Source organism: Hyperoodon ampullatus (genome assembly GCF_949752795.1).
Source record: "Hyperoodon ampullatus genome assembly, chromosome: 1".
Taxonomy (NCBI): domain Eukaryota; kingdom Metazoa; phylum Chordata; class Mammalia; order Artiodactyla; family Ziphiidae; genus Hyperoodon; species Hyperoodon ampullatus.
Window position 1 is genome coordinate 59,721,314 of NC_136914.1, and position 143,709 is coordinate 59,865,022.

General features: G+C 48.9%; 4 protein-coding genes across 6 annotated transcripts in view; 2 read left to right on the plus strand and 2 right to left on the minus strand.

The window, feature by feature from the left end:
* Positions 1–4,246: 4,246 nt before the first annotated feature.
* Positions 4,247–25,030, minus strand: NPFFR1 (neuropeptide FF receptor 1; the record flags this gene model as incomplete). Its single annotated transcript, XM_079710706.1, is given in 6 exon segments — positions 4,247–4,318; positions 4,320–4,455; positions 4,457–5,113; positions 7,276–7,375; positions 14,139–14,453; positions 24,661–25,030. Coding segments are annotated over 6 exon segments (1,650 nt in total).
* A 10,895-nt stretch (positions 25,031–35,925) lies between these two features.
* On the minus strand, positions 35,926–93,554 carry LRRC20 (leucine rich repeat containing 20; the record flags this gene model as incomplete). Of its 3 annotated transcripts, XM_079722610.1 has the most annotated exons (4): positions 35,926–36,080; positions 52,813–52,980; positions 63,591–63,740; positions 93,458–93,554. In XM_079722610.1, the coding sequence occupies 4 exons, from the start codon at positions 93,537–93,539 to the stop codon at positions 35,926–35,928; spliced, it is 555 nt and encodes a 184-aa protein (XP_079578736.1). The 3 variants fall into 3 exon arrangements, with proteins under 3 accessions (XP_079578736.1, XP_079578737.1, XP_079578738.1); XM_079722611.1 differs by lacking the exon at positions 63,591–63,740 and having other exon boundaries at positions 93,458–93,539; XM_079722612.1 differs by lacking the exon at positions 52,813–52,980 and having other exon boundaries at positions 93,458–93,539.
* Positions 93,555–100,815: 7,261 nt separating this feature from the next.
* On the plus strand, positions 100,816–102,047 carry LOC307052937 (transcription factor E2F4-like; the record flags this gene model as incomplete). The annotated part of the gene is given in 3 exon segments (XM_079704106.1): positions 100,816–101,088; positions 101,092–101,695; positions 101,698–102,047. Coding segments are annotated over 3 exon segments (1,194 nt in total). The 5' UTR covers positions 100,816–100,848.
* Positions 102,048–135,889: 33,842 nt separating this feature from the next.
* The window catches only part of EIF4EBP2 (eukaryotic translation initiation factor 4E binding protein 2), a gene marked incomplete at both ends in the record, with an annotated part of 17,620 nt that continues 9,800 nt past the window's right edge, over positions 135,890–143,709 (plus strand). The window contains one exon of the mRNA XM_079710711.1: positions 135,890–136,034. Coding sequence (XP_079566837.1) covers positions 135,890–136,034 — 145 coding nt within the window. The remainder of the gene's footprint in view (positions 136,035–143,709) is intronic.

The following is a 143,709-nucleotide window of genomic DNA, read 5'->3' on the forward strand; positions in this document are numbered from 1 at the left end:
TTTTGGGGGGATGCTGGAAGTATCTTGATTGTAGTGGTGATTACACAACTGTATACAATAGCTAAAACTCATCAAAATGTACAGTTAAGATGGGTGAATTTTATTGTATGCAAATTATGCCTTAATAAAGCTGTTATAAAATTTTAAAACATATATATGCATAGAAAATGATTCCATACTTATCTCTTGTGGTGGGATTTGGGTGCTTTTTATTTTCTTCTCTAAATTTTGTAAAATTTCCACAATGGAGTATTTGTGTAGAGAGAGAAAAACACCAACAATAAAATGCCAGAAACATAAATAATTGGCTTGTTCAACAAGAAGTCTATTGCTGATTCCACATTGTTTGCTTGCAGTGAAGCCCATTTGGGTCACCTCCTTCTCATCTATCTTTCCTCAGTGGCACTTCTGAGGGGTGAGCTGAGGAAACAGATGGAAAAAGGTACAGAGCTTAATAGGAATGCTTTGTCCATCCAGCTCTCAGTTTGGCTGTCACCTGGATTTTTGGATGAATACACAGTAGACTAATGATAGGGGGGCTCTCATCCTAGTTGCCAACTCTGCCCTCCATTCCAACCTAAGTCAACTCATGTGTCCTCCAGGCCCCAGGAGAAAGTCCTCGGCAGAGGGCTGGGCAGATTGTGGTTTTCGGGGTCCAGGCCAGGCATCTGCCTCCAGCTCACGTTGGTCTGTTGAGTGCTGCATGGTCTTGGTCAAGTCAAGAGGCCATTCCTCAGTGGAGACCCATGATTAGAATGATCTCTCATGCTGCCAATGGCAGGACAGGACACGGAGTCCCTTCAAGAGCTTCGCTGGGGTGGGGATGCTCAGGGTCAACAGGCCTCTGGCCCTTTTCCCCTATCACACATCCAATTCATTTCCAAACTTGCTGCCTATGAAAGGGCAGTCACCTTAGGCGACCCAACCAGCTTGTAGGCAAAGGATGGCACATGGGGTGAAGTCCATATTGCTTGCCCTTGTGTGCCTTGGGGTAACTGGACAAGGCCCCTGACAGGGCCCAGGTGTTTGTTGGGTCACAGGATTCCAGCCAGGATAATAAACCTACACTTATAAAAATACCTTCATAAAATATGACCTCATGGAGGGAGCATACAATTTTCTAGCTACTCTAGTCAAGAAGTAAAGCCCAACAGAAGCTCAGAGCAGATGGGGTGGGCACAGGGGAATGAGACAAATCATAGCTTTCCTTGAGCCTCTGCTTCATCACCCATAAATGCCAAGTTGGGAAAGATCCTGGGTCCCAACCTACGGCATCTGTCCTCAGGGCTCACACACACCCTATTTTCAGGAGCTACTTCCAATATCTTAAAACTCCACACATTATTCACAATAGTCAAAATGAGGAAGCAACCCAAATGTCCATCGATGGATGAATGGATAATGACTGGCATATACATATAATGGAATATTATCCAGCCTTTGAAAGGAAGGAAATTATGCACCTACTACAATATGGATGAACCTTGAAAGACATTACGCTAAGTGAAATAAGCCGATCACAAAAGAACAAATCCTGTATGATTTCACCTGCATGAGGTACCTAGAGTAATCAAATTCACTGAGACAAAGTAGAATGGTGGTTACCAGGGGCAGGGAGGAATGGGGAGTTATTGTTTAATGGGTACAGAATTGCAGTTGGGGATGTTAAAAAAATTCTGGAAACGGATAGTGGTGATGGTTACACAGCAATGCAAAGGCACTTAATGCCACTGAACTGTACACTTAAAAATGGTTACATGGTAACTTTTATGTTGTATATATTTTGCCACATACACAAAAAACCAGACATTCCACAGGTACCCACAAGGCCTCACCCCTCATGAAAGCATCAAGTCATGCCTGATTCAAATCAAATCTGAACCAGCAGGCATAGCCTTTGACAGATTTTTTTAAAAGAAATAACAATAACAGCAAATATATGAATTATGGCCTAGTGCAGATTTTTTGTTTTTTGTTTTGGCAGGCCCAATCTTTCAAAGCATGGCATCTTTGGGGGGAAGTAAAACAAAGGGGCCTTGATAGAAGTTTGGCTTGGGTGAGTGCCCTGGTCTCCCCCCAGCTGTAAAGGCTGTGATTTTGTGGTTGGGGAGACCATGCTAAGGGAGAAACACACACCAGAGGAGAGACCAGACAGTGTCTCCCAACAGATTCCCCCCCTGCCACAGGGACAGGCATTTGGGTTTAAGAGGGCCCTTTCTCTGGTCTATTTTTAGAGCCTGGAGTCAGAGTTTTTACAGGAAGCAGCCAGGAATCCTCTGGCCTATGTGACACAGAACACTGATACAGCACCAGAAATGGGGCCCACACATGCACTACCTAATGAGGGACAGGATGGCACACCCTTTCCTAAGACCCTCATCCATCACTTCCAGACACCTTGACCAGGGTGGGGTCATGATGGATCTTGGCAGCCTGCTCAATACATGGGTCATAGAGAGCATACACAGAACAGCTCAGGCCAGATATTACAAAAGTAAATACAATAGACTCATTTCCCAGACCAAGAGTTTGAGGGTGGGGATTCTGGTTCTGTGAGCATTCTGGTCCACCATCAGGCAAAAAGTCTTTGTGGGAATTTCCAGCTCTCCTCCCCAATCCACCTTCCTTAAAAAGAAGGAAGGGGCCCGGGAAGAAACCAGAAGACAAATTCTAACCCAAACCCTGCCCCTCTGTGGCTCGTGACCTTGCTCCCTTTGAGCCTCAGTTACTTTGTAAAACAGCAACATCTCCTTCAGCCTCATTTGTATGGATCAAATGAGACAGTGTCTGGCAACATGCTTGGAGAACACACTGTACAGTGGCTTAGGAATTTTCTTCTGCCCCTACATCTAGTACTTAGAATGGAGTAAACAGGGTTAAGTCTTAAGTCATCGTGTGTCGATTAAGGAGACTACTGGAGCCTCAGAGTCACATTCTCTGCCCTGGAAATGTTTCTTTTTTATTCACCAAAATTCTGGCAGCAGTGCGTTTTCTATAGAGATGAGGGGGAAATACCCAGTTAACTGCAGATTACTGGAGCCGTGCAAGGATCACAAGGTGATCCCAACTCCTGGAGAGAAGCCTCTCTCTTCAAGGAGATGCAGATATGCTGGGTGAGAGCCAGAGCAAACAAGGGATGGTCCCCATCCCTTTTTAGGGCACACAAGTTATCCATGCCAGGGGGAGGTTTAGTGTTTGTCATCCCAGAGGCCCCAGAAGACACCATAGCTTTGGTTGGCCAACTTCTCCCCTGCAATCCCCTGGAGGGAGCAGGGGAAAAGGCCTTGGGGAAGGCTTATACGTGCAGCTCCAGTGAGCAGATGTGTTTCAGAAGGCTGAAAGTGGGTGCTATGCCCTCCTTTCCTCCTGTCCATGAATAAATAAACGGATGCCTCTTGTGGCCTTGCAGCTGCCTGTCGCACTGTGAGCTCCCACCTGGGCCGCCGTCATGGTGGTGGGCCCTATGAGGAGAGGAGGGAGGACAGAGACCCACCCTTCTCTGGGCTCAGACCCAGAGTGCCTGAAACTGATGCAGGCTCCCCAGGGCTAGTTCCGCAGCTGCTCAGGCATGACGTCCTGTAAATGGTACTTTGGGGAGAAGAGAATGGCCCTGGACACTTCCTGGAACAAACAAGACAAACCTACACAGAACACACTATGTTCTCCTGGGAAGGGGTCAGGGGAGTGGCTTCAATCATACATACAGGACACCAGGACGTGGACACCAAGCATCCGATGGACAGGCCAGCCTTGCTTTTCACTTCTTCCCAGCTGCCTAATTAGGATTTACACTTTTCACTGTGTTCGCCTTCCGGGGGTCCTTCTGGAGACAGCTGGAGATGGTCAAAACCATCAGGCACTGGAAGCACACAGACTCCTGTAGGGCTTCCAGCTGAGACTGGGCTGGCCCCATCTCTTCTAGCCTCAGTTTCACGTCTTCAGAAGGGGGATGAAAAACCCCTATTCCGAAAGCGTTTTGAGAATTCAGTGAGATGATGCCGGTGGCTTCTACCACACAGAAGGGCTTTCAGGGAACAAGGCTCCTCTCCCCTTACCCTCCTTTGCCTCTGTCTGAGGGGGGAGGTGGCAGAGAAGATTCCACTAGCAACTAACTGCTCACTACCTTGTATTTGAGAGGGAGGCACATGGCACCCTCTGCTAACACCACACCAGGCCGCTAGCATGCCTGGGTGTCACGTGTCCAGCCCGGGCCCTCGGGTTCAGGGGCCGGCCCTCCATGTCCCACTCAAACGTCCCAAGCTAGTATGGTGAGGGGCGTATGGGAAAAGACGGGACCCTCGGCGGCCAAGCCAGGGGGGCGCCACGCGGCCACTGTGCAGCGGGAGGCGGCCGGGCATGGGGGCCCCGCTGCTCGGGCCCGACTCGGAGGCTAGGCCCGAGTCGCTGGGCTGCACCTCCACGAAGACCCGCGTGCGCAGGAGCCCGCTGGGACGCCTCCCGGTGGCTCCCCCGCGGCGGCGGGCAGAGCTGGGCGCGGAAGGCGGCCTGGAAGCTGCGGCGGAAGTTCTCGTTGAAGTAGCCGTAGATGATGGGGTTGGCGCTGCTGTTGAAGAAGGCCAGCCAGTGGGCTAAGGGGAAGGCGTAGACGGTGACCAGGTGCAGCTGCGGCTCGCTCAGCTGCCCGTAGTCGATGAGCAGCAGCAGGGCCCAGAGAGGCAGCCAGGACAGCGTGAAGAACAGCGCCACCATGACCAGCATGTGCACCACCCGGGCCCTGCGCCGGGCGCCGCGGGCGCCCTCCCCGGCCGCCTCCTCGCCGGCGCGCGCGGGCCCCGGGGCCTTGCACAGCTTGCGGGCGATGCGCGCGTACATGACCACGATCAGCGCCAGCGGCGCCAGGTAGATGTGCGAGAAGAGCACGGCCGTGTAGACCCTGCGCATGCCCTTCTCGGGCCAGGCCTCCCAGCACGAGTAGAGCGGGTAGGAGCGGTTGCGGGTGTCCACCATGAAGTGGTGCTCCTCGCGCGTGACGGTCAGCGTGACGGCCGAGGGGCACATGATGAGCAGGGCCAGGGCCCAGATGACCACGATGGTGACCAGCGCCTTCCGCAGGGTCAGCTTCTCGCGGAAAGGGTGCACGATGCAGCGGAACCTGCGGCGACGGAGGAAAGAGAAGCGGGGGTCTGGACGGGTCCCAGGGGTCCCAGTGGCCCCAGGGATGAAAGCCATCCCCGACTGAGGGTGGAGGGCTGGGAGCGGGGTAGGGGCACTCCACCTTCGATGTCTCACCTTAGGCGGCATCAAAGAAGGCTCAGATATTAATTACGTTCGTTTGCAAGCAAACTGGTTTCTCACCTGTTGGGGAGTCAGCTCCTCGGCTGAGTAGCCAGGCAACAAAGGCAAAAGGAGGGTTTTACAAGAGCTGAATCCTGTTTGTGCACTTTGGGGGATAAACATTAGCTGGCAGGTTGCAGAGCTATAAGTCCGCACATTCTGTCCTTGAGTAGGCCGATCGGGTAGGTGTATTAGAGAAAACAATTTTTAGCTGTTTATGGCTTCTCCAGAAAATCTTGGGAGTTCAGGTGTAGAGTCTACGTGACAGGTTGTCCCTATGTCACCTTGGCCAGCGTCCTTCCAACAGTGCCTCCACAAAATTAGGACAGACCTGCACCATTTCCTCATTAGGATGTCTCAGCAGTGATTATTATTACACCCTTAATTTACATCTGAGGAAACTGGTATTCAGAGGTGATAAGTAACTGGCTCAAGGTCACACAGCTAGCAAGTAGCAAGGACCAGCCTTGAACCCAGATTTGTGTTGCCCCACTGTGCCATATAAACCTGCAGCTGTAAACCCTCACTGTGCATTAGAATCTCCTGAAGCATTTAAAAAAATACCTGTGCCCAGTTCTCCTGGTCGAAGATGCCAATCTAATTAGTCTAAGAAAGTCATGGGGCAGTTTAGGAGCTGAACCTAGACTAGAACACAGGCCTAGAGCTGACTCCCAGCCATGTTGCTCTTTCTACTTCAGCAAACTGTGTCCTGCTCTCCCCACTCCGCACCCTTTCCCCAGCCTGACAACACTTTCTACTTTTCCCACAGCCGGTCTCAAGCCTTGTTTTCTCAACCTACCTGACTCTGGCCTACTGGTCTCATAGCATCACATACTTAAGGAATTGCCAGAGAACAAATAATTTTTAAAGCACGTAGTACTGGCTGTAAGTGCAATAGCACTTAATGGATGGAGGGGAATCCTGGGGCAGACCAGGAAGGCTTCCTGGAGGAGACAGGAACTTGAAGAATACTCCAAACACTACTGGGAGACACTGCACACTCACCTATCGTTAACAATGACAACAAAATGAAGATCAGTGGAGGAGGACTTCCCCCACCATCAGTGGCCTTGCAGACAGGAACCCAGTTCTATCTCCCCAGCTGCCTACTTCACTGGGTCACAAAAGACTGGGTTTGATGAGGGCCAAAGTGGAGAGAGGATGAAGACACTAGATTCTAGAAAGGGTGGAGCTAGTAGGTGCCCATGTTGGGAAGAGGACAAGAAGGAGGGTGTGGGTGTAAGGAAGAAATAGAATAATATTAACAGCTGACATTTGGTCTCTGTGCCAGGTGGTGTGTATCAGCTTTACAAACAGAAGTTCACTGAAGCCTCCCAGCCACCCTGTAGGATATTTACCATTTTACAGATGAGAAAACTGGGACTCAGAGCAGTTAAGTGACTTAACCAAGGTCATGCAGCTAGGCAGCCCTCCAGCTTACCTGCCTGCCTCCCTCGCCCTGGGGGAAGTGCCTGGAGTGAACCCTTATTGAAAGGGCTCACTGAGAGGGAGGATGGAGAGGAGGACCTACTGCAGTTGGGTCAGATGTGTTGCCTGCAAAGAAAGCCTCCTTGGTCCCTGGCTCCATTCCATTAGCAGACCCATGCTTATCAGAGAATCTGATGGAATCTGAGGCGGAAAGACCAGAACTAGCTGGACACAGTGGAGATGGGGAATCAGGGACCAGCAAGGAGGCCTGCTGCTCAGGAAACAAGGACTGCCCCCAAGCTCCTCTTAGGGCCCAGGAATCCCTCTTAAACCTCCTCAGGATCTGCCTCTGGGCCTTCCAGAAGGAGGTGGCAGTGTCCTCTGCAGTCCCCCAAGTCTAGAAGGCAGCCAACCCCACAACCCTTCCCTCTGTGGCTCAGGATTCAGCCCCACTGACCACAGAGCAGCCTCGGCCTCCTGGCAGGCCCAGAAGTGGAGACAGCTGCTTGTCCTAGTGCCAGGCCCGGGATAACCAGACAGGAACCTTCTCACCTTTCCACGGCAATGGCCACCAGTGTGAAAACAGAAGCCGACACGGACATGCCCTGCACCAAGCCGCTCATCTTGCATGTGGCGTTGTCGAAGGGCCACCCTGCAATGACAGAAGCCACCAGAGTGAGAGATGCCTCATTCGCAGAGAGCCAGAGACCTCCGGCCATCGGGGCCAGTCCCCTCTGGCTTGCATCTTTCCTGCATGTCCTGCCAGGTCGTCATCCTGCCTCTGCTTACACACTTCCAGGAGTGAGGAACTGAGCAGCCAATACCACCGTGGACAGTCCTATTAGAGACAGTCTTTATACTGACCAGCGATTTCTCTCTATGAGCTTTAGATCCATCCAGCCCTGCCTGGCTTTCTGCTCCCATAGCCCTGTTCCAGGTTCTAGGCCAGTGGTTCTCAACCCTTGCTGCTCACTAGAATCAACGGAGAACTTGGAAAAGGACCAGTGCCCAGGCTCACACCAGACAACCGTATTTTCCAAATCTACCCAGGAGATTTGAGTGGCAGCCAAAGTTGAGAACCACTAGGACAGATCAAGCCTGACTGTCAGGTAGGGGGAGGTATAAGCAGCTCTAGCCCCTCCTACCTGATGTCCTCACTCTGATCCCCAAGCTTCTGCTTTCTCATGAGACCTGGGTCCCACCTGCTCTCAGGACTAGTAGCCAGGTCCACATCTTGGCTACCTGAGGCTGTGTGTTGGTAACTGCCTAGTGTTTCTGCCCCTCTAGGCCAGGGGGCAGGGCGGGGGGCCCACCTTGTTCTTGTCTGTTGTGCCTGCAGACAGGAGTCATCTTCCAAGGCTGGGGTCTTCTTTCACCAACATCCTTCCCCATGTTGATTTTCTGCCTGCACACTTACTAGATGCCAGGCACTGGCTCACTCAATCCTCACAGCAGGCCCATTATTCTCTCCTTTTTACAGATGTGAAACTGAGGGGGAGACTAATTGATTTACAGTCTCTTTGTCCCTAAATCACTATGGATTAGTGGTGAGAGTTTGGTCTGGGTGCCAGGGAGATTAAACGTCATGGAAAGTCAATATCGCTGTAGAGAGCAGACTGATAAACTTATGAAAAAAATGTTCAAACCTCATTCATAATTTTTAAAATGCAAATGATATTTGCTGTGGAGAAATGGGATCTCTCAGAATCGGTGGTGGGAATGAAAACCGATACAGTCCTTCTGGAGGGGAACTAGGCGATGCCTAACCTCTGCACTTATCTTTTGATCTGACAATCTCACTCTATCCTGAATATACACCTCTGATGACACAAAATACATATGCACAGAGTTATTCATTGTAGCATTGTTGTAACTGCAAAATATCAGAAACAATCTAAATGCCCATATAAAGAAGTTGTTGAATAAACTATGGTACATCTACACAGAAGAGTATTATACAGCTGTAAAAAAGAATAAGGAAGACCTCTATGAACTGATATGAAGAGGTTTTCAAGATATACTGCTAAATGCAAAAAGCACAGTGCAAAGAGTATCTATAGTATATTACCCTTCATGTAAGAAAGAAGGGGATATAGGAAAATATACACTTATCTGCTTATTTGTACAAAGGAAGTATAGGAAGGTAGATCAGAAAATAACGAGATTGGCTACCTATACAGGGAGGCAGTAAGAATGAGGAAGAATGGGGTAGTAGAGATGACAGAGGAGTGACCCTTCTCTGAGTATATCTTTTTGTATGGATCTGACTCTTTAGAATTATGGCAATGTTTCACATCTTCAAAAAATAAGTTAATTAACATCAGGATGTGGGGGAAACCCAAAGTGGGACACAAACAGTAACAAATGAACCTAAATGCATTACAAATGAATAAAATAACCACACTGAAGGGGAATGGGGAAGCAAGAAACTAACCTCAGTAACTTTGGAAAACAGTATTTTGACCGTACACTATAAGATTACAAAAAGAACTATACATGTACACTATACTCTCATTAATAAATGTGTTCCTCACAAGGGTATGGGTTAGCAATACTGAATCTACCTTATGTGTATACCAAGATTGAACAAATAAGTAAATATATTGTGCATAAATAGACTTAGATTTCTCATTGTTAGAGAAAGAAGTTACAGGTGAGGAAAAGAGGAAAGTTAAAATGATCCTGTAATATTAGATTGGAATCAGAGGCATAATAGTTTTCAATATACGTACAGATGGATAGATATAGAGATAAAGATGCACATGTTAAGTATGTGTGTGTTAGCATGCATATAGTTCCTAACTCTGTCCCTCGAGAGGGCCTAGAAGCAATGAAACCCCAGTGCCAGCGATCACATCCAGTGCCAAGGTCTTGGTTTCTAAATGCCATTCTCCAATATAAGGAACCAGACCTTCTTAGAGAAATTGTTGATTGATTCCAGGGCTGGAGCAGGGAACATACAAGGTAAGCCTGGAACACTTTATGGTGCCAGAAAGTAAGGAAATACTAAAAAAAAAAATCCATGGTGGCATGTCAAAAGGACACAGGAGCCAAATTGAAAGAGCTCCCAATAGTCAAAACTGGGGGCAATTGAAGCAACAAATAATGGTAAAACTGGGTTATAACCCATAGAGTAAAATAAATGTAGGGGGAATGATGTTAAGTAGAAAATCAACACCGAGGAAATATAACAGTAATAACTGTTGCAGGCAGGAACCATCCAAAGGATGCTTTTAGTGAGTAAAAGTATAGTGAGAAACAAGGCATTTGCATAGTCTCAAAGTATCTCCCTATGAGATACTTATTAATTATAAAGGGGAAAATGGTAGCTTTATAATGGAAAAATCTGGCAGACACCACATTAACCAAGCGATCAACATTAACACCACCATTAATACATATTGATAGTGTGTGCCTTATCAATATGTCTTCTGTAGTATTCTCATCAAATATGCATAAACGAGGGCTTCCCTGGTGGCGCAGTGGTTGAGAGTCCGCCTGCCGATGCAGGGGACACGGGTTCGTGCCCCGGTCCGGGAAGATCCCACATGCTGCGGAGCAGCTGGGCCCGTGAGCCATGGCTGCTGAGCCTGCGCATCTGGAGCCTGTGCTCCACAACGGGAGAGGCCACAACGGTGAGAGGCCCGCGTACCACCAAAAAAAAATATATATATATATGCATAAACGAAATCGAATTGTAAGAAAACATAAGGCAAACCCAAGTTTCTGGGGTTTCTGCAGAATAACTGATCAGTATTCTTCAAACATGTCAAGGTCAGGAAAGTCGAGAACCAAGGAACAGTCACAGGTTGGAGAAAACAAACAAACAAAAACCAGATACAATGTATGGCCCTCGGTTGGATCCTGGACTAGAAAAGGACTCCAGGGGACTCCTTTGTGGGGAAAGGAGTGAATTTCAAATAAAGTATGCAGATTAGTTAATAGTATTGTATCAATGCTAATTTCCAGGTTTCAATCATTATACTATGATTATTTAGGATATTAACATTAAGGGCAGTTAGAATGGGCATCATCAGAAAATCTAACAAACAACAAATGCTGGAGAGAGTTTGGAGAAAAGGGAACCCTCTTGCACTATTGGTGGGAAAGTAAATTGATACAGCCACTATGGAGAACAGTATGGAGGTTCCTTAAAAAACTAAAAATAGAACTACCATATGACCCAGCAATCCCACTACTGGGCATATACCCAGAGAAAGCCATAATCCAAAATGACACATGCACCCCAGGGCTTCCCTGGTGGAGCAGTGGTTAAGAATCCATCTGCTAATGCAGGGGACACGGGTTCGAGCCCTGGTCCGGGAAGATCCCACATGTCATGGAGCAAGTAAGCCCGTGCGCCACAACTACTGAGCCTGCCCTCTAGAGCCCGCGAGCCACAACTACTGAAGCCTTCGTGCCTAGAGCCCATGATCCTCAACAAGAGAAGCCACTGTAATGAGAAGCCCTCACACCACAATGAAGAGTAGCCCCCGCTTGCCACAACTAGGGAAAGCCAGTGCGAAGCAACGAAGACCCAACACAGCCAAAAATTAATTAATTAATTTTTTTAAAAAAGACACATGCACCCCAGTGTTCATTGCAGCACTATTTACAATAGCCAGGTCATGGAAGCAACCTGTGTCCATCAACAGAGGAATGGATAAAGAAGATGTAGTACATATATACAATGGGATATTACTCAGCCATAAAAAGGAATGAAATTGGGTCATTTGTACAAACGTGGATGGACCTAGAGACTGTCATACAGAGTGAAGTAAGTCAGAAAGAGAAAAACAAATATCGTATATTAATGCATATATGTGGAATCTAGAAAAATGGTACAGATGAACCAGTTTGCAAGGCAGAAATAGAGACACAGATGTAGAGAACAAATGTATGGACACCAAGCAAGGAAAGCAGGGGGTGGGGGGCGGACGGTGGGATGAATTCGGAGGTTGGGATTGACATATATACACTAATATGTATAAAATAGATAACTAATAAGGACCTGCTGTATAAAAAATAAATAAAAGAAATTTAAAAGAAATAAAAGCTTAATCTCCTCCAGAAAAAAAAAATATAACATTAAGGGAAGGTAGGTGAAGAGTATACAGGAACACTCTACCATTTTTGCAACTTTTCAGTACCTCTATCTAAAGTTATTTCAAAATAGAAAGTAAAAGAAAGCAAAACAAAACACACCCAGATTCAAAAGGCTACATACTGTATGATTCCATTTATATAATATTCTTGCAAAGGCAAAAGGATATTTTCTGTCCCTACAGGAAAACAGACCAATGGTGCCAGGGAGCAGAGGGAAGAAGCAACTACAAAGGAACAAGGGGGAGTTGTGGGGGACAATGAAGTTGTTCTATATCTTGATTGTAACTACATGACTGTATATGTTTGTCAAAACTTGTGGAACTGTACACTAAAAAGAGTGGAGTTTCTGTATGTTAAATTATACCTTAACAAAAATATTTAACTGTAAAACATGCACACATGTACAATGCACATTTTGTAAGAATGCATGCAAATCACAAACATTACATTTAATAGAGTGTTTGCCTATCAGTGGGGGAGGGGGTTTGGAGTGGGGTAAGGGTACAGAAGGGAATGAATAAAAATACAGAAGGGGCTTCCCAACACAGTGAAGTCACGTAGTGCCAGGAACAGTGGATGCGAATAATTCAACACTCTGCACCTGAATTCAAAAAACAGAAACAAAAACAAAGAAAGAAAAGCTATGTGAAGTTTTCTTTTCTTGCAGAAGATTCTATTAGAAACAACGTAAATACCCATCAAAAAGAGATTGGTTAAATAAATTGTAGTATATCTATACAATGGAATTCTAAACAGTTGTAAAAAAAAGAATAAAAACCTCTTTCATTTATTAGTATGGAGTAACTTACTCTATGTAAGTTAATTTTAATGAACCCTATTTACAAGTTACATGCTACATTTTTAAGCAGGAAAAAAGTAAAGGTGCAGAACTGACTGGTTAGAAAGTTAGCATTTCCTTAATTTGCTTATACTTATATAAAATATTTTTGGAAAGTGCTTGTACTTACACAAAATATTTTGGGGAAGAGATACAAGACACGGGCAGCATCGGTTGCCTCCCAGGAGAGAGCTGGAAGGCCAAAGCACAGGGGTGGAAGGAACACTTTTCACTGCATACCTTTTGTTAGCTTTTGACCATTGAACCATGTGAATGTGTTGCCAATTTAAACAATTTTTTAAATTTACACATGTGAAAAGGACCAGCAGACACCACCTTAACCCACTAGTGACCTCACCATATCATTGTTAACTGGTGTGTGTGTGTGCATGCGCCTGTATGTGTGTGCACCTCTGCGCGTGTGTGCATGCATGCCTATGTTTGCCTATGTGTTTTGGCAAGAAGGATGCAGTTCCTGTTCAGCAGCCCTGAAAGAACCTGGGATTCAGCTGTGATCAAAGATCCCACCAGGCACAGCCAGTACAGCCGAGGGGAAGCCGGCAGCCCAGGCTCCACTTTCTGGGTCCTGGAACCTACAGAAACACAGGCTGCTAGTCCCCCAGCCTCAAGTCAGCTAAGTCACTCCAAATGGGGCTGTCCATTTGAATCCTGAGTTCCTGGGAGCTCTGAGCTCAGAACCTGCAGGCGCAGACCTCTAGGGGTCTCCACAGCTCTGGAAACTTGTCCTTCCCACCAGTTAGTCTGTGGAGGCTTATTCTGAAGTAAGAAAGGCAAATCACAGGAGAGAGAATAGATGACGGTAGGATCCTTCTGATATTTGCAGGATGATAGGCAGGAATTTAGAGGTTGGGTGGTCTAGTTCTGCTTGAATCCCTTCTACAACATCCCTGCTAAACAGCCAGCCAGTCCCTACTTAGACACTCCCAGTGACAGGGAGCCCAATACCTGTACGAGAGAACACTCTTTTGTTGGAAAACATCTCAAATAAGTTTTTAGGTCCTTATTCAGAGGAAACCTGCCTCCCTCCCACTTCTTCCCGCTGGTTCTAGTTCTGCCCAAGGGAGCTACCTGGGAGAGTAGGATTGAACAGTGTAGTGGTTAGAAATACAGATGTGTGAATGTGGGACTTGACACTTCGCTGTGTAAACTACAGACCTGCCCCTTAATCACTCTGAGCATCAGTTTTCTCATCCATACATTGGGGATAACAATAACGCATACTTCATTGGATTGTTGTGAGGATTAGTTAAGATCATGCAGGAAGAGTAAATCACACGATGCCTGGAACATAGAAAATGATTAATTCATTATATCTATTATTTCTAGTCTAATCCCTCAGCCACAAGGCTGTCTTGAGATTTTGAGACAGTGGCATCTCGGCCAAGAGACCAGTCCAGCCATGATTTCAGGGGTAGGAGTACTCCTGCTGCCTCTAGCGCTTCCAACTCACCAGTGATGAGGTTGTCCACAAGGGTGGTGGGCATGCAGAAAATGCCCACCAGCAGGTCGCTGACAGCCAGGTTGAGGATAAACATGTTGGTGACGGTGCGCATGTGCCGGTTCTTGAGCACAATGAAGCAGACCAGGGTGTTGCCCACCATGCAGAGGAGGAAGATGAGCACGTAGGCCACGATGAACATGGCAGCCACCAGGGAGGAGTGCTGATAGTAGGAGGAGAAGGTGAGGTTTGCAACAGGGTTGGCTTCGGCATCACTCCCATTCTGACATGGAGGCCGGCTGCTGTTGGAAGGCTGGGAGGGCTCCCCTAGGAGCAAAGGAGCACACGGGTCAGGACCCTAGGTGAAGAAGAGATGACTGACTTCTCACTGTTGGCGAGATCCTTCTGTGCTCCAAACCCTGCCCCTGCCCTAACACCCAGATCATGTACTCAACTCCAGCTGCAACTGGATGCACTGATCCAAGGCTTCTACCCCACAGCCATTCAAACCCTGATCTCACACCTCCCACCCCATCTTGTCCACCACTCATGTCATTTCCCAATGTTGGCTCTTCTGCATTTGCACACAATCCCCCTCTGCCCCATCTAGCCTCCATCCTTCTCAGCCCTGCTCTCTGCCCCAGAGGCTGACTTCTCAGGACCACATTACATCAGGACTATATGACCCAAGTTCCCTTGCCCTCTGGGTTGTTTGCTTGTTTGTTTGTTTATTGGCATATAGTGGATTTACAATGTTGTGTTAGTTTCTGCTGTACAGCAAAGTGAGTCAGTTATACGTATACATATATCCACTCTTTTTTAGATTCTATTCCCTGCCCTCTGGTTTTTGACTGGGTTCAGCCAATGGGAGGCACTGAAAGAGCTTGAAGGAATGGAGGAGAGATGTCAGGGTATTCATCTCCTGACTCCATCCCTGCCTGGACCAGCTCTCCTGTGGGGCTGTCTTTATGGGCACAGCTCCTGCTGGGTGACTCCTCTCCCATGGCTCCAGCTCTTGCAGAGCCGCAGTGACACCGTTCCCTCTCTGCACTGACCGCTTCCTGTGACTGCCAGTCGCTGGGTGAGTCACCATCCCTGCTGGTTCTCTCGCCTTCCCCTGCCCACTGTAAAGTCTCTCTATTAAACGCTCTTCTGTTAAATCCTTTCTGAGTGCACCGCTTGTTTTCTTCTGGGATCCTAACTATTAGACCCTCAACATCTTTGATGCCCCTCATCATCATCTCCACAGAACTTTAGTTGGGGAAGGCAAGAAGGCAGTAGAGGGAGAGAGAACGAAAGGGGACTCTGAACCAGGGCTGAGGATCAAAGAAGGCACACATTAAATTCTCCGGAAGACCATCCAAAGCCAAGGCCACCACCCATCCTTTACCTCCTCCCATGGTGGTATCAGCTGCCTCATTTGCACAGCATTTAACAAAGCGCTTCCGTGTCTATTATTTGATCTAACCCTCCCCATTATCCCATGAGGTAAACAGGTTAGGTATTAGCCCCATTTGAAATGGGAGAACTGGGATCAGAGGGGTTCCCAGACTCCCTCAAGGGGACATAGGAGTCTGCAACAGAGTTGGCCCTGCTCTGTGTGTCTCTAATTCATCCCAGGCTTCAGTGTGTGTCTCTCTAGACACGTATGGAAGGGAGCGGCGGAGTGTCCAATCACAGCTCTTCTGGAAAGTCATTAGTTATGGTGACTCATGATGTCTTGTAAACTCTCCTCCTGCCTTCCTCTGGGACTGAATGTGGCCTGTTCTAGGAGATGAGGAGTCTTTAGGGGAATCTTCTGTTGCATCCAGAGCTCAGCCACTGGCCTGGAGGATGGCCAGAGGCTTGGGACCTGGAGGCTAGAAAGACCCTGGGGGAGCACAGGCCGATGACCTGGCACAGTGGGGGCCACAGGGACCAGCAGGTGCAGCGGGGCACTTAGGAGGGGGGTGGAGGGACTGCCGGTGGAGGGGGTGAAGCTGGAAGTTTTGGGTGCACAGTGAGAAGAGGAAATGATATTCCCCTGCTTAGGCCCTCCAAGGGCATCCAGTTGTACCCAAACATCTTTATTTTAATATGTCAAACATGTACAAGAGAGAATGTAATAGTGAATATATACAAGAGTATATAGTTTAATGAACCATGACAAGAGAGAATAGTATAAAGAACCCCCATGTGTACATCATCCACCTTCAACAATTACCATCTCAAGGCCAATTTTGTTTCATCCATACCCACACCTCTCTTTGGATTATACTGAGGCACAATCACATCACTTCCTTTCATTCATAAATATTTCAGATTGTATCTCTAAAAATTAGGACTCAAGAAAAATCCATAACCCAGTATCATTATCACACCTAACAAAATTAACCATCATGTCACAATATTATCAATTATCCAGCATTCAAAATTCCCTCATTGTTACAGAATTTTTTAAATAATAGGTTTGTTTGAGTCAGGATCCAAACAAGGTTTCTGTTTCTATTCCGTATTATGTGGTGAACCACCCCCAAATCTAGTGACATGGCACTGTGGCTTAGTAATCTGAGTGGCCCTTCTGCAGGTCTCTCTCGGGGTCACTCATGCAGCTGTGGTCATCTGATGGCTCAGCTGGGGCTGGCAGGTCCAAGATGACCTCCCTCACATGGCTGGTGGTTGATGCTATGGTGTCTTAGTGCTCCTCCATGTGCCCTCTCATTTTCCAAGAGGCTAGACTGGGCTTTTTCATGAGAGGCTAGCTTGGTGGTCTCAGGGTTCCAAGACAACAAGGGAAGAAGCCACAGGTTTCTTAAGATCTAAGCTCCAGAATTTTCGTATCATCACTTCTGCCACATTCTGTTGGCCAAGGCAAGTCACAATGTCAGCCCAGATTCAAGCCAAAGGAGAAACATTTTCTACCTCTTGATAGAAAGAGTGGCAACATTACATTGCAAAAGGGGTGTGAAGCAGGAATTGTGATTCATGGAGGTCTGTTATTGATATTCTTTTTTTTTTTTTTTTTTTTTTGCGGTACGCGGGCCTCTCACCGCCATGGCCTCTCCCGCTGCGGAGCACAGGCTCCGGACGTGCAGGCTCAGAGGCCATGGCTCGCAGGCCCAGCCGCTCCATGGCACATGGGATCCTCCCGGACCGGGGCACGAACCCGTGCCCCTGCATCGGCAGGCGAACTCTCAACCACTGCGCCACCAGGGAAGCCCAGAGGTCTGTTATTGTAAAATCTATCGCCATCTCCACATTGCACTTGGTTAATGTGGCTCTTAAGTCTCTCTTAGTTTCTAGGTTTTCCCTCTGCTTCTTTTTGGCCCCCTGCAATTTATTTGTCATATAAATGTCTGGGTCATTTGTCTGTAGAATTTCTCACAGACTGGATTTTGCTGATTGTTCCCTCTTGATGTCATTTTACACGTTCTACTCTCTGTCCCCTGCATTTCCTATAAATGATAATTAGATCTAGAGGCTTGATCTGATTATGTCTGATGGTCTCTCTCTGTCTCTCCTTTTTTTTTTTTTGGCCACGCGACTTGCAGAATCCTGGGCTGCGGCAGTGAAAGCCCGGAATCCTAACCACTAGGCCACCTGGTGGTCTCTTTCTTAATGCTAAGGTTGATCAGTGGGCTTAGGTGATGTCAGCCTGATCCCTCCACTGTCAAGTTCCCCATTAGCTTTTCACCAATGTTTTCAGCAGGAGCCACTAACAATTATTGCCTAGACTCCTCATTGCATCTCGAATACAATCCAAACTCTTTACTGCATGGTCTGATTCCTGTTGTCATCACTGGCCTCACCCCCTGCTACTCTCCCCTTTGCCCTTTGTGCTCTGGTCACCTCGTGATGCCTCCAACACATTCTTGCTCTTTCCAATCTCAATGCCTTTATCTCTTTCTATTCCCTCTGTCTCTTCCCCTCCTTTAGCTTTCAATTAAACATTGTCTTCTCGGAGAAGCCTGTACCTGATTACTCTAATTTAGGTGCCCCATTATTATCTCTCACAGCATCCTGCTTATTTTCTTCAATCTGCCAATATTTTATTTGTTTCCAGGTTTATTGGTTTTTTTCCTCCACCTTTGAAAGTCAGGTCCTGGAGAGCAGGGATCTTCACTCTTTCGTTGGTGGTCATATCCCCAGCATCTCGTCAGGGCCTGACAATTGTAAATGCTTTACTAAATGGTTGTTGATAAATATTTGTATGAGGAGAAAAAGGAAGGAAAGACAAATCCTGACATCAGGTGACAGGGTCCTGCTCAAGGCTGGCATTTCTGGTGTTGGAAGGCCTTCTCCAGGGTCCTCTGGAAAGAACCCCCATCAAAGAGTCTGCTGGGAGCCTCCCCAGATAGCTCACCCTTGCTGAGCCTCAAAATCAACCCGCATGACTTGGGGAAATCTGTGGGTGTGGATGGGTAGAGGAAATTGCCAGAACCTGCCCAGCTAAACTCTAGTCTGCCTGTTTCCCCCACTGCCTTTCATTTGGCCCTGAGAAGTGTCTGGGCGCAACCCTGCCCATCCCTGGCCCCTCGGCTGAGCCTGAGCATCAGTCTCTATACTTAGGCCAGTTTCCGGCATTTATTCTCAAGGAGGAAAAACTGCTTCCTATTCCTGGCAACTCCCCTGGCCTGTGGTGAGATGGGTTGGAGGCAGGCAGGGCTCCCACCTGACCTCGGCCCCAAGCCAGCAGCCGGAGACCTCATTAACACCTGGACTCGTCCTTCCTGGGATGTGCCTGGTGCCCTTGCGGATACACTACAGCCTGTGAAAATTTCACCCACTGAACCCAATTGAGCCATTCCTCTACTCGGGGAGCTTCCTGGAGGTCTCAGGGTATAATAATGGTTATCTCCAGGGCATTCTGATGATCTGAGAGATCCAGCTGTGAGCCACTGAAAGTCTGGGGCCAGAGAGAAGATGGGGGTGCACTGGTTCTCAGTGTGTGGTCCCCAGGCAGCAGCATCAGCTTCACCTGGAACTTGCTAGAAATGCAGATTCTCAGGAATCACCCCTGATCTAGGGAACCAGAAACCCCAGGGAACCAGAAACCAGGTATCTCTGTTTTAACACATCCTCCAGGTGATTCTGATGGACACTCCAGTCTGGGAACCACAGATAAAGGAGTTGGACCAAAGACCCTGAAGGTAGTGGATGCACACAGACTGGGAAATCCCAGCTCTCCTTCCTGGTGACTTCAGGCAATAGATGGAATATCTGTGTCCCCTCAAAATTCATATGCTATAACCTTTTCCCCAGTGTGATGGTATTTGGAAGTAGGGCCTTTGGGGGGTATAGTTGACCCTTGAACAACACATGGGGTGGTTAGGGGCTCGGACCCCTGTGCAGTCAAAAATCCGAATATAACTTTACAGTCAGCCCTCCGTATCTGTGGATCCACATCCATGGATTCAACGAGCCACACATGGTTCAGTACTGTAGTATGCATCTACTGAAAAAAAAAATCTGGGTATAAGTGGACCAACGCAGTTCAGACCCATGTTTTTCAAGGGTCAACTGTAATTAGGTCATGAGGGAAAGCTCTCATGAATGGGATTAGCGCCTTTATAAAAGAGACCTCGGAGAGTTCTCCTGCCCCTTCCACCACCTGAGGACACAGGGAGCCCGTGTGTGAACTAAGAAGCGGGTCCTCACCAGACACTGGATTGGCACCTTGATCTTGGACTTCCCAACCTCCAGAACTGTAAGAAGTAAATTTCAGTTGTTTATAAGCCACCCAGTCTATGGTATTTTGTTATAGCAGCCCAAGCTGACTAAGACACCTCCTCATCTATGCGGGAGCTTATTGTTCTCAGCTTTAAAGTGGAAACACACAATTCCTGGCTATGACCTCGGGTAAGTCATCACCTCTCTGGAAACCAAAGTCTTCACTGGCAAAATGGAGATAAGCTCACACTTACTGAAAAGAGTGAGAAAACGTATGAAGAGAACTCGGCAAAATGTGGGACACATGGCACTCAATACGTGTTAGCCCAGCAGCAGCCCTGCTGACAGTATTAAACTGCACAATGAATCTGAGCATGATATTTTTATAATACTTTTAGTGTGGGCCTCCCTGCAAAGCCTGAAAGATAAATCAACACCAAAATGAAGTTCCTGAGCACAGAATCCATCTGGGTACTCCTTTGAGTTCACAGCTCTCCCACTAATACCTTTATCGTTATAGCCACCTGCTTGTCTGCCCTGGTACCACCACCTGGGAGCTCAGCCCCAGACTAGAGACCTGGGTTCACCATTCAGCACCCACTTCCCAAGAGCCTCCTGGGTGAACACAGCCTGGGCCGTGAGCCACAGAAGAACACAACACAGTACAAATGACTAATGAACACATGAGACAAAAAAGTTTGTTTGTAATCAAAGAAATGCAATTTTAAAAGAACACAGGGGTAAGCTTTCCATCAATCATATTCACAGAGAGGAAAAGCGCTCAGTGATGCCAGAGGGTGGCTGTGCACTGCGGGGCGTTGGAGAGACACACATCAGCTCAGGCTTTGCAAGTGGGGCACATCCATTCAGCACCCTGACACCAGACCCACACCCGGAGCCAGGCATTCCACTTCTAGGGATTTACCTAAGGAATAGAACAAGTTCTGATGGTGTGAGGGAAAATACTGGCCAAGGTTGAAATGCTTACAAAATAGTATGTACATGCATTATAAACTGTATTCCGTATAAAAGTGTGTGTGTCATTCCAAAAAAAAATGACAAAAAATAAACAAAACCGTTAACAGTGTATATTCACAGCGGGTGTTTTAAGTGACTCTTATTTTCCTTTTCACTAACCTGAGTTTTAACCCTTCTAATCAGAAGGAAACTCTGATAAATATGATTAAAATACTCACTACTTCAGTGGTTCTCAACTCTGACAGTGTCTCTGGCAGCATTTCTGGGGGCACGGAAAAGCAGAACCCCCCTGGACTTCCAAGAAGCTTCTGTGTCCCGTGCCTGAGGGACACCAGCTAGCTTGCTCCTCTCCCCTCCTCTCTCCAGTGACCTTCCCTCGCATGGGCCACTTCCCCACAAGTCACCCACCGCCAGGCAGTGTGAGCAGACATCCTCCCAGCCTCTGGCCTCCCTCAGCCATGGAGCTCCCCGGCCGGGCAGGCAGCTGTGGAGGCTTCCAGGGGCTCTGAGGACGCCGCTAGACTGGGGTTGGGCTGGGGGTGGGGTGGGGACTGCTGTCCTCTGCTGTCTCACTGCACAGCACACCATGCAGCCAAGGCCCAGGGTAGAAGGCCTGAGGGGGACTACTGCCCACTGACCCCAGCAGCTCTGCAGGAGGCTGGGCAGACTGCGGTGTCTGTCTGCAAGCCCTCAGAGACCATCCAGATCCTATTTTGGGGCAAGCCACCCAAGAATACCTCCTTCTGCCCTCCAGTCAGTAATCCGGCCAGTCCGTGACCCTTGCTCAGTGAGACCTGGTAAGCACACAGCTTCTAGGCCAACTCTGAGTGACAGAAGGTTCTTCCTGTTGTTGAGTTTAGTTGTCTTACTGTAACTTGTCCCCACCTGCCCCAGTTCTGCTCCCTGGAGCCACACAGAACAAGAATGGGCACCTGTCCCCAAGGTCATCCCCTCTCCCTGCCTTTTTTCCCCACCCTGAACATCTCAGTGTCTCTTCAGCAAGCATGATTCTAGACCCATCTCACTGTCAATCCATTTTGATCCCTCCAGAAACTTTCCTCAAGATTACAAGCCAGATCTCCCCTATTTGAAATGTGTGCAATTGATTTTGGGGGGGACCTACATTCAGGACTTTGCATTTCACTTCCATTTACATTTCACTTTCTTGGTTTTGATCCAGCATTCCAGAATGTTAAGCTACCCTTCATTTAAATCTTGAACTGTTGCCGTGTGGGTGTCATGGCTCTTATCCACAGATTTGATGAGCATGCCTTTTATTTTCCCTCTAAATTATTTAATGTCATGTCAGGGTCAGAGTCCGAGGGACCTCTAAGCTGCATTAAAGTCTTAATGAAAGCCCCGCCATCGGTCCTCCGGCCCCCTTCCCGCAACTCTCCATCAGTTCACAGGGCTCTCATGAGAGAACTTAGCAGGGTCCTGCTGATATCTCGTAATTCATCTTTCTACCTCTTGGAAACCCAGTCTGAAAGAGGAAATGTGGTAGGTTTAGCCTGATCTGTTCTTAGTGAGCACGAATATGTTCCTAATGACCACTACATTATTTTCTTTCTTTTTGAAAAAGATTGTTTTGTTTTTATAAAAAAAAACAATGTGCTTACTATAAAGCAGTTCTGAGCACGACAAAAGAAGAGAGTAAAATAAACATCCCTGGAATTTCACACCCAGAGATGACCCTCATGGCCGACGTGTTTGTGATGCTCCCAGCCACATCCCAAAGATTCTGGCCGGGTGGACAGTTCCCTGCACTTCCAGTGCCTCATCAAGCCTGCACCAGGGCTCTCTCTGGTTTGCTTTCTTTGAAGCCACAAACGGGAGCAATCTAGAAGTGTGGGAGTACAGCCAGTGGAGAGGAACAAACAGCAGTCAGTGGAGAGGAACAAACAGCAGTCAGCTCCCCATCTTGCGTGGTGAAAATCTCAGGTGCATTCGGCACTTTTCTCAGAAGGCGACCAGAGAGAGAGAACCCTACTGGCCCATAGCTGAACCCAGCTTGTCCACACACCTGGTTCAGGTTCTTGCCTTTTCTCCCTTTCCCATCTTACTCTCCTGACCTCTGCTTCCAGGCATAAACTCTCTTAGGGTATGCTTTCGGAAGCATGAGCACCCAAAGATGTTAGTGACCATCTCTTTGCATATACTTTACATATACATCCAATAATAAGCCTATGTAAATTTGCATAAAGGGGATCATACTAAACATGTGTTCTAAAACCTGCTTTTTAAAAAATTACTCACAGTAGGCAGTAAACATATTTTCGTGCCAGTAAATAAAATCCTAAACATAATTCTTAATGTCTATACGGCATGCCATTGCAGGTGTTCTCATCGTTTAATTTATGGACATCTGGATGATTCCCAATTTTGCAGTGTGATGAAAATGCTTGGGCACATATCTTTGCAAGCGTACAGGATGGCATCCTTTGAAAAAAATTCTTAGATGTGTGATTGCTTTATTGTCTCCTAAGTGTTCACTATATGTTTGATAATTTATTCTGGAATTTTAATAGAGGTCAATATTAATCTGAGCACTTTAGGGTTTTTTTAAAATCTACCTTTCCTTCCTTTCTGAAAATCAGGACATCTGCCCATCTTCAGTTTTCTGGCACTTCCTTCATTCTCTGACATTTCCTCTAAGGCAATAATTACATCTGCAAATGGCTCCAGGTCCCTGGGATGTCATTTGTCTGGGCTTGGATTGTATGTGGCTTGATGCCTTATCCAATCACCTACCTTGGGCTTCAATTTCCTCCTTCCACCATTTGAAGTAAAATTGCCTGTGCCCTGCGCTGGTTGCTCTCCCTGGTGCGTAAAGGTTACGAGCACCACATGCCCAAGCCCCGAGCAGGTTCATTTGCTATCCTTACGTAGACTTTGAAAGCTCTTTGCTCTGTCTTCACCAGTTTTCCTTGGCTTCCTCCGTTCACTGACACTTTGGTTCTGCATTTCTCATTGTATCTTGTGTGTGTGCAGTTTTCAACCCTAACTCACTGGAAAGCTACAAGTGCAGCTGCACATGATGTTCTGTAAAACTCCCTTTTCTCTCTTGCCAGCAGTGTTTGCAATGCCTTGCTTGGCATTTCTGGGTTTTATTACCTCCTGGAGCAGCCTTCTTTTACAGGTATGATTTTGTTCAACACATCTTGTATTATTTTACCCTCACAGCCACTCTGTGAAGCCAGCTGAATGTAAGTTTCTCCGTTAAAGAGATGGGTAACCAGTAGCACAGAGAGGTTTAAGCAAAACCCCAAAGACACCCAGCAAGCCAGTGGACCAGCCCTCAGTCCTCCAGTTTCTTTGCCCAAATATGGTTTCCCTTCCTACACTGGCTGAGAGGGGCGTCTGGACCCCCACCTGGTAAGGCTGGAGGAAGCAGCCTTATGCCTGGGGTCCCTATCCCTTAAAGTCCTGGAGGTCAGGTCCATAGTTCCCTCTCCTTTCTCCCAGGGAGGGAAATTCTGCATTGAGGAGATCTTGTGTAGAATTCCATCTCTGTGACTTTGCCTGCTGGAAGGGATGGCAATTACTCTAAAGCTAATAGGTAAGCTGTCCTCTGCCAGTTTCAAAGGATCCCCTGCCCAGGCAGGAGGGAGCGTCCTATGCACACAGGGACAGAGGCTTCCAGGTCTTTTCCCCCCTCCCTCTCTCTCTCAGTTTCTCACACATACATATTCACGCACACACACTACAGAGCCCTCTAGGTCTCTCTCTCTCTCCTTCTCTCAGTGTGTGTCTGTCTGTCACACACACACATACACACAGTGTCACAGTTTTGGGCTCTGGACAGCCCCCATCAGACTCCCCAGTCCCTTTCCTCTCTCTTGGCTCACTGCTCCTTAGTCGGTACCCACCCACCCCCAGCCCCAGCCCCAGCCCCGGGGTCACTCACCCTCCATGCTGCCCACTCCGGCCCGCTCTGGGACAGTCAACGACGGAGGGAGGCAGCGGGCCCCTGTGAGCCAGCAGGGGACCGCGGGTCTCCGGCGCTGGGCTGCTGGCGCGCGCCCCAGCCTCTGCGCTTGGCGGTTCTGGTCCAGGGCCCGGCGGAAGCGGACGGAGGGGCGTGCACTCGCAGGCCCCAGCCCTGCGCGGGGTCTCGCTCCCCCTGCCGCCCGGAGGCGGCCGGGCAGCGGCCGGGGCTGAAGGCTCCCGAGCAGCGCAGCTACCCTCCCGGCTCTGTTGCCCGCTGCCCGCTGCCCGCTGCCCGCTGCCCGCCCTCCCCGTCCAGAGGGAGGGGGCTCGCGCCGCGCCGTCGCCATGGTACCCGGCACACGTTTGCCTGCGCAGCGCCCCCTGCCCGCAGCATCCGTCCGAGCCTGGGCGCCCGGGGTCGCCTCCCAGATGTGACTCCCTCCGCAGGGACGGAGCACCCCTCCAAAGTAGAGGACAACCCACTGACCACTGCAGCCCTGGCCGCGACATCCGATAACTCTGTGTCCCTCTCCCCGTGACTCCCGTCCCAGCGCCACTCCTCGTCCTCGTCTCACTCCAGCCTCATCCCCAGCCACCCAGCCTAGTGTCCAGGACCCTGAGGCCCTCCTGAGAAGGGGATGGAGGCAGCTGTGATACACAGGAGGGCAAGGAGAGCAGGGACAATGTGTCAGTAGATGACCACTGACTCTGGAATTAACTGGCCAGGCGCTCACCAGATGTCTACCCTTGGGCAAGTGTCTTACCTGCACCTGAGCCTCAGTTTCTGCATTTGTGAAATGACTTTGAGGGAAGTAAATGAGATGACATCAAAGTTTCTGCCCAGCATGTAGTAGATGCCCAACAAATGGTCCGTTGAGGTGGGTAGGAGGCCATCTCCCTCCCACCATTCCAGTCCCTGTCAGGCACCACCATAGACTTTTGTCATATGAATGATGATCCCAGGTTCCAGGCAGATGGAAGAGAGTGAACGTCCCATTCTTCCCATTATTGGGGATTAGGGGTTTATTCTGGGGGAACTCTGGGGAAACGGTTCCCACCAGGCTTCTTCCTAGTCTCCCTTCTCCCTCTAGCCTGTCCTCTGCCCCAAATGGCTGGCAGAGTCTCAGGACTGGAAGGGCCTTAGAAGTCACTGAGTGTAACCCTGACCTGGGCAGGTGTCCCCATCCTAATGCCCAGCAGTGGGTTCTTCTGCCTTCAGGTCACTCTCTTTTCTCCAGGACAGCCCTTCAGAGAGCTGGAGGGAGGGAGGGCACCCTCTCAAGTCTGCCCTTCTGCAGGTGAAACACCTGAGTTTCTTTGGGCTTTTTGCTTCCTGTGATTTGCCTCAGTTTCATCTGTAAAATGGGGATAATGCCCATCCCCTTGAGTTATTGTGAAGATGAAAGGAGTTCCTCTGTGTAAAGCTCTTGGAATGCCTGGCTCAGAGTAAGAGCTCAATAAAAGTTAGTTATCATATCATTCCTATCTTGAGTCCACCTTCCTGTGGAAGTGCTCGCAGCTCTTGAAGTCTCCCTGTTAGGACCCAGAACTGCGACAAGTCATATCAAGCCCCCTTGACCAATGCAGAGTTCAGGACAAGGCTGTAATATCTGCATAGTCCAGCACTGCCATTTATTGTATGTGTGACTTTGGGAAAGTTATATAACCTCTTTGTGCCTCAGTTTCCCTTCATCTAAAAAATAGGGATAATAATAGTGCCTACCATATAGCAAAGCACTTACAACAGTGCCTAACATAGAAGGTGCTCAATAAATATGAGCTATATTTATGTGGGCACTAGGCTTTGAATAGTTCAGTCTCACCTTTTCTTGATTCCTCCTTCTTTTTCCCCTCCCTTTCTTCTTTCTTTAGCAGCCACATCATTCTGGTGCATTAACTTAAGCTTGTGGTCAATTCCCCCACCTAGTCCTTTTTATTTAAATCATTCTGGATCACAGAGCCTCTTTTCCTTCCTTCCCCCTCCTCTTCTACAGACTTCTTTCTTTCACCATCGGAACCTTTGTACCGTGCCCAAGTACATGTGGCACCATTCAAAACAAACTCAGTGGTCCAGCCTTTGAGGGCCAGGCAGGGCAGTGCCGTGGATAGAAAGACCTGGGTGTGAATTCTGTCTCCACCATTTATTACCTGTGTGGCCCTGCCTAAGTCGCTGAAGCCCTCTAACCTCATTTTCCCCATCTGTAAAATGGGATTTATCATCTTCTTCTCAAGGCTGCTGTGAGGATAAAAAGGCAAGTACCACTGACACACTGTCCTTCCTTATCCCCAAAGTTATGGGTGGAGGCTACACAGATAGATTGGGTAAAGGTCTTTCCATGAAGATTTAAAAAGTTTCTCCTCTCACTCCCCTCCCTCCTCCAAAGGGCCTCCTGGGAAACCTGACTGCCACTGCTCTATTTCGGATCATGCCTCCTCCCAGGTTCACCTGCCTGTCAGTCTGGGGTACTGCCCAGCCCTGAACCTTCAGTCAAGCAGGCATCGTCACTCTTCTTTTACAGGTGAAGCTACTGAGGTTAATGACTTACCCAATATTACACAGCTGGACAGTGGAGGAAAGAGGCAGAACATTCCTCTGGACTCCTAGGGCATTGGCCCTGCTGCCCCCCCACCCCAGCCTACCCTCAAGGTTCTTGGTCCTCTGGGAGCATCTGAGAAACTATGAGTGCAGTCATCCAGGGCACAGAAGCAATCCCTGTTCATCTCGAGGAGCCCCACCACTTCCTTGCCTTTCAGGGCTTCCCGCTCTGCCCATTCTGGCCAAGCCCTTGGCCTCACCCCTCATGCTCAGGGAAGCTGCTTCCCATCCCACCCCACCCCCAACAGCTGTGGCTGGGTTCAAGTGCTGTGCCCCGGGGAGTCTTTGCACAGACAGCCTCACCTTCCAGGATCTGATTTCCATCTGAAAAGCTGGCAGGAGGGCAGTGGGATTGAGAAGGTCCTTGAGGGAGGAGCATTTCCTGTGCTAACTGGGATCGATGTGGACCGCTGCTTGGAGAAGGGTCTGAAGGGAAGGGCGGGGGAGGAGGTAAAGGGTGATCTTTTTTTTTGCGGAGCACAGGCTCCGGACGCGCAAGCCCAGCGGCCATGGCTCACGGGCACAGCCGCTCCGCGGCATGCGGGATCCTCCCGGACCGGGGCACGAACCCATGTCCCCTGCATCGGCAGGCGGACTCTCAACCACTGCGCCACCAGGGAAGCCCAATCTTCTTAAATCAAGCTTTCTGGGGGCACTGAGGGAGGTCAGAGGGGCAATCGCATGACTGAAGGACTGCCTTTCTCCTTGGAGAAAGCAAAACAGGAACCGCCAGCCAAGGGAGGGAAGGTTTAATGGTCTGTGGTGAATTTGGAGGAACTGAGGCTTAGCCAAGCAACCTGGCTGAGGTCCAGGCTGGCAGTGTGCCATGTGTTAGGCTGTGTGATGCTGTGTCTGGGAGTCAGGAGCCTCCGGTTTTAGAACAAGTTCTGCTTAGTTTGTAAACTTGAGCAAGTTACACAGTTGCTTAAGTCCACATTCTTGGCATCAATGTGAAAACAGAGGTGGGATTAGAAGCAAATCACCTGGTGATCAATAATCTGGTCTCCTAGTACTCACATTTCTAGCTCCCAGTGGACACAAACCTGGAAATCCCACCTCTTTTTAAATCGGCTCATCATCCCTCCCCCGTCCTGCTGGCTGCTCCTCCTGCTGTGCTGTCCTCCTAGGGAAAGACACACCTCTGCACAGGCTGAACATTAACCAGGTGTCAGACGTGGGGGCCTACAGGGGCGGGGCAGGTGAGGCCAGTGCATAAGTGAATGTGGCCAGCTGTGGCCACTAGGGCACTCCTGCCTGGCTTCCAGATCCAGGAGATCACTGCCATCAGAATGTAGGCTCAGGGTTGCCAGCTTTTCTGATTTTTCAGAAGCCAGAAACCCAGATATTTTTCATGAAAAATTTCAGCTCCCAATTTAAAATTATTGAGAAACTTACTCAAAATTACTTCTAAACATTGTGCAGGCCAAACAAAATACATCTGTGGGCTGAATTCAGCTCAGGGCCCTTTTGCAACTTCTTTTTAAAAAATTAATTAACTTATTTATTCTTGGCTGTGTTGGGTCTTCGTTGCTGTGCGTGGGCTTTCTCTAGTTTTGGCGAGCGGGGGCTACTCTTCGTTGTGGTGTACAGGCTTCTCATTGAGGTGGCTTCTCTTGTTGTGGAGCATGGGCTCTGGGCGCGCGGGCTTCAGTAGTTGTGGCATGCAGGCTCAGTAGTTGTGGCACACAGGCTTAGTTGCTCTGCGGCATGTGGGATCTTCCCAGACCAGGGCTTGAACCCATGTCCCCTGCATTGGCAGGCTGATGCTTAACCACGGCGCTACCAGGGAAACCCGGCAACTTCTTAAATCTCTACAGGCCAGTGGTTCTCAACCTTGGCCGCACCTTAGAATCACACAGGGAGCTTTTAAAAAAAAATCACCAGTGCTGGGACCCAGTGCAGACCAATTGAATCAGAGTTTCTGGCAGGCAGGGCCTAGGAATCAGTACTTTTTCACAACTTTCCAGGTGATCCTAATATGCGGGCAAGGCAGAGACCCACTGCAAGACCCACTGCAAGTACCAAAATTACATTTTGGCACTGCCTATCACAGGGACTTTGAGAAGGCGAGAGGGGATCACAGAGTCATCAAAAGCCAAGCTTCTCAAACTTTAACATGCCCGTGGATCATGTGGGGGGGGTTAAAATGCAGATTCTGATTCAGAAGGTATGGGGAGGGACCCAGCCTCTGCAGGTGTAACACGCCCCCAGGTGCTCTTTTTTTTTTTTTGGCTGCACTGGGTCTTTGTTGCAGGTGCTCTTTTTTTTTTTGGCTGCACTGGGTCTTTGTTGCTGCACGCGGGCTTTTCTCTAGTTGAGGCGAGCGGGGGCTAATCTTCGGTGCGGCGCGCAGGCTTCTCATTGCAGTGGCTACTCTTGTTGCGGAGCACGGGCTCTAAGCGCATGGGCTTCCGTAGTTGTGGCATGCGGGCTCTAGAGCGCAGGCTCAGTAGTTGTGGTGCATGGGCTTAGTTGCTCCGCGGCATGTGGGATCATCCCGGACCAGGGCTCGAACCCGTGTCCCCTGAATTGGCAGGCGGATTCTTAACCACTGCACCACCAGGGAAGCCCCCCCAGGTGCTCTTGATGCTGCTCATCTGAGAATCACTCTCTGAGGAGCGAGAGTCCCATCCAACCTCTCAGCTTTGTCTATAGGAATCCCCTTGGCAATCCTGTCAAGGGTTGGAATAGGATCTCAGGGAGAGGGTGATGCTAAGCCAAAAGCAATGCTCCCCTTCTGGTGGGATTTCAGGCACAGTGACAGGCTAGTGGGGGAGACTGGGGGATGCCCATCCTCCCTCAGGTCATGCATACTGGCCATCCGCCCCTCCAAGGGATGGAGGAACAGCGGGAGGCCAGTGTGTCTGGAGTACAGTGAAGAAGGGGGAAGTAGTGAAGACCAGAGAAGTAATGGAGGGAAGACCATGCCAGGTCTTAAAGTCCATTGTAAGGACTTGGCTTTTCCACTGAAGTGCCATGGAGAGCCCCTGTGGGACATGGGCAGACAGTGACTTAGAAAAGGATCCTCTGGGGAATTCCCTGGCAGTCCAGTGGTTAGGACTCCGCACTTTTGCTGCCAAGGGCCTGGGTTCAATCCCTGGTTGGGGAACTAAGATCCCACAAGCCATGCAGCACGGCCAAAATAAATAAATAAAAATAAAAGGATCCTCTGGGTGCTGTGTGAGGGAGAAACAGAGACTCATTAAGGTGCAGAGGTGTGGGCCCTGCTTTGAGTCTGGTTTACTGGGGCTCAGGTGGGCCTGGAATCTGCACCTAAAAAGATCCTAGTGACTGAATCTCTTATATAGTCCAGACATCCCTTGTACAACTCCCAGAGCCCACGCAGGTTATTTTCTAGGTAACTGGCGTCGATAAGCTAGAATGCATTTTTAAAAAATATTTATTTATTTGGTTGCACCAGGTCTTAGTTGCGGCACGCATGTGGGATCTAGTTCCCCGGCCAGGGATCGAACTCATGCCCCCTGCATTGGGAGCATGGAGTCTTAACCACTGTGCCACCAGGGAAATCCCTAGAATGCATTTTGACTGGCACCACTGGAGTTGTGTGGTGTGGCAGTCCTGCAGGGTCCACCCCTGAAGACACCCTAATTTAAGTGCTTCCCATCTACAGGAGAGAGGGTGCCAGGGTGCTCTTGGCTGGTAAGAATCTGGATGTACACAGAATAGCATGAACCCCAACTGGCTCCTGGCCAAGGCCTTGAATGCCTCTTTGTCCTGAGTTATTAGTTGTCCTTGGCAGCCCGAGGCAGAACTTCATAGATCCTTGAACTGTGAAGATGCGGGGAGCGGTGAGCTGTCAGTCTTCTCATTCCCTGTGGGAATCAGCATCCAGATGTGCCCATCGGGATCCAGATGTGCCCCAGGGATGTGTGACAAACAGCTCTGTGCTCACCTGAGAGAGGCAAGGTTCTTGTCAGGGCACTAAAGCTGTCCACACAAGGGCAGGTGTAAGCAGATGGGTGAGGAAGCTCTCGGGTGTGTGAAATGGGCATAATGCTTATCACCAAGGGCTACTTACCTACACCACCTGTGGCATTATAGGAGGCAGTCTTTGCACCCATTTTACAGATGAGGAAAGCAAGGCTCAGAGGCTCTTCACAGGAATGTGATGGGAGAAGGAACATGTGAGTTGGAAAAAGCAATCGCTTCTCCCACCCGAGCCCGCCTCCCAGTTCAAACCCCAGCTCTGCTCCTTCCGAGCCACACACCAACCCCCAAGCCCTACGCCTGTCCTCATCTGCAGAGCGAGCACCAAGAGGCTGTTGCTGATAGTAAACGAGAAAACATACAAGTGCTGGCCCAGTGCTGATGAACAATAGGCGCTCAGTGAGTGCTCCTGCTCGGACCTAAAGTATCTGGGCTTGGGTGCCTTTTCTGAGGGATGGGTCCAGCACACCCGGCCCTGAGGCACATGTCCACAGCATGATCCGGCTGCCCCTGGGCCCGTCCCAGCCCATGACCTGCCCAGCAATCCAGTGACATGGTCTCTCAGGCCTGCCCTCCCTGGCCTTGGCAACTCTCCCAGCGCTCTGGCCAGGCCTTCTGGGCCACTGCTAACGCTCACCCTTCCAGGAACTGGTCCCCACCCAGGGCCAGCTTTTTGAGAAGGGACAGGCATGTTTAATGTAAATGGCAGCTCCGAAGTAAGGCCCTTTCGTCCAACACTGAATTTGGGAGAGCCTGAGGACCCAAACCCTTTATGTGTGGTGATGGATGTTAACTAGACTTATTGTGATGGTCATTTTGCAGTATATACACATACTGAATCATTGTTATACACCTGAAGCTAATATGTCAGCTGTATTCTCAAACAAAACAAAACAAAATGACCCTCTAGTCCCATACAGCTTACTGTCGACATTAATAAGTCTTTGTATCCCATCCTCTTCAACATAACAGTACTATTCCAGGAAACTCTTGCCCAGGAAGTAAAAGTTGTAAATCATTGTGTTGTTCATTCTAAGAAATTCCAGAATCATTTAAATGAACATCAAACTGCCCGACTCTTCAGTAAATAGCATCAAAAGAGAGCTTAGGACTTAAGCTTAAGACTCTTTGAACTCCTCGCCTTAAAACGTCTCTTTGTTGTGTCCACCGATCCTAAACTATATCACAATCTTTATGCAATCCTAGTCAAGGCGTCCTCCCCTGCACTGAAAGCCCCACCTGAAACCAGACTCCGAAATCTCACTACCGTGACTTTGCCCTCCCCATGCTGACACGCTGGGAAGATGTAGTAAAGCTGTCCCTTACTGGGAGAAGAGTCGGCTCAGCTTTGTCTGACCAACGGGTCAATTTGTGATATTTCTGGTGAGCCAGCATTCAGCAAGAAGAAACGGAGTCAGGGGGAGTCTTCTGCTTGACCTTTGGGGTGGGGGTGGGCAGCAGCCTGAGTCCAGGCTAGTCCACTGAAGATAGCTATAGCAGAGCCCCCAGCATCAGAGAGACAGTGACCAGGTGAGTTCTGGAAAGGTGCTCAGGGATCTCCTAGTACAGCCCCTTCCCTTTACAGACAGCAATCGGGGTCTAGAGAGGGGAAAAGGATTTGTCCAACTCACAGAGCTCACTGTGGTTTTTCGATGGATTAAATGAGTTAATATCTGTAACGTGCTTGGACACTGCCTGGTATGCACTAAGCTCTATACATGTTTGTTAAATAAAAATGATGGAAAGTCTAGCCTAAAACTCAAGGCAAACTCAGGCTGACCTCCCAGATTTAGAAAACAAAAACTAACTTAAACCTTGAACCCAGAAGCAGTTTCTAACTTGCATCAGAACACGTGGAGGGCTTGTTAAAGCCGAGGGCTGGGCTCCACCTCCAGAGCATCTGATTCTGTAGATATGGGGGTGGGGGGGAGCTATCTAACCCACTCCCTGTCTGGACCCTGAGAAATCAATCGCTAAGGGGAGAATTTCTGGCATCAGTCAGGGAGAAGTGGGGGCACAGCAGGTCCCTTCACGCTTCCGCAGGTAGCAGGTCTCCCCCAGCTGACATTTAGCGCTCTGCAGCAGCGCAGCGTTAGGGCAGGCGTCAACTCCGCCTGGCCGTGCCTCCGCCCACTGTGAATGTTCCAAGCCTCACCCCAGCGGAGCTGCTTTACCTCATGCTTCCAGCAAGAGGGGCAGCCCCTCCTCTTCGCTGGTGGTGGGATCAACAATCTGGCCACGAGAGATGTGTGCCGTGAGAATAAATCAGACACCAAGAGGCAGATGAAACCAACGTGTTCTTTATTGCAGACTGAAACTAAGGGCTCACTCACACAGTGGGCTTTGATTTGGGGCCGTCTCTGATGCCCAAGCTTTCCCAGCAGGCAAGGGCAAACTCTCCGAGCAGAGGAGAAAACAGCTTCCAGAAGCATCCCCTTCAAAGGGCTTGAGGTGAGGACCTGGGGAAGCAGCAGCTTAGCATGCAGAGGTTATCCAGAAAGGCAGGGTTCCAGAGGGCCAGGCAAACCCAGCCCTCCTCTCCTGGTGGCTTTGGGTCAGTCCCTTCACTGGGAGGTGCCACAGACTCTGGAAAGAGCTAAGAGGCCCAAGGTCTCTGGGGACTGCTTTAGGGAGGGGGATGAGCACAGACTCGGACTCCTGACAGGGCAGGGGGAGAGCTGAGAACCTTCACCCTCCACTCAGGACATCCCGAGGGTCCCCCCAGGCCTCTGCTTTTCAAACAGTAAAGTGCTCGTAGGAATCACCTGGGGATCTTCTGAAATGCAGGTTCTGATTCCGGAGGTCTGGAGTGAGGCCTGGGATTCTGCGTTTCTAACAAGCTCCCGTGGACGCCAGTGCTGCTGGCCCACAGACCATACTTGAGTTGCAAAGCTCTAGCCATACAGTGCCTTTGTGCATGTCGGAAAAGTACGCCCCTTCTCTGACAAGGAGAAACCCCACTCCAAAACACAGGCTGGGGGGTAGGGGGGACCAGGACAGCCTAGGCTGGACTGCAGACTCACTTGTCCCCAGCATCCATGGCTGAACTCGGAAGCCCTAGAAGATCCCGTTTCAGCTTCCTCACGCTGAAAACCCTTTTTTCCAGAGCTTCACCGACCAGGCCTTGGGAGATGAGCAGAGCGAACGTGAACACGGAGCGCTCAGCAATGGGCCAACAATGGCCCAACCTGTCAGCCTCTCGCCAGGAGACAGAAGGCCTGAGCAGGGACAGGCCTCGGAGCTGGAGAGGGGCAATGGGACGGGGAGCATTCTGATAAAGGGTTAGTGCTCTGAGCGGTGGTCTGAGCTCTGAACAGCCTAACCTTGGGAGTGGAAGACTGGCCCCTGGTCCACAAAAGTAGGATCCGGGTAGCCTGGCTTGCTCTGAGTCCTGGGGCCTCATGTGTCTCCCACAGACCAGGCAAGGTGGGCTCTGAGTCTGCTTGCTCCACCGATGAGAAGGTGGGAGGTAGATACCTGGGGATCAAGGGGTCAGAGGTTCTCCAAACCACAGGTGTTGTCAGGAAGCAAGAGCCCCAGGCTCTCTCCTGGTCGAGGGACCGGTTGCCCCCGTTTGCCGGGTGTCATCCCAGTGTTAGCACTGAAAGTCCCACGTCCCAGGAAACCCCTCAGTCCCGGGCAAACAGAGATGGTTGGTCACGCAATTACCTGGCCACACCCTAGACTCCAGGTTGAGGGCCTGGAGATGACTAGGTCATCAGGGCTCTGGGTGGTGGCCTGGGAGCTGGCTGGTCACGAATCTAATGGTCCATTGTGCCTTCTGCCCCGTGTGGACCAGTGACAAGGCAGCCAGACTCCTGCCAGAGGGAGACTGTTGAGGGTGGCACAGGTGCAAATGGCTTTGCTTCTCTCTGGGCCACCTCTCCTGCAGCAGAAGGGCTGATGCCAGGCACCCCCGCTCACGCCCAGGGGAGGGATGGGGCACTCCTGACTTCCCACCCCACCGATTTCTTAGTCATGAGGAAGGACAGAGCCTACTTGATTTGCTCTCCACTTGCCGGTCTTGGGCTCCTATACAAACGTTCTCAACCCTGCTACAGTGTCGGGCCACACTGTCTCCACAGCTTTCCCATGACTCCTGGTTCAGGTTCCTGCCAATCCAGGGACCCACAGGGCTGAGGATGGGGCACTGTGGAAGGCCTCATCCTGATCGGTTCTCAGGAATCAATAAATAGGTGGAGATCGTCTTCTGTCCCTTTTAGGGCAGCCACTGGCTTTCAGCACTAGAAACAAGGCCTCGAACCCACAAGGGCCTGGAAAATGCTCAGCGATGCTCATCCGTGGGCCCAGAAGGTACCAATGATTTGAAGGTAACTTGGAGGCATGTGTTCCCCCAAAAGACTTTAGGGAGCCCAAAGGAGGCAAAAGCCCCTGCCATTGTCCCTTTCCTCAAATTGTAAGGCTCAGAGGATCTGCCCAGGTTTACACAGAAGCTGTGAGTGCCCAGAGTCTGGGCTCCAGCCCCGTCCTCGCCTCCTCCCTCCGGGCATTCCAGGGCCCACTACTGCTCTATGCTATCTATCCTGGACTGCCACACCCCTCCCGCCACACGCTGTTCAGCCCGCCCGCCCCCAGCCCCCCAAACTTGGCCTCCCATGGGCTCGTGAGACTCCCTCCCCTCAGGGCGCCAGGCCAGGTGGCCTCTGTCCCTTGCTGGGCGGGCATGAGGAGGGAGGCCTAGGGTGGGGAGGCCCGCGCGTCCTCCGGAGACATGAGCATGTCGAACTTGATGAGCGGCGGGGCGATGACGCGCACCTCGGCATTCAGCGGGTTGAAGCGCAGGTTGATGCTGCGCAAGGCGGGCATGGCGGCCAGCTTCTCCACGGGCACGTCTGTCAGGGAGAGAGGGACAGATTAGGGGGCTGGAGCCAAGCGGGCAGAGAAGAAGGAGGATGCATCACCTGATACACATGGGCTCAGTGCCCAGCACCCGGCCCTGTGTGAGGGGCCATTGGGGCCCACCAGGGCACTACAACCACATGCAGAAAAGCATCCTAAAAAATAGTTACTGTGCTGCGCAACAAGAGAAGCCACCACAAAGAGAAGCCCGCGCACTGCAAAGAAGAGTAGCCCCCGCTCACCGCAACTAGAGAAAGCCCGCGCGCAGCAAGGACGACCCAACGCAGCCAAAAAAAAAAAAAAAAAGTTAAACACAGATTACCACTTATCCCAGCCATGCCACTCTTGAGTGGATCTCGCAGAACTGCAAACAGGTATTCAAATACGTGCACACGTGTTTACAGCAGCACTATTCACAATAGCCCATGTCCACCAACAAATGGATAAACAAAAAGTGATATAGCCAAACAATGGGATATTAGTCAGCCTGACACATGCTACAACATAGATGAACCTGGAAAACGTTATGCTGAATGAAAGAAGTCAGACACAAAAGGTCACAGAGTATATGATTCTATTCATATGAGGTGTCCAGAATACGCAAAGCCATAGGGACAGGAAGTAGATTAGTGGCTGCCAGAGGCTGGGGTGAGGGGATTGGAGAGTGACTGCTTAATGGGTGCAGGGTCTCCTTTGGGGTGATGAACGTATTTTGAAACTAGAGTTGACAGGTGCAGAACATTGTGAATGCACTAAATGCCACTGAATTGTACACTTTTAAATGGTTAGTTTTGTTTCAATTAAAAAAAAAAAAAAGGACCAGAACAAGGCAGCAGCTATACTAATACTTGAAAACATTTACGGTTCCTCACACCTAATCTTTAGGATCACTCAGTCTCTGGTTCAAGTCCCAGGTCAGCCACATAACAACTGTGTACCTAAAGCAAATTATTAAACTTCATATCATATATCTGGAAAAGACGAAAACTCTAATTTGAAAAGATACATGCACCATAATGTTCATAGCAGCACTATTTACAATAGCCAAGACATGGAAGCAACCTAAGTGTCCGTCACCAGATGAATGGATAAAGAAGATGTGGTACATATATACAATGGAATATTACTCAGCCATAAAAAAGAATGAAATAATGCCATTTGCAGCAACATGGATGGACCTAGAGATTATCATACTGAGTGAAGTCAGACAGAGAAAGACAAATACCATATGATATCAATTCTAAGTGGAATCTAAAATATGACACAAATGAACTTATTTACAAAACAGAAACAGGCTCACAGACATAGAAAACAAACTCATGGTTACCAAAGGGGAAAGGTGGGGTCGGGGAGGGACAAATTAGGAGTATGGGATTAACAGATACACACCACTATATATAAAATAGATAACAAGGATTTACTGTAAAGCACAGGGAACTATATTCAACCTATATGGGAAAGAATGTAATAACCTACATGGCAAAGAATCTGAAAAATATATATATGTATAGCTGAATCACTTTGCTATATACCTACAGCTAACACAATATTGTAAATCAACTATCCTTCAATTAAAAAAATAATAAAATAAACTTCATATCAGGGTAATAATAGTATATACCTCACAGGGTTGTTTAAGGATGAATGAGAGAATATCTGTGCAGTGATTCCTCGGAGATATTGTGGGTTTGGTTCCAGACCACAGCAATAAAGTGAATATCACAACAAAGCGAGTCACATGAATTTTTTTTGGTTTCCCAATGCATGTAAAAGTTATGTTACCCTACAGTGTCGTCTATTAAGTATGCAATAGCATCACGTTTAAAAAAACAATGTACATGCCTTAATTTTAAAATACTTTATTGCTAAAAAAATGTTCACCATCATGTGAGCCTTCAGCAAGTCACAGTCCTTTTGCAACAGTAACATCAAAGATCACTGATCACAGATCACGGGAGTTTGCCCTCCCTTAGCACCTTGGGGTGAGTGGCTCTGAGCTCCCTGGGGGCTGGCTCTGTTCGTTAGACCAAGGGTCCAGTGCTGGAGGCAGGGGCAACTCTTAACCTCCTGAGAGCAGAGTCTTTCTTTGTCCTTGAATCCCCAGGGCCAAACACTATACCTGGCACATAGACATGGTGGGCACAAAAACATGTTCTGGGCAGCCGGCAGGGAGTTACTAGGGTGGGTCGTGGTCGGGAGCCGGGTCCCAAGCGAGTGTGGCTATAGTGCGGTGAGTGGGGCTCTTGTTGGACAGGCAGGAACCTGCATGATGGATGAGAGGACAGGAGGCGTGAAGGAGGCAATGGGGAGGGACCCAGAGCCCAAGGCAAACGTGGAGGCTCAGGTAGGGAAAGAAGCAGAGATAAGGCATTTCTAGAATGCAAGGTTATGACCAGATGCTACTCCTGGGAGGGGAGGAAAAGCAAGATCAACTGCTCTCAGTTCCTGCTCACCTTCTGCTTCCTCTCGAGCTCATCCACATGCTAAGTCACATTACACAGCTGCCAGCAGCCTGCTCCTCTATGCCTCTTACTGGGTGGGGCGGCTGCTGGAGCGGGGGCTGAAGGAAGGGGTTGCCTGTGGCATTTCTTGTCTTTATTCATGGAAAGTGGGCCCCCAATTTCCCTATCAGTTAATGGCTGGGAAGAAAAGGGCTAATGACTTGGAAGCTTCCCCTTCTCCACATTAGCACATTAGCTTTGTAATGGCCAACAGCACAGCCAGCAGCTGGGCAGGCAGGACAGACACACCATCTCCTCTGCCCCTGATCGCCCAGATAAGAAAATCCTCTTGCCTTGGGCTCTTAAGAAGTCAGGTCATTTCACAGGGTATTATACCCCCATGTAGCACAGGAGGAAATCAAAGCCCAGGGAGGTTAACACCTTGTTAAAATGGGCCCAAGGGACTTCCCTGGCAGTCCAGTGGTTAAGACTCCACACTTCCGATGCAGGGGACGCAGGTTCCATCCCTGGTCGGGGAACTAAGATCCCACATCCGCGGGGCACAGCCAATTAAAAAAAAAAAAGGGCCCAAGAAAGGAGGCTGCTTCTAGGAACTGATATTTGAGGCCCTGTGCTAGGTGGTTCTTCATAATGACCCATTCATTTGGCAGATAAGGAAACTGGGCCTCAGATTCTCCATGCTGACAATGATCCTCTAACTCTGCTCCAGCTCCCCTGGATTTTTCAACTAGGCCTGACTTTTGTGCTTCAGTGTTCATCTCTCATTGTCCAATTTTAGCAAGAATTCTGCTAAGCTGGTTTAGCCAGAATCCTCCACCCTCGATACCTACAGGTTCCTCACCGTCCACTATCCCCTAGGTGACGTCAGATCACCCTTGCCTGCCTTCAAGCAAGAACTAGGGGTTGCTAAGGACTTTCTCTCTCTGGACTCCGTGACTCCTCCACCCCTCAGCCAGGGAGGCCTGCAGGCTGCAGAGTGGCCGGTGCTCCTGAGAAGGGGAGGAGGGTCTCCCTGTGATGCCCCAGCCGAGGTTTGCTGGGTGTGGCACGAAGACCAGCTGCAGCCCAGGCTTGGAGCAAATCCCCGTGACTCCAGGCCTAGAGACAGCAGCACTGCCTGAGTTCTCAGCCTGTCTTTTCCAAGTACCACTCACTGAGCTGGCCTCTTCAGGGTCTGCAGCGTTCCCCAAACCACTCTGCCCAAGGACAGTGATGGTGGGGATTAAGTATATCTCTTTCCCCTGATTTAAATGCTAAAGGTGATTGAGCAGCTTAGAGGAAGGAGCAATGGGGCCACCAGACTGTGTCAAAGCTGGCAGAATCAACAAACTGGAGCAGCCAAGCTAGCAAGCAACAAGCCCAAGAGCCCAATCGGGAGTTTCTGAATAAAGCTTAAAAGAACATTTATGCTCAGAACATCCTGACAAGAGCGGGAGATGGCTGGAGGGTAGAGAGGAAGATATGAAATGATCTGCGTTTTGTGGGTGGGGAAACTGAAGCTTGAAGAGGTTACATAAGTTTCCTAGGGCTACAAGACACATTGGCCTCATGGTGGTAATGGAAGCCAGGTCCCTGGACTTTGGCACACCTGGAGAGGAAGAGGAGCCCAGCTCTGCCCTCTCCCCTGGGCCATGCCTTCATCCCCATTCGCCCATGTCCTCTGGATCCTCATATTCCAGCTCAGAGGCCCCCTCCTCTGTCACTCCCTCTGGTCTGCATCCAAAGTCCCATAACCCTTTATACAAGGCTCATATCACGCATCACACTCTGGGACTATGTTCACCCTATAAGTGCAGTACCTGGCACAGTGCTCACAGGTGCTCAATAGCTATTTGTTGGATGAATGAGTGAACGAACAAATGAATGAATATTTTACCTCCTGAACTAGATCGTAAGTTCCTTCAGGCTCAGGACCGCCCTGGGCTGGGCGCACAGTGGACCCACCACCAACACCACTTGATTAAGCAACTCTGACCTCAGTACATTCAAGAGTTGGGGCCCTTCCCTTGACCTGACCCATTCTGGGCACTTTGGCCAGTCAGGGCCAGGCCTCTGTGGGCCAAGGCTGTGATCGGTTACTGGCCCTTTAGTGCAATCATCCAATTTAGAAAATGAGAAAATATTGATGAGCAGAAATAAAATCACCCATGTCTCACCACGCAGAACCAATCACTGTTAATGTGAGGTACATGGCCTTACCAACTTTTAAACATGCGTGCGTGTGTGTGTGTGTGTGTGCATACACAACTATGTTTCAAAAATGGCCTCCTAGGGCTTCCCTGGTGGCGCAGTGGTTGAGAGTCTGCCTGCCGATGCAGGGGACACGGGTTCGTGCCCCGGTCCGGGAAGATCCCACATGCCGCGGAGCGGCTGGGCCCGTGAGCCATGGCTGCTGAGCCTGCGCGTCCGGAGCCTGTGTTCCGCAACGGGAGAGGCCACAGCGGTGAGAGGCCCGTGTACCGCAAAAAAAAAAAAAAAAAAGGCCTCCTAGATACTATGCCATAACGTGCTTTTCTTGATGACACATTGTGAACATCTTTTCAGGTTACAAGTCTGTGACATTATTATGGCCACGTGGTGCCCATGGAATGGAGGGATCACACTTTGGCTCATGTTTCTACTGTTAGACATTCAGTTTGTTTCCAGCTTTCACTATTACAGACAATGAGAGATGGATCCAACCCTCTTCCCACCACAGACAGCCCTCCCAGGCTCCTGCCTATGTCTGTGGAAGCTTAAAATAATCAATAAAAGCCGAATCAGAGTGGGCAGTATTTAGAGAAAATTACTTCTCCAAGGTCAGCTTGACCTCCCTTCACTAATCATTGGCACTACTGACTGGCAAACTTGTTTCATGCCACTGGGACCAGCTAGAGGCAAGATGATAAAAATGATCGCTTCACAGCACGATTCGTCATATGCGTGGTGCCCATGGTCTGAAAGGAGGCTGAGAGGAGGAGGGGTCTGGGCCCAGGGAAGTGGTAAGGGGTACTGAGTGAGCTTCCCAGCACAGAGGTAACCCAGCAGAGACCAGTGACTTCTGATTCCCGCTTTGGGTGGAGCTGAGTCCCACTACATCTAAGGTCCCATCTGGAATTGGGATGAGAGGCTCCCCAACCTGGTGGCCTAGGGCCCCAGTTCCCCGGCTTCCTTGGCAGCTTAGAAACAAATCATGGCGCCCAGTTGGCTGCTCAGGCTGGAGCAACACTGAACAGTTTACACATGGCTGGCTGTCTCACTTCTGATACAGGTAATCTCCTTCCAGCCAGAATGCCTGATTTTTCAGGATTTTTCGGCTTCTCTGCCTCCAATCCCCAAAGGATCCCAACCAGTGAGCGTGGAGCCTGAGGCCTCCTTACAATGGGACCTGGGGCGCTGGGTAAAGATGCAGAGGCAGCGCCCCAGCCCTAGTGCCTCAGGCCTGTGGGCAGCACATGGGAGGCTGCCTTAGCCTCCCCAGGGGGCTGTGGGCACATTCGTGCTCGAGAATTCAGGCTGGCCTGACATCAGCCTTGACACAGCTTTTGGTGCCTGGTGCCTCAACAACAAAGATCAAGGATGCTGAGCTGAGCTGAGCTGAGCTTCACGCCCCACTCGAAATGCCACAAGACACAAGCAGGCAAACTATGGTAACCTGGAGGGACAGAGAATTGTGCCTGTAACAAGGAGGCTCCCGGGCCACACTTACGGCTGGGTCTGTCCCTTCAGAAGCCCGGGGAGGGGAGTGATCGAGCTCCCCCACTGCACAGAGCCCTGGCCCGAGCCCTGGTTGTCGGGGGGGATGTGTACAGGAAGAAAGCAGCAGCAGCCCTTGCGCTCAGGAGGCACAGAGAACACTGCATGCCCTTGACAGTCCTGCAGGCTGAGTCCCTCAAGGAAGTCTGCTTGGCTTGGGGAGTTGTAAGTCCTCTGGTGAAAGAGAGGCCAGCTGGGGGAGTGGATGGGGCAGAGACCCAGGCCCTGACCTCGGATCTGCCATTTGGAGTCGTGCAACCTCAGGCAGGCCCCTAACCTCTCTGAACCTCAACCTCCCATCTTTAAACGGCCCTCGGCCTCATGGGGCCACAGGGGCTGGCAGAAGGGACCATGTGGCGCTCCCCAAGGAGGTGTAGAGAGTGTGGCGGGCAACCGGCAAGAGGATGGGGAGCACAGAGTGTTTTAGGGAATACGTTAATGAACCTTAAGTGCAGGCTGTGGGGAAAGAAAAACAAAGGGGGAGAAAAGCCCCCACTATGATTTCCTCCTCCTCTGCACCTCAGACTGGCCAGCAAGGTGGGCCCACGGGCTCCCAGTGCGGCCACCTGCCACCACCGCCCCCTCCTGCACACTGCCCCGCCCGGATCTACGTGCAGTCAAAGCCGGGTCAGAACACAGTCCCCTTACTGGCTGCTCTGGAGACAGCCAAGTAACTCGGACTGCCTGGCCCAAGCCCGGCATTTGCCTTCCCCGTCAGATTTCCCATTTTGCTCCCCTGTGCCCACCGCCCCTCCCCCTGAAGTCCCCCCACCCCTCTGCTCTGCTTCTCCAGCTGCTTCAGTTAGATACCCCGGGAGGGGCTCAGGAAAGAATGGCAGTTTTGCCATGGCCTCCCATTAAGTGTCTGCCGATCCCTCCCTCACAGCTGGAGGTATGTGTGTCTATAACACTCACACGGAAGACTAGAGCAGCCATATCTGCTGTGTGTACAACAAGAGTCTGGAAGTGAGGGGTGAAGGACGCGTGGGATGGAAAAGTAATCGCCTCCCGTACAGGCTCTTCTCCTGGGGGGGGGGTGGACATGTGAATAGCTCCTTTGTAAATCTTCTCCGTGCTTGGAACCTAAGGTCGCTGCCACCAACTTTACAACTCTTTCCACTCAGGCTCAAGATCACTGTCAGAGAAATAAGACCTCCGTTATGATTGGAAAAATAAGAAGAAAAGCTCCTAAGATAAGCACCAGACGGGAGTGAATTAGGTAGGGCCTCACCAGGGAAACCAGCTTCTGAGAAACAAAATGAGTGGAAGGTGGAGGTGGAGGGGAAGTGGGTGGAGTGGCCAGGACACCAGCAAGGAAGTGGTGTGCTGGCTAATGTTTAACAATCCACTTCCTGGAGGGAAACATCCCTGATGTGTGGCATTTGCCGATTTTTCGTGGTGTAAACATTCCTCCCATGGCCAATTTCAAGCTACCAAGGTGAGGTCACTGAACTTGAGCAAGCACCTCCAGTAATGGTGAGCCAAGTCAGTAGCCCGCCCAGGCAGGACCACAGGCTCCTGAGCACAAGGTGTCAGAGCTCAGGCCAACTCCTGTCCACCTACACTAGGATTCTTTGGAATAAACTTGAACTTTGGGAACTGGCCCGCTGTTTTGCTGTCTGCATGTTCTCAGTTGCCTCTGGCTCATTGATAAAGTTCCTTCTGAAAAACCCAGGTGAGGGGCTTCCCTGGTGGCGCATTGGTTGGGAGTCCGCCTGCCGATGCAGGGGACACGGGTTCGTGCCCCAGTCTGGGAGGATCCTACATGCCGCAGAGCGGCTGGGCCCATGAGCCACGGCCACAGAGCCTGCGCATCCGGAGCCTGTGCTCCGCAACGGGAGAGGCCACAACAGTGAGAGGCCCGCGTACCGCAAAAAAAAAAAAAAAAAAAAAAAAAAAAAATCTCTCCTTATGCAAAGCACTGCCCTCAATAGCTGGGGTTCTGGAGCAAGACTGCCTGGGTTGGAACCCTGGTTTTGTGCAGGCAGCATGACCTTGGCCAAGTTACTTAACTTCCCTGAGCCTCAGTTTCCTCACCTGGGGAGAATAATAGTGCCTGCCTCATAAGGCAGCCGTGAGCGTTAAGTAAGAGCACGCTTGAAAATGGTTAGAGAAGATCCAGATATGAAATAAATGGCCACTGAGTATCAGCTAGTGTAACTGACCATGACATGAGCCCCGTGGGAACAGGGAGCGGGCTTTGTCCATCTCCATCTCCAGCACAGAGCCTAGCGCACAGCAAGCTGCTCAATCAAAAATGACAACTGTCGAATGAACATTTCCCAAATGCCTAAATCCGTGTTCGTGACCCTGCGAGCCTCTTACTCCCTGAATAGGGCTCTTGCAAGGCTAAGCTTTGAGAGTCAGAGCATCTGGGCTGCTCTCCAGCACTCTGGACAGAGAGAGAGACAGACAGTCCCTTAGACTGGCTTGTCTAAGGGAGCAAGAAAGTACTTTGTTTTAAGCAAATGTCAAAGAACTTTTCTTGCTGTTCACCTGTGTGCTATCAGCACCCTGGAGAACTGGAGGTTCTGTGGGTAATCAAAGTTTTACCACTCAGTTGCTGGCACGGAGAATGCCATTTGGACAGAGACCAAGTGTGTGAAATGTCTTCTGCCCAGAGACCCGGCTTGCTAGTTCCCTTCAGGCAGACACATGTGGGCAGGAGCTGCAACAGGAGCTTCCCTCCCCTCCGTGTCTGGGGACCATGTCTAACTTGCATTAATTGCTGTTGAAGACTGTTTGCTTACCCCTAACCTCTCCCTCAAGCGGCTCCACAGCCAGCAAGCGCTCCTACACTGTGTCTAGTGATGGCTTCACGATCGATGCCTGTACTGACTGCTCACTGCCCATGGGTACAGGGCAGCACTCTGTTGGCGCTGGATGAGGGCATTCTGGGCAGATGGCATGAGTCCACTGTGCCAAGCAGGCAGCTGCCACCTTGAAGGGTGAATCATCTTCCCCTGGGCACTGTGACACTCAGCACTTGGAGGGCAGGGCAAGGCTCAGACTGTCGCCAGCTGGCTGTGCTCGGGACGGGGGGTGGGAGGGTGGGGGCGTAATTCAAACCCAATGTCCAGGGATCCATCCATTTCCCCCCAGATGGGCTTGGAGCCCAAGATCCAGGGGCAGGAGGAATGTGTCAGGGGTTTGACATTGTCTTCCCAGACCTTCTCTGCTTTGACCTGTCTTAGGGGCTAACAGCCTTCTCTGGCAGGCAGGGAGCTACAGGAAGTGTGCTTGCTAATCAGCTCCTTGTAAATACCAGCTAAAAGGCCGCTCACAGGGAGAGCTCCTTTCTCTGCAACTGCAGGGCTCCTGCCAGGGCTGAGAGAGGCCAGTATAAGAAAACTCTGCCCTTGTGACCTGGCCAATAGCTTACCGGTGCTACCAGACGTGTGGCACCTGACCTGCTACCCCAGGTGCCATCCACACCCTCCTCTCCCATCACATGAAGACCTGGCAGGCTCCGGAACACCAAAGACACGTGGGCCCAGGTGTGCCAAAGACCTGGGTTCAAATCCTGCCTCCACCAGGCCCCTGTGCAGTCTGCTTAATCTCTCTGAGCCTCTCTCTTAGCCGTCAAGTGGAGGTAACGCCCCCTATCCAGAAGAGAGGCCTGAGCAGATTAAATGAGACATTACAGAGGAGCAGTGTCAAGCAGCCATAGCTGTTAGGCTTTCAAGTGTGTGTGATTTTATCTTTTCAGATCAAATAGAGCATTATTTCCACTTCTGCTTTTCTAGGGTTTCCTCTGTTTAAAAACTATTTCCTGGGCTCCAGTGAAAGAACTCTCCTCCTGTCCCCCCAGAGGCACAGAGGGGGTGTGATGAGGAACAATAGAACCAGGTCCCGCTCACTCCCGCTCCCCGGGAAGCCCTCCCCAGCCCAGCTTCCTCGTGTACCACTCACTCAGCACTTGGTACTCAGTGCTTGTGGCTCATGCCCCCAGCCACAGGAGAGTTCCAAGAGCAAGGAGAGCCTGCAGAACCTCTCACTAAGGGGCCGCTTGGTAGAGCCCCAAAGTGAAATAAAGCCACATATCTCTGCCCCTGTGATGCTGATCAATTTAGTCTGTGAAACAGGGTGGAACAGTGATGTCAATGTCAGGAAAGGGTGATCCTGAGGTCCTAGTGGGCATTTGTGCCCCACACTAAGGGAGGATATCCTGGAGAATCTCTTCTGTTGATGGAGACCAGAGTGAAGCTGCGTCTCCCTGGAGGGATCTGCCCCTCCCCCGCCTGCTCAGAGAAGGAAAAAGTTGCTGTGATACAGGGCCTGGGCTCCCAGTGATACACTGGGCTGTGGCAGGGGTGCAGGTGCCCCTTTGGGCCAGGTATGCTCCATCTAAGTCTCCACAGTGCCCCCAAATCATCCTTGTAGCCCAGGGGACAAGGGTCCTGTACTTTGTGGAAACCTTGGGTACCCTGAGGAATTTGTGAGGCTTAAGGAGCAGTTGTGCTTGGGAGGACGGTGCGGCCATTAGCACAGTCAGCTGCCCGGAGGTGGCACCTGGTGCTTTAGGAAAAGGCCCTGCGCTTCTCAGGCCCTGCTATGCATAGAAAGCACTTGGGGGTCTTGCTCAGGTACACATTCTGATTTTCAGGAGGTTGGAGGTGAAGCCTGAGGTTCTGAATTTCTAATAGGTTCCCAGGTGACGCCCACACTATTGCTGGTCTGTGGATGACACTTTGAGAAGCCAGAGCCTCGACAGGGGTTCTCAAACTTCAGCACGCATCCGCATCACCTGAGGGGGAACTTATTAAAACAAATTGCTAGGGAATTCCCTGGTGGCCCAGTGGTTAGGACTCGGCGCTTTCACTGCCGTGGCCCGGGTTCAGTCCCTCCCTGGTCTGGAACTGAGATCCCATAAGCCAAGTGGCACGGCCAAAAAAAAAAAAAAAAAAAAAGATGCACAAATTGCTGTCTGTCCCCACTCCCCCAGTTTCTGATTGAGGAGGTCTGGGGAGGAGCCTAAGAATATGTATTTCTAACAAGTTCTCAGATGATGTTGCTCGTCCTGGGACCCCCCCACTCTGAGAACTATTGGCCTTGACAGTAAGAAGTGAAACTGTGTGAACACAGAATTAAATAAATGCAGCCCAAAGCATCCCTACGTGATACAGGTACAGATGTCCCCCGCTATCTGAAAGTAGAGCATTCCTAGAAAAGCTTTCGTAAGCAGAAATGGCATAAAGTGAAGAAGCAACTACCTTAGGACACATCTTATTAACGGACACACAAAACAAAGTGAGATAAAGCACATGGCGGCTTGATGCTGAGATGTGGTTCTGGGGAAGGAGCTTGGCAGGGCCACTCTCTCTGCTCGGGGCACAAACTTCCTCTGTTAACACTTGCTACAAAATAAACGCTGAATGCGATTTGCGCTTTTCCTATTTTTTCATAAAAGTGTAAATCCTCTTCTGATTTCCTTGATTAACGAAAGCAGGTACCAGTGCAGGTCTTTCGTAAAAGTGAAGTGGTGTAAAGCAAACTTTCGAAAAGCAGGGGATATCTGTACTTTTCCTTTTAAAAGTGCTATTGCTCTATTTGTTAAATTCTTAACAAGCTTTTGTTTCCCTATGATCTCTCGCTCTTTCTGGAACAATGGTTGCATGGGGTAAAAAACCCAGCGAATCGAGGGTGACGGAAAGTTAAATTCTAGCTTAACCAAAATAGTCTCCTGCTTAAGCAAAATGAAGTCTCCGAAATATCAGTACTTGGTCTCCCCTGCACCCCACATGTTCCAGGAACGTGTTGAATTGCTCTGCAGCATCGAGTAATTATAAGTTCTTAGGAGTGAACGCTGCTCCCACACCCACCTTCAAGGCCTGTGTGATGGCTGCTGGGGTGAAGATCTGACTCCCTGGTTTTAACAGGATGGGTGACCCATCTTCTGCCCACGTCACCGCTCAGAGACTAAATGCTTCTACATCCTCCAAAGCCTTTCCAGGGCTCTCTGGGGAACTCCACCTCACAAGGACACGTGGACAGCCACCCTCTGCCTGGGAGCCTCCCCCTGGCACCTCAGCACTTCTGACCATGTCTTATCTTGTAGTTTACTCTCCGCTCCCACTCAGACTTTCCCTACAGCCTGTAAGCAGCTTAAGGTTAGGACCTGCATCTCATTCATCTCTGTCGCCCCTATTTCTGCAGAGACTCTCTCTCCCCATGCAGTCTTGTTTATACACACTCAGAAGCTTCCATATACCAGAGGCTCCTTCTGGTTTGGAAAATATAAGGACCATCCCATATCCCAGAAACTTGTAAGTCACTGTTGTCAGAATAAATACTCTAAGCTACAAACCCTTTTCTCCCTTGCGGAAGTGCCTGGCAGGCTTGTCCCCAAGGACCCAGGAAGCCTCCCATCTGGATGGGGGCACTTGCTATGTGTGTGTGCCAGGGCCCAGCTTGGGGGGGTGGAGGAGAGGCCTGTGACCTGCACCACTTCCTGTTCATCTGTACCAGGCCCAGACCTACAGACTCAGGGGGTTAGGACAAAGGCAGAGAAAATGGTAAGACAAGAGGCAGGACTTCTGGACTGAGAGCTTGGCCGTGCAGGGTGGCTGAGGTGGGATGGGGTGGAGATAAAGAGTCAGACGGCATTGAACCTGTCATCTACCTGGCTCCACACTCGGGTGAGAGGAGAGCTCATCCCCTTAGCCGAGGCATCACTGCCCATCCTCACGACACCCTCACCATCCAGTCACCCTGAGGATGCAGTGGTGGCGACCACGATGGACAGAGACGCGGGTGGAGATGAGAGGAGGGAAGAGTGTAGCATAGTTGAGGGGTGAGAGCTGAAGGACAGGGAGCTGGCTGGCTGAGCACAGACCCCAGATCTCTGCGGGACAACTCATGGAAGCGGCTTTCAATACTTTTTCATCATGACTCACTGTAAGAAATTCATTTTAGGAATTCCCTGGCGGTCCAGTGGTTAGGACTCCGCGCTTTCACTGCTGAGGGTGTGGGTTTGATCCCTGATCAGGGAACTAAGATCCCACAAGCTGCGTGGTGAGGCCAAAAGAAAAAAGAAAAAAAAATACATTTTACAGCATGACCCAGTACCTATATCTGTGCGGGTACATAGCAAAACTAAAATAAAAAGTCACAAAGCAGTATGTACACCATGCTACAGGTGATGCTGGTTTCACGACTTATTAGTGGGTCATAACTGGCAACTCGAAACAATCTGCCCTATTATGTGTCAGTCATTTCGGAGGGCCTTGGAGCCTTTGGAATTCCTGCTCTGTACTGTGCTCCCAACCAACTGCGCGGCCGCTGTATGCAGACAGCACGCTCATGCTGGGTGGGGATAGGGAGCAGGGTGGCTCCAGAGATGAGAGCACAGGGAGGCCACATCACACACGTGGACTGGAGGACTGTCCGTACAAGGTGGCAGCAACGAGGGCGTCACATGCTAACCCAGATCCTCGACCTGAGGGCATTCAGCTACTGGTGAGCACCAAGGACGGGCACCCTCCCCGCCCTGCCCGCCGGCGGTTGGACCAGAAAACAGAGGGCAGTGTCCCTGCCTCTCTCCCAGCCTGCATACCCTGATGAGGTCCTGTGCCTTCTCCCATCCATGGACTGGAGCCCTCTCTCCTCTCCCTGCATCGTGGTCCAGAGAGTGGAGGAAGGCTGGGCAGCGGCACTGCTCAGAAACAAGATGCTGCTGCCGCCCTCAGCAACTTCCAGGCCTTCCTGAGGCCTTGCTGGAGGCATCTTTTGAGGAGGTCCCTTCAGAGGCTCTTTCGGATGCACCTGGGGGCTTGCTTCAGAGCTGCTTGTTCTCTACTTACTGAACTAAAGCTTTAAGGCAACTCATGCATCTGCAATTTATTTCTTTAAAAACGATTTTTAAAAAAATTTTCCAATCCTCTCTGAGGGCTCTAAACGGGAAAAACAAGCCATTCTTAAGGCATCCTAAGCTCCAACTACAATTATCCCAATGAGCTCCTGCAGGAGATCGGCTACAACTGGTGAAGGGTGCAAAGCTATTTCCATAACGTAGGACTTTTCAGCCCTCACCTTCTTCACTGTGATTACGGCTCTCTTCCCTCCAACTGGGCTGCGAAGGCTGTGGCCTGGCCTTCCACTGGTTTGGGAGTTAGAAAGCCATCCAAGTAGTTAACTAGGATGGATTGGAGACAAGTAGAAAATAAAACTGAGGACCCTCCTGCAAGGGAACCATAGCTGCCGCCGTGTGCCCCTCTTTCCACCTGGTTGGGGGAGAACACCCAGGCATCCCGCAATGGAGCAGGCCCTGGGATCAGCCAAGCACCTCGCGGAGCTGCTGGACACTTGGGGAAAACTAGAAGGCAGGGGCAGTCCCCGACATCTCCATGTTTCCCAGGCCTGGCCCAGGCTGGGCAGCAGGGGGCTCTGTCACAGGCTGAACTGACTGGGACACACAGCCCAGTGGCTGATGTCTCTTTTACCTGGCCAGGTGTGCAACAGACACTTGACCATGAAGGCTGGGGGAATGTCTTAGTGCCTCAGTCTCTACATCTATCAAATGGGATGATCACCCTGTTGCCTCGGGTGTGCACACGAGCACTCTTGGTAAGCTGTAAGATGCTTCCATGTGTAGAGTTATTACTGTCACTCTGCAGAAAGTTAGAGATACGTGTACAAAAGAGGAAGTCAAAACAGCCGATCTTTGCTCTGGGAGCTGTTGCTGCTAAGGAATGTCGTCAGCCTTGTGGGAGGGGAAAGATTAGGGGATCTGTGCCACCCTGTACTTCCCACTTTTTCTTGTACTGCAGCCAGCATAGACCACTCACCCAGTTCTCCGGCTGGGGGCGCGGGGAAGCCACCTTCCGGGGTGGGGGGTTGGGGAGAAACTCCATTTGAAAGCTGAGAAGAGCTGAAGCTCAGAGAGGGGATGTGAGTCTTTCAAAGCTGCAGTTAGGAAGTGGGGAAGCCAATGGCCAATACTTGTCCTGACCTGCCTGCCTGCAGCTACCCACCCAGCTCTGGTCTTGGTATCAGTCTGAAGAAGCCCCTGCTTGGTTACTGCGCCATTTAGATAAGCAGGAGAAGGAGGTGGAGGCATCAGGAATGGCCTCAAAGAACAAGAGGCGGAGGAGGAAGGGCCCAGCAAGGAGAGCCTGGCTGAGAATGAAGAGCTCAGGGCGAGACCCCGGGTGGTCAGGACAGCACAGGAGGAAGAACTGTGCAATGAAAAGGCACTTCTGGGCATGCTCCCCGCTTAAAGACAGAACAAGGGCCCAAGGGACCAGGGGGGATAATGCACGGGCCAGCCACTCAGTGATCCTGGTCTTGGGAGGCAAGACTGACCCAGAGCCCACCCCCAGGGCCTTCCCAGAGGCCAGGCAAGGGAACCCCACTCCAGGCACAGGGCTGAGTTTTAGAATCATGTATTCTTATCCTGGCACTTCTGTGGTCTCACTGTGTCACCCGATGCTCTCTCACAACCTCTCTGAGCCTCAGTTTACTCAACTCTAAAAGGATGAACCCAGAAGTTCAGAGCTTAGCTGGTCCCACCTCCCACTCAGCCAGGGCCAGGGCCCTGCAGGCAGCATTCCTGACAGAAGGGACGCTCGCCGGCGCACAAGGTAGGCTGCTCTTCATCGAGCAGCTCCAAACTACCAGAGACCTCTTCCTTTTAATCAAACGGCATAATGGCTGTGAAAGTGCTTACGCAAATAAAAGCATAACTGAAGGGGGTTATTATTAACCATCAACGTTAGAGGCAACGTGAGAGAGGACGAAATGGGGCTGGAGCTGGGCTTCCAGAGCCCACCGAGGCAGCCGCAGGAGGGGCCGAGGAGCGCAAAAGGACCCTGTGAGTGCCGGGCTCTCTCGGGGGGAGGTTAGACAGCAGCTGGGGAGGTGCTCAGGTCCTGATGAGACCGGCAGGTATGTAACTGCTACAAAAGGAAGAGAGGGACCCCTCCTCCACCTCAGAGGAACCCAGCTTGCTGGGATCTGCTGTCTGCAGGAGGCACATCTCCAGCCCAGACGGGAAGACCCTCTGGTTCCCTGGGGGGAGCGTATCTGTACTGGAAGGCACAGAGACACTGTTCTGAACACCTCTGCCTAGTGGCTCCTGCTTAATAATGGCAAAGAGCTCACTGTGACGCCAGCGAGGGAGAGCCGGGGACTCTGCCAGGAGTCAATGCATAGAGGGTCGCAGAGGCACCTGAGGCTGGCAGATGGAGATGCAAGAGGGAGCGCCTGTGGCCCAAGGTGGCCCAGTCAGTTCAGGGCTCGCTGTGGGGAAAGCCAAGACCTTCTGCCTGCCAGGTGAAAGCAAGTGTCTGACCTGGCCCCTGGCAGGTGGCAGGGCCTCGTAATGGTTACCTTCCTAGGCTCAGTGCCCTGTACTCGGGAATCTCAGACCAGAAAGCCCAAGCTTGCACTCTTGTCTATGAAACTCTGAGTCCAGAGGCCCATGCCTTGTGCCCTGTGAGGCCCTGTGAACCGCACTCAGGAAAGGGAGCTCAGGGGAGGCTCTGCACACAGAGGGAGGTGAGGGGCCTGGTGGGCTGGGTCCACTCACCCACGATCTCGTTCTCCTCCAGATTGATGGTCTCCAGCGCAGGCAGGGTGGTGAGCTGCTCAGGGAAGTCGTGGAACTGGTTCCGGGACAGGTCGATGGCCTTGAGGTGCTGTAGGGTGCTGACCTCGTTGGGGAGGTCGTGCAGGAAGTTCCCTTCCAGGTGGAGCTCTGCCAGGTGGAGAGGAAGAGTATGGAGGGGGGGGAAGGGGAGCAACCCAGAGACCACAGTGACTGCTGGCCTCCTGGGCCAGGAAGGCGGCAAGGAAGGAAGCCCCCCAAGGGGCGAACTCCATATTAATGCAAAAGGAGGGGTAACCCCTACCACTGCCACCCATCATTCCAGCTGGGCTCCCAGCTGTTGGCTTTGGAATGGAAGGCTCTGCCCAGCAGAGGTCTCTCACCCCTGCTCAGGGTGGCACATCTGGGGTCATTCCTAAGGCTGGTTTAGGGACCATCACATCTTTGAACTGAGGCATCCAGAATGACCAGAGAGGCTTTCCTTACTGCAGCTCAATCAGGCTTGCCCCTCGATTTTGTTCCCCGCAAACGCATCCTAGGACAGAAGCGGTCCCTCTGACCTGGACCACTCCGGCAGCCTCCTCCCTGGCTTCCTGCCTCCAGTCCCTCTCCAATCAACGCTGCACAGTGGGACCTTTTTAACCTCATGAGCGCAGCCCTGAGCTCACAAACCTTCAGTGGCTCCCCAAGGCCTCCTCCCTAGGCAATCAAGGCCCTTTGTGATCAGGCCCCTGCAGCTCTCTGCTCCTGCAGGTCCAGGACTCACACCTGGGTCTATGCCCTGGCTGCCCTGGAACGTCCTCTGGGATGATCTCGAGCAAAGAGACACCTCACAGGAGAAGTCATACAACATCATCTTGCTGGACTCCTGCATGGTTCTGCATCCCATAAAGAAGTAGTAACGATAGCTCTCTTTTTCTTTTCGGGGGGGCCTACTCTGAGTCCCACACACTGCCAGGAGCTGATGCTAAGTGTCTCATCTGATCCTCAGAACAGCTCTGCAAGATTTATCTTATTCTGCTCCATTTGACAGAACCAGAAATGGTGGCTCAGAGAGGTTAAGCAATTTGCCCAAGATCACACCACCAGGTGGCAGGGAAGCCAGGATTGGGATGACCTGGATGACTCAATGCTGGTCACAAAACATGGGACAAAGGGGATGGTGACAGAGGCAACAGGAGAGGCAGGTGTGAATATTTAACGAGTGATGCAATGTCCCAGGCAATGTATTAGTCATTCATGAAATCTCATATAATCCTCCCCAAAAATTTCTCTCCCAATTTACGGATGAGAGCACTGAGGCTCACAGAGGTCAAGTAACCTGCCCCAGGGCACACGCACCTAGCAGTTCCCCATGTTCCCTGAGATTCACAGATAAGGGAGGGAAGTGGGGAAAGGAATGACAGTCCCATTTCCTCAGGAAAGTGGGGTTGGGGAGGGGTCCATCCAGACACCAACATCAGGCCAGGGCTGGCTGGAACCTTCAGGAAGCAGTCTCTGGGGGAGGCTGAAAACACTTCCATGTGAAGCCCAGTCTGCACATCCTGCTGGGAAGATGTGCCTGGAATCAGCCGGGGGGCATCTCCACAGTTGGGAAACCGAAAAGCTTTTCATCTAACTGCTATCATTTTTTTTTTAATTTAACATCTTTGTTGGAGTATAATTGCTTTACAATGGTGTGTTAGTTTCTGCTTTATAACAAAGTGAATCAGTTATACATATACATATGTTTCCATATCTCTTCCCTCTTGCGTCTCCCTCCCTCCCACCCTCCCTATCCCGCCCCTCTAGGTGGTCACAAAGCTCCGAGCTGATCTCCCTGTGCTATGCGGCTGCTTCCCACTAGCTATTATTATTATTATTTTTTTTTTTTGCGGTATGTGGGCCTCTCACTGTTGTGGCCTCTCCCGTTGCGGAGCACAGGCTCCGGACGCACAGGCTCAGCGGCCATGTTTCACGGGCCCAGCTGCTCCACGGCATGTGGGATCTTCCCAGACCGGGGCACGAACCCGTGTCCCCTGCATCGGCAGGCGGACTCTCAACCACTGCGCCACCAGGGAAGCCCCCCCCACTAGCTATTATTTTACGTTTGGTAGTGTATATATGTCCATGCCACTCTCTCACTTTGTCACAGCTTACCCTTCCCCCTCCCCATATCCTCAAGTCCATTCTCTAGTAGGTCTGTGTCTTTATTCCCGTCTTACCCCTACGTTCTTCAAGACCTTTTTTTCCCCTTAGATTCCATATATGTGTTAGCATACGGTATTTGTTTTTCTCTTTCTGACTTACTTCCCTCTGTATGACAGACTCTAGGTCCATCCACCTCATTACAAATAGCTCAATTTCATTCCTTTTTATGGATGAGTAATATTCCATTGTATATATGTGCCACATCTTCTTTATCCATTCATCCGATGATGGGCACTTAGGTTGCTTCCATCTCCTGGCTATTGTAAATAGAGCTGCAATCAACATTTTGGTACATGACTCTTTTTTTTTTTTTTTTTTTTTTTTAGTTTCTGCTTTATAACAAAGTGAATCAGTCATACATATACATCCGTTCCCACATCCCTTCCCTCATGCATCTCCCTCCCTCCCATGGTACATGACTCTTTTTGAATTATGGTCTTCTCAGGGTATATGCCCAGTAGTGGGATTGCTGGGTCATATGGTAGTTCTATTTGTAGTTTTTTAAGGAACCTCCATACTGTTCTCCATAGTGGCTGTATCAATTTACATTCCCACCAGCAGTGCAAGAGGGCTCCCTTTTCTCCACACCCTCTCCAGCATTTATTGTTTCTAGATTTTTTGATGATAGCCATTCTGACCGGTGTGAGATGATATCTCATTGTAGTTTTGATTTGCATTTCTCTAATGATTAATGATGTTGAGCATCCTTTCATGTGTTTGTTGGCAATCTGTATATCTTCTTTGGAGAAATGTCTATTTAGGTCTTCTGCCCATTTTTGGATTGGGTTGTTTGTTTGTTTGCTATTGAGCTGCATGAGCTGCTTGTAAATTTTGGAGATTAATCCTTTGTCAGTTGCTTCATTTGCAAATATTTTCTCCCATTCTGAGGGTTGTCTTTTAATGAAAGTTCAGTGTGGCCTCCCAGGTCTCTTTCCCTGCTGTTCAATAGCTTTCCTATACGTCTCTGTCTTGCTGCATCCATGACTCAAAGGCTCTGCAAATCTCCTGCCCTTGTGTGCGGCTACAATGAACATTATCCCGAGGCTTTTGTATGATCACATCCACTCCTCTCAGGGCTGAGGGAGAAGCAGGAGGGCAGGGACCCTTTCTGCCCAGGCTCAGAGCCTGATGGGCCCATGGGAGGCTTACTCTTCCAAGCTTTACAAACCAGCGTCAACTCACTACCTTCTGACACCCCAGGTGTCAGAAAGCCAAGACTGCTCCCTCGCCCAGTGAGGTTAATTAAAAGTCCAAGCCAAACAAGGCATTCCTCCTCCAGAAGTATTTGCTCAAGAACCACTGTGAACAGCAGACTCTTCTTCTGGAGCTCTTTTGCCCCTCATGACTTTCCAGCTTGATTCCATCTGGTTGGACCCCATTCTGGAAAAGGGCAACTTTCACTCCTATCAAATTACAGACTATTTGCTCACTAGGTGGTCCATCCCAAAAGTATAATGGATCCTCCTGACAAGCTCTGTCTGGATTCCTCAGGTCAGTGTTCTCGGGAGGAGCAGGCAGGGTCTGGACACGACTACACGGGGGACCTGCTACAGAATGACAGAGAAAGCGAACCGTCTTGAGCACTCACCACACGCTAGTACCCTCTTTTCAGTGTTTACCATGTTTTACCTCAAATTAATCCTTATGATGACCCACTGAAGTTGCATAGAATGGATCCCGTTTTACAGATCAGGACATTAGAAATGGCAGAGCCAGCTTCTGAACTCAGGCCAGTGTGGCTCCCGGGTCCGTAATTTTATCCACGCCACTTACTGATTCTCCACACCCTGACACACACAAGGCTGCTCAGCTAGCTACCATGGACAATGTTTGCAGCTGGTTTGTCTTGGAGAAGCTTCAGAAAGATGCGCTGCTTAAAATTAGGTGCTCTTGCTGAAATCTGTTATCACCGAGGGAGATTTTTGTTTTCACTGATTTAATATTTTCCCCACTCTGTGCATAGCCCTCCTGGGCCTTGTTTGTGCTGAGTTATCTTCTTGAGAAAATTCAGGTCCAGTCCTCCAACACCACTGAAGGCAGCAGGTCGCCTAGCCCTCAGGCGCGTGAAGAGTGCCAATAACCATAACAGAAACCCACCGCTATCCCAACTGTAAATACAAGATTTTGTTTTTTGAAGCCACTGAGATTTGAAATTATTTGTTCCTAATGTAAAACTGGTCTATCCTGACTGATGCAGTTTGTTTCACTTTAAATGCATTTTCTACTTATAAAAGCAATGTATGCTCACTGTAAAAACAGAGACATCACAAAAATATGGAACAAAGGAAAATGAAAATCCTGTGTGTTCCCCACCCAGAACCATTGTTGTTTGGTATTCAGTCTTCTATATTTTTCTATGTACATGCTTATGGATGGATGGATGGATGAATGGATGGATATTGTTTTTAAAAAACAAATGGAGGGCTTCCCTGGTGGCGCAGTGGTTGAGAGTCCGCCTGCCGATGCAAGGGACACGGGTTCGTGCTCCGGTCCGGGAAGATCCCACATGCCGTGGAGCGGCTGGGCCCGTGAGCCATGGCCGCTGAGCCTGCGCATCCGGAGCCTGTGCTCCGCAATGGGAGAGACCACAACAGTGAGAGGCCTGCGTACCACAAAACAAACAAACAAACAAACAAAACCAAATGGAATCATAGACTATATACTCTTTTGAGAACTGCTTTTTTTACTCAGTAAAGCTGAGGCAGCTTTCCAAGTCATTGCTTTGTGTATCCTTCTCTGGAGATCACTACTCTCAAGACTGAGACTTGTGGATACAAAATCATGCCCCTGCCCAGCATCTCGTTTCCCAGGGAAGGCTGCTCTCTGAAGTCCAGCCCTTCTTCAGCAGCAGGCTCTAAGGAGACGCTCAGCTGCAAGGAGGAGAAGCTGAATCTGCCTGAAAGGCGGACTCTCCCCCGGCTCAGAAGCACTTCTGAAAAGCAAAAGGCGCAGAGGGAGTCATGGCTGGGCAGGCAGGGCTTGCATCCTTGGTGTTCAGCTCCTTGACTGCTTTAGGGTAATCAGAGGGGCTGTGTTGAAATTGGGAAGGAAGGGAGAGCTTTCCATTACTGAGCTTCAAAGGGAGCCCAGATCTGCTCTGGAAAGGCGGTGTCAACCCACTCTAGGTAGTCAGGCTCCTGCTGCATTAAGAAAGTATTGAAGTGCTGGGATTGGGTGGGGGAGGGTTTCCAGGAAAGAGCTCTTGGGCCGGATACCCAGCCACACTGGGTCTGGGGCTTAGACCAAAAACGAATAATAATGGCTAACATCTAATGAGTAGCACTATGCTCCAGGTACTTGTTCTATGGAGTTTACACGCAATCATCAATTTAATTTTACTATAACCCATTACCTCCAATTTACAGAGAGATGAAATAACTTGCCTAAGGTCACACAAACCCCTACCTCTCCCCCAGTTAATCTGACCTTCCTCTCTCAACCCCCAAACCAGGATGTGAGCCCCAGCCAACCTCCCCAAGAGAAGTGGGCCATTCCGGCCACCTGCTTTTTCCGGTTTTGCACCTCTAATCCCCGCAGCACCTGTCCTCAGAGTAGATACTCAGCAAATCCCTGCTTATTTAGTGGTGAATGAATGATGGGGGAAAAACCAGGAGGACCTGGTTCCGATCTAACTCATCATGTGTCCTTGGGCCCATCCTCTCCCTGGACAGCCTCCATGAGAAGGTCCTCCCTGCCCATTTACAGCAGGGCTGTGAGAATGAGTTAAGAGTGTTGTGAAAAGCAGGACGTGCTGCACAATACAGATATTTATTAAGCACCTACTACATGCTCAGCCCTATGCTTGAACATGAAAAGGATAATCTTTGAAAAGTAAAAGCACTGTTTCTGTTAGAGGGGTACAAGATCCATGAGACTTAATTACTGGATCATGGAGCTTTTTGTGGAAAAAAACCCTGAAAGCTATCATTAAAGGCAGGAATCAAAAGATAAAATAAGAGAAGGTATATGCAGCTGGGACACGTGGCTTGCAGGAAAGTCAATCAGACTTTCACAATTATGCCCAGGGTCTCACTGCCCTCTTGTCGCAGGGCGGAGGGGGTGTGTGTGTGGCTATATTTGGGGAGCTCCAGATGTTTCTTCCTGCTCTCTTACACCAAGGTTCAGAGTCAAACAACCTAGGCTCCCAGGATGGACAGGGTCTCTGGGAGAAGACCCTACCCCATCCCACTCCCAAGACTGTCCCCAGCCTGAATGCAGCCAGGCATGACATCCCCTTATTATCCCTTCTGAACTGTGGTTTTTGGAGTCTGCTAAATGGATCTCTCCTTCCCCAAGTTCCCCTTATTACTTCCTCATCATCCTTATCTTGGACAATTGTCAGGGCTGACTCAGAGGCCTCAGACTGACCCCAGCGGAGAGACAAGGCCAGTTGATTACATTAAGGGACAGATGAGGCTGGCCTGCAGTAATTACGCAGCCTGGTGGTAAAGGAATGTGCCAACTCCAAAAATACCTGCCCACTGAGTGTCAATCAGCACCTTGGCTACGACACTGCATCAATGAGCAATTACTTTCCCACATGCAGGGCAGAGTCAGTGGATCAGGTGGAACAATAATTGTCCTTCAAGTGGCCCATACTCAGCACTGCAGACTCTTCACACAGAGACAGTTGCTGCCCACGGGGAACAGAGGGGAAAGAAGTGACATTTCTGAAAGCCACATCCACTCCTTGGGTGGACAGAGGGAAGGGGTGAGAAAACTCTTCTAACCGAGGAGTCTGGGACAGACTAAAATTAAGTGCTAGCCATTCTGCCCCCATGAAAAGGATAGGTGGCTCTCACTCTACCAACGTGAACCAGTTCCTAAAATATATTGCTAAGTAAAAGGGGCACGTTGCAAAACTGTGCATACACTTTACTCCCATTAGTAGTTTATAAAGGAGCTCTGGAGTTGGACCCACAGTCCTGACCCTATTCTCTCTCACTGTGTGACCTCAGGCAAGTTACTTAAGCTCTCTGTGCCGCAGTTTCCTCATGTAAAACAAAGATAATAAGAGGACTGACCTCACAGAGTCACCAGACTTTGAGTAAATGTGCCCTCACATTATAAATCGGTTGTCTGCTCCTACACCTGCCTCCCTGAGAGACTGCGGGATCCTCAAGGGCCAGGTCTAGGTCTTGGTTTCCTTATCCTTCCCAAACGTCAGTGCTATGAGGATTAGACGAGATGACATGTGTAAAACCCTCAGTGTGGAGCTGGCGGGGGCTAAGTGCCCAGCGAATTTGGGCTTTCATGTTATTTCCTGTTCGTGCTCACACCGGCCCTAAACAGATGTTCAGGAGGAACTAATGAATTGAGTTTAAAGGCAGGCTGTGAGACACTGAATATACACAAAGACAATGGCCAGACCAAGTATAAAAATAGAACTGGGACTCATAACCTGAAGCATCCTGCCCAAGAAACCAAACCATTAGTAAAGCAGCCAGCCCAGGAAGCTAGTCTTCTGTAAGTCAGGCTTGTAGGAAGTCAGACTACTATCTCCATCGACAATCCAGGAAGCCAAAGAATACCCCCTGTAACAGTTGGCCCCAAATGGCTGGGACTTGATTACTAACTGACAGTTTCCCTAAATTTTTGTCCCAACATCCCACTCAGGACCAACCAGAGACAGCCAGATGTGCATCCTAACCAATCCCATAGGACGCCCTGCTGCTGGCTGGCCCGCCCACCTCCAGCTTCCCCAGGCCAATAGCCTGCCATCAGGCCCACCTGAAGCCTTCTCCCTTTCATCCACTACGAAGCTTTCCCATTCCTCTGCCTGCCTTTGAGTCTCTGCCAAATGCAGGTGACAGTGGCTGACTCCCTGGCTAGAGCAAACTCTGAATGAACAGCCTCTGCTGGTTCTCATTTGGATGGTCTTTGTCTATTTCTGCAGGTGTGTCTTACACACCTCTGGCCTGGCAGGCCCGGGACACACTCAATAAGCAGGGCTGAATGACTTGAATCTGGAGGAAGTGGGGAGATGGGAACACAGGAGGAGAGGGGCCAGAGGAGCCACAGCCAGACCTCAGGATCCACTCTCTGCAGAACTGATGTGCCCTTTGGACAGATTCCATTTTTGCCGCCATAAGACGGTTGAAGGATATCAGTGGGACGTAATCATTTAAAGACCACCCAACTCTGAGGCGGCCGTGACCCCAGGAGCAGAAAGTCCCCAGGGTACCCACAGGAGACAACTTGGCAGGCAGGGAGCAAGCAGGTGTCTCTCTCCCCAGAACCAAGGCAGCACACCCGCTCTGTCAAGAATCCAGGAGACGACGCTAGCAGGCAGTGCGGAGCCCAGCACAGCCTATTCAAGTCTCCTCTTCACACATCAAAGGAGAGGGTTTTTTTACTTGAAAGAGAAACCACACCAAAGGCTGGGGTCCAGAGCCAGGTGGGTCTCTCAGCTCCAGCCCCTCCCTGCCTGGTCACCAACCCTCGTCCATGGCTGCCTCTGTGAAATCCAATTACTGGGCACATGGCAGCCTTGCCTTTGTAATTGGAGGTGGCGTGGGGGGAGCCAGGAGCCACCAGAGCACAGGAGGGGGTTCAAACGGCATTCTTCAACAGACTTCTGATGGAAGGGTATCATGAGGCATCACGAATCCAGGGGCCCTAAGTGTGTTTCTCCACACTGGCTGCTGTGTCCCTGGAGACGGCCTACTTGCTTACCCCACAAGGCACTGCCATGTCAAGTCCTCTCCAAGCCCTTGAGCTCATGCAGGTGGCCTGGAAAGGCAGCCCTGGCTGCAGGGTAGGTGACCTGGGTGTACGGCTCTGACAGCCTGGACGAGTGCCTTCTCACCCTGACCTTCCTTCTCCACCTGTGAGGTGAGATGGCAGTGACAGCTCTAATATTTTATGGGAGATTCTCCCAACGGGTGGCCCACAGGCTAAGTCTAGCTTGCAAAATGTGTTCTACTGGCTTCCAGATTAAAATAAAGATTAAGTAAAAATGGATAAAATTCACATAAATATCCACCTTTCCAGCTTCAACTGAATAAAACTATCAGAACAATCCCGTGGCACGTCTGGCAGAAGCTGAGTAGGGTATGTACCAGGTGGCCACAGTCCCCACCACTCCCTCTTGTCCCATGCCCAATCTGAGTCACTCATTACCTACATGCTAGTCTCTTAAGCGTTGGTGTTTATAACCCCTGAACTATGGTCTCAATCTTGGCTGCCGGCACTTTAGAACGACTGATATTGATGTTAACAGATGCCTAGGCCCAGGCCCACACCCAGACATTCTGATTCAACTGGTCTTGGGGTAGAGCCAAGGCAATGATGTTTGTAGAAAAACTCCTCAGTTAATTCTAATTTCAGCCAGGCCGAGAGCTGCTAGTCCAAGGGCCCCGGCAGCTGGGAGGACCCATCTCACCTGTGTAAAGAAGCAGCCACCAGAAAAAGAAGGACGGGAAAAGTGGGCCTGGTCAAAAGCACTCACAGGTGCCCCTGGGGAAACACGTCTTGCCCTGGGATCCCCTCCACCCCCAACATAAGCACTTTAGCTTTTTAGGCACAAACACAATGGGCTTTGTGAGCTTCGGTCAGAAACGACAACACAGACCAATCCCTCCTGCTTGCCCTTTGTGTTTGCACCCAGTCTAGGTCCTGCCTGTAGCTCCCTCCTGAGCCACTGTCCAAGCTGCTTCCTGTCCCTGCACTGGGTTTGCCAATTCACACCTCTCCCCTCCCCTCTTGACTCTGCCCAGGGCTCGCACCTCCTGTAGGAAGCTGCATGAAATATGCTCCTCTCAGGTCCCTCAGGTACCATCAGCATTTTACATATTGGTTTCTCTAAACAGGCTCTTAGACTCCTTTCATGCCCCTATCAGATAGAGAATTCCAGAAGGCAGGAATCACTTCTCCTGTGCCCCCTGTGCCCTCTCCAATTCTTCCGCCCCACCATTTCACGAACACACACCAAGCGCCCAGGCTGCAACTCCATCCCACGGGTCACTGAGTGGCAGTGGACTCTTGCAGAAGGATGGAGGGGCTACCTGGAGAGTGGAGAGCGGGCACTGCCTCCTGCTTGTCCATCTGGAGGAGCCATTTCAGATGAATCTACAATGCCCACCTGCCAGCCTCCTGCCCACCTCCCTGCCGAGCACCCGTGTCTGCTTGCTGTACATGTGCACAGCACAGAAAACAACAACCCTGGCGTCTGTCACTCCTGAACTGAGAAAGCAACATGGGAGAACAACGTTAGATTGCAGGGGGGTTGGGGCATGGCGGTCAGAAGGGGGCTCGTTCAAGTCCACCGAAAAATAACTACTCCTGAGCTGCAGGACCCCAAATACTCTACTGGTCTGTTCAAAACAGGAGAATCACTCCGGGACCCACACCCTTGACCATGAGTCAATCCGATTCACAGCCAGCTAGAGGCAGGAGTGGCACTTAGAAATTTCCAGAGGACACAGGTCCACCCTTAGAGCCTCCCCTTGGGAATGATTTCCTGAGACTAGCTGACTGGGGACTAGCCCTGGTGACATTCCCTAGACAGGGTTGGAGCCTGAAGGATGAGGGTCAGCATGCCCTCCTGGCCTCAGCTGACCAGGGCCTACCTTGGAGCTCACAGAACGTGGTCATGAACTTGCTGGTGAGGGACTTGAGCTCGTTGTTGGCCAGCGTGATGAGGTGGATCTGGTCGGTGACATTTCGCAGGACCTTGTAGATGCCGACGGGGAAGGAAACCAGCTTGCACTCGGCCAGGTCTGCAGCCAAAGGACAAAGACCAGAGTTAGCAGCCACAGCTGCCCATGGACTTGCCCTGAACCCCACAGACCCGACCCTGTCTCTCCTCCTGGCCTCCTTTGTCTCCTACCTGTCTCCCCTGTGCCAGGCTCAAGACCCTGCTGTCCCTCCTCCAAGAGCCTTCATCACCATTCATCACACTTGTCCCGGTCTCACACACTGAACGTAACAGCTTATTCTAGCACCTTCTCTAACAGCACAGCCTGCTAGCTGGAATGCAGAAGACAGAGCTCTGATGATCAGCACTCACAGCCGTGTGCTTGAGGCCCTGAAGGATCCACAAGTCCCTCCAGGATCATCAGACTCAACAGCGAAGCGAGGGTCTTAAGAGTACTTTATAATAGTCTACTTCTTTGAAAACAGGCAATTCACACAGACTTTGTGGTATGACTTTCTTCCTCATCCTGTCACTCTGAAGACAGGTCTGTCTAAGAGGTAGCAGGGAAGCCTCTGTGAAGAACAGTCTGGCAGTTCCCCGAATGGTTAAACCTAGTTACTGTATGACCCAGCAATTCCACTCCTGGGTATATACCTGGGAAAAATGAAACCATGTGTCCACACAGAACAGTACACGTGAATGTTCACAGCAGCATTATTCATAATAGCTAAAAAGTGGAAACAACCCATGTGTCCACCCATAGACGAATGGATAAGCAAAATGTGTATATCCATAAAAAGGAATATTGTTTGGCAATAAAAAGAAATGAAGTATCAATATATACTACAACATAGACAGGCCTTGAAAACATTATGGTAAATGAAAGAAGCCAGGCACCAAGGACAATATATTGTATGAGGCCATTTATATGAAATGTCCAGAACAGGCAAATGTACAGAGACAGGAAGTAGATTAGTGGTTACCTAGGGCTGGGGGTATTGAGGGATGGCAACTAAGGGGTGAGGGGCTTCTTTGTTGGAGTAATGCAAATGTTCTAAAATTGGATGTGGTAATAGTTGCACAGCTCTGTGAATATACTCAAACCACTGAACTGTACACCCTAAACTGTATGGTATGTGAATTATATCTCAATAAACCTGTTTCATATATATGGCAGCAGAGAGACACTGAAAGCATGGAGGCTCAGAAATTGGGCTGTCCAGCTCATCTGAGTCACTTAAGTTTCCTGAGCCTCAGTTTTCTCATCTGTAAAATGGGGATATCATTGTCTACCTAGCAAGTCTGTCAGGAAAAGTAAATATAATAAAAAGTACTCAATGTACTAACCAAGTGCCTGGCAGATAAGTAGTGGGAATGCTAAATACAAATGCTGTTTCCCTACTCACCTTCCACTTTGCTCGCCCCTTCCCACCCTACCCAAATCGTCTCCATGCTTCAAGGCCAGTTCCCATCCCACCTCTTCTGGAAATCTTCCTGGATCACCCCCATTACTGGTGATTGCCCCCCCAACCCCGTTCAGGAGCACTCATCAACTCAGACAGCACTGCCCCACCTCTCAACAAACTCTTGTCTTTTCCCGAAAGAGGCCGGGCTTCCCCAGGCACCTCTAAGCCTTTGAAGATTGTTCCAATATTAATATACAAAATTCAATAATATTCCTATAAGCCAGCAATAAAATAGTTTTTAAAGATCCTATTCTGAACAGCAACAATAATGCAGTCTATAGAAATAATCAAAATTGAAGCCCTTCTCCCTTATCTGCCTCACAGAATTTCTACTCTGGCTCTAATACCAGCTCAAATGTCATCTCCTCCACGAAGTCTTCCCTGACGGCCCTAAGCTCCAGCCTCTGAGTCTCATATGGTATAAATGAGACCTCTTCATCCTGTATTGTATTAACCTCCTTTTGTGTCTGTTTTCCCACTGGACTGGGAAGGCTCCCAGAGCACAGCGTCAGCAGAGGTCCACCAGGCTTGGAGGGCACGGCAGGGTTACTGGTGACCTCATTAAGCTGGTTTAAGGAAAGAAAGGGGACAGGTGGGGGTAAGGGCAAAAGTGAAAAAGACTGAGGAACCATAGGGGTAGGACATACTGTTAAGAAGTGTCTTTAGGGAATTCCCTTTTGGCCCAATGGTTAGGACACTGAGCTTCCACTGCAGGGGGCCTGAGTTCGACCCCTGGTCAGGGAACTAAGATCCCACAAGCCGTGTGGCATGGCCAACGAAAAAAGAAAAGAAGTGTCTTTACTGTTTGCTCTGGTCCAGGGCTATGTTAGGTGACCCCAGCCCTGCGTACCAGTCCAATGTCAGGTACTTGCTCTTGTATCAGCAAGAAGAGAGTGCAAGGTCCTGCCGGGAAGAACGAATGCCCAGAGGTCAGACTTTCAGTAAAAAGAGATCAAGGGCTGGAACCAGACCAGCTCTGTAGGCTCGAAGTTTGGGGCAAGCTGAGGATTCTTGAAAGAGCAAACACTTCCAAACAATGAGCCCCCTAGTGCTTTGTGCCAGATGCACAAAGGTCTAGAAAGGAGTCTTGTTGTGGTTGTGAATCACAACAGCCCCTTTGGCTAAAAGCAACAGATCTCAGACCTGCTAGGAAAAACATCAAGGAAAATGTCAGAAGCTTTCCCTTTTAAACAAAGAGCAACATAAGGATGCCTTCCATCATCGGTATCCTGGAATATGGTCTTAGAAGTTCTGGCCAAAGAAATAGAAAGCATAAACATTAGAAACAGACAAAATGATTATTATGTGCATGTGAGATGACTGCATAACCTCAACAAAGCAGTCATCTGACAAAGTACACAAATTTAAAAGATCTCAGCAAAGTGGCTAATTAAAAGTGCAAAATTCAATAATATTGAATTGCCTATATGCCAGCAATAAATATAGTTTTTAGGATCCTATTCCAAACAGCAATATAATATAAAATATAGAGATAATCATAATAGAAAATATATCTGACCAATATTAAGAAAAGTAGTTCTATTTTTAGTTTTTTAAGGAACCTCCATACTGTTCTCCATAGTGGCCGTATCAATTTACATTCCCACCAACAGTGTAGGAGGGTTCCCTTTTCTCCACACCCTCTCCAGCAATTATTGTTTCTAGCTTTTTTGATAACGGCCATTCTGACCGGTGTGAGGTGATAGCTCATTGTAGGTTTTTTTTTTTTTTACATCTTTATTGGAGTATAATTGCTTTACAATGGTGTGTTAGTTTCTGCTTTATAACAAAGTGAATCAGTTATACATATACATATGTTCCCATATCTCTTCCCTCTTGCGTCTCCCTCCCTCCTCATTGTAGTTTTGATTTGCATTTCTCTAATAGGTAGTGAGGTGGATGGACCTACAGTCTGTCATACAGAGTGAAGTAAGTCAGAAAGAGAAAAACAAATACCGTATGCTAACGCATATATATGGAATCTAAAAAAAAAAAAAAATGGTACTGATGAACCTAGTTGCAGGGCAGGAATAAAGAGGCAGACATAGAGAATGGACTTGAGGACTCGGGGTGGGAGGGGGAAGCTGCGGAGAAGTGAGAGTAGCATCGACATACATACACTACCGAATGTAAAATAGTTGGCTGGTGGGAAGCAGCAGCATAGCACAGGGAGATCCACCTGGTGCTTTGTGACCACCTAGAGGGGTGGGATAGGAAGGCTGGGAGGGAGGCTCAAGAGGGAGGGAATATGGGGACATGTGTATGCATACGGCTGATTCGCTTTGTTGTGCGACGAAAACTAACACGGTATTGTGAAGCAATTATACTCCAATAAAGATCTATTTTAAAAAAAGATTAAAAAAAAAGAAAAGTAGAAAGGTTCACAAAGATATTTTTACAAATGGGAGGACTTCCCTGGTGGCTCAGTGGTTGAGACTCCGCCTGCCAATGCAGGGGACATAGATTTGATCCCTGGTCTGGGAAGATCCCACATGCCGCGGAGCAACTAAGCCCGTGTGCCACAACTACTCAGCCTGCGCTCTAGAGCCTGCGAGCCACAACTACTGAGCCCGCACGCTGCAACTACTGAGCCCACATGCTGCAACTACTGAAGCTCACGCACCTAGAGCCCGTGCACGGAAACAAAGAGTAGCTCCCACTCACCGCAACTAGAGAAAGCCTGCGTGCAGCAACGAAGACCCAATGCAACCAAAAAAATAAGTAAAAAATAAATAAACAAATAAACAAATAAAAATGGGTTTGTACATGGAGATATATAGCATTCGTTGACAACAAGTTAAAATATTGATATAACGGTGATTTTTTAAAGAAGTTAATTTACAGATTGTTTAATGCAATTCCTACTCAAAGCCCAAAAAGTTTTTTTTTTTAAACTTGATGAAATGGTTTTAAATTTCAACTAGGGAATAAGCAAGACTCTCTAAAAGAGAAGAAGGTGGAGTGATTACCAATTTTATAAGGCTGCAGTAACTAAAACAGAGGGTAATAGGAAAAATAGATCATAGAAAGAAAATACAGTAACTACATAGAAAGAAAATACAGATCTATAGTCCAGAAAATACAGACCATAAATAATATGCCATAGTTTAATAAACACTAAAATGGAGGCCTCACAAATAAATTAGGGAAGGGAAGGATTAATAACTGATGTCAGAATAACCAATTAACAATTTTGGGAAAATAAGAGAGACTCTCAACCTAAGAATCAAAAAAAAAAAAGCTCTAGATAAAATTACACTTTAAATATTTTTTGAAATCAAATCAAAAAATCAGAAGTAAACAGACTTATACAACCACTTAAGTGAGGAAGACTTTCTCAACCTAGGAGCCGTGAAGAATCACAAAGGAACAGATCAACAAACCTAACTATAAAAAAAATATGAAACACCTGGATGCTTAGAAGAAAATAAGGCAAGCAACAGATTGTGAAAAAAGATCTATAAATAGGATACATAAGTTGTTATCCTGATTATTTTAAAAGCTCAATGTAACTCAATTAAAAAAAGGCCACCAGATGATAGATATTCACCAGGGAGAAAATATAATTAGTAAATAAATATACAGCCACTGATATGTGTTGCCAAACTGCTTTCCAGGATATTTATACCAATTTACATATATTCTAGCCAACAAGTAAGAGGCTCATTAAAAAAACCCTTGCTAATATCATCAGGGGAAATGGTATCCCTTGCTTTCATGAGACTGAATATCTTTTATGGTTAATTAACCATTTTTATTTCCCTGGTGGAAAATCTTGTTCAGGTCTCTTGCTATTTTTCTATTTGGAGTTCTGGCATTCCACCCACTCCATCACCCTCCTAGGTGTTGGTAGAGGTCCCTAAATAATATTATCAACCTATGTCTGTTCACTGTTTTCTTGTTTAATAGTTCAAGTTATAGCATTTAGGTGTTTTTTTTAAGCAGAATATAAAAATTATATGCACACAGTAATTCCGACTATGTACAAAAGTATACATGCCTGGGAAAGAAGACCAAAAGGAAAATAACCAGAATGTTAAACGGTTATTACAAAGGATTTGAGCAATTTATTACTATTTATAGTCCTGCTGTTTATTTTGTACAAAATAAGTACCACTATTTATCTGCATAAAAATATTTTAAGTATATATGGTGATACTCTACTTTTAAAATAGAAAAATAAACGTATCATAAAAATAGCTTTTATTGGAAAAAATAACCTGGCATATTCAAGGATAAACTGAAGCCAGCCAGCTCATCAATCTGAGAAACAGAGAAGGCAGACCCATGAAAGAAAGACAGTAGCTCTCTGTTCTGGACTGAAGTCGAAGTTATGAGTTGGCACTTTCAGCACTCAGGCACTACTGAAGAATCATATAATGAACCCTGCTCCCCAAAGTGGGGACAGAAAGTGCTCAAGATGAAGGCCGAAGAGACATAACGCCACTCAGGTTATTTCCAAGGATCCTCAAAGCAGCTGTCTTCCAGAGGAGATCAGCTCAGAAACACCCAGCCCACAGCCTTGTTCCTCCCACCTGGGCTGTCCACACGCCATCCCAACTGTACACCATCCCACTCTCCCAGTCCCCAGTGCAAGCAACACATGGCCTCTGCAGCCTCACTTGCCCACCGACACAGTCACAGAAGCATATGGCCCGGCATCTGGGGTGGAGGGCGGGCTGAGGGCCCAAAATGCATCCACACCTGCTGCTTTCATTTATCTTCCACAAATAACTACTGAGGTCCTACTGTGTGCCAGGCACCGTTCCGCATTGTGCCCTGTGGCTTCCCTATGATTTTTTTGTTCTTGGGGGCTCCGTCTGTTCCCTCCATCCTCTGACTGGTGTTCGGGTAGGAGTGTGCACCACGGAGCTCCTGCTCAGAACAGTCTGGCTGCCTCTGATGGCAAAGGCCCCCAAGGATTCCTACAAAGTGCCCTGCTGGGATGTGATGCAAACACCCCCATCCAGGCCAGGTCACCAGCCACTAACACTGCCTGTGAACTCCCATCCCAACTGGGAGGACAGGCCCGTGATCTCCAGCACAGCTCTCCATGGTCCCTGGGTCAAGAATATGGGGATCCAGGTACCCAGACCTTGCCCAGTCACCTTCCCATCTGTACAGATGGAGCAAAACACTTCATGTCCATTCCCTGGGTGGGGTGGGGATAATAATACCATAAATAGCACCACTCACTATTTCATGTGAGCTAGGCTGTCAGAACTATCCTCTCTGTACACATGAGGAAACTGCAAGTAAGTGACTTGCCCAAGGTCATTCAGCTAAATGTAGGGGAGTAAGATTTGGATACAGGTTAGGCTGATCAGGCAGCCAGGGGTACTAACCATTTTGCTATCCTGCCCCACTGAGTCAAGAACGTGCCCAGTTGTCTCTAGGCCAGAGAAAGTGGAGTCTCTGCTGAGCAGCTCAATGGGACACCAGGGCCTTGGCTACAAACTCTTGTAGGCCTTTCTAGTTCAGCACCTGCGATCTGGGGACAGAGGCCCCGCAGCCTTCTTCATGAGCCTTTTGTCCTCAGGAACTTCTTCTCCAGGTCTAATTCAAAGGATGGGCACCTTCTATACCCACTATGCCTGTGTGTAGTAGAGAAAAGCCCCCGGGGTTGAGCCAAGTCCGATGCTCATGAGGGCAGACAGCACGACTTCCAGAAGACACAGCCAGGATGTAGCTGGGGGCCAGGTCCCACTAAGGGAGAGGGGAACCCTACCGAGGGAAGAGAAGACCCAGGCTGGAGACAGGCAAGTCATCCTCCAGGAGCCATGGGATGTCACCGAGAGTCCCATTCTCTATGGGTCCTCAGAGCTGACAGGACGGGGGCTAGTTCAGCAGTCATAAGGAAAAGGTTCCATGTGAGGAAGTAAGTGCAGCGTCATGGGGTGATCAGGCAGGGTCACCACTGAGAGGATCCCTGAACCAGATGGAGGCTGGGTGATCTCAAAGTTTTCATTCAATTAAAAAAAACAGGCATAGCTAGCATCACGAGTACTGACTATGTGCCAGGCACAGTAGCAGGCGCTGTTTATGTATTAATCATGAGTTACCCTCACAGGTGGAAAATGAGGCCTGTGTTGATAAGCCAATTGTCCAAGGTCATTTGGGGGAGATGATGGAGTGCAAAGAATCGGAATGCAAAGATTCCAGTCGGGTGACCAACTTGTTTTGGTTTGCCTGGGACATTCCCAATTTTAGTACCAAAAGCCCTGCATCCTGGGGGACCCCTCCTTAGCCCCAGACAACTCAGGACAATTGGTTGCCTAGGTTCAGGCTGCACACTGATGGATGAGAGGTCACTAGAATCAGAGAGGAGGGAGGGACGGCAACCCAGGCATGGGCCATGGCATGCGCAAAAGCCCAGAGAACCTTCATGTCCTCTGGGGCTCCACCTTTGAGCCTTGGCTCCTCCTGCAATTTTCTGGAGCCTCGCCAGAGAGGAAGGAATCATTTCATGCTACTTGGTGGTGCATGAACGCCCACAGACCCCATCAGGGGCTGGGGTTACTAACACAGGGTTCTCTTTCAACATCTGGATGGCAGCTGGATTCAAGTGTGCCTTTCCTCAGTGCCCCCGGCACCGACACTTGAGATATAGTAGAGAACAGAGACCCTTGGGGGGAAGGCGTTGTAATAAACGCAAGGCATAATTATCCTCATAATCATAATTATTATCACAAGAAGGCCAAACTGCATGTCCCCAAACCTCCAATTAGAATAGTACTTCGTGTTAATAAAGAAGCTCTTTAACTCAAAATGCATGGGTCCTTCATTAAAGGTTATCTCGTAAATTCTAACGAATGCCTAATGAAAAGTAACTGGTGGGCAAAACCAGGGCAAAAAAAGCAAAATCCAAGCAGTAAACAGAACGTTCTGCAGGAAGTCTGGAGGGCTGAGTCAAGCTTGTGTTGTTCCTTAGAAACAGAGCTCTGACCCCTGCTCAGTTCCTGCTGAGAGGTGGGCCTGGTGACAGGGCCCTGTGCAGAGAGCGCAGAGGATCACGGAGCCTCTGGTAACCAAGCCACAGGACCCGAGGAGAAAGTGTCTGGGACTCAGGCTGGCGGGTGCGTGGGCTCTGTGGCCTGACCAAGATGCAAGACTCCCCAGGCTGCAGGAGGAAATCTGCCACCAGTGTGACCCGGTCCCACCCAGAATGTCTTGTTTTCACAAAATATCTCTTTTCACAAACGTCTTTCTTCATGGACTCTTTTTTTCAGGATTAGAAGGAGGCTGAAGGCCATTTAGCCCATGTTTTCCAAATTTCCCAGTAAGAAGCATCTGGAGAGGTGGGTCCTAGGCCCCTACTCCTGAGATTCTGCCTCAGTAGGTCTGGAATGGCGCCAGGGAATTTGTGTTTTTTAACAAGTATTCCCAGATGATTCTTACCCATAAGCAAACTTGGGAAATACTGAGTAATGCAGCCTCCAATCTCAGACCTGAAATTCTCTCAATGTCTCCACCGGAGGGCACAGAGTTCTTCTTGAACACCTCTGATGATGGGGAGCTCCCCTCCCCTCCACAGAATGGTTTGAACTGTTAGAGAGTTCTTTCATGAACCATATGATAACAGCTACCCTGCCACTACCTAGTGGTCCTTCTGCCCTCTTGGATCACACATAGATACCTGCTCCCAAGTGACAATGCTTTACATATATGAGGATAAAGGACATGACAAGCTTTACTCCAGGCAAAACACCTCAGAAACCTCAATCCCCATGGTTTTAGATGCTCCCTTCAGAGAGTCTGGAACAGCCCAGCTCAGACCCTGCCCCAGCCAGAACTTACTACTGTAAGTTTTTCTGTCTGTGACATATGACCGCAGCCACCATTCACTGACACCAGCTGTGGGTCCAAAACTGCTCAGGGCCTCAGACCTACAATCTCATCTGCTCCTCCTAAGTATTCTGTAAGGTCAGTTCTACACTTACCCCCATTTAACAAAGGAGGAAACTGAATCACAGAGAAGTTAAAAGATGGGATTGCCCAAGGTCATATGATTTATTCAAGGTCACTCAGTTAATGCAATAATAATCAACATTTATAGGGTGCTTCCTGTGTGCAAGTCAGTGATCTCAGCATTGTCATATTAACTTTAAAATTTTTTAAATTTATTTTTAATTTTATTTATTGAGGTATAGCTGATATACAATATTTTATGTTTCAAGTGTACAACACAGTGATTCACAATTTTTAAAGGTTATATTCCATTCGTAGTTATAACATATTGGCTATATTCCCTGTGCTTGTGTATTTTATTTTATTTTATTTATTTATTTTTTTTGCGATACGCGGGCCTCTCACTGTTGTGGTCTCTCCCGTTGCGGAGCACAGGCTCCGGACGCGCAGGCTCAGCGGCCATGGCTCACGGGCCCAGCTGCTCCGCGGCATGTGGGATCTTCCCGGCCCGGGGCACGAACCCGTGTCCCCTGCACCGGCAGGCGGACTCTCAATCACTGCGCCACCAGGGAAGCCCTGCTTGTGTATTTTCTACATAGTAGTTTGTACCTCTTAATCCCCTACCCCTATCTTGCCCCTCCCCCTCCCCTCTCCCCACTGGTAACCATTAGTTTGTTTTCTATATCTGTGAGTCTGTTTTTCTGTTGTTGTTATATACATTAGTTTGTTTTATTTTTCAGATTAAACGATATCGTTAGTATTTGTCTTTCTCTGACTTATTTCACAAAGCATAATACCCCCCAAGACCATCCATATTGTTGCAGATGGCAAAATTTCATTTTATTTTTTTATTTTTTTTTGCTTTACACAGGCCTCTCATTGTTGTGGCCTCTCCCGTTGCGGAGCACAGGCTCCAGACGCGCAGGCTCAGTGGCCATGGCTCACGGGCCCAGCCGCTCCGCGGCACGTGGGATCTTCCCGGCCCGGGGCACGAACCCATGTCCCCTGCATCGGCAGGCGGACTCTCAACCACTGCGCCACCAGGGAAGCCCTCATATTAACTCTTAATCCTCACAACAGCCTCATGAGATGGGAACTATTATCACCATCTTTGCTTTCAGAGGAAGAATCTGAGACACAGACCTGCGGGCTTGTTAGTAAAGGGCATAGCTGGCCCTGAGCCTGTGCTCCTAACCACTATGTACACAGCCTCCCTACAATATGTAACTGTCACTTGGGATGGTCAACTGCTCTGAAACAAGAAATCTTGAGTTCCAATGAGCAGACAGGCCTTCCAAGATTTACAATGAATTCCTGTGGACACTGGTATATTGCAGTTACCATGGAGCTATATTAAGGAGGTTTAGAGTTGAAAGAGTTGGTGAAAGAATTATCCAGAGCCTGGATGTGTCACTTATTGGCTGTGGGACCTCAGGCAGGACCCTTCGGCTCTTAAGCCCTTGGTGTGCATCTCTGGTAAATGCCAAGGTTGGAGCTGATCATCTCTGAGACCCCTCCTGGCTGCCACTCTGAATTCTAGCTGGTGGTTCTCAGACTTGGCAACACACTGAGCCAGTCACCCAGGGAGCTTTACAGACTCTTGATACCTGAGTCTCGTTTGCAGAGATTCTGACTTAATTAGTGTGAGCTGGGGCTTGGGAATCAGGGGTTCCCAAGCTCCCCTGGTGATCCTAACATGCAGCCAGGGTAGAGAACTCTGCACTATGCCATCACCTTTCAAACTATAATGTGCCAACAAATTATCTGGGGATCCTGCTAAGATGAGGCTTCTGATGCTACAGGTCTCAGGCGGACCCTGAGATCCTGCATTTCTACCAGGCAGGTCCAAGGACCACTCTCAGTGGCAAGGGGGGTCTGGGGCATCAGCATCTCCCCAGAACCTGTTGGAAATGCACATTCTCAGGCCCCACCCCAGACCTACAGAATCAGAAGTTCTGGGGGTGGGGCCCAGCCATCTGTGTTTTAACAAGCCCTCCAACTTGAGTTTGAGAATTACTGGCTTAGAGAGACTGGGCCTCCACCAGCTGTGGTTTCTTGGCCCTGACTGATGGTGATGATGGTGACAATAATGACAGCAACTCACATTAACTAAGTGCTGGCTGGTCCATGCCTGTGCAGGGGCTTTAAGTTTGCTCACTCATGGAAAGTTATTTTGCCCTGGGTGCCTCCCGATTCCCCTCAGACTGGGCTATTTCAAGACAGAGCCACTGTCTCTTCATTTTTCTCTCTTGCTTGTTCATGTTTCTGGCTCTGAAAGAGGCACAGGTGACCGTCAGTGTGTTAGCAGCTGGGCTGGGCTCAGGAGGCCCATGTTCTCGTCCCGGTCCCTCTGCTATTAGCTGTGGGGTCTCAGGGAAACAACTTCTCCGGGGGCCTTGACTCCTCTTCTGTAAATGAGGGTTTAGACCATGGTATATGGGGGGTCTCAACCAGGCTGGACATTCTGTGACTCCGTGATTCTACTGAGCAAAGAGCTCTGGCCAGTGCTCCTGTCAAAGAGGAGAGGTTGCAAGCTGCAGCCAAGGGTTCTAGAATTGTCTGTGCCTTAGAACATGCAGTATAATGGGGGGATCTGAGACTCAGGGAGGTTGGTCACCCAGGTCCATGAGTAGAGAGCTGGGATTTGAACCAAGAGTAACCCAACTCCGATGCCCATGGTCTTTCTACGACCCCTACATCAGTCTACACCACACTATGCTCCCTCCTCCTACCGTCAGAAGATAGTCCTAAAAAAAGATGATATAATAATAGCTTACCCTTGTATGGTGCTTCCTACGTGCCTGAGACTTTCTTAAATATTTGACACACTTTATCTAATTTAATCTTCACAACAACCCCATGAAGTAGGGAGTATTACGTTCATTCCCATCTTATCATTGTAGAAACACAGGCTTAGTAGGTTAATAGAAGAACTGTGATTTGAACCCAGGCTGTCTACCCTGAGAGAGCTCAGTTTAGCAAAACATGTGGGATTGTGCAAGGGCCTCAGATCAGAGGCCCTGGGTGGGATGAGACTCTCATCCCTGAGCCTGGTAGAGAGAAAATAAGATTCTTCTGGAACATGAAAATGAAAACTTAGACGTGGGCCTGCTGGGAAGAGCCACCACCCCTTCCAGAAGATCAAACTCCCAGCACCTCCATGTATATTCAAGGGCTAGGGGTTGGGAGCTGGCATCATGGCATAAGAAGCCAAAGGGCTGCCATTCTCTGAAATGCTGTCTGATCTCCAAAGCTGGGACGTGCGGGGTGCAGAGAGCAAGTGAAACAAGTCATCAAGGACTGGTGTCAACGCACCAGCGCACACAATTAGGCTGGATTCTGTTATCTGCGCACAGTGTTTATAGAGCTAATTAGCTCTAGAAGGTTTAAGAGGAAAAAGAGAGCACTGGCCTGCCTCCTGGAAAATCCCCTTCCCCAGAGACAACTGCTTTGGGGATTTTTGGGGATTTTGCTGGTGTTTAACTCCCAGTTTCTAGAGCAGCCTTTTCCTGGCCTTTCCCCATCTGTCTCATGCCACCTGGAGAGGAAAGGTCACAGGAGGAGCTCACCGAGCACTGCAGAAGTCCAGAAAGTTCCACCACAACAGCAGTTATAGTGGGCCCTGGCGGGGAGTTAGAGAAGGGCAGGAAGGTGCCCAGGAAAGGGGAAATGTGCATGGTATCTTCTGGGAACATGGCGAGACCACTGAACATGGCCATGGTTTTGGGGGTGTTATTTCTTCTACTACCTACTTTATAGATCTCTGTACTGTATGATATTTTTACAACAAGCACTTACTACTTCTTACAAATATCCTCAGTTTAAAGAAAGTAACATCCCTAACATCCAGCTATCCATGGGGAACAGGCTAAGGAGGCTGGGTCAGTGGAGATCCACCCTGATGGTTACATGGGGAATGGGGTAAAATCCCACCAGGGCCAAGCTCAGAGGGGCTACTGCAGAGCACAGCCGACAGCCCAACAACAAATGCTGCACACGTGAGACTCTGGAACTCAGAGGTGCTTTCTCCTTGACCTACTGCAGAAGTCCCAGCCTCTCTGGGAAATGATGGAACTGCAGAGTGTCTGTCTCCGCAAACAAAGCTGAGCTTCTGGCCCCTGGCCAGTGGCCATCACACCCAACAGTCAGGATGTGCTCTAACCACACAAGAACAGCCAGAGACCTAAAAAAGCAAGAGGCACCTACAGTGTGGGCCTGAGAGCACTCTCTTCCTCCAGTTCCAAACTGAGGCTTTTCTTGGGCTGAGGCTTTCTTGCTATGGAATTTCAGGGAAGTCACTTAACTCCAGCCTCAGTTTCCCCCTCCATAAAAGGAGAACAAGAATTCACGCAAAGTCCTCTACATGCATGTTCATAGCAGCATCATTTGCAATAGCCAAAAGTAGAAATAGCTCAAATGTGTATCAACTGAGGAATGGATAATCAAAATGTGGTAGCTCCATACACTGGAATATCACTTGGCCATAAAAAGGAATGAAGTACTGATACAACATGGATGAACCTCAAAAACATTATGCTAAGTGAAAGAAGCCAACCACAAGAGGCCACATACTGGATGATTCCCTTCATATAAAATGTCTAGAATAAGCAAATCCATAGAGACAAAAGGAGAATGGTGGTTGGCAGGGGCTGGGGGAGACTTGAGAAATCTGGAGTAATTGCTTAGTGGTACAGGGTTCCTTTTTGGGGTGATGAAAATGTTCTAAAATTGATTGTGGTGATGGTTACACAATCTTGTAAATATACAAAAAGCCACAGAATGTTACACTTTAAAATGGTGAATTTTATGGTATGTGAATTATTCCTCAACTTAAAAAAAAATGAGGACAAGATGATCTAACTAACAGGGCTGTTCTGAGCATGAAATAAAAGGTCCACAAGGGGCCAAGCACAGCATGGCAGACAGTGTGTACTCAGTAACTAAGAGATGCCATTATGAGGATGAAAAGACATTGTTTTGATGCGAGAATTCATTACAAGGATGTGTTTCAGCTCCGTTGCTCCTTGAAGGATGAAGAGAACCCCTGGCAGTCACTTATTCCAACAACATCACAACAAGGAGACAACCATATGTGTGTGTTATTGTGGGATGTGGGACTTGCCAAAACAATCCCTGCTTCTTCCCGGCAAGCCAGCCAATCACTTAAAAAAAAAAAAATCCTGTATTTAATTAAAACCAAAATTTAATCCCACACAGAATACAACCAAGTGATGCACAGTCACTGATTTGAGATATTAAATTACTTCATTCAATCAATGACTCATCACTAACACGTAGAACAAAAGGGAACAGAAACGGTGGCCACACTGATGCCGAAAGCGTGGCCACCAACAGCTCTGAGGCGATCACAGCTGGTCTGAGCAGAGGCCATACGCTGAGCCAGGTCTTGGAGAGGCCCAGGCAGGCTCTGAGGTCTTCTACAAGGACAACAACAGCCAACACTGACTGAGCATCATCTCATTTAATCCTGACAACAACCTCTGAGGAAGGGCAGTAGTGTCAGTCCCCCTTTGCAGATAAGGAAACTAAGGCCCAGAGAGGTTAAGAATGTGCTCAAGGTCACACAGTAAGTAAAGATGGGAAGGAGCTTGGCTTGGCTTCCCATCCTCTCAAGGATGTTGCCCTGGAGAGCCAGTCTGGAGACCTGGATTCTGATCTGCTGCTGCTCTTAACTCATCAAGTGACCTTGGGCAGGTCACTCTTGGACCTTAACCTCCTCATGCATAAAACACAGAGACTGAACTGAGCCCATCGCTCTCCAAGTGTGGAACTCACAAATCTGGCGACAAAAGACCAGATTTCTCAAATTGTAATGTGCCCATGAATTACATGGAGGTTTTGTTAGGATGGAGGTCTTTTTGTTGTTTTTAAAAAATTTTATTTATTTATTTTGGCTGCACCCGGTCTTAGTTGTGGCAGGGGGGATCTTTGTTGTGGCATACAGGATCTTTAGTTGTGGCACACGGACTTCCTAGTTGCAGCATGTGGACTCAGTTGTGGCATGCATGCGGGATCTAGTTCCTGGACCAGGAATCAAACCCGGGCCCCCTGCATTGGGAGCGTGGAGTCTTAACCACTGGACCACCAAGGAAGTCCCAGGATGCAGGTTCTGATTCAGCAGATCTGGGATGGGGCCTAAGGATCTGCATTTCTAACAAGCCCCCCAGGGATGCTGATGCTGCTGGTCCTCGGACCACACTTTGAGAAGGACTTAGATGGTGATCACTGTACAAATAACAATCAGCCACATGGTGAGAAAGTCCCATTTCAAATTCTCAGTCCTCTAGTCCTTGCTTTACCCCCTCTTTAATGGGGAAGCAGATTCAAGCCTAACCTAAGATTTCATAACGGTGTTCTGTTTTCATCTTTGTTTTTATGGTTATCAACTATTAATGAAAAATTATGTTGATTTTCCGTTTACAGTAATGATATAAAGTTCTTTTTAAATTGTATCTATGCTAAGTTTATTTAAAGAAAAATGTTAAGTAATAATAATCATAGTTAATACTCATAGCACTGAGCATACGCTGGCCACCATTCTAAACATTTATGGGCATTACCCAATTTTCATCCTCACAACTCTAGAAAGTAAGGACCTTTTAGACATGAGAAAATGGAAATTTAGCTCAGATCAGACTTAACTTGATCAGAGAGATCAAGTAACTTGCCCAAGGTCACACAGCTAATGAGTGGCTGAGCCAGGCTTCAAACCAGGGCAGCCTGACTTGAGAGTCAATCACGTTACTCCACCTGTGACTGGGAGTACATCTGGCCCTCTGACATGGCCAAAACCGTGGACATCACATGCACATGGTTAAAGGGAGGCAAACACTTGTTCCTTGCAGGCAGGGACAGTATCCTTTCACTTCTCATCCTCCCCAACACCCCCAGTGCCCGGCACAATGCCTGGCCCACAGAAGGAGCCAGTGCATGTCCCAGAATATATATCCCCGGTCTAACGTGCTGGGCAGAGGAGACCTGACAGTACTCTTGCCATAGCAGAAGCCCACGTGTGCATGTGGGCTTCTCCAGGGGTGACGAGATGCCAGACCACTCAGTTAGCCTGGAGCCGGCTTCTGAGCAGGGCAGAAGGCAAGGGGGTTGCAGCTGACAGCTGAGCAGACTGTACTTATCGAACAAAGGCAGCGCCCGGGCACGAAAGAGCTGCAGTTACTGACTGGATTTTTACAATGCCTTCTCTCCTCCTCAAACAATCACTCAGGCTTGAAATAATAAGGAATTCTGCCCTGTAAGGCATGCCTTCTCAGAGGAGTAAGTGGGCTTCCTGAGGTCACAGGTGAACAACTGAATGGATCCAGGAAGTGGCAGCAAACGCCTCCAAGCAGCACCGTGGGCTCAGCATCTGACCCAGCCAAACACCAGGGCCTGGCCGCCGGCTGCACACCTCACTGCAGCCACCCACCTGCCAGTCCTCGAGCTCACTCCTCACCCAGGCTTGGCTCATGCCATTCCCACAGTCTAGAATGCCCTTCCCTCTCTGCTCTGCCCCTAGAGCTCCTCCTGGTAGCCCAGCCCACCTCCCGCAGGAAGGGTGTCCCAACCACTTCACCTTCAACCTCAGGACACCCGCCTTCGTGCTTGTGCTGGACCATCTTCCCCCAACTGGTAGATATCCGCAGACTTGCCTACAGGATCCGTGAGCAATGAACCTGACTGGAGGCGCATGTGCCCTCCTGCTGACTACCCCTCAGGCCCAGCACAGAGCTGGGCAAACACTTCTGAACGTAACCATACCCCTCACCCCTGGGAAGCTTTGTTTTGGGATCCCCCTCTATAAAATGGGGGTTCAAATGCCCTTTTGGGGAATGAAGAAAAGAATGAGCTAATATCTGTTTAGGGTTTGAACTCATGGCAAGAACCCTGCTGTCTGTGGCAAAGATGTGATTACTCTAATATGGTTTTACTGTTACCTAAAAGACACCAGCTTAACAACCCTGAAATCCACCTTGACAATGACCATGGCCGCTTCTTCACTGAGGAACCCCTCCACACCCTGCCCCACCTTTCCATCCCCATCACCTGAATACCTCTCTCCATTCAAGAATGGACTCCCCATGCCGCAGAGAATGAACCCACTCTCTGCAGCCCAGCAATCCCGCCAAGGGATCTGGGTCCGACCTCCCTTTTTAGGTATCCTGCTTGTGACTCTCCTCCCACCTTCTGGCCAAGCCAGACTACTCATTGTTCCCTGCAAATTCCTTTTATTTTCCCACCTCTGTATTTTTGCAGGTGCTGTTCCCATTAAGTAGAATGTGTCCCTTTTCAACATCCTCTCCCGGCAACACCACGTTACAAGGTCTTGTCTAAAGGCCACCTCTCCAAGAAGCCTTTGCTCAAGTCCTCAACTGATGGAACTGCTCCCGCCCTGAAGCTCCCGGTGTGTGTTTGCTGCCTCTGTCAGGGCGCCTCGCCTGTTTGTCTTCCATGAGAATGACTAATGTGTTTGTCTCACTCTTCCTGGCAGGGCGGAGAGCTTCTTGAGGGCAGGGATTAGGTCCCAGTGAGGCGGGTGGCCTGTTGCAGAGGGCGAGGGAGGCCAAGAGACTCGAGTTTAAATTCCAGCACGAGATTTGCTGGCTGTGAGAATCCGGGTAAACCACTACAGCTCTCGGAGCCTCGGTTTCCCCTTCTGTAAGCGACATGAAAACACCACCTGTCCAGAGCAGTTGAGAAAATCAGATGCAGTCATTCATATGACAAAGATTTCCTGAGTACCCAGCACACGGTAGCACAGTCCAAGGGTACAGTGATGAGCAAGACAGAGGCCCTGGCCTCAAGGAGCTTACACGCCAGCCTGGGAAGAAGAGTGGTAAATACAGAGGCAAATACCTGAAAGAATGTCAGGCAATGACACTGCTCTCCAAAAAATAAAACGGTGTAATGGGGAGCAGGTAACTGAGGCAGGGGCAAGGGCAGCAACCCTCACTAGGGCTTCTCGGAGGAAGTGGCATTTAGCTGAGACAAGAATAAAAAAGAAGGAGAAGGGCATGCAAAGATCTGGGCAAAGGACGATCCAGGCAGCAATACCAGCAAGTGCACGGCCTAATGGGACACCTGCCGGAGCTCAGTCATCAGCTCCCTCCTCCTCCTCTCACCTCCCCATCCTCTGCAGAGCGTGACACAGACAGACGGGACACACAGTGAATACACGTTTGCTGACATGAACTTGACAGAATAAGGAATCCCAGCGATACACTGGAGCATGACAAAAATATGCGTCTTAGCAAAACACAGTCAACCACGATGAGGCAGATGCCAATTAAGCAGCTCTTAATTCAACCTCATCTTTAACGACAGTGACCTTTGGCAGCACCTGTCTCTGAATAAACTACAATTTCCTAACGTCTAAAGGTGAGCACAGATCACTCATTTCAGCCTGGGTCACCACACTTACCGCTCGGGATGTGTCAGGGCTCCATTCCGGAATGACTGGCTTTGCCAGGCCCCTGTATCACCTCCCTCCATCCCCAGCTGCCTTGTCAGCCAGAGCCATGTTTGCATTTCTGGAAGCATTTGATTTTAATAACCTCCTCAGCCTTGCTAAATCACCTCCTCAAGGCTACCACTCTCATACTTGGGCGACACAAGCTTTTGATGCCACCAAACTATCTATTTGGTTATCTCTCTGAGGCAGAACATTTTTGTTCTTCCACCAACATACATTTTTTAAAGCTGCATAATTATCCATGTGGTTTCAAAGATTTCTCTTTGCCTTCAAAAAAACGCTTCTTCAGTGCCAGTGACACAGGGCAGCCTGACATCCTATTTAACCACCTGCTTCTTGGGATGTCTGCTGGTCTGTGCTGGTGGGAGGGGTGAAGGATGCACTGGGACTGTCAGGGACCCCAGAACTAGGGCCCCTCTGGGGCAGCAGCACTTCTGCAGACATCTTCATTTCTAGCTGGCTATGCCCGTATTTCCCTGCTATGTGCTTCTTCAGGGGTGTCCCTTGGGGACACCAAATCATCAGAATCTCCTTATCCACCCAAATGGCCCAGGCCTCCCTAGTTTACATGATGACCAGGTTTCAAACTGTACTCCGCCCACAGCCAATCGGCTGCCCAGCCCCTCCCGCAGCCTCTCCTTCCTCTCGTCCTCCTCCCACTGGTCTGACTCAGGACAAGGCCACACCAGCAGAGGCCCGGCACATGGAAGGTGCCTCTTCCTTGCTATCCTTTCCATGGTCTCACATCCATCCTGTGCCCGGCGGTGCTCCTCTGAAACGTGGCCCAGATCACGTCACTCCCTGCTCAGAACCTGCCAGGGGCCCCCCACTGCTGCCCAGATCAGGTACAGCCGAGGCAGCTTGGGTCCCCATTTAACTTGCTGAACACAGATGCTGAGTGTGACTCTGGTGTTTTTGAAGGTACATGGTTCCCTACAGCCTGGGTCTGCTATCTGTGAGCCGGCAACCTCACCTGGTCCCCAACCATCAAAACGGTCTGTCCCAGGCTGTGGGTTAACACAGGGCTAAGAACGTAGGCTCTGTGGTAGGAGTGCCTGGGTGCAAATCCCCGGCTTGGGGAAGTTGCTTAGTCTTTCTGTGCCTCAGTTTCCTCCTCTGTGAAATGGGGCCAATAACAGCAGCTACCTGCTAAGGCTGAGCGATGATTAAATCACTGGGTTGGTTTTTTTCATGGGTCATTTGACTCTAGGTGATCTTCACTTTTCAGGCTCTCTTTAGAACCTAACCTCTGTGTAAGCTAGGACTTTACTGTAGGAACTACTTAAGGTGACACTCAAGGCCCTCTGAGATCTGGGCCAGCCCCGACCTCCCCTCCTGCCTCAGCTCCCTTTGCTCTCCCGTGTTGCTATTCCCATCACAAGCACCTGCCTGCATGCTGCCCCACCTTTGCTCAGACACCCTCACCTAGAACGCCTTCCCCTCACTCCTGTCCCACACCTACACCCCTAAACCTGCTCTGTCCTTTAAGGTTCAGCTGAAATGCCGCCTCTTCTGTGCAACCCCCTTAACACGGATGCTAAACCAACACCCGGTGTGTACACAACTCAAGACAGTAGAAGGGGAACTCATCCTCACTTAGTTCACTTTAGGTTCTGCAAGCATGCCACACGCCATGCAATCAGCTGGCCGCCTGGTGGCCTGTCTCCAGGGCTTGTGGCATTTCCACAAGTCACCGCGCCATCTAGGGCCCAGTCTCCCTGCTGTGATGAGACCTCCACCTCCCACTGGGCTTCCCTGGAGGCCCCTCAGGGCTGGACTGGCTCTCATGGCTGGGGTGATTTCTGCAGACCGAACAATGAACAGGAGAGAAAACTAAGGAGAGAAGACTGAGCGATTTGTGCCTGTGGGATGAGGGAATTCCTCCATCCATCCGACACATGACTTCTGAGCACCAACGCTGTGTCGGGGCAGCATCACAGCAAACAGGGACCCAAGGAACAGGTGTGCTGTGCTTGAGAATGCCCACCACAGACCCCCCACTCTTATCCTCCCTCCTTCCAGAACGCTGAGGCCCGCAGTGGGGCTGGGATGGAGATGGGTGGGGCTCATGGCCATTGGAGCTTCCAAAGCTCTAGAAGGGGACTCAGGGACTCCCCCACCACCAACAGAGAGACCTGAGCCACAACCAAAGGGATTTGGAGTTCCGTCCCATCACTGCTACAGAAACAACTTCAGGACACAGCTCACCATCCTCATCCTTTAGCAACTCTAGAGTTAGTCAGCGTAACCTCGCAACTGTTCCTCTAGTTCCACAAGACACTGTGCCACGGGGAAGGGACCAGTGGACCAGAAGACAGGGTGGGAGGAAGCCTGGCCTCTCTGTTTACCCTTTGGGCCTTGTGCTTTGTGCACTAGGCACAGGTGATACATACTGGGTTTTTTTAAATATAAATTTATTTATTTATTTTTATTTATTTATTTTTGGCTGCACTGGGTCTTCGTTGCTGCGCGCGGGTTTTCTCTAGTTGTGGCAAGCGGAAGCTACTCTTCGTGACGGTGGCGGGCCTCTCACTGCGGTGGCTTCTCTTGTTGTGGAGCATAGGCTCTAGGCACGCGAGCTTCAGTAGTTGTGGCATGCAGGCTCAGTAGTTGTGGTTCACGGGCTCTAGAGTGCAGGCTCAGTAGTTGTGGCGCACGGGCTTAGCTGCTCCGCAGCCTATGGGATCTTCCCGGGCCAGGGCTCAAACCCATGTCCCCTGCATTGGCAGGCAGATTCTTAACCACTGCGCCAACAGGGAAGCCCTGTTTTTTAAGTTAAACATATATAGTTTTAAAAGTATTCCACAGAGTGCAAATGCCCAGGCTGGAGCCACAGAATAAATTTTCTCTCTCTCCATCTCAAGAGCTGATTTCCAATACTGAGCTGTTCTCTTTCCCTCCATGGCCCCTTCTATACCTGAGGCTGGGGGTCCATACAGGACTCCAACGAGCCCATACCAACCTGGGCACAAAGAGGCAATGCCAGACGACAGCATGGTGTAAAAGGATTTCCAGGGACTTCCCTGGCGGTCCAGTGGTTAAGACTCCACGCTTCCCATGCAGGGGGCATGGGTTTGATCGCTGGTCAGGGAACTAAGATCCCACAAGCCGTGCAGTGCAGCCAAAAAAAAAAAGAGAGAGAGAGAAAGAAAAGGATTTCTAGAAACCCCCACCCGGGCCCCTCCTCACCTGCCTGAACAATGGGCTCAGTGCTACCTGCCTGGACACGGCCATATGTGTCCACCTCTCTGGGGCCAGTTCAGAAGCAGCCAGGACTCCACAGGCACCCTGGGCTGGGCTGACACCAATCACTCAACTCTGAAATGAGAAGGGCACGCCAGGTGCAGGCCCTGCATTTCTGCACCACAGGCTACTGCACTGTGCCAACTCAGTACCAGTGAAACCCTTGGGCTCTCTGAAAGCTCTACTGGTTTCCCTTTGTATATTGGTTATTTGCCTCTGAATGATACCCTCACACACTAGCCCCTGCCAGGGTCTCACCTCCACCCCTTTCTCTGCACTGGCACATCCTGCCAAGCAAGACCTCCTGATCCCCCCCCACCAGCGCCCACAGTCTGCTCTCTCCAATACCCAAGGGCCAGGAAAATGAAAGGAAAGTAAGATCAAACTAAAGAAAGGAAGGAAGAGCTCATCACAGCAGTTGGGATGGTGGTTACCTCTGGGGGTGGGAGCGGCTTCTGGAGATTCTGGCAATATTCCATGTCTAGACCTGGATGGTAGTTACATGAGTATTCGTTTTACAAATATCTGCTGAACTAAGTATATATGATTTTATGGACTTTGCTACCTGTGTATACCTTTTCATAGCTTCTTCTTCTTCTTTTTTTTTTTTAAAGAAAAATGACTGGGTGAAGGCCACTTAGAAAGGAAAGTCAGGGAGGTCTCTCTATAGACGAAACATTTAGGCTGAACCTTAACATATGAGAAGGGCCCAGCCATGAAGAACAAGGAAGAGCATCCCAGACAAAGGGAACAGCATGTGCAAAGGCCCTGAGGCTGGAAAGGGTTTAGCAATTCAAGGAACTGAAAGGTGGCCCATCGGCAGATTTGAGGCTTCCAGCCCTCACGGTAAAGAGACAGGCGGCCCCGGCCAGGCTGAGGGCTGCCCTGTGACAGACAGCCTGTTCCCTGCTCCATGCCTTCAGAGCTGACCTGTACCTGCCTGATACTCAGGACTCACCAGGCCAGGAGACATGGCAGCAAAACACACACCCCGGGCTTCCCTGGTGGCGCAGTGGTTGGGAGTCCGCCTGCCGATGCAGGGGACACGGGTTCGTGCCCCGGTCTGGGGGGATCCCACATGCCGCGGAGCGGCTGGGCCCGTGGGCCATGGCTGCTGAGCCTGCGCGTCCGGAGCCTGTGCTCCGCAGGGGGAGAGGCCACAGCAGTGAGAGGCCCGCCTACCGCAAAAAAAAAAAAACAAAACACACACCCCTCCCCTACTACCAGCAGCAGCCTCCTGGGCTCTGGGCCAGGAACTGTAGACCCACAAGCCCCTCCTGGGGCCAAAAAAGACTGCTCCCACCATAAACCCTGGCTGCCCCCCTCCCTCGGGACGTGTATGTGAGTATGTGTGTGTGTCTGTCTCCCCCTCTAGACTGGGCACTTCTGGGACACTTGGGTCCTCCAGGGAAGGTACACACAGTAGGTGTTCAATGTGTGTTTGTTGACAAAGCAGCGGTAGCAGTATCTGATCCAAGGGAAGATGTTATTCTGGTCCAGTGAGTATGTATGGGGTGCTTCCTGATACTGCATTTACTCAGCACCCTTGCTCAAGAAAGGGGCTGCAGGGCTTCCCTGGTGGCACAGTGGTTGAGAGTCCGCCTGCCAGTGCGGGGGACACGGGTTCGAGCCCTGGTCCGGGAGGATCCCACATGCCGCGGAGCAACTGAGCCCGTGAGCCACAACTCCTGAAGCCCTGGCGCCTAGAGCCCATGCTCTGCAACAGCCACCACAATGAGAAGCCTGCGCACCACAATGAAGAGTAGCCCCCGCTCAGTGCAATTAGAGAAAGCCCGTGCACGGCGGCAAGGACCCAACACAGACAAAAATAAATAAACAATAATAAAAATTAAAAAAAAAAAAAGAAAGGGGCTGCAAAATCAAAACACTGTGGAGTCAGCTAGGAATGTAGACACGGGATGTGAAACCGGCCAGGGCGTAGAAGCCCTTGTCGGGACCTGGCCCTCACACCCTGGCCAAGTCCCTGACTCAGCTGCCTGTCACCAGGTCGGCTGTGACAGGGTGCCATCTGCTGGTGAGACAGGAGAAAAGCGGCCAGAGCATGAGTGAGCCTGAGAGGAGGGAGGGAGGGCAGGAGGGGAAGGGGGAAAGCAGGGGAAGGGGGAAAGCAGGGGAAGGGGGAAAGGAGGGGAAGGGGGAGAGTAGGGAACAACAAATCCCTTCTCTCACTAGCCTTGGTCTCATCACTTGGTTATCTCACAGTGCCCAGCCTAGCCGCTCAGTTCCCTGAGGATGGATCAAGTCCATGTTCATATTCATTGCCTCTCTCTCTGTCACATACACACACACACGCACACACACACACACACACGCACACACACAGAAATCCAGAGGCCTGCCTAGACAACACCACCCCCTCTCACCCCACCCCACCCCTGCCACCCAGCCCTCCAGAACTCACCAGGAGAAGGAAGCTCCAGATTGTAAATAGTAAGCCAGTGGTTCCCAAAATTCGAGGCAGGGAAGAATCATACAGGGTTCCCATTAACATGCAGGTCACCATGCCCAACCTCTGAGATTCCACTGTGAAAGCTCTAGAGTGGGGTCCATGATCTGCACGTAGGCAGAAGCAGCCCACGGGGGCTGCCCCCTTCTCCTTACCACCTGAGGCATATATTTTTTTAATATTTATTTTTATTTATTATCATTTTTATTTTTGGCTGCATCGGGTCTTCATTGCTGCACGAGGGCTTTCTCTAGTTGCGGCGAGCAGGGGCTACTCTTCGTTGCGGTGCGTGGGCTTCTCATTGCGGTGGCTTCTGTTGTTGTGGAGCACGGGCTCTAGGCATGCGGGCCCACCTGAGGCATGTTAAATGCCCAGTATGGCAGCCTGACACACAGCAGGCCCCAGATAAATGCTAGCTCCTTTCCTTCCCAGCTCACCTTGTTTCTTCCTTCTTCCCATCTTTGCCAGTGCCTCGATCTCAGCCAGCCAAGCCCTCCCTTCCCACACTCTCCCAAGCCTTTCCAAATCCTGCTCTTCTGCAGTAATGATCAATTTTTTAAAGTCATCCCCCCAAACCTGAGAGCCTCCCCCTGGAAAGGAGTGGGTGCAGAGTAGCCTGGCCTGATGGTCCACTGGCTGGATGTGCTGCCATCTGATGCCAGGGAGGGAAGGGTGAGGTCAGAAGCCCCTCAGGGGTGCAAGAACCCAAGGAAGTCCAGGTGGGCATGAGGCCTTTAAAAAGAGGAAAAACTAACTTGGGGAGACAAGGAGGGATAGAGAGGAGTGCCTGGTTCAGGGGAGGGGAGTCTGAGTACAGTGAAGAGTTCCCAACTCTTTGCAAGCTCATTCGAAAAGTCTAGAAGATGATGCTGAGGAGGGGTGAGGGGCTGGAAGAAAGTGGCTTCAACTCAAACCTAGGGGCAGACCAGGGGCCAGGTGGAAAGAAGCCCACTTCTTGGGGGTCAAGAGGCCTGGAGTGAGGCAACAAGGGCTGTGAACCAAAGCTCAGGTTACAGGAGGAGCAAGCCTGGCTCTGGAGTGCACCCGTGAGTGGCCGGGGCAGCGTGAGTGATGCTTCCCAGGGTTATGTACCTGAGTAAGGTGAGAGCCTGTAACCGAGCTCTCCCCAGCCCAGCCTCTGCAGGGATCTCCCACTCTGCAGCATTGGAGCAGACAGCCCACCGGGCCTGCGCCCCCAGCCTGTGCACAGGGAGGCACGCTGGGAAACCCAGCAGAAGGGGAGAAGCCAGGGAAGCTCATTCCACACCCAGGGGCAGGGGCTTAGAGCAGGAGCTACTCCCTTAACTCCTGTACCTCTTGTCTGCTGTTGGGAAGTGGGTTTTACTTTCACTTTCTAGAGTGGCAGGTGGTCCTCTCCCTAAAATCTATTCTTCTCTGGTTGTGAGAGTAATATGTTCATCATAGAACATTCAGAAAATGAAGAATGGTATTTTCTAACATCCATTTGTATCTTATTTCTTTCCAATTTTTATCTATGCATATACACATGTTTAACATAATTGGCATCTTACTGTCTATACAGTTTGGGATCCTTGTTCTTTTCCAATTCACATTATACATGAGAATTTGCCAGTCCTCATTCAAGCACGTAATGAAATTTTACACACCATGGTTAACAGCTACGTAAATTGCATTATATAGCTGTAACAAAAGTTCTTTAAGCAATTTTCCAGTACTGGCTTTTTAGTTGCTTCAGATTGTTTGCTCTTCTACATGAGAACCATATTGGGTTACTTCACCTATCTTTCAAGACCCACATCAATTCCCACCTCCTCCAGAAAGCCTTCCCAGACTCCTTCAACACCCAGCAATATCTCCCACCTCTGAATTACCACCACCTGTAGTCCATCTGACACGGCTCAGCACGGAGCCCGTGCGTCAGTCACTGCTGTCCCAGTGGCAGGCCAGTCTCAGGTCCAGAACTCCACTGCACATACCCCTGGGAGCTCCCCAGCACTGTGCACACAGCAGGTGCTCAATACGTGCTAACTGCTGACCCCTCAGATTGCATGAGCCTGATGAGCTCCACCTGCCAAAGGGTCAGGATTGCAGGCGCCCACAGTGGCCTGCTCTGACATTCTGCTTCTTCGTTGGTCACTGAAGAAGTAAAAAGGCCCCCTCTCACTCAGCCCTGAGCTTAAAGACCCAACCACCTCTGTGTGAAAGTCTCGAGCTTCAGCCAAGACCACCAAGGCTCAAGCATTTAACTCCTCTCCCAAGTTGACCTGCGATCAGCAACCATCTGCCCCGACCCCAGAACAGAGAGGGCCCAGGCGCTGGTGCCAGCCAGTTAGGGTTCCAATCCCAGGCACTGCAGTGGCCAGGCAGGGCTGCCAGAGGCCTGGTTTGAGTTTTTCAGTGGGCATGACCGGGCAAAGAGAGAAGCTGGCTGCAAAGCGCCCTACCCTAGACGCCCTCCACACTTCACTGCAGGCAGGGAGTCCACTCTGTTCACAGAAATCCCCACCTGGCCTGCGGAGGCAACTGAATTTGCAATCTCTGGTCCTCAGACATTGAAGTCTAGACTCAACACAGCCTTGCAGGCTCTCCGCCTGCCAGTGGCATCCCTCATCTCCCCCATCCCCAGCGGCAACTCTGCAGCGGTCTCGCCCCCCACTCAGGCACAGCCCTCCCGGTGCCTGGGACACCCGCCTCCTCACTGCTGCCTCCTGAAATCCTCCCTCAAACAGCACGTCCCCCAGGAGGTCAGAATTCCACTCTCCCCGCTCTGCTGCTCCTCCACCCTGCCCCCTTCACACATCTGGATGAGAATGAGCCGCATATGTGTCCCTCTCCCGTGCACCATTTTAAGGTAGGGGTAGGTTATTCACCACAGAGATCCGTCCATTTGCACTGAACTCCCCATCCCAAGGCAAGTGGGGACACCCAGCCAGGTGACTGGCTGACACCTGGAGGAGGTGCGTTTATGGTGGGGGAGGGGAGGGACTTAGGCCCCACCTCCAGCCCTTGGAGATGAGAAAAATTAAAAATAATAGCTGCCATTTATTGAGCTACTCATGCCAAGCAGCTTAAGACATTACAATTGCTCCCTTGAGGAGGGAGGCACAATTACCATCCCATTTTATAGATGAAGAAATCAAGGCTCCAAGAGGTAAAGCAATCTGCTAAGGAAGCAGGCTAGTAGGTGGCAGAGTGGGGATTCAAATCCAGGCCACATCAGTGGTGGAGAGTCTTGAGCACTCGGGTAAGTGCAACCATATGAGTGACCAGCACAGGATTCCAGAATTCCTTTCCTGAGGGCCCACAGTCCTCAGTTCACCAGCCGAAGGCTCCCCCCGGCACCACCCCCTGCCAGACTTCCCTCCAAAACCAACAGCAATCTTCAAGTCTGTTTGCTGACAGAGGAGATGCTTTTCTCACTATCGCTCAGTTCAGTAAACACCGCTACGTGCTTTACAAAGTGCCAGACACTACTCTGGCTCTTGGCAGGTGGGGGACAAAAGACCACAGGATCCCTCCCTTCCAGGGACACTGAATGAGTCCTACAGAGGAGGAAGGGAGCAAGAGGTGGATGGGGCAGGGCCAAAGGCTTCCTGGAAGAGATGGTGACCAAGTGCATCTTGAAGGCTGAGTGTCCCTCCACTTTCTGGGCCACCACCCCCTGCCCCAGGACCCTCAGACACACCTGACCAATGGTTGCTCACAGAAACGCTCCACCTTTCCAGTCTCTGGGCCATTACCAGGCAGTAACCTCCATGCAAATGCTCTTTCATGAAACAGACAGACAGACACAGGCACACACAGGCACACACATCCCTAACCTGCCGGTGAAATTCCTCTGTGTGTCAAAGACCCAACTCAAATCCCACCCTGTCAATCATCCCCCAGGCAGGCCTGAGTTCACCGCCTCTGCGTTCCTGCAACACACCTGTGGCTCTAAGATGGCACTTACATTCCAGCGGGACACACACACACACACACACACACACACACACGATCCCCTGCTAACTCTTGCACATGGTGGATAGTTGACAAATATCTGCTGAATTCAATTAAATGGGATAGTTTGCTTAAGTGCTTACAGCCTTAGGGTAGCTGCAAGGCCTAAAACGCGATAACCAATTCAACAATATACGACACAATTCAATTAAAACAGTGGAATGAAAAGGGGCCGCCTGACTGTGTGACCTGAAAAGAGCCCACTCTGCCTTCGACCCTCTATCTCCTCATCTGAAATCTGAGGCTAGTCATGCCTGGTGGGTATCATCCATCACAGGGAAGTTGTGAAGATTCAGTAACGCAACACTCAGGAGGCACCTGCACAGGGCGTGGTACATGGGGCTACCCAGCAGTGCCAGCTACTGCCACCTGGTCCAAGGGCACATACACACTTGGAGTCATCAGCAGTCTGAGGGCAGGCAGACATGCTCCCGGCAGACGGAAGCCCTACTCAGTGCTTTTCAAACCTCTTTGAACTATGACCCATAGTAAGAAATACATCTTATGCTGGGACCCCATATACACAAACTAAACACAACTGCAATAAAAAGTCCATGGAGGGACTTCCATGGTGGCGCAGTGGTTAACAATCCACCTGCCAATACAGGGGACATGGGTTCGATCCCTAGTCCGGGAAGATCCCACATGCTGCAGAGCAACTAAGCCCATGCACCACAACTACTGAGCCTGCGCGCCACAACTACTGAGCCCACATGCTGCAAATACTGAAGCCTGCGCTCCTAGAGCCCGTGCTCTGCAACAGGAGAAGCCACCGCAATAAGAAGCCTGCGCACCACAACGAAGTGTAGCCCCCGCTCGCCGCAACTAGAGAAAGCCTGTGTGCAGCAATGAAGACCCAATACAGCCAAAAATAAATTTAAAAAAAACAAAAGTCGGGCTTCCCTGGTGGCGCAGTGGTTGAGGGTCCGCCTGCCGATGCAGGGGACACGGGTTCGTGCCCTGGTCTGGGAGGATCCCACATGCTGCGGAGCAGCTGGGCCTGTGAGCCATGGCTGCTGAGCCTGCACGTCCGGAGCCTGTGCTCCGCAACGTGAGAGGCCACGACAGTGAGAGGCCCGTGTACCGCAAAAAAAAAAAAAAAAAAGTCCATGGAACACAGCTCCTCATGGCGAGGGGTGTATGCTGATACTGTGTCTTTCATCTTCTCTTTCTATTTCGTTTCCAAACTGATTCAATAAACCACGTACAGGGTGCCCTACAGCTGGAAAAGCCGTGCCCTCACTCACCCAGGGTGTCGGAGCCGCTCTCCACTGTCTCGTTGACCTTCCTCGCAACTGTGGCCACGGCCTCACCCATCTTCCTCAGCATGCAGACTCAGGTGTCCTGCTGCCAGCCACCAGGCTGGTCTGCTGCTCATGAAGGGACCTGCGCTTGGGGAAGACACAGGGCCATGAAGCGCCTGCCCACTACCAGCCAGGGACCCACCCCTGACCCACCCTCCCTGGGGAACCAGGCTGCAGGAAGCACGCAGGGAGGGGTCCAGGCCACTCACCTCCTCCTGAGGGGCCCAGAGCCCAGGCCACATCCAGCTCAGCCTTCAGAGTGGCTGATCTGCCCATCAGCCCAGCCCTACCAGTTTTCTGGGAGGACTGACACATATGATCTTGCCAGGGCTTGAACCAGTGGCCAGGAGGGTGTGAGGATTTAGGTGTGTGCTGGCCTGTGACTCACTTAGCAGGCAGAACAGTGGGGAGAAGGCGGGGTACAGCCAAGTGCAAGGAGAGACACCTGTCCCTCCATCCCACAGGCTCGGAGCCCAGTCCACAGGACAACCGCTCCAGCTCCCAGGTCTCCTCAGACACCTCTGCCAGGTTCCTCCCGCAGGCAGGAAGCGGGGACACAAAGGCAAATGAAACACAGCCCTGCCTGGTCAGAGCTCACTGTCTGGCTGGTGGGTGGTTTCTAAGAATTCCCTTTCCATGAAGCAATACGGACGGAAAGTTACAGTTTTAGCCACAGATCTGATTGTTAGTCTGATGTTGAGTTTATTGGCAAGACCCCAAGGAAAAAGGAAGGGGGGCCGGATCACTGGGGAAAAAAGGCTTAAAGAAGGGTGAGGACACAATCAAAATGATCAGGTGTAGAAGACATAAGGGACTCAGGAAATGTCTCCAACTCCTTTTTATTAGAGAAGGAAACTGAGGCAGAGAGAGGGACTCAATGACCTGGCCAAGGTCAAAGTAAGTAAATGGCGTTAACCTGGCCCAACTCTACATCCAGTGCTCACTTCTTTACAAAAGTCACCCACATCACCAGCGGCAGCACCCCATGCAGATAATGAATTTGAGGCCAACATCAGTGCCCTTTTTTGCTCCTGGATCCCAGTCCCAGATCCACAGACAGCTCAAGGAGCTCTAATGAACACATCTGAGGGTCAAAGGCAGAAGAATGTGAAGGGCAGAGAGAAGGGGGTGAGGGTACAAACAGATACCAAGAAAAAGTCCACATGTGCTCAACTGGACAGGGAGGCTCAGTCAAGCCCACTCAGCTGCTCAGGGAGAGTTAGTGATGAGTTCAGTATGTGCCTGCATCTCGCCAAGGAAGAAGACAGGCCTAATGCCCAACTCTGACATTTGTTAGTTGAGAAGCCTTGGGAAAGATTCCTAACTACTCTGAGCCCCAGTTTCTTCATCTGAGTAGGAGATCTAGTAATACCTGCCACAGTGGGTTCATATGAGGATTGAACAAAAAATACATACCTTTCTAGACCAGGGCTCAGGGCACGTAAGTTACTTAATAAATGCTAGCTGAAATGATGAAAGCAGTACAGGTGCAGATATGATGCCAGCACTTAATCCCAGTTACATACCCATATGACTCAAACAAACAAGTCAGTGGAACTCATCTTTAAGGAATGAGTAGAACTTCCTTCTCTCCATCTCCAGGAAGTCTTCCCAGATTGCCCCAGCCCTCAGTGTTCTCTCCTCCCTAAGTTTCAGTAGCACGCAATGCCTTAGCTCAAGCCACTTGGGTTATTTATGAGCTTTTAAAAATATACATACTTATCCCCACCAGCTGGCCTGCAGACAGCTTAAGGCAGGGAGCAGATATATACTATGCTTTTCCCCTGCACTTTATACCACATACTGAAACAGATGTTCAGTTAGTTTCCCCCAATGGTGATGATGATCAACAGCCATCATTTGGGTTTCAAATCTAAATACAAGTCAACTGACTCTTACAACAAAGATACCATCTAAATGAAAAGGGTCATAAGTCCTAACAATGCCAGGTGGATAACTTGCAGAAGGTGGTCCAGGGTAGAACAGCAGGGAATAGTGAGGACCATGGAAAACTGGACCCAACACCTTTATCATGCTACCTTGAAGACCAACCCCCTAAGCCTGAGTCACAGCAATGTTGCTGGAATCTTGGTGACTCAGTCTAATGCCTTTATGAATGAGAACACTGAGGACCCAAGAAGGGAGGTAAATCAGCCAAACAGAAATGAAAAACCTAGGTCTCCTAACTCCCAGCCCAGGATTCTTCCTACATACCATGCTCCCTCCTTTTCCTATCTCCAGTATTCATCATCAGTAACCACAAACATGTATTGAGCATCTACTAGGAACAGGGCATAAGAATGAAGAGGGAGGAAGGAAATATAGGAAATAGCTCTGACTTATGAGCTTCTGATGAGGAAGACCTTTCTAAGGAACATCACTGAGGCAATCCTGGCCTCACAACAGAGACGAAAGGGAAGGTAAATCTCCAAGCTACCCAGGGTCTGTGCTAACCTTGGTGAGGCTGCATAGGCTACTTTCAGGCACTATGCCTGCAATTCTACTAGCTGCCACCAGGTGGGAGCAGTGGTGCCTTAAGCTAAAGAGCCTATTGAAGAAAACTAGTCAAATTAAAAACCTTACCCCTGGTGGTAAGCTCAGACACCCTATAGTGTGGGTCAGAGACTGGACACTGAAGCAGGAACAGCCTGTAAAGTCTAGGTGTCAGAGTAAGTCACTAGGAGGACAGGCCCCTGACATTCCAGAGGATGCTCTGGATACAACACAGATGTGCCCTAGGCCCCCAAGAGGTTCCGGCTACCTAAAATCACCAACCCCACTAACTGGCTAGGAAACCACCCTCCCTTCACCTAAAACTACCCATTCCCCAAGGGAGAATTTCTTATAAATTCCAGCTGACAGTCCCTCTCCCAGGTCAGGTGACCAAGGCCTGTCACTTTTTGGCATGGGCAGGGCTGAAATGGGTGGGGCAGGGCCGTATGTGGTATAAGGCCCAAGATGGGGTAGGAGGGCCCCAGAACTGAGGGGAGAACAAACTTGAGATGATGAGAGTCTGGAGTGGGTCCCCAAAAGAGGTCCTACAAGGTTGTCCAACTTTGCTGACTGCTCCTTCCAGCCCCAACCCAACACTGGACCTCTCTGACCAAAAAGTAGCAAGAATTTATTGAACATGTAACAGGAGCCCTCAGAGATGGGGGCGGGGAGGAGAAATAAGGCAAGCTGCCCTTCCTTTCTTTGGTTTTAAACTGTTTTTAAGAAAAATAGAGAATTGTCTGAGTCACATATGAGTGATGGAGAGAACTATGGACCCACTCCTCACTGAGTGAGAAGCCTCCTAGGCCGGGCCACCCTAGGACATGAGGGGCCCCTATCTATGCAAACAATTTGAGTCAACCAAAATCAGCGTGTCAGCACCATTCTGGCTGCCCAGTCTCATGCAATTCCATGAAAGAAAGACCTTGCCAGCCAGTGGGAGCCATCAGCACGCAAGGCAGCCCTCCTGGAACCAGACCACAACCACAGGGCCCCAAGACAACCCAACCCTACAGGCAGGCTCCTTGAGGCATCTGGTCAACCCCACAGGCAGGGGTAGTAGTAGCAGAAAATCAGAGAGTGTTCCAAATGGGGGGAAACAGGAACCACCAGCCCATATGGGTCTGTTCTGGGTTTGGAGTCCCAGTCATCAGAGGTCAGCCTTAGAAAACTGCTCCAAAATGCTCCAAATCCTGGAGACCCTTCAACACAGGGTCCAAACTCATACTCACACTGCTGCTGTCTCAGCAATACATCCCTCCCCAACTCCTCTTTCTTCAGAGTGTGCATCATAGCCCTAGGAAATGTTTAAATCCAACAAACGTGTGCTGGGCCCTTCTATAAGGCCCTCACTGGAAGAGTAAAGGTACAGAGACAGGGCTTGGGCCAGAATAAGCTTCCCATCAGGTAAGAGAGACTCAGTGACAAAAGGCAGAATGAGGGCTTCCCTGGTGGCACAGTGGTTGAGAGTCTGCCTGCCAATGCAAGGGACATGGGTTCGTGCCCCGGTCCAGGAAGATCCCACATGCCGTGGCACGTCTAGGCCTGTGAGCCATGGCCGCTGAGCCTGCGCGTCCAGAGCCTGTGCTCCGCAACGGGAGAGGCCACAACAGTGAGAGGCCCGCGTACTGCAAAAAAAAAAAAAAAAAAAAAAGAAAGGCAGAATGAGCCAGATGCTGGAGGCCACAATGCCAGGCCCAAGGACCATGTGTGCCTTCTGCCATGAAGGCACATGGCATGGCTGGGAAGAGGGAACAGAGGCAGGGGCTGAGCAGAAGTACCCAAATGATGAGAGAAAGAGGGAGACAGGAAGCCAGTCTGTCCCCAGATTACTGGGGGAGGGGCTGGAGGCCACCCTATAAGTCTGTCCTCTGTTTCTCTTCAGGGAACTATGAAATTGAGGAGAGCAGCCTAATCCAGCCAGAGTTTTGGAAAATTATCACTGTGGTGAGCAGTCCCATTGTCAGATGGAAATACCACCCTCCTCACTGGGTTGTTTTGAGAAGTAAATGACATATAACTTTTGAGAAATCTTTGCAAACTGTTAAGCAATTTGCACACCAAGGCATTACTGATATGTGATTAAACCGCTACAGATGGTAAGTTAGGATATAATAAATGGAATGTCAGAAAAGAAGTTGTCCTGCTTTGTGAGAGCTGGCAATAGAGTCCTTCTGTATCTATAACCTGGTTTCACCTGGATACAGGTTTGGGGGGGATGATTTTTGCTTAAACACTGACCCTAACCCTCTGCCAGGCCTCCAGCCCTCATCAGTGAGAACTCTACCTTATCTGAAGCCCCGAGATCTGTGCAAAGGAGCTGCTGTGACACCCCGTCCGCACCAGCTGCTCCTATATTTAGTTACTGGTGTGGGCACTTGGGAACTTTAGAGCCTGGCAGCCGCTCCGAAGGGCAACTCGAGCCTCTTGCTCCATGTGTGCAAGCTCCCCCCACTCCCACCCCCACTGGCTGCAGCGGGTCCTCTGGACCGCCCAAGCTAAGGAGTCACTGGGGAAGTGCGAAGCAGTCGGCTGGATCGGACCCAAGTAGCCCCGAAGGCCCACTCGAGCCCAGACAGAGTTGACCCACTTTTCTACCCAAGGGAAAGAAGCCCGCTGGGGCGAGAGCGGGACGGACTGGCGCCTTGTTTTTGAGCCATGAGGTTCCCAGAGCCGCGTGCATGCTTCTGTATGGGAATCTAAGCATCCTCCGGCTGCGCCTCCCAGGACTGAGCGCGGTGGCCAGGCCAGGGTCCCCATGCCTCGCGCTAGGGGACCGCCTCACCGTCTTCCCCACCCCCCGGCGCCCGCAGCCAATGGCTCCTCGTCGCCGGCCCTCCGCTCGCCAGGCAGGCGGGGACTGGGGAGAATAAAGCAGGCAGAGAGGAGAACGCTGGTGATCGCTGAGGGCCGGGGACTCCCGCGCTACCCGGAGGCCGAGAGGAACACTCTGGGACAGGCGTCTGCAGCTCCCCAGAGGGGAAACAAACCCCGAAAAGTGTGGCTTCAGGGACGAAATTTACAACAGCCTCTCCCAGCAGAGGCGCCTCCCGCGGGGAACGGAGGCCCCCTCGGGACGGCTTCCCCAGGCTCCCTATTCCCTGGTACCTCGGCGCCCGCTCCCCCGAGCCAGCCGAGCTCCAGCCGCAGTCTGCAAGCCAGAGCCGGCGCGGCGCCGGGCCCCTTGGCACTGCAGAAGCCGCAGCTGGTGCACCGCTGCTCCTTCCACGGGGTGACTTGGGGGAGGGGAGGGTACACTACGGAAACGGGGACATTTCTCTCCCTCTCTCCCCCAGCCCCTCCAGCGATAAGCCTCAGACTACGTTTACTTTGCGGGGCACGAACGTGGGGCCCCGTTCCGGGCCGCTCTCTGCTCCACTTACGGCGACAATGCCTCCTAGCGCCCTGCGCAGCGCAGTCACGCTCCCTCGGCCGCCGGCGGCGCCCCATGCAGCAGCGGCGAGCTGGAACTGGCCGGGAGGGGGCAGAGGGGCTGAGGTCTCTGAGCGCACGGTCGCCCAGCCAATCGCCGCGCCAGGAGCCGCCCCGGGGCGGGAGTAGGCAGCCGCGCGCAACCAATTGATGCGCGGGTCCTCACGCGGCGCCCCCGGAAAAGCGGCCTGTGCGCTCTCGTCCGCAGGGTGGATTCGCTTTGTGTTCGGCTTCTGGAGGAAAAACGCTTTGGACGGCGGGAGTGTAGACCGGAACGTGCAACAGATCCCAGGATTAATAGGACTGAGTCTCCAGATTTGTTTGTCTCGAGGGAGCAGAGTTGAATTAGCCAGATCAGGGGTACATTGAGAAAGGTGAAGATGGGGACCAGGAAGCTTTCCCCGTGGTGCCTTCAAGGCGCCCATTCAGGTTTTTAGAGGCAATAATTCTGGCTACGCTAAGTTACTTAACCTCTCTAAATCCCAGTGTTCTTCCCTATCAAATATGAATTAAAATGTATAAATACCAACTTCACAGGGTCACTGTGAGGATTAATACCTGAAAAGTTTAGTGCAGTGCCCGGCATGATGGCTCAGGGAAGGGTAGCTGCTTCGCAGGCCTACATTTACAGAGGATTCCCCATAGACACTTAACTAGGCACTGTGGGGAGGACCAAAGAGATGAGGCCCCTAACTCAGCCAGCGATGGTGGTCAATGAGTCAAATGCTCTAATCAGCAGAAGCATGTGTTAAATATGTGGGAGTCCTGAAGAAAGAACATTTAATTCTGCCCCTGGGGATTGGGGTAGTTAGATAAGGAACACACATTCACTTGGGTCTTGATGGATATTATGGGTTAAATTGTGTCTCCCCCCAAAAAAAGGTATGTTGAAGTCTTAACCCCCAGTACCTCAGAATGTGGCCTTATTTGGAAATATGGTCATTGCAGATATAATTTAGTTAAGATGAGGTCATACTGGCATAGGCTGTGATTGGTGTTCTTATAAGAAGAGAAGAGACACATCGACACAAAGGGAGAAGGCCATGTGAAGATGGAGGCGGAGTAGAATGATGTGTTTACAAGCCAAGGAATCCCAAGGATTGTGGGCAAGGGTCAGAAATTAAGAAGAGGCAAGGAACGGATTCTCCCTCAGAGCCTCCGAAAAGGAACCAATTCCACAGACACCTTGATTTCAGACTTCTAGACTCCAGAACTGTGAGAATAAGTTTCTCTTGTTTTCAGCTACCTAGTTTGTGGCAATTTGTTACAACAGCCCTGGGAAACTGCTACAATAGGTGAGCCGGAATAAAGGAAAGGGGATGAGAAACATCTCCAAGAAAGTCTTTCAAAACTGAATGCCTGGGCTGCGCTGGCCTGGCCTGGCTGAGGGGAGGTGGCGGGAGGGCGCTATGGCGGAGGCTGGGCCACAGGCGCCGCCGCCCCCGGGCACCCCAAGCCGGCACGAGAAGAGTTTGGAACTTCTCACTACCAAGTTCGTGTCGCTTCTGCAGGAGGCACAGGATGGCGTGCTTGACCTCAAGCTGGCAGCTGACACCCTAGCTGTTCGCTGGAAGTGGTGGACTTATGACATTACTAATGTGCTAGAAGGTATCAGGCTGATGGAGAAAAAATCCAAGAATAGCATCCAGTAGAAGGGCGTGGGGCCTGGCTGCAATACCCGAAAGATTGCGGACAAGTTGATTGAGCTCAAGGCAGAGATGGAGGAGCTGCAGCAGCGAGAGCAAGAACTAGACCAGCACAAGGTGTGGGTGCAGCAGAGCATCCAGAACATCACAGAGGATGTACAGAACAGCTGCTTGGCCTACGTGACTCATGAGGACATCTGCAGATGCTTTGCTGGAGATGCCATCCAGGCCCCGTCAGGCACCAGCCTGCAAGTGCCCATCCCAGAGGGCCTCAATGGGCAGAAGAAGTACCAGATTCACCTGAAGAGTGTAAGTGGCCCCATCGAGGTGCTGCTGGTGAACAAGGAGGCATGGAGCTCACCACTTGTGGCAGTGCCTGTGCCACCACCCGAAGGTCTGCTCCAGAGCCCACCTGCTGTCTCTCCCCCTCTGCCTCTGCCCAAGCCTGCTCTGGCCCAGCCCCAGGATGCCTCATGCCCAAGCAGTCCCCAGGTGACCACTCCGAACCCTATTCCCGGCAGCACCGAAGCCCAGGGGGTGGCCAGTCCAGCAGCTGAGATCACAGTGAGTGGTGGCCCTGGAACCGATAGCAAGGACAGTGGTGAGCTCAGCTCCTCCCACTGGGCCTGACAGCACTGGACACCCGGCCGCTGCAGTCCTCTGCCCTGTTGGACAGCAGTAGCAGCAATAGCAGTTCTTCCGGACCCAACCCTTCTACCTCCTTTGAGCCCATCAAGGCAGACCCCACAGGTGTTCTGGAGCTCCCCAAAGAGCTGTCAGAAATCTTTGATCCCACTCGAGAGTGCATGAGCTCAGAGCTCCTGGAGGAGCTGATGTCCTCAGAAGTGTTTGCATCCCTCCTCCGCCTTTCTCCATCCCCTGGAGACCACGATTACATCTACAACCTGGATGAGAGTGCAGGTGTCTGTGACCTCTTTGATGTGCCTGTCCCCAACCTCTGACTGACAGGGGCATGCCCTTTGTGGCTGGGACACAGACTGTCTAACCTGTAGGCTGCCTGGGGACCTCACCCCACCCCACCCATACACAGCTTGAGAGCCGCAGACTCCTGGCTTCCCCAGCCTTCCCTCACTGCACAGTTCTGGCCACAAGTCCCACTCCTGCACCAACACCTGTTCTGTGCTGGGAGAGCAGGGGAAAGGGGCTTAGCCCACTCCACTGTGGAGCCAAAGTGTTTGCCACTCCTTTTTTGGGGACTTCCCCTATCTGGTAGCCTCCCCCCGCCCTCCCAGAGTTCAGTTTCAGCTGCCACACAATTTTATAGTGTCCAGTCTTACATTTAGGTCTCTAATCCATTTTGAGATCTGCCGCACAGATCCAAGGACCCTCCGTCACCCTCCTAGGGCAGCTCGTCCAGCCCCATCACCCAGTACCTGCCAGCCCCTCCCCCTCCAGGAGGAAGCATGGGGTGGGGCTGGGCACTTGCCAGCACCTAGCCTAGCCTCCTTCACTTCTCCCCATGCGGATCACACAGCTTCTCTGTACCGCTCATGTGCCCCTTTCTGCTGGACCCTTGGCCCTGAGAACCTGCTGGGGGCAGGGGGAGGAGCAGGTTGCTAACAGGAGGAATGGAGATCTCTAGCTAGGAATCTGGGTGGGAGAGTCCCTGAGGATTGGCCCAGCCTCTCTCTGACCCGCAGCTCTCCTCTTGTTTCTTGGGGTTTTTTTTTTTTTTTTGAATTTTATTTGATTTATTTTTTTAAACAGCAGGTTCTTATTAGTTATCCATTTTAGACATATTAGTGTATATATGTCAATCCCAATCTCCCAGTTCATCACACCACCACCATCCCCCTCTGCCGCTTTCCCCACTTGGTGTCCATACATTTGTTTTCTACATCTGTGTCTCAATTTCTACCCTGCAAACTGGTTCATCTGTACCATTTTTCTAGGTTCCACATATATGCGTTAATAGACGATATTTGTTTTTCTCTTTCTGGCTTACTTCACTCTGTATGACAGTCTCTAGATTCATCTACGTCTCTACAAATGACCCAATTTCGTTCCTTTTTATACTGAGTAATATTCCATTGTATATATGTACCACATCTTCTTTATCCATTCGTCTGTCAATGGGCATTTAGGTTGTTTCCATGACCTGGCTATTGTAAATAGTGCTGCAGTGAACAATGCATGTGTTCACTGGTGCATGTGGGGTGCATGTGTCTTTGTGAATTATGGTTTTCTCTGGGTATATGCCCAGTAGTGGGATTGCTGGGTCGTATGGTAATTCTATTTTTAGTTTTCTAAGGAACCTCCACACTGTTCTCCATAGTGGCTGTATCAATTTACATTCCCACCAACAGTGCAAGAGGGTTCCATTTTGTCCACACCCTCTCCAGCATTGGTTGTTTGTAGATTTTCTGATGATACCCATTCTAACTGGTGTGAGGTGATACCTCGTAGATTTGATTTGTATTTCTCTAATAATTAGTGATGTTGAGCATCTTTTCGTGTGCTTCTTGGCCATCTGTATGTCTTGTTTGGAGAAATGTCTATTTAGGTCTTCTGCCCATTTTTAGATTGGGTTGTTTTTTTTTTTAATATTGAGCTGCGTGAGCTCTTTATATATTTTGGAGATTAATCCTTTGTCCATTGATTCGTTTGCAAATATTTTCTCCCATTCTTAGGGTTATCTTTTCCTCTTGTTTGTAGTTTCCTTTGCTTGCAAAAGCTTTTAAGTTTCATTAGGTCCCATTTGTTTATTTTTGTTTTTATTTCCATTACTCTACGAGGTGGATCAAAAAAGATCTTGCTGTGATTTATGTCAAAGAGTGTTCTTCCTGTGTTTTCCTCTAAGAGTTTTATAGTGTCCAGTCTTACATTTAGGTCTCTAATCCATTTTGAGTTTATTTTTGTGTATGGTGTTAGGGAGTGTTCTAATTTCATTCTTTTACATGTAGCTGTCCAGGTTTCCCAGCACCACTTATTGAAGAGACTGTCTTTTCTCCATTGTATATCCTTGCCTCCTTTGTCATAGATTAGTTGACCATAGGTGTGTGGGTTTATCTCTGGGCTTTCTATCCTGTTTCATTTCATATTTCTGTTTTTGTGCCAGTACCATATTGTCTTGATTACTGTAGCTTTGTAATATAATCTGAAGTCAGAGAATCAGATTCTTCCAGCTCCATTTTTTTCCCTCAAGACTGCTTTGGCTATTCGGGGTCTTTTGTGTCTCCATACAAATTTTAAGATTTTTTGTTCTAGTTCTGTTAAAAATGCTATTGGTAATTTGATAGGAATTGCATTGAATCTGTAGATTGCTTTGGGTAGTATAGTCATTTTCACAGTACTGATTCTTCCAATCCAAGAACATGGTATATCTCTCCAACTGTTTCTATCATCTTTAATTTCTTTCATCAGTGTCTTATAGTTTTCTGCATACAGGTCTTTTGTCTCTGTAGGTAGGTTTATTCCTAGGTTTTTAAAAAAAATATTTAATTAATTAATTTATTTAGGCTGTGCTGGGTCTTAGTTGCGTCACGTGGGATCTTTAGTTGCGGCATGCAGACGCTTAGTTGTGGCATGCATGTGGGATCTAGTTCCCTGACCAGGGATCGAACCCAGGCCCCCTGCATTGGGAGTGCAGAGCCTTACCCACTGGACCACCAGGGGTGTCCCTATTCCTAGGTATTTAATTCTTTTTGTTGCAGTGGTAAATGGGAGTGTTTCCTTAATTTCTCTTTCAGATTTTTCATCATTAGTGTATAGGAATGCAAGAGATTTCTCTGCATTAATTTTGTATCCTGAAACTTTACTAAATTCATTGATTAGCTCTAGTAGTTTTCTGGTGGCATCTTTAGGATTCTCTATGTATAGTATCATGTCATCTGCAAACAGTGACAGTTTTACTTCTTTTCCAATTTGTGTTCCTTTTATTTCTTTTTCTTCTCTGAGTGCCGTGGCTAGGACTTCCAAAACTATGTTGAATAATTGTGGTGAGAGTGGACATCCTTGTCTTGTTCCTGATCTTAGTGGAAATGCTTTCAGTTTTTCACCATTGAGAATGATGTTTGCTGTGGGTTTGTCGTATATGGCCTTTATTATGTTGAGATAGGTTCCCTCTATGCCCACTTTCTGGAGAGTTTTTATCATAAATCGGTGTTGAATTTTGTCAAAAGCTTTTTCTGCATCTATTGAGATGATCATATGGTTTTTATTCTTCAATTTGTTAATATGGTGTATCACATTGATTGATTTGCATATATTGAAGAATGCTTTCAATCCTGGGATAAATCCCACTTGATCATGGTGTGTGATCCTTTTAATGTGTTGTTGGATTCTGTTTGCTAGTATCTTGTTGAGGAGTTTCGCATCTATATTCATCAGTGATATTGGTCTGTAATTTTCTTTTTTTGTAGAATCTTTGGTTTTGGTATCAGCGTGATGGTGGCCTCATAGAATGGGTTTGGGAGTGTTCCTTCCTCTGCAATTTTTTGGAAGAGTTTGAGAAGGATGGGTGTTAGCTCTTCTCTAAATGTTTGATAGAATTCACCTGTGAAGCCATCTGGTCCTGGACTTCTGTTTGTTGGAAGATTTTTAATCACAGTTTCAATTTCATTACTTGTGATTTGTCTGTTCCTATTTTCTATTTCTTCTTGGCTCAGGCTCGGAAGGTTATACCTCTCTAAGAATTTGTCCATTTCTTCCAGATTGTCCATTTTATTGGCCTAGAGTTGCTTGTAGTAGTCTCTTAGGATGCTTTGTATTTCTGCGGTGTCTGTTGTAACTTCTCCTTTTTCATTTAAAATTTTATTGATTTGAGTCCTCTCCCTCTTTTTCTTGATGAGTCTGGCTAGTGGTTTATCAATTTTGTTTATCTTCTCAAAGACCCAACTTTTAGTTTTATTGATCTTTGCTATTGTTTTCTTTGTTTCTATTTCATTTATTTCTGCTCTGATATTTATGATTTCTTTTCTTCTGCTAACTTTGGGTTTTGTTTGTTCTTCCTTCTCTAGTTCCTTTAGGTGTAAGGTTAGATTGTTTATTTGAGATTTTTCTTGTTTCTTGAGGTAGGCTTGTATTGCTATAAACTTCCCTCTTAGAACTGCTTTTGCTGCATCCCCTAGGTTTTGGACCGTCGTGTTTTCATTGTCATTTGCTTCTAGGTATATTTTGATTTCCTCTGATTTCTTCAGTGATCTCTTGGTTATTTAGTAACGTATTGTTTAGCCTCCATGTGTTTGTGGTTTTTACGTTTTTTTTCCCTGTAATTGATTTCTAATCTCATAGCATTGTGGTCAGAAAAGATGCTTGATATGATTTCAATTTTCTTAAATTTACTGAGGCTTGATTTGTGACCCAAGATGTGATCTATCCTGGAGAATGTTCCGTGTGCCCTTGAGAAGAAAGTGTAATCTGCTGTTTTTGGATGGAATGTCCTATAAATATCAATTAAATCTATCTGGTCTGTTGTGTCATTTAAAACTTGTGTTTCCTTATTAATTTTCTGTTTGGATTATCTGTCCATTGATGTAAGTGAGGTGTTATAGTCCCCCACTATTATGGTGTTACTGTTGATTTCCTCTTTTATAGCTGTTAACAGTTGCCTTATGTATTGAGGTGCTCCTATGTTGGGTGCATATATATTTATAATTGTTATTTCTTCTTCTTGGATTGATCCCTTGATCATTATGTAGTGTCCTTCCTTGTCTCTTGTAATATTCTTTATTTTAAAGTCTATTTTATTTGATATGAGTATTGCTACTCCAGCTTTCTTTTGATTTCCATTTGCATGGAATATCTTTTTCCATCCCCTCACTTTCAGTCTGTATGTGTCCCTAGGTCTGAAGTGGGTCTCTTGTAGACAGCATGTATATGGGTCATGTTTTTGTATCCATTCAGTGAGCCTGTGTTTTTTGGTTGGAGCATTGAATCCATTCATGTTTAAGGTGATTATCGATATGTACGTTCCTATTACCATTTTCTTAATTGTTTTGGGTTTGTTTTTGTAGGTCCTTTTCTTCTCTGTGTTTCCCACTTAGAGAAGTTCCTTTAGCATTTGTTGTAGAGCTGGTTTGGTGGTGCTGAATTCTCTTAGCTTTTGCTTGTCTGTAAAGCTTTTGATTTCTCCATTGAATCTGAATGAGATCCTTGCCTGGTAAAGTAATCTTAGTTGTAGGTTCTTCCATTTCATCACTTTAAATGTGTCATGCCACTCCCTTCTGGCTTGTAGAGTTTCTTCTGAGAAATCAGCTGTTAACCTTATGAGAATTCCCTTGTATGTTGTCTTTTTTCCTTTGCTCCTTTCAATAATTTTTCTTTGTCGTTAATTTTTGCCAATTTGATTACTATGTGTCTCGGCATGTTTCTCCTTGGGTTTATCCTGTATTGGACTCTCTGCACTTCCTGGACTTGGGTAGCTATTTCCTTTCCCCTGTTAGGGAAGTTTTTAACTATAATCTCTTCAAATTTTTTGTCAGGTCCTCTCTCTCTCTTCTCCTTCTGGGACCCTTATAATGCGAATGTTGTTGCATTTAATGTTGTCCCAGAGGTCTCTTAGGCTGTCTTCATTTCTTTTCATTCTTTTTTCTTTATTCTGTTCCGCAGCAGTGAATTCCACCATTCTGTCTTCCAGGTCAGTTATCCATTCTTCTGCCTCAGTTATTCTGCTATTGATTCCTTCTTGTGTATTTTTCATTTCAGTTATTGTATTGTTCATCTCTGTTTGTTTGTTCTTTAATTCTTCTAGGTCTTTGTTAAACATTTCTTGCATCATCTTGATCTTTGCCTCCATTCTTTTTCCGAGGTCCTGGATCATCTTCACTATCATTATTCTGAATTCTTTTTCTGGAAGCTTGCCTATCTCCACTTCATTTAATTGTTTTTCTGGGGTTTTATCTTGTTCCTTCATCTGGTACATAGCCCTCTGCCTTTTCCTCTTGTCTGTCTTTCTGTGAATGTGGTTTTTGTTCCACAGGCTGCAGGATTGTAGTTCTTCTTGCTTCTGCTGTCTGCCCTCTGGTGGATGAGGCTATCTGAGAGGCTTGTGCAAGTTTCCTGATAGGAGGGACTGGTGGTGGGTAGAGCTGGCTATGGCTCTGGTGGGCAGAGCTCAGTAAAACTTTAATCCACTTGTCTGCTGTTGGGTGGGGCTGGGTTCCCTCCCTGTTGGTCGTTTGGCCTGAGGTGACCCAACACTGGAGCCTACCCAGGCTCTTTGGTGGGGCTAATGGTGGACTCTGGGAGGGCTCACGCCAAGGAGTACTTCCCAGGACTTCTGCTGCCAGTGTCCTTGTCCTCACAATGAGACACAGCCACCCTCGCCTCTGCAGGAGACCCTCCAACACTAGCAGGTAGGTCTGGTTCAGTCTCCTGTGGGGTCACTGCTCCTTCCCCTGGGTCCCAATGTGCACACTACTTTGTGTGTGCCCTCCAAGAGTGGAGTCTCTATTTCCCCCCATCCTGTCAAAGTCCTGCAATCAAATCCCACTAGCCTTCAAAGTCTGATTCTCTAGGAATTCCTCCTCCTGCTGCCAGACCCCCAGGTTGGGAAGCCTGATGTGGGGCTCAGAACCTTCACTCCAGTGGTTGGACTTCTGTGGTATAGGTGTTCTCCAGTTTGTGAGTCATCCACCCAGCACTTATGGGATTTGATTTTATTGTGATTGCGCCCCTCCTACCATCTCATTGCAGCTTCTCCTTTGTCTTTGGATGTGGGTTATCTTTTTAGGTGAGTTCCAGTGTCTTCCTGTCAATGATTGTTCAGCAGTTGGTTGTGATTCTGTTGCTCTCGCAAGAGGGAGTGAGAGCACGTCCTTCTCCTCTGCCATTTTGAACCAATCTCCAGCACCCCTCTTGTTTATTCATTTATCCTCATTTAGAGCCATTTGCAGAGATTTAGAAAGATTTGCAGTAACGAATGGATTCCTATGTAAAGATTATTTTTATACTTTTCGCAACAAAAGGAAATTATTATATTTGTGCAGTGTCCAAGTGAATAAAGACCATGCCTAAGGCAAAAAACAAACAAACAAACAAACAAAACCCCTGAATGCCTAGTGTATGCAAGGCCCTGTGTCATGGGGTGTACCAAAGTGAATAGGACAGACTCTGCCCTCAAGAGATTACCACTCATGGCGGGCAGGGGGTGGGGGATGAGGGCGGCAGGCAGCCATGTTTTCTGACTCCTCGTGCCTTCCCGGGAAGATTACGAAGGCCTCTCCCCAACCTCATCATCACCCCGTCCCTGCCCCACACATACCAGGTACCAGGTATAAATAACAAATCAATCAAGTTGCATTCTGCCCAAGCCAAGATCCTCACTGCTCTGGACAAAGCAGACTCTGCTACTTCTGTTTCATTTCAAACCAACCTGACATTTCTGGCCAACTTCTACACATTGTTGCCGAAAACTCGGCCTCTGTTCACCAGTGCCGAACAGAAATGCAGAGACAGAGCTTTGGAGGAGTAGAAAAGAGTAGTTTTATTACTTTGCCAGGCAAACGGGGCCACAGAAGGCTAACACCCTCAAGGCTTGTGCCCTCGTTCCTGGGAAATAGGAAGGCGTCTTATAGTTTCAGAGTGGAAGATAGGGCTGTAGATAAGGATTGGGACTGATGTAGTCTTGCATTCTTCTTTCCTCCTGGAGACACTGAGATCATCAGGGCTGGCGTCAGGTGGTTCCAGAGCAGTTTCTGGTGGTCATTGAGGTTATCGTTATGTGACCTTCTTTCTGGAATGAAGAATGCTCACAGAGGAAAGGAGTGTTAGGCAGTGTTGTCTTAGAGAAGTAAGCATCAGGTACATAGTACAACTTTAGCTAGAGGGCAATCACTTTCAGAGTGCAGGTAAGCAAGAAAGTGAGGGGGGATAAAACATCTATAGGAGGCCGGCTGAATGGGCAGAAAGAACAAGGGCTGAATAAGGGCTAACATAATGGGGGTGCCTCAACTAGCTTCTCCTACAGCAATATGGATGTCTTCTCTCCCCTGCTAGGCCGTATGCAGACCTGGGATAGCGTGTGTAGTGCTTCCATGCACAAGGTAAGCACACAATAAATACCACTGATGGCCCCAGCCTGGGATTTCCCATGTTCATGCCTCACCTCACTCAGTCTCCTCCCTCAGGAATTTCATCCTGGGCCTGTCTACTCCACATGGACATGACTCTTCCCCAGCTCCAATGCCACCTCTTCTATTCCTGGTGTGTTTTCTCTCCAGAGCACTTTCTGCATCACACCCATTAATACGGCACATCTGCACAGGTCTTTGCTCCCAAGACTCTGCCTGATTTCAAATAGACCAGAGCCAGAGCTTGGCCTGTGGTAAATGCTTGTATCAGTCAGTACTTTTTTTTTTTTTCTGCATAATAGAATACCCCAAAACTTAGAAATGGCTTTAAAAAATATTTATTTGGTTCATGATTTTGTGGGTCAGGATTTTAGGTTTGGCTCAGCTGGGCAGTTCTTCTGGTCTCAGCTGGACCCTCTCATGCTTCTGGGGTAGTTGCTAGGCAGCCAGAGGCTCTACTTCTTGGGGGTGGCTGTCAACTGAGGTAACTGGGCCACATGTTACTCATGCACCAGCAGTCTAGCCCAGGCTGGTTCACATGGAGCTGCAGATTTCCAAGAGCAAGACTGGAATGATACAGGTTTCTCAAGGCCTAGGCTCAAAACTGGCACTGTGTCACTTCCACAGTTGTATTGACTAAACCATGTCACAACAACATCCAGATTCAAGGGTGGGGAAATAGACTCCATCTCCTGACGGCAGGAGCAGCAAAGTCACATTGCAAAGAACACGGATACAGGGATGGATAGAGAATTGGGGCTAGTTTTGCAATCTACTGCAGTACTCAAAAATATTCCCACAATATCTACCACATAGTGGGTACTCCGTAAGTATTGACAGTGCTAAGATTTTCAATCACAATGTTTACAGACTTCATGCAATGCAATTAATTGGCAAAATTTTAGCCCTCACTCATAAGTTATCCATTACTACCTTCAGTTTCAGAATAGCAAATGAGGAGGTTGGGAATACAGGCCTGTGCGAGGGGAAACCCCACTGAGGCTTCCCTGGGAAGAAGTTCAGCTGGCCCCAAACAGCCTCCTCTGAAGGAATCCAGAGCATCTTTAGAGAACTGGGTCCCCTAGGGACCTGGTCCAAACATGGTCACGTGGTTGGAAGCCATACATCTTTACCTGTGAACAGAGAGAGACTTAGATGTTATTCAGGGCTCGAACACAGCCCCCGTTAAGCCTGATTGCCTTGCAAGCTGCCTGCCAGATAGGAAGCAATTTTGTGTGACGTCAGAATGGTTATCTGGCTGTTTCCTGGAGGGTCTATCCCTCCACTGAGCAGGATAAATTCTCAGGGCACCTGTGGAAGGGACATATCTTGTGGACAGAGCCCGCAGCTCAAGTCCTATGACTGAGAGCCCTGATGGGGAACGCTTCCCATCAGAGAATTACTAGAGTCAATCTCCAGGCCTGCTGTGGTTTGAAGTGTGTCCTCCCAAAAATATATGTTGGAATCTTAACCCCAGTGCCTCAGATTGCGACCTTATAGAGATAATCAAATTAAAATGTGGTCAACAGGGTAGACCCTAATCCAATATGACTGATATACTTGTAAAAGGGGTAAATTTGGTCACAGACAGACACACATAAAGGGAAGACAATGTGAAGGGGCACAGGGAGAAGAGGGCCATCTACAAGCCAAGGGTTGACAGCTGGGACAGATCCTTCCCTCACGGCTCTCACCTTGATTTGTCAACCCTGCTAACACCTGGTTTCAGACTTCGAGTCTCCAGAACTGTGCGATAGTAAACTACTGTTGCTAAGCCACCCAGTTTGTGGTACTCTGTTACAAAACGAATACAAGGCCTTCAATCTCTCCTTTTTCCTTCTGTTCCCCTCGTATTTACCCTTGTCATACACCCCTTGAGGGGAAAGTACATTTAGGTAGAAATAAAACATGAAGTCTCAGGGACATGGATGAGCCAGACCCCATGTATCATTCTTTGCCTCCCTGAGTCCTCCACCTGGGGCCACACCTCTGCCTGGAGCTAAGTTACCAATAGCCAGGAGCTCAAGGTCACTCCAAGTTACTGCCACCCTAAACAGAAGAGCAGTTCACCCCAGTCCCTCTTCCAGAAAATTCAGCCTGGAGCCCCCCTCTAGATACTGCAGGGTTTGCAAAGATGATCAAGAAACAGTCAGTTCCCTCAAGATGCTTGCAGTTTGCCATGGGGAATAAGATCCAAATAAAAAGTAACTATAATAAAGTGTTTCTCAAGCTTCAGCCATTGCCATACCACTTTCTGGATATTCGCTACATCTGAGCCCCACCCAGCAGTGAGCTTGAGTCACTTATATGGACTCAGAGTGTCCATATAAGTCCTGCACATCTTTTTCCAGCTCTGCATTTAGTGGCATCCTGTAGGTTATTGGAAACGGGCATGGTGAGAGAATTTACAGCATGGAAACCAGCACACACTACAAATCAGGACTTTTTTTTTGGGGGGGACAGATACAGCTTACTTCCTTTTTCCTTTAAATTGACTTACTTTTTTTTTTTTTTGCTGTACGCGGGCCTCTCACTGTTGTGGCCTCTCCCGTCGCGGAGCACAGGCTCTGGACGCGCAGGCTCAGCGGCTATGGCTCACGGGCCCAGCCGCTCCGCGGCATGTGGGATCTTCCCGGACAAGGGCACGAACCTGCGTCCCCTGCATCGGCAGGCGGACTCTCAACCACTGCGCCACCAGGGAAGCCCCTAAATTGACTTACTTTTTAACTTAAAAATATTTCTTTTATAGCCATGACATGGAAGCAACCTAAATGTCCATTGACAGATGAACGGATAAAGAAGATGTGGTATATACATATGGAATACTACTCAGCCATAAAAAGAATGACATACTGCCATTTGCAGCAACATGGATGGACCTAGAGATTACCATACTAAGTGAAGTAAGTCAGACGAAGAAAGACAAATATCATATGATATCATTTATATGTGGCATCTAACAGAATGATACAAATTAACTTATTTACAAAACGGAAGTAGACTCACAGACTTAGAAAACAAATTATGGTTACCAAAGGGGAAGAGGGGGGAGGGAGGGATAAATTAGGAGTTTGGGATTAACAGGTACACACTATTATATATAAACTAGATAGAGCTACCATCTGATCCAGCAATCCCACTGCTGGTCATACTTCCGGAGCAAACCAGAATTCGAAAGGATGCATGCACCCCGATGTTCATTGCAGCACTATTTACAAAAGCCAGGACGTGGAAGCAGCCTAAATGTCCATCAACAGAGGAATGGATAAAGAAGCAGAGGACACAGCACATGCCAAGCCACTGAAGGTGCAAAGAGCTGGTGATTTCAGGAACCAAGATAAGGCCTGTGAGGCTGGCATGCAGTGGGAGAGTGGGCAAAGGATGAGAATGGTAGAGTGAGCAGGGGCAGACCAGGCCGGGCTTGGTAACCTTATACGGTCTAAATGCACTGGAAGTCATAAAGGGTTTTGAACAGGGGGGTGACAAGACCTGATTTGTATTTTAAGATTCCTCTGCCTGCAATGTGGAGAAGGGGGCCAAGAGTGCACATGGGAAGAATAATCAGGAGGCTCACTTAGTCTTCCAGGGGAGAGATGATGGTGACGGGAGAGAGAAGGATGTAACATAGAAGATAGAACCACCAGCACTTGGAGATGGATTGAATTTGGAGACTGAAAGAGAGGCATCAAGGATGACACCCTGGCTTCTGGCTTGAGCCTTTGCTGGGTGGTGCCATGGCATGAAGAGGAACCAGTTGGGGGGAGGGGGACGATCAAGAGTTCAGCATGGGGGCTTCCCTAGTGGCGCAGCGTTTGAGAGTCCACCTGCCGATGCAGGGGATGCGGGTTCGTGCCCCGGTCCAGGAAGATCCCACATGCCGTGGAGCAGCTGGGCCCGTGAGCCATGGCCGCTGAGCCTGTGCTCCGCAACGGGAGAGACCACAACAGTGAGAGGCCCGCGTACCTCAAAAAAAAAAAAAAAAAAAAAAGAGTTCAGCATGTCCAATGCTGTGTTTGAGACATGGGAGACACATCCACCGGGGTGTCAATAACAATGTCAACACCTGCCTCTGTTGGGTCACCTCGTGCCAGACTGGGAGCCACTCTTCACATGCATCTTCTTACTGGCTCCAGAAAAGACCACTGTGCAGTAACTTCCAGTGTTATCTCCATTTTAAGGATGTGAAAATTGAGCACAGAGATGAAATGACTTGCCCGGAGTCACATGGCTTGTACCTGGCAGAGTCAGGGATTCAAACCCTGTCCACCAGATTCCATCCACAAGGTCAATTCCCCGAGCTACCCCTGGGAATGAGTTGGGGGAGGAGGTAGAAGTTGGGGAGGGGCCTTTAAGGCCTACACCCCTACTTTATTCTCATATCCCCTCCCACAGTGCCCTCAGAGAAGACAGCACCCCCAGCAGGCTTGTCCCAACCTGTCTGTGGATTCAGATATGTCTGGGCATGTCTGTCTGAGAGCTTTGTGGGCTGAGACTCTGTGGGGCTATTGGCATTAAGGGATCAGAAAGCCTCATGGGAAAGTGCTGTCCAGAAGGGAAGAGTACAGCAACATGCTTAGCCCAAGCACGATGGGTCACTCAGAAAAGAGGGACAGTTTAAAAACATTTTAAACAATGTTTTTTTTCCCCTAACTACAAAAATATTACTTGCCGAGCGCAGAAAATTTGCAAAACACTCACACACATACACAAAATACAATGGAAAAAAATCACCTATAACCCTATCTCTCAAAGAGAGATAACCTCTATTATCATTTGGATGCATGTCCTTCCAGTCTTATATTTACATATATGATCATTTTGTACACATGGATTAGAGCCCTGCTCATTTATTTCCATAGGAAGAATTCCTAGCAGTGAATTCCTAGCAATTAGGACAAAGAACAAGCATATATTTAAGTTTTTTAATGAAAATGCTATGACTCCTGGCAGGGCTGAGACTAGGCAAAGGTACCAAAGGTTCCCAAGATACAAAATTTAAGGAGGGCTCATGTGCCCACAGCCGCAGAAAGCCAAACTCTGACAGCAGGTATTTGCAGCAAAGTAAGGGTTTATTTGCAGGATGCCCAGCAAGGGAGTGGGAAACAAGTCTCAGATCCACTCCAGCTCGGTCTTTGAGTTAGGGATGTTTTAAGGGGGAAGAACAAAGAGGCTGGGATTTATCATCTTGTGACATTTCTTTTTTTTATTTTTTTTATTTTTTGCGGTATGTGGGCCTCTCACTGTTGTGGCCTCTCCCGTTGCGGAGCACAGGCTCCGGACGCCCAGGCTCAGCGGCCATGGCTCACCGGCCCAGCTGCTCCGCGGCATGTGGGATCTTCCTGGACCGGGGCACGAACCCGTGTCCCCTGCATCGGCAGGCGGACTCTCAACCACTGCGCCACCAGGGAAGCCCCCATCTTGTGACATTTCTTAATCGTGGTTTTGGGAGCCAGGATGTCTCTGGTTTACAGTTCTTGGCCAGGTGGTCCATGGTTCAGGGGTCTATGAGCTCATCTTGCCTTGGAGAAACAGCCTGAGTTTATACATCAATGATTTCTACAACAGCAATTTTAGTACATTAACGATGTTATCGGCAGCAGCAATCTTAGTCATCTGACTCTGGTTAATGGGTGTTCAGTTAGCACAGGATTGAGGTTAGAGGGGACGAGAAAGGGATTGAGTTCAGAGGAGACAAGCAAGGGAATCAAGTTTTGGATAGAGAGATTCATCATAAACTCGGGAAGGGGACTCAGTTTTAGGGGGACTCAGTTTCAGTCAGTTTCGTAGCACTCTCTTTTGCATCCCGTGGCCAGGACTTGGTCCTGGTCACACCTAACTACAAGGGAGGCTGGAAAATGTAGTCCATGTCTGAGTGTTCATGTGCCCAGCTAAAGCTTGTGAATTTTATTGCTAAAAAGAAGGGGAAAATGGACACTGGGGAACGATTAGTGACCTCTGCCCAAGGGAGGGATTAGGGGTAGGGGTTCCTACATTTTAACAGGTGGAGACTAAGCTGAAGAAATAAATCTTGTTTTTCATGCTCAAACTACTGGGGTCCAGGAAAATATGATTTAAAGATTTTGTTTCCAGAGTATAATTATGAAGCGTTGAGACTGACTGTGGAAGTATCCTCTACATGGCACAGGGCTGCAGACCCTACCTGCTTAGGAAGTGTTTATTGATCAATCATTCATTTATCAGCAGGCCAGGAAATCATTAATTCATCCATTCTCTTCATACTTTCTTGTAGATCAGCTTGTCTTGCCTCTGACTCCCCAGGATGTTGTTTGATGCTATCAGTTGCTATTCCAACATCTACGCCCTTCTTTTTTCTCATCAATAGAATACACTTTTGTTTGGGGCAGCAATATGCCAACTACACACTCGCTTTCTGTGCCTCTCTTGAAACTAGGGGAAACCTTGTGTCATGGTCTGGTCAACTGTATCAGTTTCCTAGAGCTGCCATAACAAGGTACCATGGACTGGGTGGCTTAAACAATGGAAGTTTATTGTCTCACAGTTCTGGAGACTACAAGTCTGAAATCAAGTTGTCTGATTTCCAGAAGGAAATCTGGTTCCTTCTGAGGGCCGGGAGGGAAGGATCTACTCCAGTCTCTCTCCTTGGCCTGTAGATGGCCATCTTCTCCCAATGTATCTTTACATCGCCTTCCCTTTGTGCCTTCCCTCTGTGTCCAAGTTTCCCCTTTTAACAAGGACACCCTATTGGATTAGAACTCACCCTAATGACCTCATTTTAACTTGCTTGCCTCTTTAAAGATACAATCTTCAGGGAATTCCCTGGCAGTCCAGTGGTTAGGACTCTGTGCTTTCACTGCTGAGGGCTCGGGTTCGATCCCTGGTCGGTGAACAAAGATCCCACATACCAGTGCAGTGCGACCAAAAAAAAAAGATACAATCATCAAATGAAGTCACATTCTGAGGTACTGGGAGTTAGGACTCCAACATATCTTTCCTTGGGAGGACACAATTCCACTCATAACACTAATGAATTAAAAACAGAAGTCAGCTGGGGGTATTTGGGCAAGTGTTTACTTTCCTGATACAATGAGACAACTTTCTTCCTGCCTTGAATGTAAATGTAATAGCTGCAGCCTTGGGTGCCATCTTCTGACCATGACAGAGGGACACTGAATCAACTCCAGCAACCTCAGAGCTCTGGTCATCTTATTATGTGGCTTTCATTCAGGCTTTTGAGGAGAGGGTTTTTGTTTGTTTGTTTGTTTGTTTGTTTGTTTTTGGTACGCGGGCCTCTCACTGTTGTGGCCTCTCCTGTTGCAGAGCACAGGCTCCGGACACGTAGGCTCAGCGGCCATGGCTCACGGGCCCAGCCACTCCACGGCACGTGGGATTCCCCCCCGGACCAGGGCACGAACCCGTGTCCCCTGCATCGGCAGGTGGACTCTCAACCACTGTGCCACCAGGGAAGCGCCAGAGGAGAGTTTTTTATTACCTGCAGCTGAATGCATTCTTAACTGGTCCACCATCTCCCTGGACTGTCTTTAGCTCATCTGCACTTGTTAGGGGACCTTCAGAATCTTATATAAGAACATCCCACTCATCTGTCTTCTGATGTCTTATTCTAAAGTTCATGTAACTTCCAGAGCAACGGCAAGACACAGGCACACATAGTCTTTACTGAAATGCCTGAGAAGGCTGGGCTTTGAAGAGATGCGCTATTGGAACGCAGTGGGCCTCATAGCTAAAGGCTGAGCCGGAGGAGTATTAGAAACAAGATGGTGATTGGGGTGAATGAGAAAGGGAAGTGAGAAAAGAGGCAAAAAACAGATGGGTTTAGTAATGCTTCCTACTGAGGAGACTAGGGAAGGTGGATTTACTAGGATTGGTGAGAGGGGAGAACCTAGAGGAAGTCCCAAGGGAATTTCCTCCATTGCCTAAATACAATAATGTAAAATCACAGGCTACATGAAAACTTAAGAATATCTAGTTTAGGTATAGCAAACTCAGATGCTTCTGGGGTCCAGGCAGTAGCATGAGTGAGTGAAGTAGGCAGGTGAAGACTGGAAGGTGGTCCACCAGATGGGGCAGCGGTAAATCAGCGTCCAGTCTTGATGCTCTGCTCTGGGCCAAGAATTATTAAATCTGATTTTTCAAGAAAAGCTAGAAATCCACTTTTTATGTTGAAATCTCTAGGTTTTTAATGTGGAAAACTCATTAGGTGGTTTTGAACCATATGTGAGCCAAATAAAATACATCTGTGAGCTAGATGTGGTCAACCAGAGTGCCACCTCTGGTCCAGCCCTACCTCATACCGAAAGCAGTAGACCCCACTACAGTATCCTGCACAAGGGCTCCCCAAACCTCACCTTGAATGCCTCCAGTGACACAAGAGTTCATTAAAAATCCACCAAATCCTACAATTCCAGACATCAACCCACATCTCTATTGCAGCGTAAAAAAAGCAGAAGACTGCTTCCTCCATGCATCCAATACCCTTTTCTCTTTGCCTGGTTAAAAAAAAAAAAAAGTGCCATACAGAGACAACAGATACATCGGAATCTTTCAGGCTCTCCATATGGGACTAAGGCAGAAAAGATAGAAACAGGTGGATGCACGTAAATATTTAAGTCAGAAAATATAGGTCACTGTGACTGATTAGATATGAGGGGTGAGCAAAAGATAAACTGAGGTTGACCTTTAGTCTCTGGCTGGAGTGAGCCGAGGTTGATGGTGCCACGTCCCAAGAAAGGGTATGCAGGAGGTGGGAGAGGATTTGGAGCAGAGGCTCGATTTAGAGCAGCGGTCCCCAACCTTTTTGGTAGCAGGGACTGGTTTCGTGGAAGACAAATTTTTCCATGGAAGGGGTGCGGGGGATGGCTCAGGTGGTAATGCAAGTGATGGGGAGCGGCAGATGAAGCTTCGCTCACTCGCCCGCCGCTCACCTCCTGCTGTGCGGCCCGGTTCCTAACAGGCCTCGGACTGGGGATTGGGGACCCCTGATTTAGAGGATGTACAGTTAGATGTGCTTGAAGGACATCCATGTGGCCGTTAAAATCTGAGATGGGAGCCCAGCAAGGGATTCTGGGCTGAAGCTACAGATTTGGGAGCCATCGGCAGAAGCTGAAGCAGCAGGAGTGGGCAAGCTCACCTTAGGGCGATGTGGAATGAAAAGGCAAGAGGACCAAGGGCAAAACCCGGGGAACATCAACATGTACATGAAGGGCAGTAGGTGGCAGATAGTAGATGAAGACCAAAATGGTGATGCCAGGAAGGGGCGACGAGAAATCCCTGAAATGCAAGGGAGGAGAAAGTTAAGAAAAAGAGAACAGTCAGACGAGGACCAAAAGTATCCACTGGATGTGGCATGGAAGCAGCTTCTGTGCAATGGCAGGATGGAGGCTCAGATGAAGTGACCAAAGGGTGGATGCCTGCAAAGGAAAGAGTGATCGGCAAGTGCAGGCAACTCCTTCTAAAAGCTTGGATGGAAGGAAAGGAGGAAAACATGGCCTCAATAAACTGGGAAGGGCCGTAAGGCCTAGGGAGGGTAAACTTGGGCATATGTAAACTCTGACGCCAAAAAATCAGGGGAGGCACAGAAAGTCCATTTGGAGAGACAGGAAAACACTGACCTGAACTCTGGAGCCCCTCAACCTTATTTTTATAGCATAAGATAGAGCCTTCTAGATAACCCCATGTCTTAATCGGCTCAGGCAGCCATAACAAAACACCATATGCTGGGTGGCTTAAACAACATGAATTTATTTTCTCACAGTTCTAGAGGCTGGGAAGTTCAAGGTAAAGGGACCAGTCCATTTGGTTTCTGGTGAGGTCTCTCTCCCTGACTGGCAGATGGCTACCTTCTCTCTGTATCCTCACATGGTGGAGACAGAACTCTGGCATCTCTTCCTCTTTTTATCAAGGCACCAGCCCTACAGGATTAGGACACAACTCTTGTGAGCTCTTTTAACCTTAAATGCTTCCCTGTAGGCCCATCTCCACATGTGATCACGTGGGGGTTAAGCCTTCAATAAATGAATCTGGAGGGAATATAATTCAGTGCCCAGCACGCCATGTACTCACCTTTCTGTCTGTTTCTGGAGCAAGCTATTTGACGTTTCATGGGCCTCACTGAAACTGCCAAGCTGGAGCTCCCTCCACCTAACCACACCCTCCCCTTCTCCCCCTGTGTCTTCCCTTCTCTGACTTATAGGAAGGACATTGTTAAGAGAATTGCCTGATGGTCAAAATACAAGATGTTCTTCTGGAAGGTGGAAGGAGTCTGGAGCTTCCAAGAGAAACACCCTCATGCCAAGCCACGGGGTGGCTCATGTGACTGTTGTATGGACACAGATCATTCCCACCAAGGATGCCCCCAAATACACCTGTAGCTTCAGTTGTCCAGCTAGGTCACAATAAAAGTGAGTTTTTAGGACTACAATATCCACTTTCCACCCAAGTCATTTTAGCCTCTAACCATTGAACAATCCAGCCCCTGCCTATCCCTTCACTCCTTTTGACCCTGAATGTCCTATAAATCACTTATTTATTCAACACATATTTACTGAACACCTACATGTGCCAGGCACTGTGCTAGTCCCTGGGGAAATGAAGAGACCATGACAAGCTGCTTTCATAGCACTTACAATCTGGGGGGTGGGGAGGGGGGCAGTTATTAATTAAATAATCACACAGTCATAAATGTATAAGCCATGTGGAGGTGAGGCACACAATGGCACGAGAGCCTCTGACAAGGAGATCAGGCCTTGGCATCCTGGCTGATGGGAAAACTCATGTCAGTGGGATGGGAATGGTAAGGGATGAGTAGGAGTAAGCTAGGTGAATGTTAGAGAATAGGTTGGTTTTCTATGCTGCATATAGAAAATAGTAACACATTTACGCAGCTTTTTCTTTTTTAAACAACAAACTTAGCAACTTAAAAGAATACCTTTGTGGGAATTCCCTGGAGGCCCAATGGTTAGGACTCGGCACTCTCACTGCCGTGGGCCCAGGTTCAATCCCTGGTTGGGGAATTAAGATCCTGCAAGCCGAGTGGTGCAGCCAAAAAAAAAAAAAAGAATGCCTTTGCTATCTCACAGTTTCTTTGGGTCAGGAGTCCTAGCACGGCTTGGCTGGGTCCTCTGCAAGGCTGCAATCAAGGTATGAAGCAGGGCTGTGTTCTCACATGGAGGCCTGACTAGGGAAGGTTCAGAGGCTCTAGCAAGATGGAGTCTTACACAACATAATCACAAAAGTGACATTCTGTCACCTTTGCCATATTCTATTGGTTACAAGCAAGTCACAAGTCCCACCCTCACTCAAGGGTGTGAACACCAGAAGTTAGGGGTCATGGGGGGTCACCTTAAAGTCTGTACATCACAGAGAACAACCAAAGGGAACAGCAAGTGCAAAGACCCTGTTATGGGAGGGAGCATGGTCCATTTGAGGAACAGGGGCACAGAAAGGGAGAGGGAGATGAAGCCAGACCATGGAGGGCCTTATTCAGGATCCCAAGAGGTGTGGGATGTCATGGGAAGAAGGTGGTGGTACAATACAGTATACACTGACAGCCATTGCTACCCCAGGGCTTCTGAGCCTAACTCAGTCTGGAAAGATGAATGACCCCATCTAAATCCAGCCAGAAGACCTGGATGCAAGGAGCTGAATGCATCCCATGGACGCTCCATGAGGTTTGCCCTTGTTCACCCCTGAACCCAGAGCCATGGCCATACCAGGAGCTCAGCAGATATTTCTGAATGAATTAGTTAATGGAGACATGGAAGCCAGGTAGCTTGTCCAGAACCTTTGTGGAGAATCAGATCCCCTAATCGAGTCAAGTCTTCCACCCTGAACTCGACAGCACCACCCAGTCACCACTAAAGGATTCCCATTGAAAACCCTGGGCTTCACCTAAGAGAGGGCAGAAGCTCCCGGGGCAAAAGTGCCTCTTGACTCAACGTGGCGAGCACCCAATCTGGGCTGCCAGGCTCTGTACCCTGTGTGCCTTGCCTTTGGGCTGTGGCTGGCACAGGGCGTTGCACACCATTCATTGTGGATGACAATTTTAAAAGTGCTCTCATTAAAAAAAAAAAAGAAAGTGCTCTCTCTGGTTGGAGCTCAAGCTATCTAAACCAGCACATGCCACTGGATATGGTATGGCATTAAGTGAACTGCCCACTTTCACCCTGCAGGCCAGGGGTGATGGAGGAAACGTTATACCCATGAAGAATTTTCTACTGAGAAGATACTGAGATGGAGAGAGAAAGACAGGAACTGCAGGTGCTGACTTGTAGTAAACAGGCAGACAATAAAAGGGCTTCAGCAGAGGATTTTATGATACCTAAGTAACTTTGCACAAACTGTACCTCATTTTCTGAAGTCGGCAACTGTAGACTTTTTTTTTTTTTTTGCCACATCGCACCATGCGAGGCTTGCAGGATCTTAGTTCCCCGACCAAGGATTGAACCCCTACCCCCTGCAGTGAAGCATGGAGTCCTAACCACTGGACCCCAGGGAAGTTCCTACAACTACAGACTTTTTTTTTTTTCCTTTTTTTTTCGGTACGCGGGCCTCTCACTGTTGTGGCCTCTCCCATTGCGGAGCACAGGCTCCGGACGCCCAGGCTCAGCGGCCATGGCTCACAGGCCCAGCCACTCTGTGGTATGTGGGATCTTCCCAGACCAGGGCACGAACCCGTGTCCCCTGCATCGGCAGGCGGACTCTCAACCACTGCGCCATCAGGGAAGCCCAACTACAGACTTTTGTTGGTGTCACCTGACAAGGCCTCTGAAGGAGGAAATAACAAGACTGAAGCATGGCCTCTGCTTCAGTCAGACATGCTGCCCTCTAGCCTCAGGGTCCCTGGCATCTTCTAGGACCCGGACTGGTGCCTAATCATCATTCCCATCTGCCAGACTTTGGCTGGGCCTGACACTTAATCCTCAGAAGAGCACTCTGTGAATGAGGGACTCCTCCTTTTATTCACACGAGAGAACACATTCAGGCTCATGGTCACACAGCAAGCAGGTGGGAGAGCCAGCTTTTGAATCAAAGCACATGTGAGGTCGTAGCCTGTGTGCAGTGGACGGTTCCCAATCACAGTGAGAGGGTAGAGAATTTCCAGAGACACGTCAGGGGACCTCGGGCAAGTTAGCCTCTCTGAGGCTGCATCCTCATCTGTAAAACAGGCATAATAACACCCACCTTGTATGGAAGTTGGGAGTATTTGAGATAAGATCTCTGGAAGTCCTAGAACAGCCCTTGATTCAGCCTCGCTGTCTATAAATGTTATTGATGATTATTATCACCTTCTGAACACATTCTGCCTTTTATGTGTCAGGAGCTCAAGAAATGGCTGCTGCTCATCCCTGCATGAGTTCAGCAGATGTGACAATAAAGGATGGGTCCCCAAGGGGCACCTTGCACTCTTTATGATACAGGAAGCCAGTGGGCACAGGAGGAAACACATAGGATGGCCAGCCAGAAGCTCAAGAAGCCATATCCTCTTTGAGTCTCAGTTTCTTTACCTGTGAAGTGTAAGAATAATAATATTGATAATAATAATGAAAATAATAAGCAGGCTGCCTCCAACACAGGGCTGTGGCTCAGCTTACGTGAGATAATGGTCTGACAGTGCTTGTTAAAGTGGAAAAGTTTTATCTAAAGATAAGGGGCGGGCTTCCCTGGTGGCGCAGTGGTTAAGAATCCGCCTGCCAGGGCTTCCCTGGTGGCGCAGTGGTTGAGAGTCGGCCTGCTGATGCAGGGGACATGGGTTCGTGCCCCGGTCCGGGAAGATCCCACATGCCGCGAAGCGGCTGGGCCCGTGAGCCATGGCCGCTGAGCCTGCGCGTCCAGAGCCTGTGCTCCGCAACGGGAGAGGCCACAACAGTGAGAGGCCCGCGTACCCCCAAAAATAAAAAATAAATAAATAAATAAAGATAAGGGGCTATTATCCCTATGATGATACAGATGGAGAGCGGGTAGCCTCATTACAGAGGGCAGAAAGAGCCTCCCTCTGCCCCTGGGAAAGACAGAACCAGAGAGAACAGAGGTAGAAGTTACGTACAGGGGAGTTAGAAGGAATGAGTTTGGGGAGGCCCTGCTGGCTAAACACTGGAATAATAAGTTACAGAAGGAGCATCCCTGGGTTGGGGACACCCAGGCCACTTCCATTTTTTGAAACTCAAGTTATACTAATAAACATTAAAAGTTCCAAGAAAGGGCTGCCCAAATGTGGTATATATTGCATGTTCAATCCTGGCAGCACATTGGGTATGGATCCAGGGGTCACAATTGCATCAGCAGCTTTCAAATCACCAACTATCTAGATAACCTCATTCAGAGATAAGATTCTGCTCCCAATTCCAACATGTGCATTTTTTCCTCACTACCAAGCTATTCTCCAAGACCAGCTGGGTGCCCTATAATTCTGACACTAAGTACCTGGAGATAGTGTCAGATGCCACAGGCTAAGCGCTCAGTCCTACAGAACTGCCCCCCTCCAACTTCAGATGCCAATCTCAAGTCCAGGTTGTCACCTGTGCTTATGACTGACTGGCTATAGACAGGTGATTCCAATTACCGCCCCCCTCAGGTTTGATTAATTTGCTAGAGCGGCTCACTCTAGAACTCAGAGAAACATTCTACTTACTAGACTACTTACTGGTTTACTATTAAAGGATATAACTCAGAACAGCCAGATAGGAAAGATGCATAGGGCAAGGTATGGGGAAAGGGTGTGGAGCTTCCTGCTTTTTCTGGGCGTACCACTCTCCTCAGATCTCCACATGTTCATCAACCTGGAAGTTCTTTGAACCTCCCCCCTTCCCCCATCCCCAATCTTTTTGGGTTTTTATGGAAGCTTCATTACATAGGCAAGATTGATTAGATCATTGGCCATTGGTGACTGAACTCAAGCTCCTGTCCCTTTTTCCTCCCCAGAGGTCAGAGGGGTGGAACTGAAAGTTCCAGCTCTCCAATTACTTGGTTGGTTCCACTGGTGACCAGCCCTCCTTCTTAGGTGACCTAAGGGCATTTCAAAAGTCACCTCAACATCACAAAAGACACCTTGATCACTCTCTTCACTTAGGAAATGCCAAGGGTCTTAGGAACTCTGTGCTAGGCACAGGGACTGAGAACAAATACGTATTTCCTAATATAAATCCTAATATTACAAGAGCTAATACACAGCCTGTACATTTGAGGCCAGAAAAGACTCTCCTAGTTCCCCATGGTAGGTTCTGGGAGAGGGAGCAGAGATATCTTTTTCCTTGAAATTCTCATCTGATCAACAGACTGTGGTATATCCATAAATGAAATGCCACTCAGCCATAAGAAGGAATGGATTACTGATATAGCAACACATTGTGCTGTATATAAAACAGTATACACAGTGTGCTTCCATTTATATAAAGTTTTAGAACAGGCAAAGCTAAGCTGTAGTGATAGGCAGAAGATCAGTGATTATCTAAGGCTGGGGCTTGGGGTGTGAGGTGACGACTACAAAGAGGGACAAGGGAACTTTGGGGTGTGAGGAAATGTTCTAGATCTTGATTGTGGTGGTATTTACAAAGATGTAAACATTTGTCAAAATTCATTGACATGCACACTTGAAAGAGGTGCACATAAATTACACCATAACCCAGTTGATAAACACAAATTCTCACCTGAACTGGGCCACCCACTGCCCGCAACTGTGTCTAATGTTTTTATCTCAGCTTCCACAAAGACTCCCTAAAGTCAATTCAACACCACGGACCACAGGCTGGTTCTGAGCCAGGCCCCAGACGATGCAAGGTGAGGAGGGGCCCAGTTCTCGCCTTTGAAGAGTTCACGGTCTTGCAGGGAACCAGATGTATAAGCAGGCAACATTCATGCACAAGGTTGGTACAAGTGACCTCTCAGGGCACTATGGGAGCTCTGGGGGAGGGAACCAGCTCTGGCCGGGAAGAGGAAAGTCAAGGCAGGTCAACCCACACAGAGTATTAAATAGGAGTCTGGGTTAGGCAGGGAAGGGGAGGTGGGGCGGAGAGCATCACTGCAGGCAGAATGTTCGCTCCACTGAGCTGGGGGGCCTCTGTCTTGTTTACTGCTATATCTCCTCCCCTAGAAAGTACCTGACACTCAGTAGGTGCTCATTAAGGATCTGTTGAGTTAATGGACAATATAAGCAAAGACAGGGGAATTCCCTGGCGGTCCAGTGGTTAGGACTTGGCGCTTTCACTGCGGGGGCCCAGGTTCAGTCCCTGGCCGGGGAACTATGGCCCACAGGCCAAATCCAGCTGGCCACTTGTTTTTGTAAATAAAGTCTTAACTGGATCCATGCTCATTTGTTTACATGTTGTCTCAGGCTGTTTTCTCACTACAACAATAAAAGTTGAAAACTTGTGACAGAGACCATATGGCCTGTGACGCCTAAAATATTTACTCTCCAATTTTTTATTGAAAAAGTTTGCTAACCCCTGAGCAAAGGCAAGGAGGCGAAGCTTTTAGAGTTAATCCCAAAGGCTAAGAGGAAGGAAATTAGGTAAGGTGAGAAAAACAATGCGAATGGATCCTTCATTGTCCAGTTACAAAATGTGTGTACACATTGACTTACCTTTTCTGGTGGATACATAGATTAATGCCCTTGACACCTGATCTAACTTCCTTTTGGTCTGCCTTCTTACACTGCAGAGGCTGGAAGGCTGAAAAACAGTATTTTTTATGTTCCCTTGCAGCAAAACCCCCCAGATGCATTTCAGGGGTTGGAGTTACACCAGTCGGATGCCTTCAGGGACTTCCCTGGCAGTCCAGTGGTTAAGAAGCCATGCTCCCAATGCAGGGGGCATGGGTTTGATCCCTGGTTGGGGAACTAAGATCCCACAGGCCGCATGGCGCGGCAAAAAAAAAAAAAAAAAAAAAAAAAAAAATCAGACACCTTCACACAAGACTTGAGTGCTTACCTGAGTGTAGAAGGGAGAGAGGCAGTGTTGCTCCGGGCCTCCACTTAGCGGATATTGGTCTAGCAGACTGTGTGGCTTTGAAGCTGAAAGTGCGGCAGCAGCAACCTGACCTCTGAATGTGGCTAAGATGGGACTGGCAGTTGTTTATTATTTCACAGGTCCCTGACTCTCATCCAGGTTGCAGCTCTCTTGGAGGATCAGTTCTGCAGGGTTCTGACAATCATTCCTGGAGGCCGAGGCTGGAGCCCATTCTTCTAGTTTATCCAGTGTGTTTCAAGCACCTACTTCTCTGAATCAATCTTTTCTGTTACTGCAACTGACTCCTGATGGGTATACTACTTAAACATTTGTGCTGTGCTCTTTAAATGAAACCAGGTAGATTAAAAAACATATGTGTTTAGCTCTTCTTTCCCATTAGACCCCCTGCTAAAGTAAGAGCAGAGGAATTTTTTTTTAAGTATAAACCCATAAGGACTAAGACGTCAGGAAAGGATATAGCAGTGGAAGAATAATGGCAACAACATTTTGGAAGCTGGAAAGCAGAGAGGGAAGTGGTAAGTGACTTAGCAGAGTGGGAAAAGTGAAGGTGGAACAGCTAACAAGAAAAAGCCCAGTTCACCATATGACCCAGCAATTCCATTCCTGGGTATATATCCAAAAAACCCAAAAACACTAATTTGAAAAGATACATGCACCCCAATATTTATACCAGCACTAATTTACAATTGCCAGGATGTGGAAGCAACTTAAGTCTCCATCAACAGATGAGTGGATAAAGAAAATGTGATATATGCATAATCACCAGATGTGTATACACACACACACCACACAATGGAATACTACTCAGCCATAAAAAAGAATGAAATTTTGCCATTTGCAGCAACACAGATGGACTTGGAGATGAAATAAATCAGATGGAGAAAGACAAATACAATATGATATCACTTACATGTGGAAACTAAAAAATACAGCAAACTAGTGAATATAACAAAAAACAAACAAGGACTTCCCTGGTGGTGCAGTGGTTAAGAATCCACCTGCCAATGTAGGGGACACAGGTTCGAGCCCTGGTCTGGGAAATCCCACATGCTGCGGAGCAGCTAAGCCCGTGCGCCACAACTGCTGAAGCCCGTGCTCTGGAGTCCGTGTTCCGCAATGAGAGAAGCCACCGCAATGAGAAGCCCGCGCACCGCAACGAAGAGTAGCCCCTACTCGCCACAAGTAGAGAAAGCCCGCGCGCAGCAATGAAGACCCCCATGCAGCCAAAAATAAATAAAATTAATTAATTAATTTTAAAAAAAGAAACAGGCTCACATACATAGAGAACAAACTAGTGGTTACCAGTGGGGAGAAAGAAGGGGGGAGGGACAAGATAGGAATAGGGGTTAAGAGGTACAAACTACTATGTAGAAAATATATAAGCTACAAGGAAGGAGATATATTGTACAGCACAGGGAAGATAGCTAATATTTTATAACTATAAATGGAAAATAACCTTTAAAATTGTGAATCACTATGCTGTACATCTGTAACATATATTATGCATCAACTATACTGCAATTAAAAAAAGAAAGAAAAGAAAAAGTCCAGTTCATAGCACAGCACTCCAGGAGGGCTGATGAATCAGAGGCTCCAGGTACCTCTGTAGTCAGAGGTGCAACGTGGGGCTGAAGAGATAAAAAAACAAGTCAAACTCTTTAAAAGGAGCAGCTGGAATCCTTCCAAATCTTCTCCACCATGCTGCCCAGCTAAGATGATGGGAGTGTCACATTCCTCCCCAACACCTGCAGGTGATGGGAGGGTCACCTTCTAATGAGGCTGAACAATAGATACAGCAGGTATCTGGGGATGCCTGGGTCCCTGGAGACACCCCCCAGGTGTGGCCTGGGGAAGGTACACTGAAAGCAATGGAGTCAGTGAAAGTCTGCGTTCTGAACGGAGACTCCCACTCCTTGCCCTGCCCCAGGCTGGGTCTCAGAACCCGGCACCCAGACTTCTACTCCCCAGGCAGGAGAATGGAGGACCCTTCTTGGGGAATATTGACCAGCAAAAGACAAAACATCTATAGACACTGACGTTTGGGGGTCCCCCAGTGAAATGGCTGGTCTGGATCTGATTATCTCACAGAGAACCTCATCCTGAGACAAGCCCTCCCACCCACTCCTCTCACTCAGAGCCTCCTCTAAGTATTTTAGCCCCTCACTAGAGGCTGACTATGGAAGGACAGCCAAAAATCATCAGGCATGTGAGGAACACTTCTAACCTGAAAAACAGGGCCTTAAAAGCAGGTAGAGAAAGTAAACCCAAAGGAAATAGAGACAATGCAGGTTGCAAAACTTCAAAGTTTTGAACTTTGAAGATATTAGATATCTTCAAAGATATTAGAACTTCAAAGAGTCTAATATCTCAGGGAGATAAAAGATACTGCATTGTGGTAGACTTATATTGGTGTTCCCCAATGAACTATAACTCCTGGTATGTAGGCTCTTATCCTCTGCCACGTTGATTCTGGGCTTGGCCATGTGACTTGCTTTGGCCAGTGGGACATTAACGAGTGTGGTGCAAGCCAGGGTTTATGAGTGCTTGCACACTGGGCTTCTCCTGCTAAAACACTTACAACCTTTTTGACTTCGGGCAAGTGTGGTGGTTTTAAAACATGTCCACAAATTATCTGATATGCTGTCCTTCAAAAGGTGGAGCCTAGGGCTTCCCTGGTGGCGCAGTGGTTGAGAGTCCACCTGCCGATGCAGGGGACACGGGTTCGTGCCCCGGTCCAGGAAGATCCCACATGCCGCGGAGCGGCTGGGCCTGTGAACCATGGCCGCTGAGCCTGCGCGTCCGGAGCCTGTGCTCCGCAGCGGGAGAGGCCACAACAGTGAGAGGCCCGCGTACCGCAAAAAAAAAAAAAAAAAGGTGGAGCCTAATTCCGCTCCCCAAAAATGTTGGCAGTACTTAGTAACTCAATTCTAATGATTAGAATGTGGCAGAAGCTACATTCCAAGGCTAGGTCATAAGATTCACTGTAGCTTACTCCTTGTTCCCTCTCTTGGTTCAATTACTCTGGGAGAAGCCAGCTGCCATGTCATGAAGAGACGCAAGCAACATTATGGAGAGGTCCACGTGCTGAGGAACTGAGACCACCTGCCCCCAGCCACGTGAAAGAGCTAGGAAGCAAATCCTCTGGTCCCAGTCAAGCCAGCCTTCAGGTAATTACAGACCAGGAAACCATCTTCACTGCAACCTCATGAGAGGGTGGCTTTCCTGACCCTCAAAACCTAAGAGTTAACAAACATTTGTTGTTTCAAGCCACAAGTTTTGGGGCAGTAATTTGTTATGCAGCAATACATAACTAATACATCAAGTTATTCAACTTTTTTGAGCCTCAGTAAAATGGATATAATAATGGAGACTACTGCACAGGGTTGCTGTCAGAAAAACACAAAGCAGTGGTGTACATAAAGTGCTTAGAAGAGTGGGGTATTGTAGTCACTCTTGGACGTTGGTTACTGTGGTTGTTATCGCTCAGTTGAATCTAAAAGGTGCTTTGCTAATCTACAATGCTCCCACTTCCTTGAGTTCTTCATCTGGGAGTACCTTTCCCCAGAGAATGTCAGCTTAAGAAGGAAGTTTTTGCCAAGACAATTCAAAGGGGAAAGAATAACCTTTTCGACAAATGGTGCCAGGTCAACTGGATAACCACATGCAAAAGAATGAACTTGGACCCCTACCTCATACCATACACAAAAATTTACTCAAAATGGAGCAAAGACCTAAATAAGAGCCTAAACTATAGAACTCTTAGAAAGAAACATAGGCACAAATTTTTGTGACATTCAATTAAGCAACAGTTTCTTTGATATGACACCAAATGCATAAGCAATCAAAGGAAAAAAATAAATTGGACTTCACTGACAGTAAAAACTTCTGTGCTTCAAAGGATGCCATCAAGAAAGTGAAAAGACAACCCATAGAATGGGATAAGTTATTTGCAAATCATGTATCTGACGAGGCTCCAGTTTTCAGAATGTACAAAGAACATTTAAAACTCAATAAAAAGACAAATAACCTAACTAAAAAATGGTCAAATGATTTGAATAGACATTCCTCCAAAGAAAATATACTTTGTAATAGTCTATAGGCACATGAAAAGATGCTCAATGTCATTAGCCATCAGGGAAATGCAGATGAAAGCCACAATACGATAACACTTCACACACACTAGGTTGGCTACAATCAAAAAGACAGATTATAGGGGCTTCCCTGATGGTGCAGTGGTTGACAGTCCACCTGCCGATGCAGGGGACACGGGTTCGTGCCCTGGTCTGGGAGGATCCCACATGCCGCGGAGCGGCTGGCCCCGTGAGCCATGGCTGCTGAGCCTGGGCGTCCAGAGCCTGTGCTCCGTAACGGGAAAAAAAAAAGACAGATTATAACAAGTATTGGCAAGGATGTGGAGAAATTGGAACCCTTATACACTGTTGGCGGGAATGTAAAATGGTGCAGCCACTCCAAAAAACAGACTGGCAGTTCCCCAAATGGTTGAACCCAGAGTTACAACACAACCCAGCAATTCCATTCCTAGGTATATACCCAAGAGAACTGAAAACACGTTCACACAAGAACTTGTACACAAATGTTCATAGCAGCATTATTCATAATAGCCAAAAAGTGGAAACACCCTAAATTTCCATCAACTGATAAATGGATAAACAAAATGTGAAGTATTATTCAGCCATAAAATGATCCAAGTACTGTATACATGCTACATACGGTTGAATCTTTCTTTTCTTTCTTTTTTTAAAATTTTACTTATTTTATTTTTGGCTGCGTTGGGTCTTCGTTGCTGCGAGAGGGCTTTCTCTAGTTGTGGCGAGCGGGGGCTACTCTTCATTGTGGTGCGCAGGCTTCTCATTGCGGTGGCTTCTCTTGTTGCAGAGCACAGGCTCTAGGCCTGCGGGCTTCAGCAGTTGTGGTTCACAGGCTTCAGTAGCTGTGGCTTGCGGGCCCTAGAGCACAGGCTCAGTAGTTGTGGTGTATGGGCCTAGTTGCTCTGTGACATGTGGGATCTTCCTGGACCAGGGCTTGACCCCGTGTCCCGTGCACTGGCAGGCAGATTCCTAACCACTGAACCATCAGGGAAGCCCTGGTTGAATCTTGAAAACATAGTAAGTGGAAGAAACCAGTCACAAAAGATCACATGTTATATGATTTAATTTATATGAAATATCTCAAATAGGGAAATCTATACAAACAGAAAGTAGATTAATTGTTGCCTGGGCTGAGGAGTTTGGGAATAAATGGTGGGTGACTGCTAATAAGTACTGGGTGTCTTTTTTTGGGTGATAAGATGTTCCGGAATTAGACAGTGGAGATGGTCGCACAACTTTGTGAATATACTACTAAAACCCACTGAATAGTATACCTTAAAAAGTTGCATTTTATGGTAGATTATTTTAATCTCAATAAAGCTGTTATCCAAAAATGGAGCAAGTTTTTAGAAAGGGTGTGAAAAATTAGCTGAGTGAGTTTTTTTAGGGTTTTCTAGAGGTGATGAAATCCATACCATGTACATACACAAATCCATGTACATACACAACAAAATGCATTCACGCGCGCATGCAGGCGCACACACATTAATTTCAAAAGAACACAGAAGCAATTTTGTGGTACTTTTGAAAACAGGTGACTATGACACCTTTTTTTTTGGCCTTGCCTCCAGGCTTGCGGGATCCCAGTTCCCAGACCAGGGATCCAACCCAGGCAGTGAAAGCACCGACTCCTAACCACTGGACCACCAGGGAACTCCCTGACACCTTCTAACTGGGAAAGGAAGACACCAGAGGTCCCAAGAAGAAAATCCTAAACCATCATTTTTTTTTTGGCCACATGTAGCGCGGGATCTTCGTTCCCTGACCAGGGATTGAACTCATGCCCCCTGCAGTGGAAGCGTGAGCCATAACTGCTGGACTGCCAGGGAAGTCCCATATCACCATTAATTTCAATATGACTTTGCTAGGAGGCAATTATTTGCCAAACACTTTATACACAACTCACGGGACTACTCAGTGAGGTAGCATCATTATCTCCATATTACAAATGATGCTCAGAGAGTGTAAGTACCTTGCCTGGGGTTACACAGCATGTTAACGGGAGAGCTCCTTTCTCTACTCCAGGCGACCTATCAAAATGAATAAAAAAAAACAGTTGATACTCCCCATCCCTGAAACTTCAAAACTGTACCCTGGTGTCAACTTCGTTTACTTCTTTTCATTCTATACTCCAACCCAATCTCTATGTCCAACTTTTCCTACCTCCTTCACACTTTGCTCTGGCCAGAAATATCTCCCTGTTCTCCCTGACTGTCCCAAAATCTGTTACCAAAAGAGAGATCAAGGAGGGGTACATGTTGTAATCAGTGTACTTTGTAAGCTCTACACAGATGTAAACTAGCATTTCACCTTTTCCTTCCTCTAGGAAGTGCCTTCTTCTCTTGACATATGCAAAGCTTTAGGATCTTTCAAGATTGAGCTCAGTCCTCTCCAACTCTGGGAACCTCCAGACTGCAGGGTAGGCAGGGGGCTCTTCCTAGATTCCTGGACATTCACCATAAAATCCCTTCCACCTCATGCTCTGGTCCAACCTGACCACCAACCACAATATTTGCTTTGCTGTATAAGTTCTTTTGTCTGTATTTTTGTTAAGAAGTAGTAGCTGTTTTACCTGGGCTGAACACTGGGTATTTCTTAGTCTCAATTTCCTCATTCGTCAAATAGGAACGATGATCGCTATGTTTGTGGTACCCATGATTTTCTTTTCAATTCCATTTTGGGAATGTTGTGGACAGAGGCAATGTTGACTAGATCATCAGTTCTCAAAGCGTGGTCTGGAGATACCTGGGGGTCCCTGAGACCCTTTCCAGGGACCTGTGAGTTTCCTATTTTTTCAACTACATACCTGTGTGAATCTGAGTTTTCTTCTTATACTTGAATCAACACAACAGATTGAATGCAGAAACAGATGTGAGGGTTTCCCTGGTGGCACAGTGGTTAAGAATCCGCCTGCCAATTCAGGGTAACGGGTTCGAGCCCTGAGCCAGGAAGATACCACATGCCACAGAGCAACTAAGCCTGTGTACCACAACTACTGAGCCTGCTCTCTAGAGGCCGTGAGCCACAACTACTGAGCCCGCATGCTGCAGCTACTGAAACCTGCGCACCTAGAGCCCATGCTCTGCAACAAGAAAAGCCACCACAATGGGAAGCCTGTGCACCACAATGAAGAGTAGCCCCCGCTCGCCACAGCCAGCAACGAAGACCCAACACAGTCAAAAATAAATAATTAAATATATAAAAAATCTTAAAAAAAAAAAAAAAAACAGATGTGAGATTGCAGCTGTTTCCTATTACGTAAACATTAAAATGTTTGCCAAAATGTAAAAAAACCCCACTGTTTTCACTAATTCTTTTGGAAAATATAACTTTAAAAATAAAATATTATGTTTACATGGGATGACATTTTATGAATTGATAAACATTTAAAAATCGTTTTAATTTCTAATAGAGTAATTATCAACAGATATAATCCACACAAACGAAAGCTCTTTGGGATCCTCAATAATTTTTCAAGAATGTAAATTTTAACATCAAAAAGTTTGAGAATCCCTAGAGGAAAGAGTTACAGATTTGAATTTTCCAGGTACCTCGTGGTCTTAACCTTCCCCTGTGCTTCAGTTTCTTTTATCTCTAACACAATACTCACTCATGTGACATGGGCAGCTATTAATTTCTTTATTTTCTTAATGTTTATATGTTGTATTATGTCTGTATATAAGGACTGTCTCTGGAAGAATACACAATAAACTGGTCCCAGTGGTTCACCCTCGAAAGGGGAATTGGGAAACTGGGAGAGGTGGCATCGTAAACCTTTCTGCTGTGTTTTTTAATAAATGCATGCATTGCTTATTTTAATATTGAGCAATTAAAAGTAAAATAACACTTTTGTTTAGATGGATAGGAAACAGAAGTCGGCTCAAGGAAAGTAGTGTTGATTGACAATTTAAAAAAACAAAAAAAAAACACGCGAGCTTCCCTGGTGGCGCAGTGGTTGAGAGTCCGCCTGCCGATGCAGGGGACGCGGGTTCGTGCCCCGCCGGTCCAGGAAGATTTCCACATGCCGCGGAGCGGCTAGGCCCGTGAGCCATGGCCGCTGAGCCTGCGCGTCCGGAGCCTGTGCTCCGCAACGGGAGAGGCCACAGCAATGAGAGGCCAGCGTACCTCAAAAACAACAACCAAAAAAAAAAAACCACGCAAATTTTCCTTGCCCACGGACGCGCAGCTCACAAACACTTGGCGTAGCCTCCGCCCGACTCGCGTCCACCCCTCAGGGCGTAAGCCCCGCCCCGTCAGCAGCCCCGCCCCGTCAGCAGCCCCGCTCCGTCAGCAGCCCCGCCTCGTCGCACGGCACCCGCCCCTCGTAACGTCACATCCGGCCGACCAGCTACCCCGAGCTCCCTCTGGCTCCCGCCTTCGCCCGCTTCCGGTCGTCGTCGTCGTAGTCGCCGCTGCTGCCGCTGCTGCTGCTGCTACTGCTACTGCTGCTGCTGGGGCTGCGGGCGGAGGCCGGAGGAACGGGCGGCGGCGGCGGCGGCGGCTGAGAGGGCGGCGGCGGGAGCGGAGCGGGACGAGGGAGCAAGAGGAAGCGAGCGAGGAACGAGCGGAGCGCGCCGAGCCCCGCCCGCCCTTCCGCCCGCCGGAGCAGCCGGAGCAGCCCGGGCCCCCAGCCGCCGCCGCCGCCGCCGCCGCCCACCCGCCTGCCAACCCGCCGGACAAAGCCCGAGAGCCCGCGTCCAGAGCCATGTCCTCGTCCGCCGGCAGCGGCCACCAGCCCAGCCAGAGCCGCGCCATCCCCACCCGCACCGTGCCCATCAGCGACGCCGCGCAGCTACCTCATGACTATTGCACCACGCCCGGGGGGACGCTCTTCTCCACCACGCCGGGAGGTGAGCGCCGGCCGCCCGCGCGACCCTCACCCGAGCCTGCAGCCGGCTCCCGAGCGCGTCCGCGCCAGCCTCCGCGGTGTCCCCTCAGTTTCCCGCCACGGTCCTTTAACTCAGGGAGTGTCCACGCTGGCCGCTCCGGCCACCCCGGCTCCGCCACAGCCCCTCCGCCGCAGCCCCACCAAAGCCCCCTTGAGACAGCTTTCGGGAACCTTAACTTCGCGTTCTCTCTCGCCTGCAGCTCGATTCAGTGCGTGCCCACTCTGGGAAGTGGCTCTCCTGTAGCGAAAAAAAGCCCTTGTTCCCGCCTCGTGGCAGGTTTACGCACTCTGCCCAGTTTTCTGCCCCCTCTCCTCCTGCTCCGGGGCAAATTCGTCTACATTTGGCCTTGCACTCACTCCGCATTACCTCTGCCTCTTACGTATTGTGTAGTTGTGCACATTGACGCTTGATTTTGGAGCCTTCTCCCGGGCCTTTGTAGAAAGGAAGTTGGGGAGAGTAAGTCGCTCCTGGGACGCTGCGATGACTTGTTTTGCTGCTTTTAGAACACCAGGAGGAGGCTGGAATGCGGAGTTTGGAAGCCTCGCCCAGTGTTATCCTGCTTTGACAGCATTGTTTACTTTGCTGGACCAGGCCTCGCTGGTGGGGGGAGTCCCCAGGCTGGAGGAGGAGTGATAAAATAATGCTCAAGTAATAGCGTAGGGAAAGGAGCGCTGGCAGCCTTGAGGGTAGAGTTTTGGCGGCGCCGCCTTTGGAGGTAGATCGAAGAGGGCGTTGTCAAGCAGGGCACCCTTGCTGGGGGGCTTACTTGATCCTGGGGAAGGGGCAATGCAGAGCGGGGTTTCTGAACATTGCTTTTCAAAGTACGACCAGAAACTGTTTACAAGGAAGAACACTGGGGTAGAGGTGAAGAGCGTTGAGTTAATTGGTCACGGGAAAAAGGAGCTCAAAGGTTGTCCTTCCCCTCACTGGGCTTTTCTCCAGAGGGAGGAGACTGGACTGCGATCTTGAGGGACATTATGAAGGGAATGGTGCTTCATTTGTAACTTCGTAACTTTGCCTTTTGGTGACGGCCTCTGGCTAGAGGATTGGGACTTTGCTGGCAGCCCCTGCAGTCTGCAAGATTGCTAGCTTCGTTCTTGTGGGCTGGGCTCACCAGTTGTACTACAACCAATCCCCTGCAGTTAGGCCTGGGCGATCCTTTAATCGGTTGCACAATAGCAAGGCGGTAGAGTAAGAAGACCTTGCCATCAGGGGATAAAAATCTAGGAGAGAGCTCTACAGAGGAATCCAGCCAGGCCACTCTAGGGGTTGGGTGGCTGCCTTGGAAGACTTTTAAATAACCCAGGCAGGAGAAGTTCATCAATAAGTGTGGAGAACTGGGCTTAAGGAAATTATAACTTTGCAGAGCAGTGGAGTTTCTAGTGAGGTGGCTTACCTCATTGGAGAAACCTCCCTCCTGACCTGATCTGTTCAAGGCCAGACCCTGAGAGCATGCTGAAATCTTCTGGCCTTTTAATTGTGAAAGATTTTGGCAGATCAGAATCTGCTCCAGATAGGGTTGTCTTGAACTTGAACTGACAGCTTTTAAGAAACAGATACCCGTTTTCCAAGGTGATGGAAAGAGATTTATAACTTCTTCCAGAATTCTTTGTGAATTCCATAATGCCTGTGCTTCCAGCAGTTCAGAACTTAGGTCATAGTAGCAACTGCACTCAGATATTATTTCTTTGAGGAAGGAACTAAACTTTTAGCTGTATATTAATCATTATTCCCCTGAGGGAAGAGCCACAGGGACACCCTTTTTGGCATATTTCAGACAGCCACGCTACCATGCTTTTAAAGTGAGGGCATAGTCTTTAGGCGTACTTTAAAGATAGAAGTCTGGGGCTTCCCTGGTGGCGCAGTGGTTGAGAGTCCGCCTGCCAATGCAGGGGACACGGGTTCGTGCCCTGGTCCAGGAAGATCCCACATGCCGCGGAGTGGCTAGGCCCGTGAGCCATGGCCGCTGAGCCTGCGCGTCTGGAGCCTGTGCTCCGCAACGGGAGAGGCCACAACCGTGAGAGGCCCGCGTACCACCAAAAAAAAAGATAGAAGCCTGTCTCTTAGTCTGGATTATTTCCTACAGTGCTTGGAAAGATTCTGCCAGAAATACTGATTCATTTATCCTTCCTCCCTGTGTACATAGCCACTACTTCTTTCTCAAATATCACTGACTCTGTCTCCAGATAGTTTCTACACTCTTTTTTAAAAATTAATTAATTAATTAATATATTTATTGGCTGCGTTGGGTCTTTGCTGCTGCGGGCAGGCTTTCTGTAGTTGCGGTGAGCAGGGGCTACTCTTCGTTGCGGTGCGCGGGCTTCTCATTGCGGTGGTTTCTCTTGCTGCGGAGCACAGGCTCTAAGCACACGGGCTTCAGTAGTTGTGACGTGCGGGCTCTAGAACACAGACTCAGTAGTTGTGGCACACGGGCTTTGTTGCTCCGCAGCATGTGGGATCTTCCTGGACCAGGGCTCGAACCCGTGTCCCCTGCATTGGCAGGCGGATTCTTTTTTTTTGCGGTACGCGGGCCTCTCACTGTTGTGGTCTCTCCCGTTGCGGAGCACAGGCTCCAGACGCGCAGGCTCAGCAACCATGGTTCAGCGGCTCCGCGGCATGTGGGACCTTCCCGGACCGGGCCACGAACCCGTGTCCCCTGCATCGGCAGGCGGTCTCTCAACCACTGCGCCACCAGGGAAGTCCCAGTTTCTACAGTTTTTAATTTCTGATTTAAATACTTGTCATCTTAGCTCATCTATTATATTGAGCCAGTATTTATTGGTAGAGCACATTGTCATCTTTAAATTTTTAACACAAAGACTTACATAGTGTGTTTATAAGATACAGCACTGTTGTGATTGGATTTAATCACTATTTTATAGCAATTAACTCAGTGCCGCCTAGATGTTCAGTACTTACTGATTTAGTACACCCCCCCCCCCCCGCTTTGGAAAATTTCCAATTTTCTGATGGTTTGTTCATCTCTTCTGTTACATTACCCTCTCTCCTCTCATGTAGTTTTCCTTCCGTGAACCAGGGTTGTTATTTGGTCACCTCTAGGCACCTGAATTAATCCGGTTAGGTACCTTAAGTGAGTTTTTTTTTTTTTTTTTTTTTTTTTTTTTTGCTGTACGTGGGCCTCTCACCGTTGCGGCCTCTCCCATTGCGGAGCACAGGCTCCGGACGCCAGGCCCAACGGCCATGGCTCACGGGCCCAACCGCTCCGCGGCATGTGGGATCCTCCCAGACCGGGGCACGAACCCGCGTCCCCTGCATCGGCAGGCGGACTCTCAACCACTGCGCCACCAGGGAAGCCCCTTAAGTGAGTTTTGTGGGTCTAGCGAAGTGCTTTGCACAAAAGGACTACAGACAAAAGTAGGAAATGCAGTCTTTGCTCTGAATGGTCTTAAAGTCTTGGTGGGGGTTAGGGGTGGAAACGCTTTTTAGTTCTAAAAAAACTTGTAAAGAGTCAAGTGCTAACATATATTTCAGACTTGAAAACATTTAGAAAAGCGATAGAAGGCTTGTATTGAAAAATCTATTTAGTAGGAAGGAAGGGGATTAGAGTTTTCCGTCTCAAACTTCTGGAAACTTTCTGGAGTGTCATACACATGTCAGAGCATTCCAGGATAACAGTTGATGTGCTGAATGCCCTAAACGATCAGACTGGGCAAGGACATTCCTAACACAGTGAACGTACCATCTCTCCCCACAGAGGATACAGCTTACCCTTGAAAAGGTTTCTCAAAATTGCCTTCCTGTGGTTTGGAAAATGAGAGTTGGGTGAAAACATACTTGCTGTATTTCTCATATTTTTAGAAGTGTACATTTTCTCATTATTAAGGAAGAGTAAAATTTTTGAGTAAATTCAGAATGCCCTTGGATTTTATTTTGTTTTGTTTTATCTGCCTGTGGAGGAATGGGGATGAATGACGTTCGTTTCTAACTTTGAGAAGCTGCTTCTGGCCTCAATGAAAGGTAAAGTTACTGCAGTCTCCTTCACTTTTGTGACATTAGGAAGGAACCTAATGCTTTCATTCTGTAACTGAGAGAAATTAAGTAACTTGTTAGTGTCATACAGCTAATTAATGTCAGTGGGTAGTTGCAAATTTAGTGTCCTGATACCTAGTAGTCCAGTTTTTTTGTCTCTTGTCTTAAGATGCGTATTTTCCTAGGAAAGGAAGTTTACAGACATTTAAAAAGACTCTTCTACCTCTGCAATGCTAGCTAATGCGATTCTTTTTGTTATCTTATTTTTTTTTAGTTCTGAACTGTCTCCCTGTGGGAGGGTTGTGCTGTGGGGAATGAGCAGAAACACAGAGACCTCTTTGAGCCTTTCTTTTTGCCTTTCTTTTCCTGCATAACATCCTCATCAGCTGTGGAAAAGTATGCTGTTGCCATAACAAGAGCACCAGAGGGGAACTAACTATGATGGTCTGAAATCTTGTTCATACTCTGTGCTTCCTCTCTGCCAGCTGGAGAGTTGCTGTGATTGATTGGTTCACTGAAGGCCATTGGAAGGGTCTGGGGATAAAGGAGAAGACAGGAAGAAGGGAAAAGCATCCACTTGGAGTGAGCCATAATAAAGTAAGAGTATTTGGGGGGAGTCCTGAGTGTTAATCTGATTCCTTTCTTGGGAGAAATGAATAGAGCTCTGTGTAGATATGGGGAAGGAAGGCCAGTTTCTCACTGTTATAAAATTTCTAATTCAGTGACCTTGTGCTGAGTTTATTCTAGGCCAAAAACTTCTGAACCAGCAAGTGTACTTATTTGGCTCTCTCGTTTCAATTATTAACCAAAGGACTTCATGATTACATGTGAGGAGTGTGTGAAAAACATGTTGAAAGTTGTCCAATCACTTTGCCTTGTGTTCGAGGAAGATGGCATTTACTTATCTCAGAGTAACAAAAATTAACATATGTTGTCATTCCGGAGCAGATTTGGCTGTAGTCTCATATTCATCAGCTGCCAAAGCATGTACTAGAAGATGTAGCTCAGTTTTGTGTTGGGTGCATGTTTGCTGATGAGGGACTGAATTCTGAGCCTGGGAAGGCAGCAGCCCTCAGCCGCAAGGCATATATAGCAGTGCGATGTGTGGAGGGGAGTGCCTCTGCCTGCTCCACGTCAGTCACAGCCTGATGAGGGAAGAAAGAGCTCGTCCAGGCTGATAGTGCACAACTCCTTTCTGCTCTCTGGAGGCCTGTGTGTGGTCCGGGAAGGGTGAAACGTGACGAGTCTGTAAATTGGCACTACCAGGGTTGTTCCCTTGTGCAAAGACCTTGTAAGGACTGGAGTCTTTTTTGTTTGTTTTTTGTTTTTTTGCAGTACGCGGGCCTCTCACTGTTGTGGCCTCTCCCATTGCGGAGCACAGGCTCCGGACGAGCAGGCTCAGCGGCCATGGCTCACGGGCCTAGCTGCTCCGTGGCATGTGGGATCTTCCCGGATTGGGTCACGAACCCGTGTCCCCTGCATCGGCAGACGGACTCTCAACCACTGCGCCACCAGGGAAGCCCTAGGACTGGAGTCTTAAAGATGATTTTATGGGAGGGATCTTGAACGTTTCAGAGACAGTGTAAAGATTTGCAGATCAAGTCCTTTCAATTTTTCGATATTGTCTTGAATAATATTCAGGCTTCATGGATTTGTATGGACAAAAAAATATTTTGGTGTGTGGACATGTCATAACTAATGACTAAGGAATGTCAGGTTTTTTATTTTTATATGGAATCAGCCAAAATAATTTTTGGAACTCAGATAGCTACAGTAGTAAATAATGTTGTAGGAGATGCTTCACTGCCAATCAGCAGTAAAGTAAAGGCTGTGATGAGAAAAAAAAAATATTTGCAGATCAGACAAGGTAAAGTTAATGTGGGAAAGCTAGTTCATCTGGTTGGAGAGGAAGAGAGCCTGAGCAGGACAGTAGTTTGTTGGTGAAGGATAGAACTTTTTCTTGGCTCCCAAGTGTTTCGATGAACAAATTAATGTTTAAAAGATTTTTGCGGGACTTCCCAGGTGGCGCAGTGGTTAAGAATCCACCTGCCAATTCAGGAGACATGGGTTCGAGCCCTGGTCCAGGAAGATCCCACATGCTGCAGAGCAGCTAAGCCCGGGCACCACAACTACTGAACCTGTGCTCTAGAGCCCACAAACCACAACTACTGAGCCCACGTGCCTAGAGCCCGTGCTCCGCAACAAGAGAAGCCACCACAATGAGAAGCCAGCACACTGCAACGAAGAGTAGCCCCTGCTTGCCGCAACTAGAGAAAGCCCCTGTGCAGCAATGAAGACACAATGCAGCCAAAAATAAATAAATAAATAAATAAATAAAAGTGGGTTTTTTTTTTAAGATTTTTGCTTATCTGTTTATAATAGAACAAAAGTCAGTTGAAACTTGCTGTCATTCAACTTATTGAATAGGTAATGCCTAGGCTACCATTTTCAAATTTGTTTATCACAGAACTTTGTTTTGCAAAGATCCCTTAAAACCTGTGTTATAACACCCAGCAGCTATCTATCTGATGTGTGGCTTGTTTTTAAAGGACCTCTTCACCTGATACTCAGGCCACAGTTTGAAACCAGAAGCTCAGAAATCTATGAGTGTTTATATCTGAATAAATGATCTTTCAGATCCTTAGGACAAATGCCCTGACAAACTGAAGCTGTTCATTTCATTGAGTAGTTTTTAAAAGTAAAATCCTTAACAAGCAAGGATCAGTTAACTGGAAAATACAATTCAATTCTTATAGATTCCTTGGGATTATCTGTATACAAGATCACAGTCATCTGTGCATAGAGATAATTTTACTTCTTTCTTATCAATCTAGGTGCCCCATTTTGGTTTGTTTTTCTTGCCTAATTGCCCTGGCTAGAACTGGAACCTTTAGTACAGTGTTGAACAAAAATGGCAAGAGAGTGACAACAGATTCCCTTGACTTGTTCTCAATATTAGGGGAAAACCTCCAGTCTTTCATCGTTAGGTAAGATGGTAGCTGTGGTTTTTCATAGATGCTCTTTATCAGGTTCAGGAAGTTCCCTTTTATTCCTAGTCTGTTGAATGTTTTTATTATGAAAGGGTGTTGGGTTTTATCAAATGCATATATATTATGTTGCATCTATTGGGATGATCATGTGATTTTTGTTTTTTATTTTATTACGATGTATTATGTTAATTATTTTTAGATGTTGAACCAGCCTTGCATTCGTGGGATAAGTGCCATTTGGTCATGGAATATAATCCTTTTTATATATGTTGCTGAATTCAGTTTGCTAATGGTTGAGAATTTTTGCATCTATATTCATAAGGGATATTAGTCTGTATTTTTCTTGTGGTATCTTTGTCTGGTTTTAGTATCAGTGTAATACCTCATTCAATTTTAATTTTTTTTAGAAATGGCCTGCTGTTTATAGCAGAAGTGAGGACTGGTGAAGATAGACCATTGCTCTCTAGATTCTAAGAGGTATCTATCAGAAAGTTTGAGAGGCTTGTGGTTCATTTTAAGATGTCATAATTAATCCTTTGAGCTTGAGAAAGGTGCTCATCTCATTACCAGAGAATGTTTGTTAGAGCTGGGCTGCTCTACATTGAAATGAAACCACTCTCTGGTCTGATAAGTTCCTAGAACCATTATGAAGAAGC